Genomic DNA, 144,179 nt, shown 5'->3' on the forward strand with positions numbered 1-144,179 from the left:
TTTAAATTTAATTCTTGCTAAATAACTTCAGACCGGACTCAACAAGGCTAAAAGTAGGACCGTGACTTAATAAAAAGGGTTAATCAAACCTTTTTTCTCATACAAGAATAATTATCTAATCAGAACCAAAACCTATTTAATCATAGCCTTAGCTTGATTACAACTCCATCAGGTTACTAAATCGGGTCAACACAATCTCCTCCTTATATGTTTTCATGAAATATTACAATCAGGAGAGAGACAAGTTCAGAATCTGTTTTGAGAAAAGAATTATTTACCTCTTACCATATTTTAAATTTATTTCAATATTTATTCAATTTCATGGTAAAGTATGTATTTATCAGTTTAAGAATATTGATAAGTGCTATGAAAAGATAACTAAATTATAAATTATTCAGCACTTATCAGTGACCCCATAGGTTCTATTCTGACTGGTAGTGAGATATATTGTGATCTCTATCACAATATCATTGAAAACTCCTTTCAATGGGTCGGAACGATTCCAACTCTACTCATTAGGGTTTATCGATCATCGAGATAATCCTTATGAGTCTCACCATCCACCAGTGACACCTAGCAGCATATAGTGGCTACCCAGCAGAATGGAATGATGAATCTCTAGGTGCAGTTATCGTGTGATACAGTCCTACTATCGTGGATCCCTACAGGACGGAGGTCATGGACAACTCGTCAAACCCCATCGTCTGTCATATGTCAAGATTTATTTGACTTAAGTTCGAGAGTGGAAAACTCTTTCTCCACTATGCATACTGCCCCGGTCGAGGTCTTACGAACTCAGTCTCATAAATCACATAGGATCTCTCCTTATCTACCAAGATGGATAGATTCCATATACGTGCATACCCTACTCCTACAATGAACCTATTGCAGCCAATCTACACTGCATGGACCCATATGTTTAGAGACCATGTATATGTGCAGTCAAACTACAATAACCTCACCGTGAGTAGCCGAAGCACCGCAGGTCAAAGGACCAGTCACACTACTGCAACATCAAGCAAGTCACTGACGAGTAGATAGACATCCAAGTGACTTCTTGTCTTGGTCACGCTCAGTACCCTTTTTTTTTAACAAGCACCTGCACTATTACTTCAGTGTCCCCACACCGTGGACTCAAGTCTCGCCCATCCTCAAGGAAAGTAATGTGTGCACCGATCGGATCGATCACCGTCTTCGTGATAATCCATCGATCAGGAGCGTTTAGAAATCAATCACCAATGATACATGGCTCAAATTCTCAACTCTTGAGAATATGCATCATCATCTTATTAATTCCTTGGACGATTCATAGACACATAAACAATATGAATGAAAAAGATGCTTTTTATTTATTTAATAATAAAAAGTCAAGTACAAAATTATGTCCTGGAATTAACAATGTGTCAGCCAGATTGGCTTCTAGGGCATACATCTAACAATCTCCCACTTGTACTAAAGCCAATCAGTCATATATCTAAGTCCCATCTTCTCAAGGTGGGCTTCAGTCTTTTGCTGACTCAGCTGCTTAGTGAACGGGTCCGCCACGTTGTCTGCAGAGTCTACTCTCTGCACCTCGACATACTTCTTCTCAACATAGTCGCGTATGAGGTGGAAGCGTCGCTCTATATGCTTGGACTTCTGATGAGATCTTGGCTCCTTAGCAAGATCTATGGCGCCATTATTATCGCAGTAGAGTGTTATGGCATCTGATGTCATCACGTCCAACTCTGCAATGAATTTCTTGAACCAGAAGCCTTTCTTAGCAGCTTTAAAGGCGGCGATGTATTCAGCTTCCATAGTAGAATCAGCAATGATCGGTTGTTTAGAACTTTTTCAATTCACCGTACCACCATTGCACAAGAACACATATCCAGATGTAGACTTTCTATCATCGATATCAGTCATAAAGTCTGAATCTGTGTACCCTTTTACCTTTAACTTTGATGTTCCTCCATAGACCAAGAATAAATCTTTAGTTCTTTTTAAGTACTTAAAAATATTCTTCACAGCTATCCAGTGCTCTTCACCTAGATTTGACTGATATCTGCTAGTGACACTCACAACAAAGGCTATATCAGGTCGTGTACACAGTATGGCATACATGAGACTTCCTATTGCCGATGCATAAGGAATTTTGCTCATGCGTTGAATCTCTTCAGATGTGTTGGGGCACATCTTCTTGGAGAGATGAATTCCATGCCTAAGGGGTAAGAGACCCCTTTTGGAGTTTTCCATGCTGAACATTGTCAGCACTTCCTCTATGTACATCTTTTGTGATAGGCCAAGCATCCTTTTAGATCTATCTCTATAGACCTTTATCCCCAAAATATAGGATGCTTCCCCAAGGTCTTTCATGGAAAATTCTTTTGACAACCAGACCTTGACCGAGGTTAGCATGGGAATATCATTCCCTATCAGAAGGATGTCGTCCATGTACAGTACGAGGAACACGATAGCACTCCCACTAACCTTCTTATAGACACACAGTTCCTCTTAGTTCTTGATGAAATCAAACGTTTTGATTGCATCGTTGAAACGAGTATTCCAACTCCGAGATGCTTGTTTTAGTCCATAAATGGACCTTTGCAGCTTGCAGACCTTGTGATCTCCATCACTGGAAGTGAAACCCAAAGGCTGCTCCATATAGATATCTTCATCAAGATATCCATTCAGGAAAGCTGTTTTCACATCCATCTGCCAAATTTCATAATCATGAAATGCTGCAATGGCAAGCAATGTTCGGATGGATTTCAGCATGGCTACAGGTGAAAAGGTTTCCTGATAGTCAATGCCTTCACGTTGACTATACCCTTTCGCTACTAGCCTTGCCTTATAGGTCTCTACCTTTCCATCCGAACCTATCTTTCTTTTGTAGATCCATTTGCATCTAATAGGTACAATACCTTCTGGTAGATCTACTAAAGTCCAGACTTGGTTGGAATGCATGGAGTCAAACTCTGACTTCATAGCTTCCAGCCATTTCTTGGAATCGATATCTGATATCGCCTCGTTGTAGGTTTTGGGATCCTCTATGTTGCCCAGAGATGGTCACCCAAGAGGGGGGTGAATTGGGTGTTTTAAAAACTTTTTGCCTAATTAAAAATAAAACACACAAATGTATGAACTAAAGTAAAGATAGAGGTATAGAACAATCAATCGCAAACACAAGGTTTTATAGTGGTTCGGAGCTTCCACTGCTCCTACATCCACTCCCCAAAGCACCTTTGGGAATTTCCACTATAATCCAAGATTACAGTCCGGTAGTTTTCCGAGTGCACTACCCAACTCGTTGTTTTACATCGGGCTAACAACGAACCCTATAACCCCCAATTTCACCTAGGCTTGGGACGCCTTTCCCTTGTTCCAAGTCCCTTGACTGGAACAAGCACAATATTGAAAAAGTTTTACAAGGATTTAAAAGCTCTCAAGAAGCAAATAAAACAGTGAGAAATAATAGAACCCGGAAGAACCCTTTTAGCCGTTGGAAGCGTGGGAAATGGTGGTTCTTCCGATGTGGATCACGTTGGCTTGAATGTGAGCTTTGAATGCCTAGCGGAAGAGAGTAGTTGAGCACGAAATCACTTGGGAAGCTTGAAGGCACTTGATTTCTTCACTTGAATGCACTAACTCCCTTGAACCTCTTTTTTTTTCTTCTCTCTTGAATGATCTTGTGTTGGGTTGCTGAGAAGTCTTTGGAAAGCACTTAAGAGCTCCCTTTTATAGCCCAAAAAGCAAATATAGCCGTTAGAGATAAAGTTAAGGGAGTTTGAAATTCAAACCAAACCTGAAAAAGTTGTCAGTCGCGTCCCAGGCGCTTCGGAGACGTCTCCGCTTCAACGCGAGACGTCTCGGCTGTAAGATTTTACTTTTGACGTTGTTTGGGGTCGACTCGGCGCTTTACGGGGACGACTCCGATGATGAACGGTTTGAATCTTTATTTTTCTGTTTTTCTGAAAGGGTCGCCTCGGCACTTTACGGGGACGTCTCGGCTTGTTTGCGCTTTTTGCATGGGGACGACTCCGCTGCCTTGGGGACGACTCCGCCGTTATATCTCCGAAAAACAAGTCTTCTGGAATTCTCTGAGAGAGTCGACTCCGCTCTTTCAGGGGACGTCTCCGCTGCCTTATCACCGAAAAAGACATCCTCTGGAATACCCTGAGAGAGTCGACTCCGCACTCTCTGGGGACGACTCGGAAACTCAGCTTTTACTTGCGGGGACGACTCCGCGTACTGTGGAGACGGCTCGCGCGCATCTCTTGAAATCGGCCTTTCTGCCGCCACTGAGAGAGTCGACTCCGCTTCTGAGAGAGTCGTCTCCGACCCTGCGAGACGCCTTGCCAGGTGCCGGGGACGTCTCCAAATGTGCCAGTTCTTCCTGTTTGTGCCAGAGACGTCTCTGGAACAAACCGGAGACATCTCGGCTGTCCCTGATCTGTTTTCTTCATCTCAAAAATTCTTCAATAAATTCATAAAAATTATGGAAACTTGCCTAGACATTTCTTAACAATATTCTTAATTAAACACATGAAATCCTCAAGTAAATTGTTAAGATAAATGAAATTATACTCTAGTGTTTTGTATTCATCAAAATTCATTAGGGGGTCAACAATCTCCCCCTTTTTGATGATGACAAAACACTGAGTATATGCAAAATTCGAAATTTAAACATATACACAGTATTTGATCAGATGTACAAGTATAATGTTTTGATTAGAGCTAGATACAGTGTGCATAATTCAAAATAGTCAATTTTCAGTTCTATCCTTATGCATAAGATTGATCTTAATAGCTCTTAAGCAATTTTAGCATATCAACTGAATTTGAATCAAGTTAAAATGAAATATTGATGCTAAAGATAATTGAAAGCTAAGTTCTTTTTGACTCCCCCTTTCTTTTCCAGAAGGGCAATTATCTTAAAGCCAATATTCTTCAATTTTATCTTTTCTAATTCAACTTTAAGTATGAGTGTAAATTTTGCATTCCATATTCAGGTTCTACTCCATATATAAGTTCTATATATCTACTCCCCCTTTTTGTCATCAACAATGAAGGGGACAAATTATACGTAGGTACTTAAAGCACAATTCCTAGGGGAATTCAGCATATTACAATGAACCACTCAAGGATATTCAAGTTATGCTCCCTCTGTCTATTGTTTTATTAATGAATTCAGAATTCATTTCACTCCCCCTTTGATATTCAGGTTGTGCTCCCCCTGTTTCATATGCATTGATAAGTTGTGTCAAATTTGAACACTTAAGGCATGTTATGAGATTTTTATGGCACAACACAGATTTACATACACAAGGTTTCAAAAGGAATTGTATGTCATTCATTGTAAACATTTGAAGTCATTACAAGGTTAAAATGGAAATCATTACAAGTATTGATTCCTAATACAAAAGAAGTTTCAAAATGAGCCTAGGGTTTTACAAAAACAGATGAACTCTAGATGTCTACAAAATGTCCCTCATCGACGACGTTGCTCATAAGCCCTAGCAGCTGCATCTATAAATGCATTAATTGAGTCCAGTAGAGTTTTGAACTGCTCTCCTTGAGATTGATGGAAGGCTGCCACTAGTGCTTCAAATTCAATGCTTGCCCTTTCAATTCTTCCTCTAAGTTGGGCAGCCACGGTGCCCACATTGCCTCCAGGGCTTGTCAACTCTTGAAGACCATCTGAAATGTTCCTCAAGCTGTCTTGTAGCTCAATTGATCTGAAGGTTTGGGTGGCACTCACACTAACTAGTTCTTGCGCTGTAGCTTCTATCTGAGTTCTGATTTCCTTCAACTCTTGTAGAAGCCCTTCATGTGAGGCTCTGATGGGGGCCAACTCAGTAGAGATCATCGATCTCATTTCCTCCCTCATTTGCTGGCATATCACAGATGCTAAAGTGCGCATCTGTTCTTCTGATAGGGAGAAGGGCCCAGTGACTGTAGGAGGAGGTGGCATAGAGGTGGAAGGTCCAGCTGAGCTGGAGGGTATATCAGGGAAGTCCATGTGGCTGAGTGGAGGAGAGTGGTGGTCAGGCTCCTGATGTGGGATCTCAGGGTCTAAGGTGTGAGCTTTTCTTTTTGGTACCTTAACCCATGACCCATCTACCTTGTGAAACTCCATTCTACGCATTGTGCTCTCATTATAATAGTCGGTGTTTCTCAAGGGTTTTGCAGGTTCATTTTCTGGAATGTGAACCTTAAAATATTTGAATACTAGGGTAAAGATCATCCCATAGGGTATGCTAAACCTAGAATACCTATGACATATAGCAATGTAGTTTAACATAAGTCTAGGGAGATTTAGGAAAATCCCTAGTAGGATGTGGTGCATGATAACTAGGTCTCGCTCCGAAACAAAATCGAAGCGACCGGTTTTTGGAAACAGGACCCGGTTGACAATACTCAAAAGTAGTCTCATTTCGGCATTTAGGTCTTGTGAGTTCACTACATCAAGAGGCTCGCAGTCCTCTCGTCCTAAAAGCAAGTTTAGGGCTATTTCCCTTTGGGGATGTGAGGTCGGAGCCTCACCGTCCTTAGGGATTTGCAAGACGCTAGATAGGACATCCTCATTAATCTCTACCAACGTCCCCCGGACATGTGCAGTGTACCCTAAGTCCCCTAAGGCCATATTACTAAACATCTCTCTAACTAGGCCGGGGTAGGTCGATGTATTGAGGGTACAAAGGTATTCCCACCCTTGGGCACGGAGTTTCTCTCCAATAGAGAACCCCTCACTATCTAGAAAATGGAAATCTATGTACCTACCGGTGGTTACTGTGCGATTCGCACAGGAAATGGTCGTGGTTGGCGGAGCAACCGGAGGGGACGGCGCGGATGGCTCTTCCCTCCATTCCTCACCGTCGGTTGCTACCCTAGGACGCCTCCCACCGGTTCGTCTAACCCTTTTAGGTGCCATGGATGCTAGGGTTTGTGATGGAGAGCAAATGGAGGCTAGGGTCTGTGGTGGGGAGCAAATGGAGGCTAGTGTTGACCCCCTAATAGATTTTGATGAATACAAAACACTAGAGTAAAATTCCATTATATCTTAACAATTTAATTGAGGAATTCATGTGTCTTATTAAGAATATTGTTAAGAAATGTCTAGGCAAGTTCCCATAATTTTTATGAATTTATTGAAGAATATTTTGAGTTAAAGAAAACAGATCAGGGACAGCCGAGATGTCTCCGGATAGTTTCAGAGACGTCTCTGGCACAAACAGGAAGAACCGGCACACTTGGAGACGTCCCCGACACCTGCCGAGTCATCCCCGCGTTAGCGGAGTCGACTCTCTCAGTAGCGGAGTCGACTCTCTCAGTGGCGGCAGAAAGGCAGTTTTCAAGAGATATGCGCGAGACGTCCCCACAGTAAGCCGAGTCGTCGCCGCAAGTAAAAAGGAGACTTCCCGAGTCGTCCCCAAGATAGCGGAGACGGCTCTCTCAGGGTTTTCCAGAGAATGGTTTTTTGGGTGATAAGGAAGCGGAGTCGACCCTGAGACAGCGGAGTCGTCCCCATACATAAAGTGCAGACAACCCGAGACGTCCCCTGAAGGAGCGGAGTCGACTCTCTCAGGAAATACCAGAGGACATGTTCTTCGGAGATAAAGAAGCGGAGTCGTCCCCAGATCAGCGGAGTTGTCCCCATTCAAAAAGTGCAAACAAGCCGAGACGTCCCCTGAAAGTGCCGAGTCGACCCCAGACAACGGAAAAAGTAAAATATTGTAGCCGAGACGTCTCCCGTTGAAGCGGAGACGTCCCCGGAGTGACTGGGACGCGACTGACAGCTTTTCAGATTTGGTTTGAATTTCAAATCCTTCTTTCTTTGTCTCTAACGGCTATATTTGCTTTTTGGGCTATAAAAGGGACCTCTTAAGTGCTTCTCAACAACTCTTCACCAACCCAAAGCTAGATCATTCAAGAGAGAAGTAAGAAAGAAAAGTTCAAGGGAGTGAGTGCATTCAAGTGAAGAAATCAAGTGTTTTCAAGCTTTCCAAGTGATTTCAAGCTCAATCACTCTCGTGCGCTTGGGATTCAAAGCTCACACTCAATCCTACGCGCTCCATATCGGAAGAATCAATATCTCCCACGCTTCCAACGGCAAAAGGATTCTTCCGGGTTCTATTGTTCATAATTGCAATATTTGCTTTTTAGAGCTTTTCCTTTCTTTTGTAAACTCTTTCGTTGTGGTGCTTGTTCCAGTCAAGGGACTTGGAAAAAGGGAAAGGCGTCCCAAGCCTAAGTAAAATTGGGGGTTTTAGGGTTTGTTGTGAGCCCGGTGTAAAACAACGAGTTGGGTAGTGAACTCGCAAAACTACCGTACTGTAATCGTGGATTATAGTGAAAATTCCCAAAGGTGATTTGGGGAGTGGATGTAGGAGCAGTGGAAGCTCCGAACCACTATAAAACCTTGTGTTTGCGATTGACCTTTCTCATTCCTCCTTCTTTACTTTAGTGCATATATTCGTGTATTTTATTTTAATTAGTCAAAAGTTTTTAAAACACCCAATTCACCCCCCTCTTGGGTGACCATCTCTGGGCAACAAGTGGTATCAGAGCAGGTGCTCTGTGTATTTCTTGAAAGACCTAACCGTCTTAGCCAAAGATCTAGATGGCAACACCCTTTAACAATGTTCCTGCCGAGGGGCAAGCAACCAATAGACCTCCACTCTTCAATAGGACAAATTATACCTATTGGAAGAATAGAATGAGAATCTTCATTCAAGCACAAGACTATGCCTTGTGGAGGGTTATAGTCAAGGGACCACAAGAACCATCACACATAGTTAATGGCATTCGAGTTCCCAAACCTGAGGAGGATTGGGATGAGAATGATGATAGGATGGCTCAACTTAATTCTAGAGCCATGAACTCATTATTTTGTTCTCTAGATGTAAATGAGTTCAATAGAGTCTCCACATGTACTTCCGCTAAGGAAATATGGGATAGGCTTGAAGTTACCCACGAGGGTACAAATCAAGTCAAAGAGTCTAAAGTGAACATTCTAGTTCACAAGTATGAGTTGTTTAAGATGGAACCCAATGAAACCATCACATGCATGTTTACTCGTTTTACCGATATAATTAATGGTCTAAAGAGTTTGGGTAAATCTTATACTAACCCAGAACTTGTGAGTAAAATTCTCAGGTCTTTGCCGAAAGCATGGGAAGCAAAGGTCACGGCGATCGTAGAAGCCAAAGACCTCAACACTTTGGGATTAGAACAACTACTGGGCTCATTGATGACGCATGAGCTCACAATGAAGCAACATGAAGAAGAGTTGCCGAAGAAAAGGACAATCGCACTCAAGGCTACCTCAAGTGTGTGTGAAGAAGAGAGTAGTGAGAGTGAAGAAGAAAGCCAAGATGAGGACTTGGGTTTGATAGTAAGGAAGTTTAAGAAATTCATGAGAAGAAAGAAACCTTTCCCAAGAAAGAAATTTGGAGGGAGAAATGATTGGGAAAAAGAAAAGGAAAAAGAAAGAGATCCAATCATATGCTATGATTGCAAGAGACCGGGACACGTTCGTTCCAAATGCCCTCAACAAAAGAAGTATTTTGGAAAGGAGAAGAAGAAGGCATTGAAGGCAACATGGGATGATAGTGACACATCATCCTCCGAGGAAGAGAAGGAAGAGACCGCCAACTTGTGCTTCATGGCGTTCGAAGACGACGAGGTATGTCAAGACCCAACTATAAATTTTACTTTAGAAGAATTATATGAAGCTTTTCAAGAACTTATGGGTGATTGTAGTATGTTAGGAGCTAAGAATAAAGAATTAAAAGCCTCCAATCAAAAACTAAAGGAAAATATTGAAAACCTATTAATTGAAAAGGAGAGCGTTAAAAATATTCACACTACTAATCTAGAAATCAAAAATTCAAAACTAAGCATTGAAAATGAAAAGGCAAAAACACTAATTAAGGAATTAAGTCTAAAAGTAAAATTCCTACTCGACAATAATACCTCACTTGCTCAAAATGTTGAATCTCTTAAAAAAGATATGGAAGAACTTGTTAAAGAAAATTTGAATCTTAAGAATGAGGTACATAAGTACAAACCAATTGTTGAAAAATTCACACAAAGCTCTGAAAAATTAAATCTTATTCTTTCAAATCAAAGAGCTGTTTTCAATAAAGCCGGATTAGGATATAAAACTAATAAGCAACAAAAATATCTAAAGAATTTCTTTGTAAAAGCAAAAGACGTAAAAACTGAAAAACCAACATGCTTTCTTTGTGGAAAGAATGGACATAAAGCCTACTCTTGTATTCAAAGAAAAATCCAAACTAACAAGAGTACATTTGTAAAAGCTAAAAACATAACTAAAGTATGGGTGCCTAAGGGAACCAACTACACTAACCACGAAGGACCCAAGAAAACTTGAGTACCTAAGAGCTTCACATGATCATTTTGCAGGTATGCCTTGCAGCCGGAAATAAAAAGAGAATGTGGTATCTTGATAGTGGTTGCTCAAGGCATATGACCGGTGACAAGAGTCTCTTCGTCACCTTGGTGTTGGGAACCCGCCCATGCCGCTGATATTTCAAAAAATTTCAGATGGCAGCGGAATCGGCATGCACGGGTTCGACGTTCATCGCATGAACGCTTGTTTCGAGACCTTTCGTAATTAGGTAAGAATTAAAACTTTTAGAACTAATAGGAAGATCAAATCTTCACCTTGCGCGGGTAGATGATCACCGCGAATCTGAATTCGTGGTTTTGGAAGAGGGTTCGTTTGAAGCCGTTCAAACGTCCGGCCTCTACGGGTATCCACACGAAGTAGAGAACCGATCAAAGCTTTCTTGTCTTCCCGGGGTGCTAGCTCCCTTGCAAAGACTCCTTTGATGGCTGATCTCTTCTCTTTCTTTCAACTCTTGAAAGTGCTTGAGAGGAGGAAGAAGAAGAAGGAACTCAAGGAAGAAGAACACAGCTTCTGCAGCCTTCTTTCTTTTCCCTGCGTTGGAAGAAGGATTGGAGGAAGAGGGAGACGCCAACGCTTGGACCTTGCTCTTCCTTTGCTTGCGGCTGAACCAAGAGAGGAGAGGGGAGGGTGGCGGCAGCAAGAGGAAGAGGACTCCTTCTATGCTTAGGGCGCCGGCCTCACATCCCTTCTTATAGTCATCTAGGGTTCCTACTAAGTAGGAGCCTTAGACATCTTTCCAAAGAGGGGGCGCCGGCCCCCTTCTCTTGTGCCGCACCAATGGATCAAGGGGGAGGGGCTTGCACCCCTCCCTCTTGGTAAACCCTAGTCCACATTAGGGTTTGCATTGCCCTAATGTGGTCTAGCCCTAATCCTATTAGGCTTAGCCCAAGGGTGAACCAATGGATCCAATCTAGGTAAGTCCTAATCCAATTAGAACTTGAATCAATTTTGACTCAATTGAACTCTTCAATCCTAATCCAATTAGGAGTCTTATTGATTCATTAGATTAATAATTAATTGTGACTTAAGAAACCCTAATCCATATTAGGATGTATTTAATTTTAGTCCTAATCCAATTAGAACTCAATTTGAATCCGAAGTCCTAATCCAATTAGAATTTCTAGGAATCCTACTCCAAGTAGGAATCCAATTTTTAATTCAAAACTCCTAATCTCATTAGGATTGAGGAATCCTATTCCAAGTAGGAATCCCAGTCCTAATCCAATTAGAACTCTAGGTATCCTACCCGAAGTAGGATTCTTGTTTCAAGTCCAATTAATTAATTCCTTTTTCCTTCTTCAACTTCTTATCAATCAAATTGATTTCTTGTGATTCCTAATCACGATTTCAACCATCGGATCGGTCAATACTTCTAGTGTGTGTGACCCCATAGGTTCTATTCTGACTGGTAGTGAGATATATTGTGATCTCTATCACTATATCATTGAAAACTCCTTTCAATGGGTTGGAACGATTCCAACTCAACTCATTAGGGTTTATCGATCATCAAGATAATCCCTATGAGTCCCACCATCCACCAGTGACACCTAGCAGCATGTAGTGGCTACCCAGCAGAATGGAATGATGAACCTCTAGGTGCAGTTAAACATGTGATACAGTCCTACTATCGTGGATCCCTACAGGACGGAGGTCATGGACAACTCGTCAAACCCCATCGTCTGTCATATGTCAAGATTTATTCGACTCGAGTTCGATAGTGAAAAACTCTTTCTCCACTGTGCATACTGCCCCGGCCGAGGTCTTACGAACTCAGTCTTATAAATCACATAGGATCTCTTCTTATCTATCAAGGTCGATAGATTCCATATAGGTGCATACCCTACTCCTACAGTGAACTTACTGCAGCCAATCTACACTGCATGGACCCATATGGCTAGAGACCATGTATGTGTGCAGTCAAACTACAATAACCTCACTGTGAGTAGCCGAAACACCGCAGGTCAAAGGACCAGTCACACTACTGCAACATCAAGCAAGTCACTGACGAGTGGATAGACATCCAAGTGACTTCTTGTATTGGTCACGGTCAGTACCCTTGTTCTCTAACAAGCACCTGCACTATCACTTCAGTGTCCCTACACTGTGGACTCAAGTCTCGTCCATCCAGAAGGAGAGTGATCTGTGCACTGATCGGATCGATCACCGTCCTCGTGATGATCCTTTGATCAGGAGCATTTAGAAATTAATCACCAATGATACATGGCTCAAATTCTCAACTCTTGAGAATATGTATCATCATCTTATTAATTTCTTGGACGATTCATAGACACATAAACAATATGAATGAAAAAGATGCCTTTTATTTATTCAATAATAAATAGTCAAGTACAAAATTATGTCCCTAGAATCAACAATGTGTCAGCCAAATTGGCTTCTAGGGCATACATCTAACACTTGGAATCAAAAGAAGGAGGAGTAGTCACATTTGGAGACAATGCTAAAGGCCGAATTATTGGTGTTGGTAAAATCTCCATATCACCCTCCTCATTTATTGACAATGTATTGTTAGTTAATGGACTAAAACATAATTTGTTAAGTATAAGTCAATTTTGTGACAAGGGCTTTAAAGTATCATTTGAATCATCACTATGCATAATTAGTAGTCCATTTGACAATGAGATCATACTCACAGGACATAGGCATGGAAATGTTTACATGGTAGATCTTGATGATCTCACCATGAAGGATAGCCAATGTCTTGTAGCCATGAATCCCAAAGTCAATGAGACTAGTTGGTTATGGCATCGTAGGTTAAGGCATGCTAGCATGGATTTAATCTCAAAATTAATTACAAAGGATCTAGTCAAAGGACTACCAAAAATAGACTTTGAAAAGAATAAAATTTGTGCTGCATGTCAATTAGGGAAACAAACAAGAAGTTCTTTCAAGTCTAAGAACATAGTTTCAACATCAAAATCCTTAGAACTAATTCACATGGATTTGTTTGGACCCACTAGAACTGCTAGTCTAGGGGGTAAGAAATTTGGTCTTGTAATTGTTGATGATTTTTCACGTTTTACATGGGTTTCATTTCTTGCACACAAAGATGAGTCCTTTCCCGCTTTTATCAAGTTTCATAATAGGGTTTCAAATGAACTCAATCTTAAACTAAAAGCAATTAGGAGTGATCATGGTACCGAGTTTGAAAATCAGTATTTTGAAAAATTTTGTGAAGAAAATGGTATCAATCACAACTTCTCGGCACCTAGGACACCCCAACAAAATGGGGTGGTAGAAAGGAAGAATCGCACACTAGCAGATATGGCTCGTACCATGTTGTGCGAATCGGATCTACCAAAGTATTTTTGGGCTGAAGCAATAAATACTTCATGTTATATCTTAAATCGTGCTTTAGTTAGATCCATCTTAAAGAAAACACCTTATGAGTTGATAAAAAGTAAGAAACCTAATATAAGTTATTTTCATGTTTTCGGTTGTCGATGCTTTATTTTGAACAATGGAAAGGACAATCTAAGTAAATTTAGTGCTAAATCAGATGAGGGGATCTTCTTAGGTTATTCCTCATCTAGTAGAGCATACAGGGTCTTCAACAAGAGAACTCTCGTTGTTGAAGAATCCATTCATGTTGTTTTTGATGAAACTAATGGAGATTCTTCTAGAAAAGAAGAAGATGGTGATGTAGGTATACTTGAAGACCAAATGAAGGAACTCTCCACTCAAGACAAACAACATGAGGATGAGATCAAAGAAGATACAAATCAGCGAGATAAAGAAGACCAACCTCCATCAAGAAATCAAGATCTTCCTAAAGAATGGAGGTATGCACATGGTCATCCAAAGGATCTAATCCTTGGTGATCCTTCACAAGGTATAAGAACTAGATCCTCCTTAAGAAACACTAGTAATTATCTTGCTTTCGTTTCGCAAATAGAGCCTAAATCACTAGAAGAAGCTGAAAAAGATGGTAATTGGATGAATGCTATGCAAGAGGAATTAAACCAATTCGAAAGAAATGAAGTTTGGACTCTAATGAAAAGACCCCCTAATGTTTCAATTATAGGCACCAAGTGGGTGTATAGAAATAAACTAGATGAAGATGGAATAGTAATAAGAAACAAAGCTAGGCTAGTGGCCAAAGGATATAATCAGGAGGAAGGAATAGATTTTGATGAAACTTTTGCTCCTGTTGCTAGGTTAGAGGCTATTAGACTGCTTTTAGCATATGCATGCTTCATGGATTTTAAACTCTATCAAATGGATGTAAAAAGTGCATTCTTAAATGGCTATATAATGGAGGAAGTTTATGTAGGACAACCTCCAGGTTTTGAAAATCACTTACATCCAGATTATGTGTATAAATTGCATAAAGCATTGGTGGACTTAAGCAAGCTCCTAGAGCATGGTATGAAAGATTAAGTAATTTCCTAATTGAGAACAAATTTAAGAGAGAAAATGTAGACAAAACCCTCTTTATTAAAAGAAAAGGAAATGACTTATTGCTTGTACAAATTTATGTGGATGATATAATTTTTGGTGCTACTAATGATAGTCTTTGTCAAGAGTTTGCCAAGCTTATGCAGGGAGAATTTGAAATGAGCATGATGGGTGAGCTCAACTTCTTCCTTGGGCTGCGAATAAAACAATCAGAGGAAGGCATCTTCATCAGTCAGACCAAGTATATCAAAGAAATGTTGGAGAAATTCAAGATGAAGGATGCAAAAGAAATCAGCACACCCATGGGCTCAAGTTGCAAGCTTGACAAAGATGAAAAAGGTAAAAGTATAGACTGCAAATTATACAGAGGTATGATAGGCTCTTTACTTTACCTTACTGCTAGTAGACCAGATATATTATTTAGTGTTTGTATGTGTGCTAGATACCAAGCATGTCCTAAGGAATCACACTTGCAAGCTGTTAAGAGAATTTTTAGATATCTAGTAGGGACATCTAATGTAGGCTTATGGTATTCTAAACAATCTGACATAAATTTAATTGCTTATTCCGATGCTGATTTTGCCGGGTGCAAACTCGACAGAAAAAGCACAAGTGGCACATGTCAATTCTTGGGTGCTAATTTGGTTTCTTGGTTTAGCAAGAAACAAAATTCAGTTGCCTTGTCCACAGCTGAGGCTGAGTACATTGCAGCTGGAAGCTGTTGTGCCCAAGTTCTTTGGATTAAGCAACAACTTGAAGACTTCGGTATCAAAATGGATAATATACCAATTAAGTGTGATAATACAAGTGCAATCAATTTAACAAAAAATCCTGTTCAACACTCTAAGTCAAAGCATATAGAGATTAGGCATCATTTTATTAGGGATCATGTGCTGAAAAATGATGTGATGATTGAATATGTATGCACTGAAAATCAATTGGCTGATATCCTTACAAAGCCCCTTTGTAAAGATAGATTCAACTTCTTAAGGAATGCTTTGAGCTTGTATGATCCTAGCAAATGAATTGAACTTGTATTGCATTGTTTGCTGCGCAAACTAGTAATCAACCTCAAGGTAAACATAAGTGAAAACATGAATTCATGTAAGCTAAATGACGAACTGTTTGACTTTCCGGAGGATGGTTACCCTCCCTTGGACTCTTCATGGAGATATTTTCAGAGCCTATTTCATAGGTATTCGAAATTTGGTCAAACATTCCTCATTTCAATATTAATAATTCAAAAATCATTATCAAATTATTATAGGATGTATCATTAAGGGGGAGGATCACAAACAAATTCACTCTAAGTTTATCAAAAGAGATCATGTTGATTAGGATGATTAAACAGAAATTGGGAGAAGATAGAATACAGTCTGAAATTTTTCAGTGCCGGAGACGTCTCTGGCAAATCGCAGAGACGTCCCCCCCAGGGGAGACGTCTCGCCTTAGTCGCGGAGACGTCTCGGGGACCGAATGAGGGCTTTTTAAATAGGTCAAAATCGCTCGAGCCGACCCGAGCTTCCTCCTTCATCCCCAACCAAAACGAAAAACCCTAGCCTCCATTTGCTCTCCACCTCAAACCCTAGCCTCCGTTTGCTCTACATCACAAACCCTAGCATCCATGGCACCAAAGAAGGCTAGGACGACCCGTGGAAGGCGACCTAAGGTAGCGGCCGACGGTGAGGATCGGCGGGAAGAACCCTCCGCGCCGTCTCCTCCGGTTGCTCCGCCAACCACGACTATTTCCTGTGCAAATCGCACAGTCACGACCGGAAGGTACATAGATTTCTCATTTTTAGATCATGAGGGGTTCTCTATTGGAGAGAGACTCCGAGCCCAAGGGTGGGAGCACCTTTGTACCCTAAATACCTTGACCTACCCCGGCCTAGTTAGAGAACTTTTTAGCAATATGGCCTTAGGGGACCAAGGGTACACTGCATATGTCCGGGGGACATTAGTAGAAGTCAATGAAGATGTCCTATCCACTGTCTTACAAATTCCTAGGGACGGTGAGGCTCCAACCTCACATCCCCAAAGGGAGTCAGCCCTAAATTTACTTTTAGGAAGAGAGGACTGCGGCCCTCTTGATGTTGTCAATTCCCAGGACCTAAATGCAGAGATGAGACTTCTCTTAAGTATTGTCAACCGGGTCCTATTTCCTAAAACCGGTCGCTTCGATTTTGTTTCGGAGCGAGACTTAGTTATAATGCACCACATCCTACTAGGGATCCCTCTAAACCTCCCTAGACTCATGCTAAATTACATTGCCCTATGTCATAGGTATTCTAGGTTTAGTATACCCTATGGCATGATCTTTACCTTAATCTTTAAACACTTCAAGGTTCCCATTCCAACAAATGAACCTGCAAAGCCCTTGAGAAACACCGACTATTACAATGAGGGCACAATGAGAAGAATGGAATTTCATAAGATAGATGGATCGTGGGTCAAGGTACCAAAGAGAAAAACCCAAATCCTAGAGCCTGAGATCCCACATCATGAGTCTGACCATCACTCTCCTCCACCTAGCCACATGGATATCCCTGATATTCCCTCCAGCTCAGCTGGACCTTCCACATCCATGCCACCACCTCCTCCAGTTAGTGGGCCCTCCTTTCTGTCAGAGGATCAGATGCGCACCTTAGCATCTGTCATTTGCCAGCAGATGAGGGAGGAGATGAGATCCATGATCTCCACAGAGTTGGCCCCCATCAGAGCTTCACATGAAGGGCTTCTACAAGAGATGAAGGATATTAGAAGTCAAATTGAAGCTACAACACAAGAAATAATTGGTGTGGGTGCCACCCAAACCATCAGATCATTAGAGCTCAAGGACAGCTTGAAGAGCATTTCCAAGAGTCTTAAAGAGCTAACAAAATCAGATGGCAATGTGAGCACCTTAGTTGCCCAACTCAGAGGAAGAATTGAAATGGCAACTATAGAGTTTGAGGCACTTGTGGCAGGTTTCCACAAGTCACAGGGAGATCAATTTAAGACCCTCATGGATTCCATCAACACATTCATAGATGCAGCTTGTAAGGTTTATGAACAAAATACAGCTAGTAGGGCCCATGAGCAACGTTGCCGATGATGGATATCTTGTAGGATCTTCTTTTTGTAAATCCTAGGCTATTTTTGAAACACTTTTGTATTAGAAATCAATACTTGTAATGATTTCTTCTTTTTGACTATGTACTGACTTCAAAGGTTCACAATGATACATGAATACAATCCCTTTTGAAAACTGTGTACATTGCCAACTCTATGTATGTGTTTCTATGAATGTGAATGTGCCTCTTGATGTGTCATAAGAATCTCATAACATACATTAAGTATTCAGATTTGGCACAACGTATCAAAGCATATGAAACAGGGGGAGCACAACCTGAATATCAAAGGGGGAGTAAAATGAACACTGAATATATTGAATATAGAGATAATTTGTCCCCTTCATTGTTGCTGACAAAAAGGGGGAGTAGATATTGAATGTAGAGATAGTGAAAGGGGGGAGCAGTTATATATATGGATATTGAATATGGAATGCAAAATTTATAATCATACTCCAAAGTTGATTTAGAAAAGATAAAATTGAAGAATATTGACCTTAAGATAATTGCCCTTCTGGAAAAGAAAGGGGGAGTCAAAAAGAATCTAGCTTTCAATTATCCTCAGCATCAATACTTCATTTTAACTTGATTCAAATTCAGTTGAATAAAGATCAATCTTATGCACAAGGAAAGAACTGAAAATTGAATACTTTGAGTGATGCACATTGTATCTAGTTCTAATCAAAACATTATACTTGTACATCTGATCAAATACTGTGTATATGTTTAAATCTCAAATTTTGCATATACTCAGTGTTTTGTCATCATCAAAAAGGGGGAGATTGTTGACACCCTAATAGATTTTGATGAATACAAAACACTAGAGTAAAATTCCATTATATCTTAACAATTTAATTGAGGAATTCATGTGTCTTATTAAGAATATTGTTAAGAAATGTCTAGGCAAGTTCCCATAATTTTTATGAATTTATTGAAGAATATTTTGAGTTAAAGAAAACAGATCAGGGACAGCCGAGACGTCTCCGGATAGTTTCAGAGACGTCTCTGGCACAAACAGGAAGAACCGGCACACTTGGAGACGTCCCCGACACCTGCCGAGTCGTCCCCGCGTTAGCGGAGTCGACTCTCTCAGTAGCGGAGTCGACTCTCTCAGTGGCGGCAGAAAGGCAGTTTTCAAGAGATATGCGCGAGACGTCCCCACAGTAAGCCGAGTCGTCCCCGCAAGTAAAAAGGAGACTTCCCGAGTCGTCCCCAAGATAGCGGAGACGGCTCTCTCAAGGTTTTCCAGAGAATGGTTTTTTGGGTGATAAGGAAGCGGAGTCGACCCTGAGACAGCGGAGTCGTCCCCATACATAAAGTGCAGACAACCCGAGACGTCCCCTGAAGGAGCGGAGTCGACTCTCTCAGGAAATACCAGAGGACATGTTCTTCGGAGATAAAGAAGCGGAGTCGTCCCCAGATCAGCGGAGTCGTCCCCATTCAAAAAGTGCAAACAAGCCGAGACGTCCCCTGAAAGTGCCGAGTCGACCCCAGACAACGGAAAAAGTAAAATCTTGTAGCTGAGACGTCTCCCGTTGAAGCGGAGACGTCCCCGGAGTGACTGGGACGCGACTGACAGCTTTTCAGATTTGGTTTGAATTTCAAATCCTTCTTTCTTTGTCTCTAACGGCTATATTTGCTTTTTGGGCTATAAAAGGGACCTCTTAAGTGCTTCTCAACAACTCTTCACTAACCCAAAGCTAGATCATTCAAGAGAGAAGTAAGAAAGAAAAGTTCAAGGGAGTGAGTGCATTCAAGTGAAGAAATCAAGTGTTTTCAAGCTTCCCAAGTGATTTCAAGCTCAATCACTCTCGTGCGCTTGGGATTCAAAGCTCACACTCAATCCTACGCGCTCCACATCGGAAGAATCAATATCTCCCATGCTTCCAACGGCAAAAGGATTCTTCCGGGTTCTATTGTTCATAATTGCAATATTTGCTTTTTAGAGCTTTTCCTTTCTTTTGTAAACTCTTTCGTTGTGGTGCTTGTTCCAGTCAAGGGACTTGGAACAAGGGAAAGGCGTCCCAAGCCTAAGTGAAATTGGGGGTTTTAGGGTTTGTTGTGAGCCCGGTGTAAAACAACGAGTTGGGTAGTGAACTCGCAAAACTACCGTACTGTAATCGTGGATTATAGTGGAAATTCCCAAAGGTGATTTGGGGAGTGGATCTAGGAGCAGTGGAAGCTCCGAACCACTATAAAACCTTGTGTTTGCGATTGACCTTTCTCATTCCTCCTTCTTTACTTTAGTGCATATATTCGTGTGTTTTATTTTAATTAGTCAAAAGTTTTTAAAACACCCAATTCACCCCCCTCTTGGGTGACCATCTCTGGGCAACAGCTAGGGTTTTTGTTTTTGTCGGGGATGGAAGAGAATAGCTCGGGTCGGCTCGAGCTGTTTCACCTATTTAAAAACCCTCGTTCGGTCCCCGAGACGTCTCCGCGACTGATGCGAGACGTCTCGCCGGGGGGACATCTCTGCGATTTGCCAGAGACGTCTCCGGCACTGAAAAATTTCAGACTAATTTCTATCTTTTCCCAATTTATTTTACTCAATCACACTAATCAACATGATTTCTTTTGGTGAATACAGAGTGAGTTTGTTTGTGATCCTCCCCCTTAATAATACATCCTATAAAAGTTTGATAATGATTTTTTGAATTATTAACATTGAAATGAGGAATGTTTGACCAAATTTCGAATACCTATGAAATAGGCTCTGAAAATATCTCCATGAAGAGTCCAAGGGAGGGTAACCATCCTCCGAAAAGTCGAACAATTCGTCATTTAACTTAGATAGATTCATGCTTTCACTTATGTTGACCTTGAGGTGGATTACTAGTTTGAGTAGCAAAGCATTGCAATGCAAGTTCAATTTAATTACTAGGATCATACAAGCTCAATGCATTCCTTAAGAAGTTGAACCTATCTTTACAAAGGGGCTTTGTAAAGATATCGGCCAATTGATTTTCAGTACATACATACTCAATCATCACATCATTTTTCAGCACATGATCCCAAATAAAGTGATGCCTAATCTCTATATGTTTTGATTTTGAGTGTTGGACAGGATTTTTTGTTAAATTAATTGCACTTGTATTATCACATTTAATTGGTATATTGTCCATTTTGATACCGAAGTCTTCAAGTTGTTGCTTAATCCATAGAACTTGGGCACAACAGCTTCCAGCTGCAATGTACTCAGCCTCAGCTGTGGATAAGGCAACTGAATTCTGTTTCTTACTAAACCAAGAAACCAAATTAGCACCCAAGAATTGACATGTGCCACTTGTGCTTTTTCTGTCGAGTTTGCACCCGGCAAAATCAGCATCGGAATAAGCAATTAAATTTATGTCAGATTGTTTAGAATACCATAAGCCTACATTAGATGTCCCTACTAGATATCTAAAAATTCTTTTAACAGCTTGCAAGTGTGATTCCTTAGGACATGCTTGGTATCTAGCACACATACAAACACTGAATAATATATCTGGTCTACTAGCAGTAAGGTAAAGTAAAGAGCCTATCATACCTCTGTACAATTTGCAGTCTATACTTTTACCTTTTTCATCTTTGTCAAGCTTGCAACTTGAGCCCATGGGTGTGCTGATTTCCTTTGCATCCTTCATCTTGAATTTTTCCAACATCTCCTTGATATATTTGAACTGACTGATGAAGATGCCTTCCTTTGATTGTTTTATTTGTAGCCCAAGGAAGAAGTTGAGCTCACCCATCATGCTCATTTCAAATTCTCCCGCATAAGCTTGGCAAACTCTTGACAAAGACTATCATTAGTAGCACCAAAAATTATATCATCCACATAAATTTGCACAAGCAGTAAGTCATTTTCTTTTCTTTTAATGAAGAGGGTTTTGTCTACATTTCCTCTTTTAAATTTATTTTCAATTAGGAAATTACTTAATCTTTCATACCATGCCCTAGGGGCTTGCTTAAGTCCATATAATGCTTTATGCAATTTAAAAACATAATCTGGATGTAAGTGGTTCTCAAAACCTGGAGGTTGTCCTACATAAACTTCCTCCATTATATAACCATTTAAAAAGGCGCTTTTTACATCCATTTGATAGAGTTTGAAATCCATAAAGCATGCATATGCCAAAAGTAGTCTAATAGCCTCTAATCCAGCAACAGGAGCAAAAGTTTCATCAAATTCTATTTCTTCCTCCTGATTATATCCTTTGGCCACTAGCCTAGCTTTGTTTCTTATTACTATTCCATCTTCATCTAGTTTATTTCTATATACCCATTTGGTGCCTATAATTGAAACATTAGGGGGTCTTTTCATTAGAGTCCAAACTTCATTTCTTTCAAATTGGTTTAATTCCTCTTGCATAACATTCATCCAATTATCATCTTTTTCAGCTTCTTCTAGTGATTTAGGCTCGATTTGTGAAACGAATGCAAGATAATTACTAGTGTTTCTTAAAGAGGATCTAGTTCTTATTCCTTGTGAAGGATCACCAAGGATTAGATCCCTTGGATGACCATGTGCATACCTCCATTCCTTAGGAAGATCTTGATTTCTCGATGGAGGTTGATCTTCTTCATCTTGCTGAATTGTATCTTCTTTGATCTCATCCTCATGTTGTTTGTCTTGTATGGAGAATTCCTTCATTCGGTCTTCAAGTATACCTGCATCACCATCTTCTTCTTTTCTAGAAGAATCTCCATTTGCTTCATCAAAAACAACATGAATGGATTCTTCAACAACGAGAGTTCTCTTGTTGAAGACCCTGTATGCTCTACTAGATGAGGAATAACCTAAGAAGATCCCCTCATCTGATTTAGCACTAAATTTACTTAGATTGTCCTTTCCATTGTTTAAAATAAAGCATCGACAACCGAAAATATGAAAATAGCTTATATTTGGTTTCTTACCTTTTATCAACTCATAAGGTGTTTTCTTTAAGATGGATCTAACTAAAGCACGGTTTAAAATATGACATGAAGTATTTATTGCTTCAGCCCAAAAGTACTTTGGTAAATCCGATTCGCACAACATGGTACGAGCCATATCTGCTAGTGTGCGATTCTTCCTTTCTACCACCCCGTTTTGTTGGGGTGTCCTAGGTGCCGAGAAGTTGTGATTGATACCATTTTCTTCACAAAATTTTTTAAAATACTGATTTTCAAACTCGGTACCATGATCACTCCTAATTGCCTTTAGTTTAAGATTGAGTTCATTCGAAACCCTATTATGAAACTTGATAAAAGCGAGAAAGGACTCATCTTTGTGTGCAAGAAATGAAACCCATGTAAAACGTGAAAAATCATCAACAATTACAAGACCAAATTTCTTACCCCCTAGACTAGCAGTTCTAGTGGGTCCAAATAAATCCATGTGAATTAGTTCTAAGGGTTTTGATGTTGAGACTATGTTTTTAGACTTGAAAGAGCTTCTCGTTTGTTTTCCTAATTGACATGCAGCACAAATTTTGTTCTTTTCAAAATCTATTTTTGGTAGTCCTTTGACTAGATCTTTTGTAATCAATTTAGAGATTAAATCCATGCTAGCATGCCCTAACCTACGATGCCATAACCAACTAGTCTCATTGACTTTGGGATCCATGGCTACAAGACATTGGCCATCCTTCATGGTGAGATCATCAAGATCTACCATGTAAACATTTCCATGCCTATGTCCTGTAAGTATGATCTCATTGTCAACTGGACTACTAATTATGCAAAGTGAAGATTCAAATGACACTTTAAAGCCCTTGTCACAAAATTGACTTATACTTAATAAATTATGTTTGAGTCCATTAACTAACAATACATTGTCAATAAATGAGGAGGGTGATATGGAGATTTTACCAACACCAATGATTTGACCTTTAGCATTGTCTCCAAATGTGACTACTCCTTCTTTTGATTTTAAAGTGACGAAGAGACTCTTGTCACCGGTCATATGCCTTGAGCAACCACTATCAAGATACCACATTCTCTTTTTATTCCCGGCTGCAAGGCATACCTGCAAAATGATCATGTGAAGCTCTTAGGTACCCAAGTTTTCTTGGGTCCTTCGTGGTTAGTGTAGTTGGTTCCCTTAGGCACCCATACTTTAGTTATGTTTTTAGCTTTTACAAATGTACTCTTGTTAGTTTGGATCTTTCTTTGAATACAAGAGTAGGCTTTATGTCTACTTTTTCCACAATGAAAGCATGTAGGTTTTTCAGTTTTGACATCTTTTGCTTTCACAAAAAAATTCTTTAGATACTTTTGTTGCTTGTTAGTTTTATATCCTAATCCGGCTTTATTAAAAATAGCTCTTTGATTTGAAAGAATAAGATTTAATTTTTCAGAGCTTTGTGTAAATTTTTCAACAATTGGTTTGTACTTATGTACCTCATTCTTAAGATCCAAATTTTCTTTAACTAGTTCTTCCTTATTCTTTTTAAGGGATTCAACATTTTGTGCAAGTGAGGTATTATTATTGAGTAGAGATTTAACTTTTAGATTCAATTCCTTAATTAGTGTTTTTGCCGTTTCATTTTCAATGCTAAGTTTTGAATTTTTATTTTCTAGATCAATGGTGTTAACATTTTCAACGCTCTCTTTCTCAATCAATAGTTTTTTAATATCATCCTTTAGTTTTTGATTGGAGACCTTTAGTTCTTTATTCTTTGCTCCTAACATACTACAATCACTCATAAGTTCTTGAAAAGCTTCATATAATTCTTCTAAAGTAAAATTTATTGTTGAGCTTTGACATACCTCGTCGTTTTCAAATGCCATGAAACACAAATTTGCGGTCTCTTCCTTCTCTTCCTCGGAGGAGGATGTGTCACTATCGTCCCACGTTGCCTTCAACGCCTTCTTCTTCTTCTTTCCAAAGTGCTTCTTTTGTTGAGGGCATTCGGAACGAATGTGTCCCGGTCTCTTGCAATCATAGCATATGATTGGGTCTCTTTCTTTTTCCTTTTCTTTTTTCCAATCATTTCTCCCTCCAAATTTCTTTCTTGGGAAGGGTTTCTTTCTTCTCATGAATTTCTTAAACTTCCTTACTATTAAACCCAAGTCCTCATCTTCGCTTTCTTCTTCACTCTCACTACTTTCTTCTTCACACACACTCGAAGTAGCCTTGAGTGCAATTGTCTTCTTCTTTGGCAACTCTTCTTCATGTTGCTTCATTGTGAGCTCATGCGTCATCAATGAGCCCAATAGTTGTTCTAGTCCCAAAGTGTTGAGATCTTTGGCTTCTATGATCGCCGTGACCTTTGCTTCCCATGCTTTCGGCAAAGACCTGAGAATTTTACTCACAAGTTCCGAATTAGTATAGGATTTACCCAAACTCTTTAGACCATTAATTATATCGGTGAAGCGTGTAAACATGCATGTGATGGTTTCATTGGGTTCCATCTTAAACAACTCATATTTGTGAACTAGAATGTTCACTTTAGACTCTTTGACTTGATTTGTACCCTCGTGGGTAACTTCAAGCCTATCCCATATTTTCTTGGCGGAACTACAGGTGGAGACTCTATTGAACTCATTTACATCTAGAGCACAGAATAATGAGTTCATGGCTCTAGAATTGAGTTGAACCATCTTACTGTCATTCTCATCCCAATCCTCCTCAGGTTTGGAAACTTGAATGCCATTAACCATGTGAGATGGTTCGTGTGGTCCCTTGATTATGACCCTCCACAAGGCATAATCTTGTGCTTGAATAAAAATCCTCATTCTAGTCTTCCAATAGGTATAATTTGTCCCATTGAAGAGTGGAGGTCTATTGGTTGCCTGCCCCTCAGCAGAAACATTGTTAAAGGGTGTTGCCATCTAGATCTTTGGCTAAGACGGTTAGGTCTTTCAAGAAATACACAGAGCACCCGCTCTGATACCACTTGTTGCCCAGAGATGGTCACCCAAGAGGGGGGTGAATTGGGTGTTTTAAAAACTTTTTGCCTAATTAAAAATAAAACACACAAATGTATGAACTAAAGTAAAGATAGAGGTATGAGAACAATCAATCGCAAACACAAGGTTTTATAGTGGTTCGGAGCTTCCACTGCTCCTACATCCACTCCCCAAAGCACCTTTGGAAATTTCCACTATAATCCAAGATTACAGTCCGGTAGTTTTGCGAGTGCACTACCCAACTCGTTGTTTTACACCGGGCTAACAACGAACCCTATAACCCCCAATTTCACCTAGGCTTGGGACGCCTTTCCCTTGTTCCAAGTCCCTTGACTGGAACAAGCACAATATTGAAAAAGTTTTACAAGGATTTAAAAGCTCTCAAGAAGCAAATAAAACAGTGAGAAATAATAGAACCCGGAAGAACCCTTTTAGCCGTTGGAAGCGTGGGAAATGGTGGTTCTTCCGATGTGGATCGCGTTGGCTTGAATGTGAGCTTTGAATGCCTAGAAGAAGAGAGTAGTTGAGCACGAAATCACTTGGGAAGCTTGAAGGCACTTGATTTCTTCACTTGAATGCACTAACTCCCTTGAACCTTTTTTTCTTTCTTCTCTTTTGAATGATCTTGTGTTGGGTTGGTGAGAAGTCTTTGGAAAGCACTTAAGAGCTCCCTTTTATAGCCCAAAAAGCAAATATAGCCGTTAGAGATAAAGTTAAGGGAGTTTGAAATTCAAACCAAACCTGAAAAAGTTGTCAGTCGCGTCCCAGGCGCTTCGGAGACGTCTCCGCTTCAACGCGAGACGTCTCGGCTGTAAGATTTTACTTTTGACGTTGTTTGGGGTCGACTCGGCGCTTTACGGGGACGACTCCGATGATGAACGGTTTGAATCCTTGTTTTTCTGTTTTTCTGAGAGGGTCGCCTCGGCACTTTACGGGGACGTCTCGGCTTGTTTGCGCTTTTTGCATGGGGACGACTCCGCTGCCTTGGGGACGACTCCGCCGTTATATCTCCGAAAAACAAGTCTTCTGGAATTCTCTGAGAGAGTCGACTCCGCTCTTTCAGGGGACGTCTCCGCTGCCTTATCACCGAAAAAGACATCCTCTGGAATACCCTGAGAGAGTCGACTCCGCACTCTCTGGGGACGACTCGGAAACTCAGCTTTTACTTGCGGGGACGACTCCGCGTACTGTGGAGACGGCTCGCGCGCATCTCTTGAAATCGGCCTTTCTGCCGCCACTGAGAGAGTCGACTCCGCTTCTGAGAGAGTCGTCTCTGACCCTGCGAGACGCCTCGCCAGGTGCCGGGGACGTCTCCAAATGTGCCAGTTCTTCCTGTTTGTGCCAGAGACGTCTCTGGAACAAACCAGAGACGTCTCGGCTGTCCCTGATCTGTTTTCTTCATCTCAAAAATTCTTCAATAAATTCATAAAAATTATGGAAACTTGCCTAGACATTTCTTAACAATATTCTTAATTAAACATATGAAATCCTCAAGTAAATTGTTAAGATAAATGGAATTATACTCTAGTGTTTTGTATTCATCAAAATCCATTAGGGGGTCAACACTCTAAGTGTTTCCTATCTCCCATGAGGAACATTTTCTTAGTATCCTCTTCAAGCATACCTAAGTATCTATCAGGAGGATGGGAGATCCTACTAGATCTGCGAGGTGGAGGAACAACGTGTACTGGCTCTGTATGAACGGGTTCTATAGGATCCATGACTCGTTGCTTTTCAGAGACTTTCTCTTCAAGCTCAATTTTTCTCCCACTGTCTCTATCAAGGATAAACTATTTTTTCAAGAAGATGGCATGTCGGCTCACAAACACATTGTGATCCTCTGAGACGTAAAAATTATATCCTATGACTCTTTAGGATATCCTATGAAACGAGCACTTATGGTCCTAGCCTCTAGCTTGTCCGCCTGTAGTCGCTTGACGTGGGCCGGACATTCCCAAATCTTGAGGTGACTAAGACTTGGTTTCTTACCATGTCATATCTCATATGGTGTGGTAGGAACGGATTTAGAGGGAACTCTATTCAGTAGATAAATTGTGGTAAGTAAGGCATCTCCCCAAAGAAATATAGGTAAATCAGTGAAGCTTATCATGGACCGGACCATATCCAATAGAGTCCGATTTCTCCTTCTGACACCCCGTTGAGTTGAGGTGTACCCGGAGGAGTCTATTGTGAGACTATGCCATTCTTCTTGAGATAGTCCCGAAATTCCCCACTAAGGCATTCTCCTCCTCGATCTGATCGAAGAGCCTTAAGAGGTTTTCTAGTTTGTTTTTCTACTTCATTTCTGAACTCTTTGAACTTTTCAAAAGATTCAGATTTGTGTCTCATAAGATATACATACCCATACCATGAATAATTATCGGTAAAGGTAATGAAGTATGAATAACGACCCCTGGCTTGCACATCGAATGGGCCACACACATCTGTGTGTACCAGGGTAAGTATTTCAGTGGTCCTCTCCCCATGTCCTACAAATGGCAATCTAGCCATTTTTTCTTGAAGATAGGACTCACAAACTGGATATGACTCGGAAGTCAATGAGCTGAGAAGCCCATCTTTATCCATTTTGTTCATTCTGTCTTCTCCAATATGGCCAAGTCTGAGGTGCCACAAATATTTTTGGTTTATCTCATCCCTGGATCTCTTGGATCCTTTGACACTCACTTCTTGCTCAGACACATTTACAGATACATCCATATGCAAATGATAGAGACTGTCAATCATAAAACCACGTGCGATCAAGACTCACACTCCTTGGCGGACTGGAACTTAGTTGGAAAACACAGCCAATCTTTGAAAGCCCAGCAATCTCTATTTTATTTCTGAAATAAATAGAACAGCAGTCTTTGTCAAATGTAAAAACATAACCTTCGAGTGCTAGACATGAAACAGAAATCAAATTTCTGCTAGCGACAGGTACATAATAACAGTCTCTAAGTAATAAACTAAAACCAGATGGTAGTCGCAGAGGATAGGTGCCCACAGCCACAGCAGCAACTTTTGCCCCGTTGCCAACCTGAAGGGTTACCGCACCTTCCGCCAGCCTTCTACTTTCCTTTAGACCCTGCATAGTAGTGCATAAGTGAGCACTAGAACCAGAATCTATAACCCAACTAGAAGTAGAAGAAACCGTTAGATTAGTTTCAATTACGAGCAAGTCTATACCTTCTGAAGGTGTGTCAGCCTTCTTGTTCTTCAGGCTCTCGAGATATGAAACACAGTTCCTCTTCCAGTGGCCGTCGACATTGCAGTGGAAAAATTTTTCTTTGTCATTAGCCTTTTTCTTTTAAACTTCCTTTTTTGGCTTCTTATCTTTCTTCTGCTTCTTTGCAGGCTTCTTTTTCTTCCAAGTAGACTTTCTCTTGGAACCATAAGTCAACTCAGCAGCAAGAACATTGCCCCTTGAACCTTTCAAGGCTCCCTCAGCAGTTACCAACATGTTTAACAGTTCAGTCTTAGTGCATTCAATCTTATTCATGTGGTAGTTTACTATAAACTGTCCAAATGAATCAGGAAGGGATTGAAGGATCAGATCTACTTGCAATTCCTTGTGCATGTTCATACCGAGCTTCTCAAGCTCCTCTAGGTCCTTGATCATAGTCAGACCGTGATCATGGACAGACTGCCCCTCGCGCATTTTTGCTTTGAAGAGCCTCTTGAATACTTCAAAACGAGCTGTGCGACTCTGCTCACCATACAACTCTTGCAGGTGTGCCAGTATGTCCCTAGCAGTCTTCATATTCTCATGCTGGCATTGGAGTTCATTGGACATGGATGCCATGATGTAGCACTTGACCCTAATGTCATCGTCTGTCCACTTTTCATGCATCGCATGCTGATCAGTGGTCGGACGTGCTGGTAATGTGGGGATATCATTGTCGAGCAAATAGCCTATTTTCTCGCAACTCAGAATAATTTTGAGATTTCTAAGCTAGTCTCTGTAATTGGTACCGGTCAGTCTGTTGGTCTCAAGAATACGGGTCAAAAGGTTTGAGGCTGACATTATGATCTGCAGAGAGTAAAGATTCTAGTTAGATTTTTGTACTTGATCCTAATTTGTTCTAGGGTCTTTTAGATCAAATGTACCTCCCACTATTTTTTCGAATTCCTCACACTCTCCTGGTAGGAAAACGGAAATCCTACACGACTAAAATTTCTAGTGGGTACTGCGGTCCCACCGATTTACATGCCACCTCATCTAATAGTTATTGGTGACACATAAATGGATGAGTGTACAACTTTTGTACAATGCTTCTCAAGCATGTTGCCGTGCTACTTGGTCTCTAAGTCATGAAGACCTCACCTAATAGTTATTGATCCCATTCCTAAGTTAAGTCAGACCTACCGTATAACCGTAGGAATAAAGTCGTCATTGGGTCCTCACCTAATAGTTATTGGTCCCCAACCCCACCTTTACCCCTACAACATCTCATGTCTATAGAGAGGTCCAGCCCCCCGATGCAACTTGCCCACTGTATCCAGCCGAGACAAGTCAACATCAGAAAGACCTTAGCAGCTCTACTACGGTGGAAGATCTATGGATTTAATATTGGTTAATCATGTCTTAGTGTTTGCAACTTGAGCTCTTCATAAGAGGTAATCGAACAATTGGCCAGGTAAGTAGGTGGGAGGCTCTCCTTACTCATAAGAGGTAATCGAACAATTGCTAACTCAAAAAACTGATACCTTAATTAAAGATAAAGAAAGACTAATTAAGAAAGTTTCAGAACTTAAAAACAGCAATCAAACTCTAAAAGATAACTTTACAAAAGATTTAAACCTACTAAAAACAGAAAAACTAAACTTAACAAAAGAACTTGAAAAATATAAACTAATTGTTGAGAAGTTTACCTATAGCTCTGAAAAATTTGATATAATTCTTAATAGTCAAAGAGCTGTATTTAATAGAGCCGGATTAGGGTATAAGCCTAAGAACAAACAAAAACTTCTCAAAAACTTCTTTGTAAAAGCCGGTGAAAGTAAAACTAAAAATGTGACTTGTTTTTGTTGTGGTAGAGTAGGACATAAAGCTAATATATGTAACCATAGAAAAACAGAAACTAAAATAATGATTAAAAAGATTTGGGTTCCAAAAGGAACCAACATAACTAACCTTGAAGGACCCAAGAAAACTTGAGTACCTAAGACTGTATGATTTCTTTGTGTAGGAGTGTCTTGCAACCAAGCTCAATAAACACTGTTGGTACTTAGATAGTGGCTACTCAAGACACATGACGGGTGATAAGGAGCAATTCTTCATCCTAGAGTCTAAAAAGGAAGGTGCGGTGACTTTTGGAGACAATAACCAAGGTCACATCATTGGTATCGGTAAATACAAATCACACCTTCAATCTTTGTTGATAATATTCGGTTTGTAGATGGTCTTAAGCATAACTTACTTAGCGTTAGTCAATTATGTGATAGAAATTTTGATGTTCTGTTTAAGCCATCTTTATGCATCATAACCAACTCAATTGACAATAGCTTAGTGTTCAAAGGACTAAGACGTGGCAATGTTTATGTAGTAGATCTTGAAGATCTTGCCAAAAATAGCCGCTGCTTAGTAGCTAGTGATTCTAAAGTCAATGATGCAAGTTGGTTATGGCACCGTAAATTAGGTCATGCAAGTATTGATACAATATCAAAATTAGTTAAAAGCCCAAAATTAGTTAAAATTAGTTATATATTAAATAGAGTTTTATTGAGACCAATTATTAAGAAAACACATTATGAACTTTGGAGAGATAGAAAGCCCAAAGTAAACTACTTTCATGTTTTTGGTTGTAGGTGTTTTATTCATAACAATGGCAAAAATAATTTAGGAAAATTTGATTCCAAATCTGATGAAGGTATCTTTTTGGGATATTTTACATCAAGTAGGGCATATAGAGTGTTCAACAAAAGAACCCTTGTTATTGAAGAATCTATTCTTGTTGTTTTTGATGAGACTAATGATTCTTCCTTTAGCAAGAGAGTAGCTTTTGATGATGATGCAGGAATACTTGAGGAAAAGATGGATCACATGACTCTACAAGAGGATGAACCCAAGCAAGTTGAAGAAACTTCAACAAGCCAAGAGGTAATTGCTGAACATGGGCTTACAAAGGCTTGGAGGTATGCTCACGGTCACCCTAAAGAGTTAATCTTAGATGATCCATCTCAACCTGTTAGAACTAGAACCTCTCTTAGAAACTTAAATAATCATCTTGCATTTGTTTCACATTTAGAACCTAAAAATATTGAAGAAGCTGAAAGTGATGTAAATTGGATAAATGCTATGCAAGAGGAACTTAACCAATTTACAAGAAATAAAGTATGGAACTTAGTTGAAAGACCCTCTGAATACTCAATAATTGGAACTAAATGAAAGTGAATCCTAGGTTCTTCGGTGTTTAGCATGCTGAATTTTTTCTTTTTTTTTGAAAACCATGACTGAACCTGATCGGGTTGCCTACGTACCCCTTCATAAGGGGGATCAAGCCATACGTAGTTCTTTTTAAGTTTTAAAACGCAGTGGAAAAACCGAATCAAACAATTTAATTCATGCATGCTTACAAGATCAAATCTAGAAATCAGCACCTTAAGAATATATAGGATTATGCCGGAATCGTTTAAACAATTATGCTAAAACTTTTATGCATGATTAACTATCAGATCTGAAACTTAAGAACTCTATTCCAATTAATCTCCGAATATCCATCGAATGGATTCTGGGGATATCTCCGTGAGGAGCCCCAAAAGAGGGTAAAACCTCGGAAAATTGGACCTAGACCTTGATACCATAATAAATGATTAATGCTAGATTAATACCTTTTATGATGGATGAAAGTTGTGAATCTGATTCTTGACTTCACAGCCACGCACACGAATGGCCTCTACGAGAAGTACACGCGAAGTCCTGAAGGATCTTCTTCTGCAACAGTGCTAGCAGCTGCAGAACACTTGAAAGCTGAAATCTGCCCGCCGGGATTCAATCAACTCTTGATCAATCGTCTTGAAGCAGATAGAGATGAGGTTTGTAAGGGAAGTAGAGGACTCAGATCTGATCTTGAATCTTCTAGATATTCACCCTGAAAACCCTATCTAAAATGGAGAAGAAGAGGAGGAGGAGGCGGGTGAGGAAGAAGGCTGCAATGGATGTGTTTTTGGTGCCCATGTTTGACCCCTTTTAATGGCCTCCGAATTTTCATTCAAAATTCGAAATTTATTTTCAAAAAACCTCTTTTAGTTGGCACATGCAAAGGAATAGGAACAACCCAAATCAGATCTCAACCAAATCTGATTTAAATTCAAATTTTAAACACATGTGCAAGAGGGAAGGAATTTGAAATCCATGCGGCAAGGTAAAACACTTCATAATTTCGAAATCACCTCTTGAAATTCGAATTTAATCCATTCAAAAACTCAGATGCCACCTTGGCTGATCGTTTGAGTGATTAAAATCATTTAACACATTGTTTAATGTTTGAATTTAAATTCAAATAACAAACAATGTCGCCATGTGTCAAGCAATGGGTCCATGTGCCATGCAATAATTTTGGTTTATTTAAAATTCATGAAATCCAATTCCATGTCACCAATAATTGCCACATCATCTGAGCCTAATTCCCTTGGGTTGCACCTAATCAAATTTGGTCAAACCCGAATTAAAACAAAGCAATTTGGTTGAACCCAATCTAATCAGGTCAGACCCTGATTGAGCTCAAATTGAATCCAATTCAATTTTGGCTCATGCAAACTCAATCAAATTGAATTATTACTTTGTGTTGGACCTAATTCAATTAGGTCAATCCCCAATTAAGAACAAATTAATTTAAAATTAATTTGATCAGCTTAAGTCTTTTTTTTTTTTGGTTCTGACCTAATCCAATCAGGTCAAAACCCGGATTGAGCCCAAACTTGAATCCAATTCAATTTGGATCATCCTTAGCACAATTACTCAATCAAATTGAGTTTATTAGTAATTTAATTACTAATTAATCCTTCAATAATTACTTTAATTATTTTATAAGATAATTTGCCAATCAAATTGACCAAATTACCTCTGAATGATTCTTAATCATTCATCAGCTTTCTTGATCAATCAGGAATCTTCTATGCGTATGACCTCATAGGTTCTAACCTAAGCCGGTAGTATAGGAACAATTTTCAACACTAATCGATGTGACCATCTAGCAATGGTACCCGACGTCCGGATAGGTCGAATATATGCGAAGCAAATATTCTGGAACCCTGAACTATGGTTACTGTATAATTCAATCCCTTTGACTCCTAATGCCAGGATGACTTAGAGCTCACTGTCAACCCTATAATTAGTACATCCATTATGTGATTAACTTTAGATATCCCGTGACTCCTCACTGGGATTACCCTGGCCAAGGTTTTGCTAAATTAATCACAAGACATTATCTCCTATTTTCAGGAGGGGTCAATTCCATCTTGACTCACAACTGACTACGCAAGTACTTGACTGCACCCAGTGACCTTCCGTCACTGAATTAGAAATTCAGGTAGTCCGGTACCAAAGTACAATGAGTTGCTTGCTAGTCACAGGTTGCGGTCTCAAGTTAGAGGGCCAAACTTATACCTATATCCACTCGGAACATCTCTCGACAGTAGAGCGTTCCGAAATTGGTCACGTTTAGTGAAATGTACTTCTACACTTCACTTGTGTGGCATACCAGTGTCTCCACACTCCTTGGTTAAGAGGACAACCAACGTATATGTCACACAACGACCTAATCTCGATAATGTTGTCGTCCTAGTAACAACATATCATTTCGTCGCAAACAAGTTTAAGGACTCAAAGATAAATCCTCCTTTATCATAACATAAGTCCTAAGGACTTCATCATATAAGAGTTCATTTGAAGATGAAATGATGAATAATGCCAAATAACACTTTATTAATTTGTCAATTCATTTACAAAATTCAATCATCAATATGCTGACGATTGACATTTAGGATACAAATTCCAACAACTCCCACTTAGCCTAATGCCAATCGGCACAGTATCTAATACCCATCTTCGACTTGTGTTCGTCGAACTCTTTGATGCCGAGGACTTTGGTAAATGGGTCAGCCAGATTTTCTTTTGTGTCAATCTTCTGAAGATCAATATCACCTCGATCGATGATCTCTCGAACCAGGTGGTAGCGACGTAGAATATGCTTGGTCCGCTGATGTGCTTTGGTTTCTCTTGCTTGAGCTATGGCCCCAGTATTGTCACAAAATACAGGCACTGGACCATCAATGGAGGGTGTCACTCCAAGCTCGGTGATGAACTTCCGCAACCATACAGCTTCCTTGGCGGCATCAGATGCTGCGATATATTCTGCTTCACATGTAGAATCTGCCACTGTATGCTGCTTGGAACTCTTCCAGCAGATGGCCCCACCCTTAAGAGTGAAGATATATCCTGACACGCTCTTGCTATCATCTTGATCTGACTGAAAACTTGAATCAGTATATCCCTCAAGTTTTAAGTCAGAATCACCATAGACAAGCCACTGATCTTTAGTATTTCTCAAATACTTAAGGATGGTTTTTACAACCTTCCAGTGATTGCTACCTGGATCAGACTGGTATCTGCTCACTACTCCTAGTGAGTATGCCACGTCTGGTCTAGTACATGTCATGGCATACATTATAGATCCCACTGCCGAAGCATATGGAATTCTATCCATACTCTCTCTTTCTTGAGAGGTTGTCGGACAATTCCTTTTAGAGAGGTTAATTCCATGGCCCATCGGAAGATAGCCTTTCTTGGAATTAATCATACTGAACCTCTTCAGTATAGTATCAATGTATGTGGATTGGGATAATCCAAGCAATCTTCTAGATCTATCTCTATAGATCTTCATCCCTAGGATGTAAGATGCTTCTCCCAAATCCTTCATGGCAAATTGAGATGATAGCCAAACCTTTATTCCTTGTAATGCAGGAATGTCATTCCCGATTAAAAGAATGTCATCCACATACAAAATAAGGAATATAATAACTGAACCATTTGCCCATTTATAAATGCAAGGTTCCTCTTCATTCTTAATGAAGCCATATGTTTTGATTACCTTATCAAAACGTATATTCCAACTCCGTGAAGCTTGCTTTAATCCATAAATGGATTTTTGAAGCTTGCACACTTTAGACTCATCTGCAGATGTAAAACCTTCAGGTTGTATCATATACACTTCCTCTTCTAAATCTCCATTTAGAAATGCGGTCTTTACATCTATTTGCCAGATTTCATAGTCTAAATATGCTGCTATCGCAAGCACAATCCGAATGGACTTGAGCATTGCCACAAGAGAAAACGTCTAGTCATAGTCAATACCATAACGTTGACGATAACCCTTCGCAACCAAACGTGCTTTATAGGTCTCTACCTTTCCGTCTGCGCCCCGTTTCCTTTTGAATATCCACTTACACCCTATGGATTTAATTCCTTCGGGTGGGTCAACTAATGTCCAAACATCATTGACCTTCATGGATTCCATTTCGGATTGCATGGCTCCAAGCCATTTATCAGAGTCATACCTCTGCATTGCATCCATATATGTGATCGGATCCTCATCGTTTTCATCAAGTTCGATAGGATCCCCATCCCGGACCAAGAAACCGTAGTATCTGTCCGGCTGACGTGGTACTCTACCCGATCGCCTTAATGGTGCATCTAATATGGGTTCTGGATCTGATCTAATCAAATCCGACTCAACTGGTTCAGTAGATGGTGTCGGATCTTCTACATGTTGAACTTCTCTAAGCTCAACATTAGAGCTATTTGTTCCTTCACCAAGGAATTCCTTTTCTAAGAAAATTACTCTATTGCTTACGAACAACTTTTGTTCTTTAGCAAAGTAGAAGTAATATCCTTTAGTTTCTTTAGAGTAACCAACAAAGAAACATTTGTCAGACTTGGGTTCAAGTTTGTCTGTCTTCAAATGTTTGACGTACGCCGGACACCCCCAAATCCTAAGGTGAGAGAGCATCGGCTTACGTCCAGTCCACATCTCATGTGGTGTTTTATTTACAGACTTACTTGGAACCTTATTTAGAATATAGCAGGCTGACTCAAGAGCATATCCCCAAAAGGATATGGGCAGATTAGCAAACCCCATCATGGATCGAACCATGTCTAACAGAGTTCGATTTCTCCTTTCTGACACACCATTATATTGTGGTGTACCAGGAGGAGTCCATTGGGAGAGAATCCCATTTTCTCTTAGATATGTCAAAAATTCACTGAAGAGGTATTCACCTCCTCGATCTGATCGAAGAGTTTTAATACTCTTTCCAGTTTGTTTTTCTACTTCATTACGATATAATTTGAACATTTCAAATGATTCAGATTTATGTCTCATTAAATAGACATAACCATACCTAGAAAGGTCGTCTGTAAACGTAATAAAATATGAATACCCACCTCTAGCATCTGTGCTCATTGGCCCACATACATCAGAATGTACAAGGGTCAATAAATCACTGGCTTGTTCACCTTTTCCGGTAAAAGGTGATTTGGTCATTTTACCAAGAAGACATGATTCACAGGTTGTCAATGATTCACAATCATTAACATCAAGGATTCCCTCTTTACTTAACCTGTTCATCCTATTCTTGTTAATATGACCTAGCCTATGATGCCAAAGGTAGACATCCGTGATATTATCTATTCTAGGGCGCTTATTGGATTTATACATTACATGAACAGGCTGTGACAAAATATAAATGCCATTACTCAGAATTCCATTCATTACAACAACACCATTCCAAATGACATTGCAATAATCCTTTTTTATTGATATTTCATAACCATTTTTGGCCAAAAGGCCTACAGAAATGATATTCAATAGAAAACTTGGACAATAGTGACAATCACTAAGGACATTTACATGAGAGCTGAATTCAAGTTTAAGAATTCCTAAAGCTAGAACTGGAACTGGTCTTCCATCTCCAACATTCAGGAACCTTTCTCCTTCTTCAAACCTCTTACTGACTTGTAGCCCCTGCAACAAATTGCAAATATTAAAAGGACTACCGGTATCCAATACCCAGGTCGAATTATCACAAATAGAAAAATTGCAAGGTGTTATCATATAAGTACCTTGATTGGCAATTGATTGCCCACTTTTCTTAGGCCGATTCGGATCGAGGGATGCAATGTAAAGAGGACAGTTCCTCTTCCAATGTCCTTGCTTCTTGCAGAAGAAGCACTCCGCCTTGCTCTGATCAGCCTTTTTATTCTTTTTCTGACTAGGCTGAGCATGGTGCACCTGTTTCTTTTGGATTTTATTTTTCTTTTTTCCTTTCTTAAAGGAGCGACCCTTGGATGAACCTCCCACTAAATTCACCGTCTTCTTAAGAAGTTGGTGATCATTCTCAAACGTCTGTAGTAACCCCAACAATTGGTGATAATTCACTACAGGTTTCGTCATACGAAAATGAGTGAGAAAAGGACGGTATGATCCAGGCAATGAGTTTAGTATGGCATCCTTCCCTAATTGATCATGAAGGGGAAAGCCAAGAGAGCTTAGACGCTCGATCAACTCAATCATGTACAGTACATGATCAGTTACCGAGGTCCCATCTTTCATTCGGGCGCTGAAGATGGCACAACTAGTTTTGTGCCTCTCAACGTTGTCAGGAACTCCGAATGATTCATTCAACACTTGAATGATATCTTCCGGCTGCGTATTCTCAAAACGCCTACTAAACTCATCACTCATTGCTGCCAACATGATGCATCGAACAGTGATCCGGTCACTGAGCCACTTCTGATAACTGTCTCTGGCCGATCTTGATGCATTAGCAGCGGGCTGCTCAGGTGCTTGATCCGTTATCACATAAAGGATCCTCTCATGCTCTAGCACTATTTTCAGTTTCCTATGCCAATTATTGAAATTTGGACTAGTCAACTTGTCATTGTCCAACAATGAGCGAAGTGATAAATTAGTGGCCATTTCTGCATAAAAAGAAAATTTGGCTATTAGTATATGAATTGACTAAACACAGTAGACTTGGACTTTAGTCTAAAGATATTCCCACTATTTTATACAAATTGGTAGCCTCTACCTCTAATTCGAAAAATTACTCCTAATTCTTTAGTGGGCACTAGAACCCAATAGATCCCATATAGGCCCGAGTGTGGCTCGGCCAACCCATATGCACCTATTGGTAGGTTCTTAACCAATTGCTTCACCAAGCAACTTCTAGTGATGATTTTGCCCTAGGTTTTCCGGCAGGCGTGTGGCGCCTCCACCGAATACCCTAGTCAGGTCCAACCATTAAATGATAGGGTTAAGTCTAATCAACTAATAGACGACCAAGCTCGAGTGTGGCTCGGCTCACCTGACTTATTGAATGACAATTCCAATGCTTGATAAGTACCAGGCGTGTGGCGCCTCCAATAATTATCAAAACATTGGACCCATTATCACCCAACTTAATGGGAGGCTATGACCTAGTTATCTCCATAACTATTTCATTTTAAGGACCTAATAATTTTAGAGGATTTCATAATTAGGATAAATGAGAAGATCTGGTTAGTCTAATTTCTCCCACTGACTTCACCAAATCAGATTAGACTCAAACCGGTTAAGGAGACACCTAAATCAGTCATACTAATTTTCCTTAAGGCATGGGCTAACTCGAATCATTAAGTGATCCAATCAAAATGTGATTGACTATGTCGGCCAGGTAAGTGAGATCGGTGGAAGGGATATGCCATTAACTCGACAAAGACGAATCAGTGCGAGTAGCTCCCAATTAAAAACCACCGGTCAAAACTGCCAAACTTACCTTAGACACCGACTGGTTAATCAATTTCAATTTGATTACTCAAATGACTCGGGCTACACCTCTGAGCCTAAATCAAGTTCCATCTTGGTCTAATCAAAGACATGGAATTGATCAATCTATAACTATTGTATTTAACCTAGAGTTTCCTTGACCTAATCTAGTTACTACTTAATTAGATTTGATCAATTAACTCTAATTAGACCATGTTTGATTCTAACCTTAGGTCTAACCCAATCCTAAGAACTTGATTCAAGCTAACCCATATGCCCAAAGAATTATGCAATGTCAATTAATTGAGTTACAATTCTATTTCATAACACTTAATTCTCAATTAAGTTTAGACTTATGAAAGTTTTGATCATTGCATATTTCTTTTTAATTACATATTAATTACAATCTTTCAGTTCTTAAAACACATTTTCAGATCTGAGTTTTTGTAATTAATCACATGTAATCAGATTTAATTCATGTTTAAGTCATTATGTTTTATGTTCATGCATCACATATACATAACAACATGAATTAATACAAACAACATACATCTTATGTATTTGTTTTTTCACTTTTATTTTCAAATCTGATTTGTTCATTAAAATCAAAGATCATATGAATCATAAACTTTATTTAGATCTAATCTAAACAATATTATGATTTCAGATTTATTCATGTTACTAATCATAACACAAACATGCATCATATGCATCCAAAATTTCAGATCTACTTAATCATGCATAATCAGCAATTAAATCAATCATAAAAAGCACTTTAGATCTAATCTAAACATGTTAATGATTTCAGATTTAATTGCAAGAATTAAAACATAAAAGTTTAAACATAAACCTGGCTCTGATACCACTGAAAGTGAATCCTAGGTTCTTCGGTGTTTAGCATGCTGAATTTTTTTTTTTTTTTGAAAACCATGGCTGAACCTGATCGGGTTGCCTACGTACCCCTTCATAAGGGGGATCAAGCCATACGTAGTTCTTTTTAAGTTTTAAAACGCAGCGGAAAAACCGAATCAAACAATTTAATTCATGCATGCTTACAAGATCAAATCTAGAAATCAGCACCTTAAGAACATATAGGATTATGCCGGAATCGTTTAAACAATTATGCTAAAACTTTTATGCATGATTAACTATCAGATCTGAAACTTAAGAACTCTATTCCAATTAATCTCCGAATATCCATCGAATGGATTCTGGAGATATCTCCGTGAGGAGCCCCAAAAGAGGGTAAAACCTCGGAGAATTGGACCTAGACCTTGACACCATAATAAATGATTAATGCTAGATTAATACCTTTTATGATGGATGAAAGTTGTGAATCTAATTCTTGACTTCACAGCCACGCACACGAATGGCCTCTACGAGAAGTACATGCGAAGTCCTGAAGGATCTTCTTCCGCAACAGTGCTAGCAGCTGCAGAATACTTGAAAGCTGAAATCTGCCCGCCGGGATTCAATCAACTCTTGATCAATCGTCTTGAAGCAGATAGAGATGAGGTTTGTAAGGAAAGTAGAGGACTCAGATTTGATCTTGAATCTTCTAGATATTCACCCTGAAAACCCTATCTAAAATGGAGAAGAAGAGGAGGAGGAGGCGGGTGAGGAAGAAGGCTGCAATGGATGTGTTTTTGGTGCCCATGTTTGACCCCTTTTAATGGCCTCCGAATTTTCATTCAAAATTCGAAATTTATTTTCAGAAAACCTCTTTTAGTTGGCACATGCAAAGGAATAGGAACAACCCAAATCAGATCTCAACCAAATCTGATTTAAATTCAAATTTTAAACACATGTGCAAGAGGGAAGGAATTTGAAATCCATGCGGCAAGGTAAAACACTTCATAATTTCGAAATCACCTCTTGAAATTCGAATTTAATCCATTCAAAAACTCAGACGCCACCTTGGCTGATGGTTTGAGTGATTAAAATAATTTAACATATTGTTTAATGTTTGAATTTAAATTCAAATAACAAACAATGTCGCCATGTGTCAAGCAATGGGTCCATGTGCCATGCAATAATTTTGGTTTATTTAAAATTCATGAAATCCAATTCCATGTCACCAATAATTGCCACATCATTTGAGCCTAATCTCCTTGGCTTGCACCTAATCAAATTTGGTCAAACCCGAATTAAAACAAAGCAATTTGGTTGAACCCAATCTAATCAGGTCAGACCCTGATTGAGCTCAAATTGAATCCAATTCAATTTTGGCTCATGCAAACTCAATCAAATTGAATTATTACTTTGTGTTGGACCTAATTCAATTAGGTCAATCCCCAATTAAGAACAAATTAATTTAAAATTAATTTGATCAGCTTAAGTCTTTTTTTTTTTGGTTCTGACCTAATCCAATCAGGTCAAAACCCTGATTGAGCCCAAACTTGAATCCAATTCAATTTGGCTCATCCTTAGCACAATTACTCAATCAAATTGAGTTTATTAGTAATTTAATTACTAATTAATTCTTCAATAATTACTTTAATTATTTTATAAGATAATTTGCCAATCAAATTGACCAAATTATCCCTGAATGATTCTTAATCATTCATCAGCTTTCTTGATCAATCAGGAATCTTCTATGCGTGTGACCTCATAGGTTCTAACCTAAGCCGGTAGTATAGGAACAATTTTCAACACTAATCGATGTGACCATCTAGCAATGGTACCCGACGTCCGGATAGGTCGAATATATGCGAAGCAAATATTCTGGAACCCTGAACTATGGTTACTATATAATTCAATCCCTTTGACTCCTAATGCCAGGATGACTTAGAGCTCACTGTCAACCCTATAATTAGTACATCCATTATGTGATTAACTTTAGATATCCCGTGACTCCTCACTGGGATTACCCTGGCCAAGGTTTTGCTAAATTAATCACAAGACATTATCTCCTGTTTTCAGGAGGGGTCAATTCCATCTTGACTCACAACTGACTACGCAAGTACTTGACTGCACCCAGTGACCTTCCGTCACTGAATTAGAAATTCAGGTAGTCTGGTACCAAAGTACAGTGAGTTGCTTGCTAGTCACAGGTTGCGGTCTCAGGTCAGAGGGCCAAACTTATACCTATATCCACTCGGAACATCTCTCGAGAGTAGAGCGTTCCAGAATTGGTCACGTTTAGTGAAATGTACTTCTACACTTCACTTGTGTGGCATACCAGTGTCTCCACACTCCTTGGTTAAGAGGACAACCAACGTATATGTCACACAACGACCTAATCTCGATAATGTTGTCGTCCTAGTAACAACATATCATTTCGTCGCAAACAAGTTTAAGGACTCAAAGATAAATCCTCCTTTATCATAACATAAGTCCTAAGGACTTCATCATATAAGAGTTCATTTGAAGATGAAATGATGAATAATGCCAAATAACACTTTATTAATTCGTCAATTCATTTACAAAATTCAATCATCAATATGCTGACGATTGACATTTAGGATACAAATTCCAACACTAAATGGATATACAAAAATAAACTTGATGAAAATGGAGTTGTGGTTAGGAACAAGGCTAGACTAGTAGCAAAGGGCTATAATCAAGAAGAAGGTTTAGACTTTGATGAGACCTTTGCTCCTGTGGCTAGACTTGAGGCAATTAGATTGTTACTAGCATTTGCATGTTATAAAGATTTTAAATTATTTCAAATAGATGTAAAAAGTGCTTTCTTGAATGGGTATATTAATGAGGAGGTTTATGTAGAACAACCCCCTGGTTTTGAAAATCATCAATATCCCAACCATGTTTACAAATTAAATAAAGCACTTTATGGTCTAAAACAAGCCCCTAGAGCATGGTATGAAAGACTTAGCAAATTTCTATTAGACTATAAGTTTTCTAGAGGGAATGTAGACACAACCCTGTTTTTGAAGAAGACAAACAAAGATATATTAATAGTGCAGATTTATGTAGATGATATAATTTTTGGTGCCACTAACAATCATCTTTGCGAAGAGTTTGCTGAATTAATGCAGAGTGAATTTGAATGAGCATGATGGGAGAATTGAACTACTTTCTCGGACTTCAAATCAAACAATCTAAGAAAGAGATCTTCATCAATCAAGCTAAGTATGTCAAGGAGATGCTCAAAAAGTTTGATATGGATGGAAACAAGTCAATTAGCATACCCATGAGCTCATTATGCAAACTAGACAAAAATGAATCAGGCAAGTCAGTAGATCAAAAGCTTTATAGAGGTATGATTGGATCACTATTATATCTTACAGCAAGTAGACCTGATATCATGTTTAGTGTTTGCATGTGTGCTAGATATCAATCTAATCCTAAGAAATCACACCTAATTGCAGTTAAAAGAATTTTTAAGTATCTAATAGAAACAAAAAACATAGGTTTATGGTACTCTAAAGAATCAAGCATAAACCTAGTAGGGTACACTGATTCTGACTTCGCTGGATGTAAACTTGATAGAAAAAGCACCAGCGGATCATGTCAATTTTTAGAAGAAAACTTAATTTTATGGTTTAGTAAGAAACAAAACTCGGTTGCATTATCTACGGCAGAAGCCGAATATGTTGCTGTCGGAAGTTGTTGTGCTCAAATTTTGTGGATCAAGCAACAACTTGAAGATTATGGCATTAAACAAGATAAGCTTCCCATAAATTGTGATAATACAAGTGCCATAAATCTAACTAAAAATCCAATTCAGCACTCAAGAACTAAACATATTGAGATAAGACATCACTTTATAAGAGATTATGTATTAAATGGTGATGTGATGCTTGAATTTGTTTGTACTGATGATCAACTTGTTGACATCTTCACAAAACCATTAAGTGAAGATCGATTCTCTACTCTTAGAAAAGGGTTAGGAGTGATTGACCCATTCATTTGATTATATCCCTTCATTCATTTATTTTAACTATTAATTTATGGTTGATATAGCATTCCACGTCTATGATCATCAAATCATTCTTTGAGATTCAAAGATTACCATATCCCTCTTTTGGCACGGTAATAACTGAGATTTTGGTTATGTGTCAGAGTTAGAGTCGACTTGAATGGATGTAAGAGTCGACTCGTATGCGAGTCGACTCGCGCATATTCAGGAGTCGACTCAAGGTCGAGTCGACTCGCACCTTACCGGAGTCGACTCGAGGTCGGAAATCCGACTTTTAACCCTAAGCAAAATATTTTTTTCTCCACTTCTATTTTCAGCCGCCACTGTTCAAAAGCCCTAGAGTCGTCTCCTACATCGTCCCCGACCCATTTTTGGCCCTTTCTCTCGTGTTTTCTCCCATTTTTTCTTGTCCTTCCCTCGGTTTTTAGGTCAAAATGCTTAGGAAAACCGTTGTTCCGAGCCGGAAGAGACCTTTCACCGCGAGCGGCGCCGAGAGACGGTCCAAGGCACGGAACGAACCCGTGAGGCCAACACCTCCGGTTCCTTCTCCGCCTAGGCCGGTTCCCTCGCGTCCGTGCGTCGGAAGGGTTGTCTCTACCGGAAGGAAAGTCAACTTTGACTTCCTCTCCCGAGAAGGGTTCACCATAGGGCATCATCTTAAGGCCCAAAACCTAGAATATTTTTACTCTCTTGACCTCCCTACCTACCCAGGGCTAGTTAGGAAATTCTATGGGACCGTCACACGGGGTGGCGGTGGTATTTAAGGGACAGTAGCAAATGTCCCTATCTTTGTCTCGGAGGATCTCATTGCTCGAGTCCTCCACCTCTCTCACGAGGGGATTGCTCCCACGCATCCTACCAATAGGATGGAGGCCCTTACGGCCATTCTAGGGAGACCACCCCAATCCCCTATAGAGGAGGTGTTCGCAAATCAGCTTTCGGCTGAAATGCGACTCCTCCTGAGCATCATCTCTAGGACCCCTTTTCCTAAGACCGGTAGGTTTGACTTCATTTCAGAAAAAGACCTAGCTTTGATGTTCTATATTTTACATAACATCCCCCTGAACTTCCCCAAACTTATCTATAGATATGTCTGTGAACCCCTAGACAAACCTAGGTTGAGTCTCCCTTATGGCATGCTTTTCACACTCATCTTTAGGGAGTTAGAAGTCCCTATCCCTAAGGGAGAACCCTCTCGTTCCCTCAGATACACTGACCACATGGGTGAGGGGACTCTCCACCGAATGGGTTTCCACAAGGTGGAGGGTGTCTAGGTTAGGAGGACATCCACATCCACACCATCTAACCCCACTACTCATCACTCACCTAGCTCTGATCATGACCAGGACCACTCTATAGATCCTTCCACCTTCCAATCCACATCTGGTCCTTCAGTCCCTGCTGAGCCATCTACTTCAGCTGGACCCTCTACCGTACCACCACCTCAGCAGCCCCTAGAAGTCAGGATTAGCCCTGAGCAGCTCCAGAAGCTGAGAGATGAGATAGTGAGGGAGCTGAGAGGTGAGATAGTGAGGGAGCTGAGAGGTTCATACAGTGCACCCTCCACTGACGTCATTCCCTCCATAGCAGCGGTATCCATGATGATTGCAGAAGTTAGGGAGGACATGTCAAACATGAGGAACCTAGTTCAGGGTCAATACTTGAACCTTACAGTCATAAAGGAAGACACGAGGCAGATGCGAGACAGCATCAGAGAAGAGATGGGAAGGCAGAGTAAAGGTGCGGAAAGGCTTGCAAATGCCGTAATCTTCTAACTTGACACCATCCAGGAAAGTGTGACCCAACTAGCGGAGACACAGGCTAAGGCAACCTCAGAGATCATTACACAACTAGGAAATGTATCTAAGGGGATGAGCCTGGTCCTCCGATCTCAGCGACTAAATTTAGGAGCCTCATCCTCCTCAGCGACTAGACGATCCTAGTGTATTTTTATTTTTATGATGTACAGTCCTTTGTGGACTTTCTGAAATGTATTCCATCTTGTACTTAATACAATGAATAGAGATTTACTTAAAAAAAAAAAACTATGCAATTTGACTTGTTATCTCTTTCTATGTTATGTGCTTTTTGCTATGATGACAAAAAGGAGAAGAAAAATGTAAAGGAATATAAACAAGAAACATTCTTAAGCAAAAAAAAAAACTAATGTAATTCGTTTTTAGTAGATTCAATACCTCGAGGCTCATTATCTCTCTGTTGGGGCTCCTCAAGGAGTAATCTCCAGAATCTATTCAAGGAATATTCGGAGATTAGTTGAATCACATTCAAGAATAAATCGTCAGATTTTTTCTTCTATAATTAAGAACTTAAGCTCAAGTTTAAAACATTAAAAGAAAATTCAGAAAACTTGAACAAAGTTCAAACAAAATTGAATGCACATATTGAGGAGGAGAATCTAAAATTTTAAGAAAGCAAATTCATTAAATACATATAAGCCAAACAATTGATTGAATGATTTGAATGCTTATATAATTCCAAATGAAAGGAGGAGCTTTAATTTTAGAGTTTACTGACTCATACCTTTGAATTTTGGATAAATTAAATTACTAGACATTTGAATTCACTTCAAAACTTCGCTATGAATCACCTCTTGGATGAGCAATTCACTTTACAAATACTTAATGTTTTGTTATTATCAAAAAGGAGGAGATTGTGAAGTGATTGATTATACCCCTATTTGATTTTGATGAGCTCAAAGCATTTAAGTATATTTTATGTTGTACTAATGAATTCAATCTAGTGTTTCAGGCAAATAAATGTGAATTTCTGCTTAAGTGCCCGAGCCTTGGTTCAAAGAAATTTGGCTAAGTATTGAACTCAATTTAAACCAAAGTCTGAAGCTCGAGTCGACTCCAGAAGATTACGAGTCGACTCCAAGTGTTTCAGAGGTTCTGGCACAAGCTCGAGTCGACTTTGGTACACTACGAGTCGATTCTGACTGAGAACAGACAGAAGGACAGAAAGATGAATTTCAGATCCTGTCACCGAGTCGACTCCAACAAGTTTCGAGTCGACTCCGATGCTTGTCGAGTCAACTCCCGACGGTTCCGAGTCGACTCCAAGGAGTAACAAACAGAAAGACAAAGCGATGGATTTTAGACCCTGTTACCGAGTTGACTCCAGAAGGATGCGAGTCGACTTCGACGTTTGACGATTCGACTCCTAATTATGCCCGAGTCGACTCTCAGAAGAAAGCAGACTGAGAGGCAGAGAACCATACTCAGTAACCCTCTGAACGAGTCGACTCCAAGAATTCCAGAGTAGACCCCCAAGTCAGCCGAGTCGACTCCAACAAAGTGCGAGTCGACTCCGAGGCAGTTCAGATCAACAGACAGAGGATCGGCTTTTCGGACTCTGAGAGCCGAGTCGACTCCAAGAGAACCCGAGTCGACTCGAGAGAAAAAAGCAGATAAATGGATTTATGGAACCCTGAGAACGAGCCGTCTCCTAAAGTGCCGAGTCATCTCCAGATATTGGCGACTCGACTCCAGGACAGGACAGCACTTTAATTCAAATCCTGAATAGTGAGCGAGTCGTCTCCAGTAAAGCATGAGTCGACTCAAGCAATAGCCGAGTCAACTCCAGATCGAGCGAGTCGACTCCGACCCCAACGGATACATTGTCAGGATGTGCAGACTGTACAGAATGGGTACAAATCAGTTTCTAACGGCTATTTTCCGTAGAGAACAGTTTAAATAGCCAGAGTAACAGTAGTATAAAACAAGAGAGCTATTCCATTCAAGCAAAAAGGCATTTCCACCGACCAAGAGCTTCTTAAGAGTAAATACAAGAAAAAGAAAGAAGAGGTGCATTCAACTCAATCTGAGAAGTACTTCTTTCACATTCAAGGCTCTACTACTGTCCTCCAATCTTCAGTCCTTTCAAAAGGAGACTCAAAAATCGAGAAGCCCCCTACTTTCCCAACTAAACTCTGTTTGAGGGCTTCTAACTTTACTTTGCATTTATTATTTTCACATCTGCTTTTTTAGAAGCTTTCTTTGTGAAATTCCAAACTTTGTTTTTCTTACTTGATTCAATCAGAGGATTGAATCAAGGGTTGTAAGGTTTGTTGGTGAGCCAAAGGAAAAACCAACGGTGTAAGGTTGTGGTTGGTGAACCGGAAAAAACCAACTGGGTTTGATTGTGAACCCGGAAAAATAATCGGTTGGTTCTAGTTGGTGAGACTGGAAAAACCGACCGAGTTCGTTATGATCTCGTGAAAACAACAAGTTAGGTTGTGAGCTTGTAAAACAACCAGCTGTAATCCTAGAGATTATAGTGAACTCTCAAGTGCGGCTTGGGGAGTGGACGTAGGAGTAAGGGTTGTCTCCGAACCACTATAAACTTTACTGTGTTTGTATTGGCTAATTATCTCTTTCTCTCACTTCACTCACTGCATCTAGTAATCTAACTATTCTGCTTGCATTAGATTTAGTTAATTACTCATTATACTTTTAATTGGTCAAGATTTAATTAAAACCCAATTCACCCCCCCCTCTAGGGTTGTCTCCTTGGGCAACAACCCTTTTCCTTCATCGCCACCGGAGAGAAAAGCCGTCGGACCTTCGTTGGGGCTAAGGTAAGGCCTTCTCCTTTTCCTCTCTTGGTGATTAGCCACGGTGTATGGGGGTTTTGAGCCGGCCGATCGCCGGATTTTGGCCCAAAAAGGGATGCTCTGCTTCGGCTAGGTGCTTTAGCCGCCAGCGTGTTCGCCACCGCCAGCCGCTAGGGGTGGTCGAGCTTGCTCCGCCGCCTCCTGCCGCCGTCGGGGCCGGCCACCATGGTCGCCCCGGAGTCCGACCGAGAGGGAAGAAGAAGAAGAAGGGGGGGTGTCACGGGACCCCTTGTTTCACCGAAGGAGAAGAGGGAACTCGGGAGAGAAAAGAAGAAAGAAGAAAAAGAAAAGAAGGAAAAAAAAAGAGAAAAGAAGAAAGAAGAAAAAAAAAGAAAATAATAATAATAATAATAAAGAGAGGGAGTGGTTTACGGGTATGAACCCAAACTCGGAGTGCTAGGCACTCCAGCAGGACTAACCATGGGAGGATATTAAAAATTTAAGTCTTTATATATATATATTATGATGAATTTTAAAAGAAGAATATGGTTTTTGAATATTAGGTTCTGCAAGAAATTTGCAGAATTAATTGGATTTGTTGTGGATTGCGTTCGCAAGGTAAGTGATGTAACATCTTTTCTAGATTTATCGGCAAACTATATATCTATTTTACGAATTGAATTATTCGTGATTTCGAATTTGATGCATGGATTATATGTATATTTTTATAATATTGTATGACTCTGATTGAACGTATTTGCTTCTGATTTGAATTGTATTTAATTGCTCTGACATTATACTTTTCGGTTTGGAACACCGAACACAATATAAGAAAAGATCATGACTTGAAATAGATTCAGACTTGCAGTCGAGCTATGTTGAGGACCCTGCCAATGGGGGCTAATACATTGGTACCGCAAGAAGAATAGTCGGAGATATGATCCTACCATAGGGAACATGTGGTCATAGTTCCTGGCTGTTGAGTTGAATCTGATAAATTAAAAGAAATTAAGATATGAACGACATTTGGTTTTGACACTGTATGTTTTTTTTATATAACTGAAATATGAAATAGAGAACAAACTGAACTTCGACCTGGCTATGTTGAGGACCCTGCCAATGGGGGCAGATACGTTGGCAATTGACTGTCCTGAAGGACTCACCGCAAGAAGATTAGTCGGTGTTGATGACCCTGCCACAGGGAACATGTGGTCATAGTCCAGGATCGACAAGATGAATTGAATATGTGAAGAAATCTTGAAACCGCGAAAAGAATCTTATAAATTTAAGAAATATTTGACTTATACTTTGGAACTGCATATTTATTTATTTTTCACATATTATTGCTTGATTTATCTAGCTAGAGTGTTCATTATTTACTGGGCTGTTTAGCTCATTATACCATCTCTTGTTGTTTTACAGATTTCGAGAACTAGTCTATTGGGGATTCAAAATGGGAGAGCGACTAGAAGGATTGTGGCACAAGTTATCTTAGATTAGGATTGTTGGGGAGAAAAATGGACCACCCCACAAATATAATTAAAGCACCCAAATCCGACAGCAAGGCCGAGCTCATCCAGGTCGAGCTCCGAAGGCTGCCGAGCACAGAAGGCCGAGCACAGAAAGCCGAGCACAGAAGGCTGCCGAGCTCCGAAGGCTGCCGAGCTTATTCAGGCCAAGCTCATGCAGGCTGCCGAGCTCAGAAGGCCGAGCTCCGAAGGCCGAGACCAAAAGGCCGAGCACACAAGGCTGCCGAGCTCATTCAGGCCAAGCTCATGCAGGCTGCCGAGCTTAGAAGGCCGAGCTCAGAAGGCCGAGGCCAGAAGGCTGAGCACAGAAGGCTGCCGAGCTCCGAAGGCTGCCGAGCTCAGAAGGCCGAGCTCATGCAGGCTGTCGAGCTCAGAAGGCTGCCGAGCTCAGAAGGCCGAGCACAGAAGACCGAGCACAGCAGGCCGAGCCCAGAAATCCGAGCTCGTCGTCCACATGCTGCGGCCATGCCCTGCAGTAGCCTCACCACACCATGCTTTACTTGCCGGCCACGTCACGACATATCAACCAGGGACCATATCCTGCTACGACTGTCAACGCCTCACCATTCCCAAGAATGGACTGCACTGCGCGGCACAAGCAAGCTCTGGCTGCACGCCATCTCCTTCTATGATGGGAACGGGCCATCCACGGTAACTCATTACTTCCACGCCTACGTCGAATCGTGACGGTAACCCATTAATTCGTCCAGTCACATCACATGTAACCCTGGCATTCCCCCTATAAATGGGGAGCTTCTCCCTCTAAAAAGGGGCTTCTTCCTCCCAAGGGAGGGCTGGGGACTTTTACATACAGTCCATCTCCTTCTCCAAAATTAAGCCCCCCTATGACTTAAGCATCGGAGGGCAGGCGCCGGAAACCCCGGCCACCGGCATTTTGCAGGTCACCTGGAGGACCCAGCCCGCCGACGGACCGCCGCTCGCCAGTGTTCGCCGGAGCTCCTTCTCCTCGGTCCGCGGCCGCCCCCGGGTCCAATTTTCAGCAATAGTTGGCGCTAGAGGAAGGGACTTTTACATACAGTCCATCTCCTTCTCCAAAATTAAGCCCCCCTCTGACTTAAGCATCGGAGGGCAGGCGCCGGAAACCCCGGCCACCGGCATTTTGCAGGTCACCTGGAGGACCCAGCCCGCCGACGGACCGCCGCCCACCAGTGTTCGCCGGAGCTCCTCCTCCTCGGTCCGCGGCCGCCCCCGGGTCCAATTTCCAGCAACAATTGGCGCTAGAGGAAGGGCCCGAGTTGCGGCCATGAAACGAAGGAGCAAAGGAGCCTTTAATGCCTCTCGGCATCATGCTCCAAATTCCGAACGCTCAGTCCAGAATTCACCACCAAGATCTCCGGTAGATCAAGTTCCACAAGTCCAACCCGAGCACTTCGACGCGCTGATGCAGCAAGTCCAAGCACTAGCCATTGCAGTCCAAAGCCTGCAACAAGTGGAGGCCCCTCCTGTGCCGCCTCCACGGGTTCATGTTAAGCAGAGGAAGAAACTTTCTCCCGAGCCATCTCGAATCAGGCATGGCTCCCACTGCAATGACGTATGTGGGGGCAACCAGTGAGAAGTAGTAGCCCAAGTCTCACGTCAACGAGTTGGAGGGAAAGAGAAATAAAAGCTGAGGTCTGGAGAAGGAGAGTTATGGAGCTTTAAAATGGGATTGTAAGTCTCTGTGGCAAAGGGTACAGCCCCATTAAATCCCATTGCCCTTCAAACTCTTCTGTCTTCCGGCAGCAAGAAACCAGCATGTACTCCCTCCTCACGGGTGTAAGTCCTCAGGACGGCGCCCGCGACGTTGCTCTCCTTCAGAGCATCGCCATCACCGAAGCCCCCGCCGAGCTCATGCAGGCCGAGCTCGTCATCCACATGCTGCAGCCACGACCTGCCGCAATCTCATCCAGGCCGAGCTCACGCAGGCCGAGCCGAGCTCAGAAGGCCGAGCTCACGCAGGCCGAGCCGAGCTCAGAAGGCCGAGCTCATCATCCCCATACTGCAGCAACGACCTGCAGCAGTCTCATCCAGGCCGAGCTCATGCAGGCCGAGCCGAGCTCAGAAGGCCAAGACCAGAAGGCTGTCGAGCTCATAAGCCCGAGCGCAGAACACCTCTCCTAAAAAATCGAGCCAAAGAAGGCCGGTGCTGAGCCAAGTTCTGAGGGACTTCGAAGCTCGAGAGCTATCAAAATATCTCCAAAAAGTACAGGACGCAACTTTAGCTTCAAATAATTTCAATATTTTATCTATTTTCAGGTCGGAGAATCCAAAAAACGACCTACGGGTATCTCTATCTCCAACGTCGCCCCGCTCTGAATAAGGGCGCACGATCTCCAATGATGCCTCGACCAAGTTCGGATGCCCCAGCTGGGCCTGGAACGCCCCGCCGTGTCGATATCGAGCTCGGTCTCGATCTCCCTCAAATACCTCGACTAAGGTCGGGATGCCCCGTGTGTCGATCGTAGAGTCCCAAACTCCCTCGACCTCGGAAAGCGTCGCAGGTCGACAGTGCGTTCCCAGACCCCTCGACCTTGCGCACGATCCCTCGACTAAGGTCGGGATGCCCCGTGTGTCGACCGTAGAGTCCCAAACTTCCTCGACCTCGAAAAGCGTCGCAGGTCGACAGTGCGTTCCCAGACCCCTCGACCTTGCGTACGATCCCTCGACTAAGGTCGGGATGCCCCGTGTGTCGACCGTAAAGTCCCAAACTCCCTCGACCTCGGAAAGCGTCGCAGGTCGACAATGCGTTCTCAGACCCCTCAACCTTGCGCACGATCCCTCGACTAAGGTCGGGATGCCTCGTGTGTCGACCATAGAGTCCCAAACTCCCTCGACCTCGGGAAGCGTCACCGGGTCGACAGCAAGCCCCAGCTCCCTCGACCTCGTGCTCGATACCTCAACTCAGGTTGGGATGCCCCGTGCGTCGACCGTAGAGTCCCGAACTCCCTCGACCTTGGGAAGATAAGAATGGGGTAGTACCTATGCGGACCCCCGAGGCATTCAATGACATTCGACGACATTTCGACAACATTCAACGCCATTCGACGCCTCCTACGACGACACGCCCCGATCTAAGTGGAGGCACCCTGCTGAGTCGACCACAAGCCAAAGAAGGCTGCTGAGTCGACCTGAAGCACTTAACTCCAACTGCATGAGAGGTACACCCTACTTGGCACGCATATCTCCATATATATATTTGGCTATATTACACGATGATCGACGACTGGACTACTTTCTTCGCCCGAGCCAAAAAGCGGCTCGAACTCGAAAGTCGGGGGGTAGTGTTGGGGAGAAAAATGGACCACCCCACAAATACAATTAAAGCACCCAAATCCGACAGCAAGGCCGAGTTCATCCAGGCTGAGCTTAGAAGGCTGCCGAGCTCAGAAGGCCGAGCACAGAAGGCCGAGACCAGAAGGCCGAGCACAGAAGGCTGCCGAGCTCAGAAGGCCGAGACCAGAAGGCCGAGCACAGAAGGCTGCCGAGCTCAGAAGGCTGCAGAGCTCATTCCGGCCGAGCTCATGCAGGCTGCCGAGCTCAGAAGGCCGAGCATAAAAGGCCGAGCTCAGAAGGCCGAGACCAAAAGGCCGAGCACAGAAGGCTGCCAAGCTCATTCAGGCTGCCGAGCTCAGAAGGCTGCCGAGCACAGAATGCCGAGCACAGCAGGCCGAGCCCAGAAGGCCGAGCTCGTCGTCCACATGCTGCGACCATGCCCTGCAGTAGCCTCACCGCACCATGCTTTACTTGCCGGCCACGCCACGACATATCAACCAGGGACAATACCCTGTTACGACTGTCAACGCCTCACCATTCCCAAGAATGGACTGCACTGCGTGCCACAAGCAAGCTCTGGCTTCACGCCATCTCCTCCCATGATGGGAACGGGCCATCCACGGCAACTCATTACTTTCACGCCCGCGTCGAATCGTGACGGTAACCCATTAATTTGTCCAGTCACATCACAGGTAACCCTGGCATTTTCCTTATAAATGGGGAGCTTCTCCCTCTAAAAAGGGGCTTCTTCCTCCCAAGGGAGGGCTGGGGACTTTTACATACAGTCCATCTTCTTCTCCAAAATTAAGCCCCCCTCTGACTTAAGCATCGGAGGGCAGGCGCCGAAAACCCTGGCCATCGGTATTTTGCAGGTCACCTGGAGGATCCACTCCGCCGACGGACCGCCGCCCGCCAGTGTTCGCCGGAGTTCCTCCTCCTCGGTCTGCGGCCGCCCCCGGATCAAATTTCCAACAACAGTTGGCGCTAGAGGAAGGGACTTTTACATACAGTCCATCTCCTTCTCCAAAATTAAGCCCCCCTCTGACTTAAGCATCGGAGGGCAGGCACCGAAAACCCCGGCCACCGACATTTTGCAGGTCACCTGGAGGACCCAGCCCGCCGACGGACCGCTGCCCACCAGTGTTCGCCGGAGCTCCTCCTCCTCGGTCTGCGGCCGCCCCCGGGTCCAATTTCCAGCAACAAGGGTTATTTAAGTTGATTTGTTATTATGAATATTTATTATGATTGATGGACTTTTGTTATTTTAAGAACTAGGTTTCTGCATGTTGGTAAATGATTATTCCGCTACGTATTTAGACTTGTGAGACCTTATGACTTGAGTTAGTCAATGGAATAAGATTGCATTTATTCAGTTAAATTATTTTAGAATTACATAATTGAGGTGTTTGGTTTAGATGCCTTGCATGCTCGTGGGGAGAGTTTCCTACGGGTGTGCAGCGGTTGGCGCGACCCCAGCTCACGATCTCGGGCCGGGGTGTGAGAGATTTGGACATTAATTAGGATGTCCTCTATCAGCTCTTGTCTTAGAGCAACCCTGTCTTTTTCTAGCTTACTTGTAATCCTTTATTTTACTGTATAATTATTAGTATCAACTGCTATTCAAAAAGAGACAATTAAAGAAACAAAGTACTTTCTTTCCTTTGAGGTGCTGGATGCTTGAACTAAGACAGCTGAAGTCTTGCATCGTCACCCTGATTCTTTTCTTCTTCTTTTTTTATATATACTATTCACGTCGAAGCGTGATACCTCATGGACAAACATTCTCATTTGGTCAACTGGGCAGCAGAACTGTGCATTCTTGGATGGCCGCCATCGGTGGATGGCCGCCATCTACCAATGCATACGTACCTGTGTACATGCACCACAGAAGATCCATATGCTACTTTGGGAGTTATTCCGTAATTTGTCTAGTAAGTGAAGTGACATCAGTCAACTTGCTGACCCTTTCTCCCTCCTTAAAATATTGCATCCTCATAGCTTTCTTGTTTAATTCGGAGGGTTTTAGATCTCTAACTGTAAAATAAGGAAGATGCGGATGGCCAAAATTTGCTGCCAATTGAATTGATCTGAAGGATATATAGTAGAGTCTGCAAAAGTTTTGCTCCACTGACCTTTATGAATTTTCATCATCAAATAATAATGCATGAATATTGGTGGATGACAATGAGATGGAGTAGAACTCTGCATTATCTTTGACTTATATTTTGGAGCCCCTTGTGATATTATGATTCTGTCTTTATGCATTTAGTCTGAATCAAGAGTTCTATGTCAGTTTTAAAGGTCTGGGTTGTTGTCTCCTTAATGTTCTCTACTTCTAGGTTGCTATCCGCAGATTATATTGTGTGTTTTGCTACATTATTTATAATAACTGCTTGGTCTGTTTGACTGACAAATAATCATTATTTATGCATTCACATGGTTGCATTTCTTATTGTGTGTGTATGCACAAATTATCCTACCAAATAGCACAAATGGATAGCATTGTTACCAATTTTAAATTTTTGTTATCGTTAAACATAGTAAATGCCAGTGAATTTTCCCTTGCTAATTAGTTTCCTTATATATTAGGATTCTCCTATGCTAACCCCAGCATTACGGTACTTGACATTGAGATCACTTGCCTTTCCTGCTGTTCTCTTGTCCCTGGCCGTGCAAGGGGTTTTCCGAGGGTTCAAGGACACCAAAACTCCCCTATTTGCCACGCCCCGAGCTCGGAGCGCGATAGATGCCACCCGCCTGCATGGTGGACCGTCCAGATATACAAGGCACCGGAACCATATAAAAGCAATGACAAATTTCTTTTTTTTTTAATCAATAATTTATCTCAAAGCAACATATGACAATATAAATCAATTACTTTAACTAGCCTAACTAAAATTCCAATAATCGAATAAAATCTCCAGAATTTAGCGCACTCTCCAAGTCCCATGAAATCACGTATATGAATATGAAAAACAGAAAAAGATGATAATAAACTACACTAGCCCAGTAAGTAACATGATACCCCAGAGTAGGGTCAAAGCATGCTAGATATTTAATCAAAATACAAAATAATGATTGGAAAATGAACCACAAATAACATATTTTATTTTTTGAAACTTATTATCATTTGCACAAAAACTCTAATACTAAAGTCTCAACATAAATCGGCTAAGGCCACGTAACTCAATAGCATAGGTTGTACAAAGTGCCAAATCCACTATTATTAACCACCGGTGGCAACAGTATCCAAATCCACTATTATTAATCACCAGTGGTAATGGTATCCAAATCCACTATTCTAATTATTAGTGGTGCGGTGTCAAAACTTCTCACGCATACAAGTCGACAGGGCCAACGAATAATCTCTATTGGCGGGGCCAGAACAGATCATAACCATGCTGAGAATATATATATATAATAAATTTTATAAGTTGTTTAGTCATATTTTACAGATTTTATAGCATATAACAAAATTTTTAAATAATATTTAACATGCTTGATCCATTTTACTAAGTACAAAATATATTTCAAAATTAAATCCACTAACAATTATTTTGCCAAACATTTTGGAAAATATACTTTGAAGTATTAAGTTACTTACCTCTTTTCGCTTTAAATCCCATTTCAAGCAAATAGGTCAGATACACCTATTTAATATCATTAAAATATTATTAATTTTTACATAATTTTAGAAGTCACAATTAAATACTATGGTTTAATGCCCCCAGATCAGCTCGGTTTGAGCAAGGAAGATTCAATGGGTCAGGAGTGAAGATCGAAAGTGGTCAAATCCAGCTAGGGTTGAAGTTATGGCCGGTCTACTGCTCGGATATCGGAGCGGTTCAGGGTCTCCAAACTAGGTCAACTTTGATCTGAGTAACAAGAAGAACAGAGCTTACACTAGGATCCCCAAGCATGTTTAGAGTAAGAAAAAGAGAAGAGATAATCTCAGCTTGGGTCTGAATTTGGTTTGATCCTGATCTTAGGCTTGGTATGAGTGGTTCGAGTCGACCATTTGGGGAGGTCTAAATATACTCAATTAAAGAAAGAGTTTTTTGCATGAATATCCTTCTAAATATCGAATTTTGCGTGAATACCCATCCAAAATTGATATTTGCATGTATACCTCCGTAAAACTATGTTATTGTACAAATAGTTTTAATATAACAGTTGTTCTAATGGTGTTAAAAAAATATATATTTATATTAATTAAAAATAAAATAAAAATTTGAAATGATGTTATTGCCCTTACCCTCTCCTCTTCTCCCCTCCCCTCCCCCCACCCCCTCCGGCGCCCGGCTTCAGCACCCCCCGCATCTTCCCCCCTTGGCCCCGGCCCCGCCCGCCCCCCACATATCGGGATCCCAATCGCGGGCGTTCCACACAGCTGTTCTTGTGCCAGAAGAAGAAGAAGACAGGAGCTCCACACAGCTTTGCTCTGCTTCAGAATCTCTTGGGCCCAGAAGAGAGAGAGAGAGAGAGAGAGAGAGAGAGAGAGGACTGCTGGTTTGGGGGGGAAAGAAGGTGGCTTGTCTAAGGCCCAGATATGATGCTAAGTAGGTGGCTTTAGCAGCACTAAGTTGGTGGTAATGGAAACAGAAAAAGAGAAACAAAATCAGGATAAAGGCTGCACAAAGCCACCTAAAATCCAGCAAAAGCTCGGAGAAATGAGTTTGCTTTGTGAAAACAAGCAAGAGAGTCTCTTCTTTTCTTTGTGTGTGGGTGGTGGTACTATTGGTCGCTTTTAAGTGAATTTATGTCGGGTTTTCAAGGCAGGCAGGAAGGAGATATGGGTTTCTTAGGAGCTTGTTAGCTTGCTCCCATGGCCTTATTATTCTCTAAAGGGATGGGAAATGCCAGCCAACGAGGAGGAAAAGCCCAGGGGAGTAGGGTTCAAGTGTGGAAGGATAGCAACAGGCATAGGTTCACAGAATCCAAAGGAACCTCGGCCCGTCAGGATTCTCTCTCGATCTATTACGCTGTCGATGCCTCTGGTGTATCGGTTAGCTGGCTCTTTTTTTTTTTCCTTCTGTTTTTTGGTTTTTGTTTCTTTTAACTTTTGAAGGGAGAAATTGAGGGAACACTCAACTAAATATGGGTCATGCCAGTTTTCTGCAATGGATTGGATTTTGGAAGAAGGTCTAGGATTTTTTTTGTCCTCTTCAGAGGGGAGCAGGGAGACACCAAGTTCCATCCAATCAGTCATTTCGACAAAAAATAGTGTGATATGAAATTTGGCTTGTAGACGGCCTTAGTTAATAGGTCATGGGTCAGCTATTCTGAGAGGAGGTCAATTGCAAGTCTTTCAAGGGTCGCCCAGCACCTCATAATTATGGTATGACCAAATTAGGTTTACCCAAATTGTTATTCAAAATCGTGGTAAAGTGCCCAATTACTTCTATACTCTTATAAAAATTTATATTTACACGCCTACCTACTAAAGATATTTTAGTAATTTTAATTTAAAACTATTAATTTTTTAACGGCGTTAGATAGTATGGGTACATATGCAAAAATAAGAATAAAAAAAGATAGAATAACAAAACAAATATTTTACGAGAATATACATGCAAATATCAATTTACGCAAAATTCGATATTTAGAAGGGTATCCATGCAAAACACCCTTAAAGAAAAGTGAGGGGCTAGGCTCCACAATGATGGTGAGGCCCAAGATGAAAATGACCCAGGTGAATAGGGCTCGAAATAAATACGGCCCAACAAGGCCCGAATAGGTAAACGGCCCTATACGCCCAAATGGATAAATGGTCCAATATGGCCCAAATGAGTAAACGACCCAAAACGGCCCAAATGGATAGCGGCCCAACATGACCCAAATGAATAAATGGCCCTATACGGCCCAAATGGATAACAGCCCAAATAGGTAAACAGCCCAATAAGGCCCAATGGATAAACGGCCCGACAAGGCCCCAAACGAGTAAACGGCCCGACAAGTCCCCAATCACTGAACTGAGCCTAGATATGAACAGGGCCCAAATGGCTGTTCACGGCCTAAAATGGTTTTCATCCCGTTAAGCTTAGGGCTCGTTTGGTTCGCGGGAAAAGGAGGGGGGGAAAGTGTGGTCAACGGAAAAGTAATGAGATGCCTTTTATTTGGTTGAAGTTTTCAAAGGAGAGAGAAGGGAAAGTTGTATTCCCATGGGAATGTGATTCCCACATTTCATGGGAAAGCCTTTCCCATGAGAAACATGGGAAAATTACTTTCCATGAGGCGGGAATCACTCCATTTTTACTTTTTCCCAAAAAGTCCCTTCAACATTAAAGAAGCATTAAAGAGGCATTAAAAATCTAATTTTTATTAAGAGCATAATAGGAATTATATATAACTTTCCTAGGAAAGTGGATGGCCAACCAAACATAAGCACCTTGGAAATTTGTTACTTTTCCATGGTCAACCAAACATGCCAAAAGTACTTTCCTAGGCATCTTCTTCTAGAAATGCCACATGATTTCGCGGCTCATCACTCGGGAGATTTTCTTTGGGTAGGCCACGAGGCTGTGCCTGCGTCTTTGCGCAGTATATTGTTTTCTGATTTTGTAGGCCAGCTTCACGCCCGTCATGTGTGAGCGGCCGATTTACCACAAAAAAAAAAAAAAAAAAAAAAAAAAAAAAAAAAAAAAAAAAGAGAAAGAAAGAAAGGAAAATGCTTCCCGCGAACCAAAGGAGCCCTTAGAAATAGGGAGGAAAGGATGGAAGAGATGGAGGAGGGACGGAGCTCTGGCAGTGGCCGGGCTTGGGTGGCCGGACGTCGATGACCACCTGACCGCATGGCAGCCGGCGGCTGTTGCAGTGGCCGGCGGGAAGGAAGACCGAGAGCTCTCGGTTTGGCTCGGAACAGGGGTAGACATACTTCGGTTTAACTAGAAATGGAAGAATAGAGAGAAGAGTGACTCACCGGCATGCTGATGGAGAGGAGGATCTCGGCCGAGGATGGCTTGGTCCGGCGGTCAAGTGGCTGTGGCGGCGGCGCTTCTGGCAACCAAGTGGATCTCGGAACAAAGGGAAAGGAGGGGAGAGAAATCTCGGTGGTGGTTCTTGGCCGGGATGGCACGTCGGCCACCGGAGAAGGAGGAGAAGGAGGGAGGAGACGGAGGAGAGAGAAGAGAGGGAGCTCGGCGGTGGGTCAATGGCAGAGGAAGAGGGGGTTCTTATAGTGGGTTTCCGAGGGGCGGTCGGCCCGTTCACGAATCGCGGCGGTTGAGTGGGATCGACGGCCGTTCAAGCGGCCGCGGGGCGGCCGCGGGGGGGCTGCAGCGCTGCCGGCCGTTACGCCCCGAGGAACATGGAGCAGAGGATCGCGATTCGCTTTTCCTTTGGGCCAAGGGCTGGAGTCGGAGGGTCTGCCGACTTCAGCCCATTCAAGCCCTAGTCTCACAGCAAGTGAGTTCAGGAAGTTGGATTTGACTGCGGTTTGAGACAAACATGATTAGAATGTTGGTTTTAGATTCTTGGCCAAACTCTATATGCATCGAGACTGAGGACAACCTATCTTGCCGATCATCTCCTGGACTAAGGGATGCCTTGGCCATCCATTGGACACCTATCCAAGCTACTTGACATCAAGTTTGAAATCTGATCATACAACATTTTCAAGCATTAGGGTATCATGTCTTAATTTGATAAACCAAACCCAGAGAATGGGATATGGCTTGTCATTTGTAAAGTGGTTGCTCCAAGTGATAGTAAATCTACTTTGCTGTTTCACTTTTCTCAATTTTTATGGCGTCATTTTAATTCCTGCAAATTTCCTTCCCTGACATTGTAGTGGTGGGAGATGTGACCAACATCATTTTAGATCCAATTCTGATATATGCTTTACACCTGGGAGTCAGTGGTGCAGCTATTGCCCATGTTATTTCTCAGTAAGTGCTACTTACTTTAGTCACCTATTCATTATCTTGGAATTCTCTTCGTTCAGATGTTGATGTCTCACGAATTTGCTCCTTGCAGGTGCCTTATTACATTGATATTGTTATCCAGACTAGTGAAACAAGTTAATGTCGTGCCACCTAGTATCAAAGCCCTGAAATTTAGTCGATTCCTCAGATGTGGTAAGATTTCGAACCATGCACAGTGAAACACCTAGCAAAAGTTCTGTAATATCAAATTAATATTAGCTTACATCCTCTGCTTAAACTAAACTGACTTATTGATGTTTCTTACTATGTGTGAGACTTCAGCTTATTGCCTGATGAGATTTCTGATTAAATCTCAACCTCAGCTTACTCTGGCCAATTTAAATCGCATGCTGGACTTAAATTTAGATTCTGTATGTGCATGAGATTTAGCACATAAAATTGGACAAATATTAAGATCAGGTGAAAGAGTTTGCTTCATATTAGTCATTTCAGGTGGCATGTTTAAAATATTGTAATAGGTAAGTTGATAGGTTAGAGCTATGGTTTCAACAAGCATTTTGTTGGTTCCAGCTCAGAAGGCATGGACCTCCAGATTAAGGTTAAGAATGAGATGGATGCTTGTAAGGATTATTGGTTTGAGGTTCTGAAGGACCTACACTAGGGTAGTCATGAGCTCTTCCACAATGGCATGCAGTAATAGCTTAGAGCATGGATCCTCTGTGGTGCACCGCAGAGTGCTGTACAACACTCGATGGCAATCATTAGGAGATAGACAGCCATCAAACAAGGCAGCCTTACATGTCATACACAGCACACCTTGTTTGATAACCATCGAGTGCTGCGAGCACTATGCAGTGCAAACAGCACACTGCAGAGGATCCTGGGTTGATAGCATAATAGTGATATTTCTTATTTAAAGTGAAAGTGGCAGAAAGATTATACAAAAGATAATTACAGAGCTAGGTATTAGCTATGGAGCATGGGTAAATACTGACTTCTCTCTCGACATGCTTTGATTTCCAGTTCTAATCAAAGTCGGGTTTACTGTTTTTTTATGGAACCCAGGATTTCTGCTTCTAGCGAGGGTGATAGCTGTAACATTCTGTGTAACGCTAGGAGCATCATTGGCTGCACGCCACGGACCAATTATTATGGCAGCATTTCAGATATGCTTGCAGGTTTGGTTGGCTACATCTCTCCTTGAGATGGTCTGGCCGTTGCAGGACAGGTTAGACCTCCATTCTCATCACAGCATATGACAAACATGCATCAGTTGGAGGAACCATGTGAAGTTATCACACTCGGTTATAGTTAATATCTGCTTCCACGTAGACCTCCCAACTTCTTGTTATATGCGTGTCTGAAAATTAATTGGCTATAATGATTTCAACATACTAATAGAAATTCATAAGCAATGCAACTGGATAGACTGGCTGCAGAAAGACTTTTCTCTAGATTCATAATTATGTTATCTTTTCTTTTTAATCAACAAAAGCTAAAGTTAGCGTATTTTAAACCCTGATTGTTTTTCTGAGCAACTGAACTTTGCATCTTTGCAGGCAATACTTGCCAGTGCATTTGCGAGAGGGGACTATCACAAGGTAGTAGCTGCTACAGCTCGTGTATTACAGGTATCAGAAATTCTGATTAAAATTCTTCTCCCTTTTTCCCCCTCAATGTATTATTAACAATTTTAATTCACATACTGCAGTTAAGCATTGTACCGGGAATGGCCCTCACACTTCTGCTAGGAGTTGGACTGCAGTTTGGATCAGGAATATTCACAAAAGACATTAATGTGATACATATAATTCACAAAGGAATTCCGGTATATCATCTTTGCAGTTTATCATGATGTATTATACAGTAATAGAAAAAGTACCCTTAAAAGTTGAAGGAAAAAAGGTCATAAAGAAAGCATGAACTTCAAGCTTGAGTAGACTAATTTTACTTCAAAAGCATTAGAACCACAATCAGAGAAATAAAAAATGCAATAGACCGTATTTCCTCCAACCTTTTTTCTTGAAATTATAATCATGATTCTCCCTGACTTGTATAAGTATCTGATACATCTTCTGTCGAAAAATTTGATATTTGTGACTCAGTTTGTTGCTGGTACACAAACGCTTAATTCATTGGCCTTTGTATTTGATGGCATCAACTTTGGAGCATCTGATTACACATTTTCTGCTTATTCTATGGCAAGTCCTTATCAACCTCAGTCAGCATATTATTGAAATCAACTTCTCTTCAATTATAAATCCTTCTGATATATTTTTCCATCTTTGCTGGACTAAGGCTTGATTATTATGGTTATATTTTTATATTATTCTCCATCTTTAGGTTGCCGTTGCTGCTGTTAGCATTCCATGCCTGATATATCTTTCTTCAACTCATGGATTCATTGGAATATGGACTGCACTAACAATCTTCATGAGTGTAAGAACGTTTGCCAGTGCTTGGAGGTACTTTTCTGTCATGATAGCATTTTTCTTCTTTTTTTTTCCGATGTAAAGGGAGGGTATAAAACCCACCCAGGTTTTACCTATAGAGAAGTTATTTACAATATCAATGTGAAAGTAAAGGTGATTGTACTGGAGTTTTAATTAAAAAAGATTTAAATTTTCTTGTTTTCTAAATTTTTAGTTGTTGTAAATGTTTTTAAATACCCTTTTATGTGACGCCTCTTTTAGAAGAGTTGTGACTCTTCGAAAGAAAATATTGGTTTTCGAAAATATATGGTGTTTTCGAAACATTACGTATCTTCAGAATATCAATTCTCTTCGGTCTTTGAAATAGAGTCTATAAATAGACTCCTCCGAGATTAATCAAAAAATAATTTGATCTCTTTCTTTTTATTAGTACTTTGTCTCTCGAGAATTTCTTCCACAAACAGAGAATTTTTCACTTTTCAATTTTCTGCTTTCTATCTTTTTTTATTTTCTGGCCATCTGAAGGAGTCGGTCAGGTCAAGCCTCTACAGCAATCGTGCTCGTTAGAAGAGGATCGGATTGAGCTGGATTGCTGTACCTTAGGAACGAGATCGCCACAAACCTACACGTAAGGGCGAATCATGTTCTTAGGGCAATATATCACACGCCTCGATCCAGACAAGCTCTTTTCAATCTTTTGATTTTATTTTAGTATATTATTTTTTTATAATACTTTTATAAAATAAAGATATAGCAGTTTCTAGACAAAATATTTTCAACTGTCAAAGAACGTGATTTTAATTACACCAGAAATTGCTATTTGATCATTTATCAAATTTTGTTCAATTGCATAAGACTAAATTTAGTTTTAATTATATAGAATTAGAAAGCTGCATTTTTTTATTTACAAAAATCAGTCCTTTTAGAAAGTCATATTGCTCTGAAAATTGTGCAAACAAATTTTTTACAACTTTAAAAACTATATAGAAATTTTCTGCAGATTTAAAATATTTGCAAATATTTTTTGCAACTTTAAAGTCCATGTAGAAATTTTTTACAGATTCAAAATCTGTGTAGAAAATTACTGTAGCTTTAAAATCCATGCAATTTTTCTATATTTTAAAATTATATGCAATCTATTTTCTGCAATCTTTAATTAATGGGCAAAATTTTATCTTTAAAATCTATGCAAAAAACTCCTACCCTTTTAAAAGCTGTGTAGAAATTACTGTTGTTTTGAAAACTGTGCATATATTAGTTCTCAAAATATATACAGTTGCTTTGAAAAATACGCAGAAATTACAAAGTTGCATTACTTGTTATATTTCTTAGTACAGTTATTTAATTTTATTGATATTATTGCTCTTTATTGCATTTATTTCAAAATCTAGAATCTAACTTAAAATCTTATGAATCAAAAGCGTACTAACAACAAGATGAATAAGAATATTGGAATTCATCATAAATTTATAAGATAACTCAAAAAGAGTAATGCCATTTTCTTGAAATTTGTCAAGTCTCAAAAAAACTTTGTAGATCATTTAACCAAGGGTTTGTGTAGGAGTGGAGTTTTAGGATCATCGAGGGAGGTGGGCCTTAAGCCCACATTTGGTCACCGAGAGTGGATACCCAACATCTGTGATTTGAGATCCCACGAAGGAGGTTCAATGTAGTAGAAACAAAACTGATTGAGTGATTGTGTTAGAGCACATTTTTTGGGAGTATATCTCCTCCCATTCCTATGATGAGTGCTCTTATCAATGACAAAAATATATACTAAAAAGGTTGAGTTATACTCTTAATGAGTCTAAGATAAAAAATCTACAGGGTATTAGGTTATAAATACCCTTGGAGAACTTACCTATGTCACAATTGTTATATGGGCCACGACTAGGGGTTTGGGCTAATCCTAATAAAATTCTTATGAAAAATCAAGGTACTAAGTGATAGACCTTTAAATGGAACTAACCGCATAGAGACCCAATTAATCCATACTGTATGTGTGATAAGTTGAAGTTTGAGTCAAATGACCTAGTTCAAGGTCTAATCCACTATGATTCTTTTAGATAGATACTATCAACTCTAAGTGAGGTTCAAATCCATTAGACACCTTACCTATTGCACAATATAAATTGCCTAGAAATTTTGCTTTAAAATTTTCAAAACAATTAAATCTTTTATGGAAGATTGTTGGAGTTTTAATTAAAAAAGATTTTATTTGTTTATCCTCTAAATTTTTAGTTGTTTTAAATGCTTAAAAATATCCTTTTGTGAGACGCCACTTTCAGAAAAGTGGTGACTCTTCGAAAGAGAATGTTGGTTTTCGAAAAAATATGGTGTTTTAGAATTATTACATTCTTCGAAACCACTGCATCTCTATGGTCTTCGAGATAGAGTCTATAAATAGACTCCTCTGGAATTAATAAAAAAATAATTTGATCTCTCTCTTTCTTACTAGTACTCTATCTTTCGAGAATTTCTTCCATAGACAGAAGTTCTTTTACTCTTCAACTTTTTGCTTTTTATATTTTCTTATTTTCTTGGCATTTGAAGAAGTCGGTCGGGTCAAGCCTGTATTGCGATTGTGCTCGTTGGACGAGGATCGGGCTAAGCCTGGTTGTATCTAGAGACAAGATCGCTGTAAACTTATATGTAGGGATGAATTACGTTCTTAGGGTAGTGTATATCACGCGTCATGATTTAAGTAAGCTCTTTTCAATCTTCAGATTTTATTCTAGTAGATTTTTCTTTTATAATACTTCTATAAAATAAAGATATAGCAATTTTTAGGCAAAATATTTCCAACAGATTGTTCTGTTGGAATATAGGAAGAGAGATTTTCCTAGAGAGGAAAGGATGAAGAGGTCAAATATTTTAAAAAAATTTCTATTCACTTTAGCTCTTGTCCCTTGCCAAAACAACAAGACTTATATAGAATTTATAGGACTCCTAGGTATACATAGAAAACCCAAATACATGAACCACCTAATGCACATTGAAAACCCAAATGAATGCACATTGAAAACTCAAATACATGAACTACCTAAATGCACATTAAAAATCCAACTGAATGCACATTGAAAATCTAAATACATGAACCACTTAAATGCAGATTGAAAACCCAAATACATGAACCACTACTCTTAAGGTGATCCTTCATATATTCATGAATCTCCTAAAAAATATTTATTAAGTTTATTTTCTCAACACCTCCCTTTAAACTTAATTCCTCGTAACTCCAAGCATTATCCTCAACTTGCTAAAAGTGTCATACTTGAGAGGCTTCATAAAAATATCCACAACTTAATCATGGTCTTCACATACTTTACTTGCACTTCGTTCTTCACAATGCAATCTCTAAGAAAATGGTACCTCGTATATATGTGCTTGCTTCTATAATGGAAAACAAGATTCTTTGCCAATATAATGGCCGACTTGTTGTCAACAAAAATCTCCGTAACCTCCTCTCGTGGCATGTGTAACTCCTTCAACAATCTTCTTAATCATATGACATGACAAACACAAAATGCAGCGGCAATATATTCAGCTGCACAAGTAGAAAGTGTCACAATTGATTGCTTCTTCGAACTCCAAATAAAAGGCGTATTTCTAAGTAGAAAACAAAGCCGCTAGTGCTCTTCTAGTCATTCATATCTCCGGCCCAATCACTATCACTAGAGCCCACAAGCTTAAATTCATTAGAAAATGAATAAAGCAAGCCAAAACCATTTGTACCTTTGATATAATGAAGAATTTGTTTCGTCGCTTTGAAATGTGCCATGTTTGGTGACTCCATAAATCGACTAACAAGCCCAACTCCAAAAAGTTTGTCTGATCTTGTACAAGTTAGGTATCTCAAACTTTCGACTAGACGCTTGAAGGTTGCAGAATCTACCTTCTCTCCTTCATTCTTAGACAATTTGACTTTGCATTCCACCGAAGTGCTCACGAGTTGACAATCTTCCATCTTAAACCTCTTAAGGATCTCCTTGGCAAAACCTTCCTGGAAAATAAAAATTCCATCTTCTATTTGCTAGATCTCAATACCAAGATAATAAGACATGAGACCAATATCCGTCATTTCAAATTGTCTAGTCATAGCTTGCTTAAACTCTCCAAACATACTTGTATTATTGCCCGCAAAAATCAAATCATTAACATATAAGCAAACAAGCAAAATATTTCCATTTTTACGCACCTTAGCATAGAGAGCATACTCATGTGGGCACTTGGTAAACCCATTCTCTTGGAAATATTTATCAATCTGACTATTTCAAGCTTTTGGCGCTTGCTTCAAACCATACAAGGCTTTCTTCAACTTCAACACTTTGTTTTCATGTCCTTTGATCACATAGCCCAAGGGTTGTTCAACATAAACCTTTTCGTCAAGAATGCCATTCAAGAAAGTCGATTTGATATCCATTTGATAAATCTTCTACTTTTTTTGAGCCGCAAGTGAAATTATTATTTAGATGATCTTCAACCGTGCAACAGGAGCAAACACTTCACTTAGTCAATCTTAGGATGTTGGCTATATCCCTTGGCTACCAACCTTGCCTTGTATCTCTCTACTTCACCCTTAGCATTCTTCTTTTCTTTGAAAACCCACTTCACACCAATAAACTTTTGACCTTTCGACATGGTTGCCAACTCCCAAGAGTCATTCTTCTCAATCGACTTGATCTCCTCATCCATGGCAATTCTCCACTTCTCATCTTTTACTGCTTTTTCAAAAGCTATGGGCTCACAATTAGCAAAGTGACAAAAAAGAGATAGATTATTACTTAAATTTTTCGTTACCTCATAAAGATCTTGAAGACTCCTCATTTGTGGTTTCCTTTCATTTGAGCTTCCACTAAAAAATGAAGGTTTACTAGATGTTGTTGGTGATCAAGAAGGTGTTGTCGGCTCTTGAACTTCACTTCTTTGCTTATGCTCATCAAGGAATGGACAGAAATTATACCTCTCTTTATCTTCATTACTCCAATCCCATAAATCTTTTTCATTGAACTCCACATCTCTACTAATAGTCGCCTTGCCAACACTTGGATTGTAGAGCTTGCAGCCTTTGGAACATTGATCATATCCAATGAAGATGTGCTTCTTGCTTTTATTATCGAGTTTGGACCTCTCTTGATCGGGTACATGAACATAGCTAATGCTCCCAAAAACTTTTAAATGAGAAACACTTGGCTTTCTTCCACTTTATGCTTCTAAGGGAGTTTTGTCCCGTAGGATACTTGTTGGACACCGGTTCAATAAATACACCGCACAATCAACTGTTTCTGCCCAAAATTCTTTCAGCATCTTCTTTGTCCTCAACATGCTTCGAGCCATATCGAGAATGCTCCTATTCTTCCTTTCGACAACACTATTTTGTTGTGGAGATCTTGAAACAGTCAAGAGCCGTCGAATATCATTTGCTTCACAAAACTCATTAAACTCATTAAAAGTAAAATGTTCCCCTCTATCCGTTCTTAAGGCTTTAATATAATAGCCACTTTTCTTTTCAAGAAGTGCTTTAATTTTTTTAAAAGCACCAAATACTTCAGATTTTTCTTTCAAGAAATAAATCCAAGTTTTTCAATGAAAATCATCAATAAAGAGAAGAAAATATCAATTGTTACCAAATAAAGAAGGCTTGATTGGTCCACAAATATCGGCATGAACAAATTGAAGTGGCTCACTTGCTCTTGAAGTAGTTTCTCTTGCAAAGCTCTTTCGAAATTGTTGGCCAACAAGACACCCTTCACATAGTTGATGTTGTCCAAGGTGACAACCCAAAAGGGGGGTGAATTGGGTTTTCTAAATTTTATGATCTCAAATTAATTTGTAAATGAATACTCAATCTAGCCTATGTGAAGAGTATAAGTGCAGCGGAAGCGAGAGTAATTAAGCTCTAGGCAATTACAATTAAATCACTTTAAGAAATCAAGCTAGAGCAACTACTCAATATAATAAAGAAAATAAAGTAAGTGGCACAAAGTAAACATAATGCAAACACAAGCACGTATAGTGATACGGTGCACTCCAAGGCACCTACGTCCACTCCCCAAGCATTTTCTTGGAAATTCACTATAACCTCTCGGATTATAGTTGGATTGTTTTACCGGGCTCACAATCCAAAATTCTAACAGTTGGTTTTGCAGGATCACCAACAAGAACCTACACCGTTGGTTTTACGGGCTCACCAACAAACCTACACAGTTGGTTTTACGGACTCACCAACAAGAACATTACAAGAAGAAAGTGAATCAAAGTATTAAGCTCCTTAATGAGCAAATAAAATAAGTATGCACCAAAGAGAAGAAAAGAGAAATATTATCGCTTTGAAGGTGCTTTTCATTTCTTCACTGAGATTGCTTCACTCTTTAATGAATTGGTTGAGCTCTTGAAGGCACTTGAATTTTGCTTAACACCCTTCTTTTGGATTTGAACTGAAGCAAAAAATGAAGCTCTCTTGAATATATCTTTTTCTTGAATGCTCACTTAAATTCTCAAAAGGATAATTTTTCTGATAAATAGTAGCTCTTAAATACTCCTCCAACCTCCAAAAATCAGTTCCTAGCCATTGGATTGAAAAAACTAGCTGTTTATAGTCGTTGGAGCCTTAACAAGTACATCTACAGAACTAGCCGTTAGGCTGTCAGTCGAGCTCGGGACGACTTGAGCTTGCCTGGGGTCGACTCGAGCTTTGATGGAGTCGGCTCTGACAGGGAATTCCAGAAAACACTTTTCTGATGATATAAGCTGAGGTCAACTCGAATTTTGTTGGGTCGACTCGAGCATGGTTGGGGTCAACTCGAGCTTTGGTGGAGTCGGCTCTGACAGAAAATCCAGAGAGCACTTTTCTGTTGAAACTGGTTGGGGTCGACTCGAGTACTGTACCAATTTTTCTGGGGTGACCTGAGGCCTCTGCCAAGTGTGCCAAAGTGTGCCAAATGTGCTAGAGTTGGCTCCAAACTTTTTGAGGTCGACTCTAATCCTGATTTTCTGCATCTTAAGGTTAGATTTGTATATGAAACTAATAAAAGACATTACAAGTAGTTTATTTTTATTTAGGATGCTTGGCACAAAAAAGAATACTTTTCTTTAACTATAGAAAGGACAGAATTGCCCTTTAACAAGAAAAACTTGACTCTTAACTTTGTCAAACTGAAATTTAGGTTTTTCCTCAAGTTTTTCTAATAAATTTGTCTTTAGATGAGTTCTTGAGAGTTGTTTTAATGGTATATGTAGAGCGTATCAAGAATGTATTTCCCTAAGTGTTTATGTACTAGATCAATTGAATTAATGGCATTAGTACTACCATATGATCTCAATGGCTTTGTAAACGTCAAAGTCACACTAGGGTCAACAATCTCCCTATTTTTGATGATTACAAAACATTGAGTATAAGCAAACTAACATTCATATTAAAAGTTAGGTTTAGTATTAATGAAGTTCTTTTGATTCAAGAGTATCGAGATAGTGTCAAGATTGGATCAAGATCGTCTAATTAAAGACCGTATCATATAGCATGGGTTGAACCAAAAACTCCCCTTATCTTATCCAAATAGGTGCCAAAAGAATTTTAACTTTTCTCTCCCTTACTCTTGTGTATCATTAAAGCAAAATATTCAAAAGTTTGTGCCAAAATAAGAGTTTCAGGTTATGTATCGAGGCAAGGCAAATCTCTATAATTAAATATTAGAACTTAGGCAAGATTGCATGGATATGTATCAAGGCTTATGATTATGTGCCAAATGCTTATGTATCATGCCTTCTTATGTATTTTGACTTATGTATCGTGAATTCTTATGTATCATGAATTATGTATCAAGAATTTAAATTTCAGATTTTTTTTTTGTCATATGTCTCCCTCTTAAGTATATAATATATGCCTCTTTGTTTAAGGGTTAATACTCATATTTTCTCACTTGTTCTCATATTTTCTTCCCTATACAATCTTTCTTATAGAATTTACTTTTTGGTTTATATTTTATATTTTCTCCCCCTTTTTGTTATCATCAAAAAGAATAAATGAATGAATGAAAGGGATACCATCACAAAGATTATAACTCAAGAAGAAACATTGTATTTCATCTATGCCAAAAGTACAATGTTCTAGATAAGAAATACAAACTACTACAAAAGATTAAATTGTATTCCGTCAATTAAAAGTAGTTCAACAACAAAAGACAAAAGTCAAAAATACATACAAGAGCTAGAAAAACTCTTATCACTAATCAAGAGGTGCTCCTGTAGTCCTATCACTAGGCCTAGATGGATCTAATAGTTGAGATGGAACTCTAGATCTCCTAGTATAAGTAGTGAGGGAGGTCTGGTCTGATGAGAGTGAGACGGTCTGCGAGAAGAGGAAGCACTGAGAACTGGCGGGCTCTGTGCTGAGACCTCAGAATCAACTGCTTGAGATGCAATGTGATCATGTAGCTCTCTCTCAATAGAAGTCAGCCTATCTGAAAGACTCATCACCTATGTCGATATGCCTATGATCTGTGCTGACAATCTGTCTGATAAGTTCTCTAGCTGACCCGTCAGCCTATCTGTCATCACATCAGCCATCCTACTCAGTTGCTTATCCGTGAAACTAGTAGGTGCTGATGGCTCTGACCTATGTTGTGGTGCTGATGATGAAGGTCCTGCCTCTGTCTGTGAAGATAGATGTTCCGCAGGTGCCTCTGGCTCTGGAATGGAGTCTCCGGGCTCTAGTAAATCAGGCTCAGTTGCCTGTCTCTTTGGCTCCTGCCTTGGAGCTCTACGTACCCACTGCGCTTCCAACTTCTAGTACCCCATGCACTGGAGTGTCCGTTCGTTGTAAGTATCCATAGTAGGCCTCTAGAAATCTCTCCATCTAAACTGATCTGATGTTGCCAAAATATCAAGGTGAGAATCATACCATATGGTAAGGAAGCCTTCATCCTAGATACGGCTTCGCGCATCTGCCTCAGTATCATCGCAGGGATATTCAGGAGAATGCCCTGAATAACATACTCCATGATAACCAACTTCCGCTCCGACACAATCATAATGCCCAACCTTCAGAAATAAGATCCGACCAATGAAACTGTGAAGTAGGTGCATCTCGGCTGATAGTGAACTCGCAATCAGATCATCAAAATAATCCACATCATCACGCTTCAACACCAACTGTAACTGTAAGGCTTTCAGTTTGACCTCTGATCTCACGGATATTGAACCCTATCTCGGTAAATGTAGAAGTCGATTGAAACTCTTCTTTGTAAGCATAATCCGGACTCCTCGGACATCTGACTCGATCCCGCTCGACCCTACCCGGAGTGAAGAGTAGAACTCTCTAACTAATCTAGGGTATGTTGGTACATCCAAAGAGCACAGATACTCCCAACCTTGCTGATGAATCCATGATCTCAAATGGAAGCCCTCCCGATCTAGAAATCCAAAATCAATCTTCCTTCCGGTGGTGACGGGCCTTCCGGCAAATCTAGCAAGTTGAACCAATGGGGAAGGAGGTTGCGAAGACTCTATACGTACCTCGGCTTATGGAGAAATATCATCTTGCCCTCTTTCTCGTTCCTCAGCCGTAGATGAACGAGTAACCCTCTTAGGTCGCTTGGCCACGGTTCTTTTTGGCCCCATCTTCACCCAATCCTTCCGTACAAGATGATCTATCGGCTTGGGAGAGGAAAGAATAGGGTTTTACCGGTGATTGGAGGTCAATGGAGGAGTGGAAGGGGGTTTTCTAAGGGGTTAGAGCTTGTTTGGAGGAGTGAAATACCTTTATTGGGGGTTTTGGCCGCCCTTAAAAAGAAAGGATCCTGCCGTCAAGTCGACTCAAGCCATTGCTCGGGTTGGCTCGAGGTGGAGTCGACTTGACCATGGTCTCTGGTCGAGCCGAGATCAACCCCACCATTTTTTTTTTTTGATAATTTATCACTGATCTGATCCTTATGAATTTTCAAGGGTCAACAATGCTCATGAGCAGATGTTCTAAATTAATCATTTGAGCAATGTTTCAAATCATATGAAAAGATTTTGGAGATGAGAGGAGTGTATCATGAAACTTTTGACTTTTTCTATGCAAAAGGGTCGCATACTCCTAATTTTCTTCTAAGCATGCAAAATCTATCCTCACTAAGGAATTTTGTAAATATATCTGCCAATTTTTTTTCAGTACACACATGTTCAACATTTATGTTTCCATTTTGCACATGGTCTCTAATGAGTAATATCTAATTTCAATGAGTTTTGCCTTAGAGTGTTGAACTGGATTTTTAGTTAAATTGATTGCACTTGTATTATCACAATTTACGAGGATTTTATCAATTTTAATTCCATAATCTTCTAATTGTTGCTTAATTCATAGCACTTGAGCACAGCAGCTTCCAGCTGCAACATATTCGGCTTTAGCCGTTGACAGTGTAATTGAATTCTGCTTTTTACTGAACCATAAAATTAAATTAGCACCTAAGAATTGACATATGCTACTAGTGCTTTTTCTATCTAGTTTATATCCAGCAAAATCGACATCTGAATATGCAATTAAATCAAAATAAGAATCTTTAGAGTACCATAATCCTATGTTAGATGTCCTTCTTGGGTATCTAAGAATTCTCTTGACATCAGATAAGTGTGATTCTTTAGGATCTGACTGATATCTAGCACACATACCTACTCTAAACACTATATCAGGCCTACTAGCAGTAAGATAGAGCAGAGGTCCAATTACACCTCTATAAAGTTTAATGTCTATGCTTTTACCCTTTTCGTCTTTGTCAAGCTTACTAGAAGTGTTCATTGGAGTTTCCATTTTTTTGTGATCTTCCTTTCCAAACTTTTTGAGTATTTTCTTTGTGTATTTAGCTTGGTTGATGAAGATCCCTTCCTTAGTTTGCTTGATCTGGAGTCCGAGAAAAAAGTTGAGTTCTCCCATCATGCTCATCTCGAACTCACCTTGTATCAACTTAGCAAATTCTTTGCAAAGAGAATCATTAGTAGCACCAAATATAATGTCATCTACGTATATTTGTACTACTAGAAGATTTTTATCTTTTCTTTTTAAGAACGGTGTTTTATCAACATTTTCTTTATTGAAATCGTTATGTAGCAAAAATTTACTTAACCTATCATACTAAGATTTAGGTGTTTGTTTTAAACCATACAATGCTTTATGCAATTTAAACACATGATCCGAAAATTCATAATTTTCAAATTGCTCTACATATACCTCCTCTGCTATATAGCCATTTAGAAAGGCACTCTTTACGTCCATTTGATAAAAGTTAAAATTCATGTAGCATGCAAATGCAAGTAATAATCTAATAGCTTCAAGTCTAGCAATAGGAGCGAAGGTTTTCTCAAAGTCAATCCCTTCTTCCTGATTGTAGCCTTTTACCACTAGCCTAGCTTTGTTCCTTATTACTATTCCATCTTTATCTAATTTATTTCTAAAGATCCATTTGGTTTCAATTACAGAATTATTTTTAGATCTTTCAGTTAATGTCCATGCATCATTTTTTTTAAATTGATTTAATGCTTCTTGCATAGCATTAATCCAATTTACATCATGTTCTGCTTCTTCATAAGTTTTGGGTTCTATTTGAGATAAAAAGCAAGATAATTATTTATATTTTTTAAGGAGGACCGAGTTCTTACTCCTTTCGATGGATCACCTATAATTAAATCTTTAGGGTGTCCATGCGCATACCTCCATTCTTTAGGTAGGTCATGAAGTTGTAGTAGACTTTGATCATCATCTTTTTCCTCCTCATCTTCTTTTGATGTATCTACTTGTTCTTCCGTTGGTATATCTTGAATAGTCAGTTTTTCAAGCTCGAATCTGCCCACATCATCATCAAAAACATCCTCTTTCCTAGAAGATTACTGTCAGACTCAAAACAACATACATTGATTTTTCAACAACAATAGATCTCCTGTTGAAAACTCTGTATGTCCTGCTAGAAGTAGAGTATCCTAAGAAGATACCCTCATCTGACTTTGCATCAAATTTACTTAATTTCTCCTTGCCATTATTTAGTATAAAATAGCGACAACCGAAAACTCGAAAATATTTAACAATTAGTTGCTTATCTTTCCAAAGTTCATATGGGGTTTTCTTTGTAATTGGGCGAATCAAAACACAGTTTAAAATGTGACAAGCAGTGCTCACAGCTTCAGCCCAAAAGTACTTTAGAAGATCTGACTCACAGAGCATAGTACGTGCCATTTCTACTGAGGTCTTATTTTTTTTTCAACAACCCCATTTTGTTGAGGTGTTCTAAGGGCCAAGAAATTATGAGAAATACCATTTTTATTACAAATCTTTTCAAAATATTGATTTTCAAATTCAGTTCTATAATCACTACGAATAGAAACTAAAGTAGTATTCTTTTTGATTAAGACATTTTTATAAATTTTCAGAAATATCGAAAATCTTTTATCTTTATGTGCAAGGAATGAAACCCATGTGTACCTTGAGAAGTCATCTACAATTACTAGGCCATACTTTTTTCCTCCCGAGCTTGCAATTCTAGTAGGTTCAAATAGATCCATGTGGATGAGTTCTAAGGGCTAGAAGTTAAAACTATATTCTTTGATTTAAAAGAAGTTCTTGTTTGCTTACCCAATTGACATGCATCACAATTTTATCTTTTTCAAACATTAACTTTGGCAAGCCTTTTACTAAATTCTTTTTAACTAGTTTTGAAATTAAATTCATACTTGCATATCCTAGTCTTCGGTGCCATAACCAAGTACTCTCATTTACTTTGTCCTCCATAGTAACTAGGCATTGACCATTCTTCTTGGCTGGATCATCAAGATCAACCATGTAGACATTTCCATATTATGAGTACAATACTATTATCTTTGGAACTAGTAATTATGCATACCGATAATTCAAAAAATACTTTAAAATCTTTATCACAAAATTGACTAATGTTAAGCAAGTTATGTTTTAGGCCATTAACTAACCAGACATTATCTATGAAAGTAGATGGAGTGATACGGATTTTATCCTTTCCAATTATGTGACCTTTGCTATTGTCACCACCATCTTTGGATTCTTCGGTGATGAATTGATCGATATCACCTGTTATGTGTCTTGAACAGCCACTATCTAGATACCATAGCCGATTCTTCTCATTAGCTGTAAGACACACCTACAAATAAAATCAAGGATCCATTTTAGGTACCCAAACTATGTTGGGCCCTTTAGGGTTAGTATTTATGGTTCCTTTTGTAACCCAATTTTTTTGATATTTTGTTTGCCTTTTTCATTTGATTTGTTATTAAATTTTCTAAAATCACATTCATCAGCCTTATGGTCTACTTTGTTTCAACAATAACAAGTTGTGTTTTCATTCTTGGATTTTACAAATAAGTTCTTTAGGTATTTTTGTTTTCTTTTTGTTCTATATCCTAATCTTGTTTTGTCATAAACAGCTCTTTGACTATCTAGAATCATATTTAATTTATTTGAGCTGAGTGTGAATCTATCTGCTAAAGATTTATATTTTTCAACTTCACTTTTTAGTTCAATATTTTCTTTGATTAAGGTTTCAGTTTCATTAGTTAATTTCTTACTTAATGTTTCATTATCATTAGATAGTTTTAGTTTTTCTTCTATTAGGGTTTGATTTCATTCTTCAAGTTTTTATTTTTGTGAATAAGTTTTTTGTGTTCTTCCATAAGGCCTAAAAAGACATCATGCAATTCATCAACAGTAAAGTCACATTCAAGTTCAGTATCTACCTGATCATCATCATGTGCCATGAAGCAAATTTGAGCTGTATTTTGCTGCTCTTCTTCATCTGAGCTCGATTCCTCACTTTCACTCCAATTAGCCATGAAAGCTTTCTTCTTGAATTTCTTCGGCCCCCATTTCAACTGTGGGCAATTTATCTTGAAGTGTCCGGGCTTATTACATTCATAACAGTTGGGCATATCCTTTTCTTTTTCCTTGTCCTTTTTCTTTTCTTTGCTAGAGCTACCTTTGAAGAAAGACTTCTTTTTGTAAAACTCATTTTTCTTCCTCATAAACTTTCTAAACTTCTTTGCAAGCATTGCTACTTCTTTTTCATCATATTCATCTTCCTCATCAGAGTCATCTGACTCAGTGTCTTCTCTAGGAATGGTAGACTTTAGAGCAATGGTTTTCTTTTTCTTGACCTCCTCTTTAGAATTCTGCTTCATTGTTAACTCGAGTCACAAGTGACCCTAGAAGCTCTTCTAGTTGAAATGCGTTGTGGTCCTTTGCCTCCTGAATTGCTGTTACTTTGGCCTCCTACATACGAGGCAGAGACCTGAGAATTTTACGCACCAATTCAAAGTTAGAATAAGATTTACCTAAACTCTTAAAACCATTTATTATATCTGTAAATCTAGTAAAAATTTCAGTTATTGTTTCAGCAGACTCGTTAACCTGATTGGTACCCTCATGAGTAATCTCTAATCTATTCCAAATTTCTTTAGCAGAATTACATTTTGAGATTCTATTAAATTCATTCGCATCAAGTGAGCAATAAAGAACATTCATGGCCTTAGCATTGAGTTGGGTTCATCCTTTTATCATTGTCATCCCAATCCTTTTTGGGCTTAGGAATGACCATGCCATCTATACTAATAATGGGTGTGTGTGGTCCTTCAACTATGATATTCCATATATCGTAGTCTAGTGCTTGTATGAATATCCTCATTCGTGCTTTCCAGTAAGTATAGTTTGTGCCATTGAATAAGGATGGTCTATTTGTTGATTGTCCCTCAGATAAAGAACTACCGACTTGTGTTGCCATAATCTTTGGCTTTTGATCGTGAGATCAACAATTAATATTAGAGCACCTGCTCTGATACCACTTATTGCCCAATATGACAACCTAAGAGGGGGGTGAATTGGGTTTTCTAAATTTTATAACATCAAATTAATTTGTAAATGAATACTCAATCTGGTCTATGTGAAGAGTATAAGTGCAGTGAAAGCAAAAGTAATTAAGCTCTAGGCAATTATAATTAAATCACTTTAAGAAAACAAGCTAGAGCAGCTACTCAATATAATAAAGGAATTAAAGTAAGTGGCACAAAGTAAACACAATGCAAACACAAGCATGTATAGTGGTCCGGTGCACTCCAAGGTACCTACGTCCACTTCCCAAGCATTTCCTTAAGAATTCACGATAATCCCTCGGATTACCGTTGGATTGTTTTACCGGACTCACAATCCAAAAATCTAACAGTTGGTTTTATGAGATCACCAACAAGAACCTACACTGTTGGTTTTACGGGCTCACCAACAAACCTACATAGTTGGTTTTACGGGCTCACCAACAAAAACCTTACAAGAAGAAAGTGAATCAAAGTATTAAGTTCCTTAATGAGTAAATAAAATAAGTATGCACTAAAGAGAAGAAAAGAGAAATGTTATCGCTTTGAAGACGCTTTTCTTTTCTTCAATGAGATTGCTTCACCCTTTAATGAATTGGTTGAGCTTCTGAAGGTACTTGAATTCTGCTCAATACCCTTCTTTTGGATTTGTACTGAAGCAATGAATGAAGCTCTCTTGAATATATCTTTTTCTTGAATGCTCGCTTAAATTCTCAAAAATATACTTTTTTTGATGAATAGTAGCTCTTAAATACTTCTCCAATCTCCAAAAATCAGTTCTTAGCCATTGGATTGAAGAAACTAGCCGTTTATAGCCGTTGGAACCTTAAGAAGTACATTTGCATAACTAGCCGTTAGGCTGTCAGTCGAGCTGGGGTCAACTCGAGCTTGCCTGGGGTCGACTTGAGCTTGCCTGGAGTTGGTCTGACAGAAAATTTTAGAAAACACTTTTCTGATGATACAAGCTGGGGTCGACTCGGATTTTGTTGGGGTCGACTCGAGCTTTGGTGGAGTCGGCTCCGACAAGAAATCTAGAGAGCACTTTTCTGTTGAAACTGGTTGGGGTCGACCCGAGTACTGTGTCAATTTTTTTGGGGTCGGTCCGAGGCCTGTGCCAAGTGTGCCAGAGTCGGCTCCAAACTTTCTAGGGTCGACTCTAACCATGATTTTCTGCATCTTAAGATTAGATTTGCACATGAAACCAATAAAATACATTACAAGTAGTTTATTTTCATTTAGAATGCTCGGCATAAAAAAGAATACTTTTCTTTTACTATAGAAAAGATAGAATTGCCCTTTAACAAGGGAAACTTGACTCTTAACTTTGTCAAACTGAAATTTAGGTTTTTTTTTAAGTTATTGTTACCCAAAGGTGCAGCCCAAGAGAGGGGGTGAATTGGGTCTTTTAAACTTAATAATGTGAAGTGAATGAGTTACTGAAATCTTCTAGTAACTTGGAGATTTAGCAGCGGAATTAAAGTTGCACAAATAAAGCAGTGAATAAGATGAGGAATGTAGTTAGAAATATACAGTGGAAGAAGAGAGACAAGTCACACACAAACACAAGAATATATAGTGGTTCGGTGCACTCCCAGCACCTACATCCACTCCCCAAGCAAAGCTTGAGATTTCACTATAACCCAGCAGATTATAGCCTGATTGTTTTCCAGGCTCACAATCAGAAACCCAGTTGGTTTTTCCAGGCAACCAACCAAAAACCTATCACCATTTGTTTTTCCGGGTTCCCAAACAACCTAGTTGGTTTTTAGACAAACCAACCAAAAACTTTACACTGATTGTTTTTCCGGGCTCACAAACAACTTAGTTGGTTTTCAGATAAATCAACCAGAAACTTTCTCTTTGCTGAATACTTCTGATTCAGCAACTTCCAATCAAGGTTTGGAAGTGCCTTTATAAGTTTCAGATGATGAAACTGTTACAGCAACAAATAAACCAAACAAAAGATTACTGCAACCAGAAAACTAAAACTTCATAACATATAAAATAAATCAATAGAAGCAATGCTGAAGCCGATGAAGAGATTGGCCCATGATGTGAATCTCAATGCCGAACACCAACTCTTCTTGTTGTAATGGATGAGAGGTTTTGACTGATTTTCTCACAGGAGCAAGTTTCAGAGGAGTGCCGATGAGGATAATGAACTTTTTAGCTTTTTCCTTCTCTTTTCTTTTCTGAAACTTTTCTTTCTTGATAGAATATTTCTCTCTTTCCTTATTGTTTTCGTTCTAAGGTTTTCTTGAATTTATAGACAAGTTCTTTAGAGGGATTCAAATTCCTTTCTTGTCGTTTTGATGGGAATCTTTTCTGTTACATTAAAAGACAAAAGTTGTTACAAGCTTTCCGTTGTGGTTCCAGTTGCACAGTGGTCGACTCATGTAACTCAGAAGTCGACTCATGTTTATTCTGGGTCGGCACTTCAAAATATTGAGACGGCTCTTGTTGTTGTGACTTCAAAGAGTCGAGTCTTTAACCTTAAGGGTCGACTCATCTTGTTCAGGAGTCACCTATTTAAACACAAGGGTCGACTCATCCAATTATTTTTCTGGCCAATGCTGAGACTGGACTGGGGTCGACTCTTCAAACACAAGGGTCGACTCTTCAATGTCGGGGGTCGACTCATTCGGAACAAGGGTCGACTCTTCAAATCTTGTCTAAAGCGGTAAAAGCTCTCTGTTTAATTTGAACTACACAAGGATCGACTCATGTTTTACAGGGGTCGAGTCATTGACTATGCCATTTGAAGAAAACGTGCTAGAGTCAACTCAAATGTCTCAAACAGAAAACTTTAGACTTCATCTTTGATCTTCATGGATTGGATTAAGATCATTTTCCTTTTAGAACATATCCAATAAAGTGTTCATGAAGAATTAAGGATAATGATTTTGCAGTGCTTCATTTCTTCTGATTTTTCTTGACTTATAGTACTTCACAATTGAGCTAACATCATTAGTACACAACATTATCTCAAGTATTTTGTAATCATCAAAATTCATCCTTTAGGGTTGACAGTTATTCTAATAAATTTGTCTTTAGACGAGTTCTTAAGAGTTGTTTCAATGGTATATGTAGAGCGCATCAAGAATGTATCGTTTTTTTCTTCCTTAAGTGTTTATGTACTAGATCAATTGAATTAATGGCATTAGTACTACCATATGACCTCAATGGCTTTGTAAATGTCAAAATCACACTAGGGTCAATAGTTGATCCAGTTGGTCAATAGATGGCAAGCCCTTCAACATCCCTTTCTGACCCAATAACTTCAAGCCTCCAAAATTCACATGCTCGAGCCTCAAATGCCACAGCCAAGAAGAATCTTTTACACACATCTTGAGATATTTAGCAGCATCAGTTTGGATATTAAGCAAAAACATCCTATTCTTTGTCATGGGCACCTTACCAATCACATTCTTCCTATCATCTTCAAGTAAGAGACTACGATTTTTCATATAAACCTCGTATTTCTTCTCCAAAAGTTGTCCCAAACTCAAAATGTTACTTTTCATACTTGGAATAAACATTGCACATAAGTTGATGGCCACTATTTTTCATACGAATTAAAATCATACCTTTGCCTTCAATTGAAACTTTAGAGTTGTCTCCAAATATGACAAACCCAATCACTGATACGTCAATCTCCACAAACTTGCTTTTATCTCTACACATGTGTTTGCTTGTGGCATTATCAAGATACCACAAATCTTTCTTGCTTCTTTTCTGCTTTGTAGGGTGGCAACAAAGTGGCCTCCATTTCCTCATTCTCTACATAATTAGCCTTCTCTTCAATATTGCTAGGGGAACTCCAACACTTCCGAGCATAATACCTATTCTTTTGGCAATTGTAACGCCAAATATTGGACTTATCATTTTGCCTTGTGTAGTTTTCTCTACCACGTCCTCTTGAGGAATGCCCCCTTTCTTCATTGTTGGAGTTTTGATTGCCTTGTCCGCCTCTTCCTCTTCCTCTTCCTCTTCCTCCTCTCCTTTGACCTTGTCCACGTCCATGTCCTTTTCCTTGTTGACTTTTCTCACGCTCCTCTTCCTTCTCCTTCACCGAGAGCTTGGTGGCTAGAACTTGCTCGATCGACTCCTCCTTCTTGTTGAATCTCTCTTCATGGGCTTGTAATGAACCCATATGTTGATCAACCGTCATAGTCTCCAAATCTTTGGACTACTCAATGGCTACGACGTGTAGTTAAACTTCGAATGCAACAAGCAAAGAATCTTCTCAATGATCCGGACATCCTCCAATCTTTCTCCATAACTCTTCATTTGATTCACTATGGCTAACACCCTCGAAAAGAAATCCGCAAGGGACTTGGATTCTTGCATCATCTACCTTCGCAATCTCCTCGTAATATTTGAAGTCACACTTTCTTTACTTTATCAACTCTTTGGTAAGAATTTTGTAAGATTTCCCATGCTTGCTTGGCAGTGGTCGCATTAGCCACTCTTTCGAACATGGCTTCATCCAAACATTGATGGATGAGAGTGAGAGCCTTCCATTGAGCAGGATTCATTGTAGCTTCTTCACGAGACTCCTAATAGCCTCTATACACGATCTTCCATACATCTTGCAATCCAAGCAAAGTCTTCATACGAATGCACCCATTCTCATAATTCTCTTTTGTAAGGCGAGCGAATTGAAATGGGAAGGTAGAATTGGCCATCTCTAGGATCAAGAAATTGTGGCCATCTCCAGGACCAACCATTGATAAATGAGAGTGAGAACTTGTTGGTCCTTCTAGATTTTCTTCTTCACAACATAAGGGACAACAAGGTTGAACATTTAATCTTCTTTTCTTTAGATTATCTACGGTCTGAATTTTCTTCTGTAAGGTTAAGCAGTGAAAAATCTTTGCTTTTTCTGGAATTAGAAGCTTCCATAGGATTCTAGCAGTTGCTGAAATAACTCTACCGTAGCTCAAGAATTTGTAGCACTTGCATGCAGTGAAAGTATTGTTGTTTTCCCATTTCCAGGTGACTGTATCCTTTCTTGTGTTAACTTCCGTGCTGTTCATCCATTGATGTAGTTCCCTCAATTCTCTGTTGCTGTTAGTGCTGAGGGTGTGGCGAAGGTGGCATTTAGTATCCTTGGTGTTCATAAAGCTTGCAACTGAAATCTCTGGTGCACAGGTTAGTAGGAATAATCCTGGAAATTGGTCTTTAAGATGTCTTTCCCCGGACCTATGATCTTTCTAGAAAGCTATTTCTTTGCCATCTCCATATTGAAAGGTTACCCTGACTCTGAAGATGCTAGTCACCATCACCACACTTCGCCAAACAGCCGGCGCTTGCTTGATATCTTTGCTTTCAGTTTGAGTAGGTAGTTTGTTTTTGTAGTGAAGTCTCCTAATCACCTCTTTCCATGGTTGGAGATGCTCTCCGAAGAAGTTCCACCATGGTTTGATCAGTAAACATGATAACATCATCTAATCGTATATAAAGAAAAGGTCTTTTAACAAACAACTTAAGATGACAATTAGTAGAATGTTGTGCAGCTGTTACTTCAAAAACACAAAAATGTCAGAAGGTTTCCATTGTTTTGTTACCCAGTAATGACTTGATTATATGCTCTGGTCAAGTCATAAACATGCCTACTTCTAAAAACTCGTTTCCATGATAGAATATGCCTAATGTGTTAAGTTGGATTGCAACAAAGTCACATGACAATGGAAAAACCACACGTTTCATGAGAACAGGGAGAACCTTTGCCCAGACTCTTGTGCTGGAAAGCTGAAAAAAGGCATCCTTCAGATAAAACTACATTGCTGGAATTTCCTCTCTCTCTCTCTCTCTCTCTCTCCACCCCCACTCCTGTATAAACGACAATAACTGCCCTTATTTATGGTACCATCTATCCAGGACTCAAAACTCATTTGTTTCTGCTTGTCCTTTGCGGGATGGGGGCAGCAAGGGGGCCCTGGACTTTCATCCGGAGATGATTTATACTCCCTTGTGACAAAGATCAATGACTTTGCTTAGGAAGTTATAATTAATGTGGACTAAACAATATGTGTACTATGTTTACGTCACTTTTTGTTGCACATGGACTTCTTTTCTTATAGTCGTTATACATGTAATATGGAGGCTGAGGCTCTTGTCATATCATGTCTGTCCTTGATGTTGAGTAAATCTTGTGTTGTTATTGTCAGACCCAAGCCCGAAATGCCGCAGATGCTGCACACCTGTACAGCGGACTATACAGATATGCAAGGCAACAAATCATATCAAAGCAATAGCAAATTCTTAAAATTTATTTAAGAATTAACTTATTTAAATGGCCCTTACAAAAGTTTCAAAGAACATATGCAAATATAAATGCAATAATTTAGCTAATCTACCTAAAATGCCAATAACTGAAGGAATCATCAGAAAATTTAGCAAATCCCTAAAGCTCCGAGTGATCATCCCTCTATACATTTGAATTTGAAAAATAGAGAAAACAGAATAATGAGCTACACTAGCCCAATAAGCAACATAATATTCCAGGATGGGGTTAAAGTATGTCAGATATTTAATCAAAACACAAAATAATGATAGAAAAAAAATCACCAATAAACATATTTTTCTTTTGGAATTTATTATTATTTTCACAAAAACTCTAATACCAAAATTTCAATATCAATAGGCTATGGCCACGTAACCCAGTGGCATGGGTCGCATAAAGTGCCAAACACCATTATTATTAGCCACCATATTGTTTTTAATGAATATCTTGTTCTATCTCGTATTAAATTTCTGTGACTTTAAATGAGATGTTTATACAACTGTTCTTCATGGTCACTAAGTAAATATAAAGATCATCCATGCTTAGGGAAGATGCGATGTCCTGCCATATTAGTTTAGGGTAGATATTTCATGCCAACTGAAAATGGATGTTCCTAAATTGCTTTTGTGAAATTTTATTTGAATGCTGATTAGGCTTGTAGCTAATTTGCAGGTTAATCCAAGAATAAATTAAAAAAATACAATTAATCTTTATTGCCATGTTAGCGGTGAATTTCTTGTCCTAGGCTCTTATACTTATATCATTTTCAATTGCATTTCTTATTAAATTACTTAGTTTAATATTCTTCACAAATTCTTCTTTTCACATATTTTTACGAAAACAATCGTACTCCAATTCCTGTGGATCGATACCCATAATCACTATTCTACAAGATACGTGTTATTGCGTAGTTTTTAAAGTTGACTATCAATTTTTGTGGCGCCATTGCCGGAGAATCACGGAAAGCTGGATTGGCTTGGACGTGGGACTTTACATGCGAACGGCTGTGTGGGATGTGCGGAAGAAACAGGATGATGTGGAAGGAGCTGTGGACTTTGAATGGTTGATTGCAAATGGGATGAAGGCTGATCTACGGACGTGATACGGGCTCAAATAGTGCAACGTGGGAGAGGATGAAGCTGAACTCGAGAGGTTGAACTCGATTGGATGCGGAGAAACTAATCCACACATGGATGAAATGGGGACTGTTGGGACTGCTCCGTGAATAGGATAACTCGATCCTTAGACTCGACCATTTGAATTTGAAATCCATTTTGAGAATTTGACTGGACCTGCACATATTAGACTCGACCAATAAGACAAATCAATCAGAATTGCCTCTGATAATTTATTAAAATGCAATGGTGAAGGGAACACATTGTTTCCAGGTTATATTTACATAATATGTGCATGAAAATAATGATATGTGCTATTAGAAAGAGGTTAATTTACGCATTATTTAGCACTTATCAAGGTCTCTTTCATGATTTTAATTATTTACATCTCATACAAATAATAATCTACCCGCTAAATATAAACATAAAATAACTGGTGATGATCATGGATCCAGGATGAGGGTCATAGTACAAGCACATACACGTCAATTAGTTAGCTCATCTTCAACTCTTGATTCGATCTTGAGCATCCTTGATCCAATCGCGATCAACTCCTTGATCCATCTCCAATCAACTCTTGATCTTGATATGCGCAATTCGTGCTTGTAGAGGTATGTATCGATCAATCTTTGACGTGCAAACATATCATAGATTACATTCCAAAAAACTATGCTAATTAAAACAATAGTTACATTTCTTTTTTCATGAGACACGTAGGTCTCTAATACATCAATATAAGATACACGCAGGCATCTTAAATTCTGAATTACATGTCATCTTATAACATCACATCTGAATATTTAACAGATTATATCATTATATGAGTTGCTGATCATGCAAGACATGATTCCCTCTCCCTCTACTTGATGCCAAGCAGCATGTCCGATCCACGATGTCGTCTTTGGTTGGAGACAAAGTGCACTATGAAGAGGTGGGTGAGCTGCTCGAAGGAGTGAATAGACTCGGGCCGAAGCTTAAAGAACCAGAATGAAGCCACCTTGTGAAGGGTCGTAGGGAATGCTTTGCAAAGTACGACATCGGTGGCTCTGTGCAGCATCATGAGAGCTTTAAAGCTCTCGAGGTAGACCAAAGGATCCAAGGTGTCGTCGTACATCTCCACTTGAGGCATCTTGAACTGATGTGGGATCGGTTTCTCCATGATCTACCAGGAGAAAGGAGGCTTCGAGAAGAAGTTGAGGTCGTTGCACGCCCTCAGAACCTGCCTTTTGAGGACCTAAATTTGGCGGCCCCTTTCTCGATCCTCCTATCGAGTTCGACACCCCGCTGAGGCGGGGGCTCAATATGACGAAGAGGCGAGAGGCTCTGGACAAAGTTCTCGCCAGAATGGAGGCTTAAAGTGCACCATCTCCCATTTCAGGAGGGGTTGTCGGGTGTGCTGACTCTGACGCGACCGCTTAGGATCCTGGTCCTAAGAGCGGTGGCTATCTTAGAGCATGTAATGTGGGGTTGTACTGGCCAGGTTCCGGTTTGGCTAGCCACGCCATTATCTACTACAAGCTCTAGATCATCATGGTCAACGTATGCACATATTAAGTGAGCAGGTTGAACTGGTCATTGTCTACAGGCATAGCGGACTACTCCAAAGGAGCAAGTTCGAAGCTCTACAACAACTCTTGAGAGGTCGAAGCACGGTGTTGCGAAGCACGCGACACACTACGGATTTCTCGTGATTTCATGCTGGTTATCTTTTCCTTCAATTGAGGTTGATGTAGCTGGAGGCTAGGGCCCTTCCTCTATGCCAATCTTTTGCTACCATATCCGGATCAAGGAAGGAACGTAGCTCGGATGATTTTGAGATCGGCCGGAGACGGACTAAGCAGGCTAGTTGAGGCATAGGGCACTGGACTCCTCTGTTGGGTGGCCTACAAGAAGTCCACTTGTCGGAGTATTTTCGATGGAGGATTCTCTGATGCCTAAGTCAAAAAAATGGAGACAACAATATGGAAGGCAGAGATTTCAGTAGAGTTAGCGCTCGGTGACGAGTGTAGCAAATTGCGTGTATATTGCGTAGCTGAGGTCCTCTGGGTTGCTTCTGTTATATAGAAATGTTAGTTTGTCATTATCTGGGCCGATGTGGCGTGCAATGATGGCCAAGCAGTAGTTGATGGTACAACTGCAGCATGCGTGCCAGGATATGACGCTAGTAGGGCAGAGTACGCTAGTAGGGCGTAGGATATGACGCTGTCGCGACTGCAGACTGAGAGGGCTATCGGCTGTTGAGGCTGTCAGCCCTTGTTGATGCATGCCGATTGTTCTCCGTGACCGGCGACTCCTCGATCAAAGTCAAAGTCATTTACCGAGATGAAGTCATTTGCCTTAGTTTACGACTGAGAACAAGGAGGTTAGTTAGGCTCGAGGTCGGGGTTGTCCAGTATTTCTCCCATCGGTTACCTCTTCTGACTTCAATTTAAAATTGAAATCTCATTACTTTGGAAATATGTTTTTGTTCTAGTTTACCATTGTAGGACAACTATTGATAGACTTTAGATTCTATTTGTAGTCGATGGATGCTGCTTAGGTGCTTATCGAGGTTATCCGTTCCTATCAGCAGAAGTTGAAGAGCATTGACCATCATCTCCAAGAGGCAGAGCGAGGAAGAGCCCGTGCCAAGGAGCAACGGGCTACGACGATGAGAGAGAGAGAGAGAGGAGGCGGAGGCACGAACTCACCTCTTATATGCAAGGGCCGAAACTGTCGAGGCTGAGCTGAATCAAATGGCAACAAGTTTCTAGGGGATGCAACGGGCCATTGTCGAGGAAAGGGCCCATGTTCAAAGGGAGGCTGAGGAGGAGATCGCTCGACTGAAGGATGTTGTCGCTGTGACCAAGTTTCGAACCTCTTAAGCTGAGGAGAAATTTACCTATGCAGAAGGCAAAGCTGCCTAATCTGAGGAGAAGGCTGTCCTTGCCGAGAGGGAAGCTGCTCGAGCTAAGGAGGCTTCCCACACTGAGGAGAGGGTCTAGCGCACCATCAGGGAGTACGAAGCTTCGGGAGAATTTTGCAACGAGATGTTGGTGGCCATCGGAGATTCCTTGAAGATAGGTTTCACCATTTGCCAAAGAAGGGTCGGCAAGCTACTCCTTAAAGATGATCTCAATTTAATTACTTTCTCAAAGGAGTGTTCCGATGAGGGAGCCTTCTTCTAGGTGTCCAAAAGTGAGGCTGAAGAGGAGGAAAAAGAATACAGAGGAGAGGAGTATTCTTTTCTTTCATCTTTATCATTTTTGTAATCCTCCTTTTTATTGAATGAATGAAATTCCCTCGTTGTTTCCCATTTGTTTGCTCCATTTTCTCTAAGTGTCTATCTTGAAATTTCTCAATTGGCAGACTTCCCCGGTCCGAGGTGAAGCTGCTCGGTACCTTGACCATTGCATAATCCGCTTCAGGCCCAAGGTAAGGCTACTCAGTGCTGGATGATGAGAGCGTCATGGCAAGCGCGAAAGTGCCCTACCTACCAGTCATTTTGTGGCTGGGCTCTTTCCATTCCCTCGTGAAGGTGCAAATGTTGTCATGCTGACCTTCATTTGGAGCTCCAAGAGACTCTTTTCGAGCGAGGATTCATTGAGCTTTGTGTCATCTTTATTTAGATGATGACATTGAATGATGCCATCTCAGCAACCGACTCATAGAAAATATTTTCTGAAATGAATACGGGTGGCCTAGAACTCGATAGCTGGACATGTGGCGAGCAATTATGTTGGGAGGCTCTGATCTCAGCTGTTTGTACCCTCTATAAATAGAGTACGGATCCACCTTTCGGGGCAAGGGATCGATCTCTGTGACACTTCGTTGCTTTCTTTTTTCCTTCGCTTGAGCTAGAGGGGTTGTTCAATCGCTAGGTCTATTCCGACCCCCTCTAGTGGAACTCTTAATAGGTCATGAAGCGATTGGCGAAAGTTGAAGATAGATCCGTCATTCTCCAAAGTGGGCTAATTGTTGTGAAAGTAGCATCTGGCCACTGTAGGACAACAAAGGCAGAGCTGAGGATGGATATTGTTAGCCTAGATGCACAAATATAATTGATAAATTAAATATTTCTAGTATTCAAAAACAATAAATAAAAAGAATAAACTAGCAAATAACTAACTTGACAATATAATAATAAAATGAAGAAAGAGAGAGAAGATGGCCTGTGGATCGAAGCACGCTGATGCGCTGTCCCAGGAAAGTTTATGCCCCCCACGCACGGGTCTGCTGGCACAGATCTCCTAGAGATACGACGACCCAATACAGAACCACGTCTTCCCCGTCAGTGCGCCTCCAGGGAAGAAAGAAGAGCACGTTCACGCTTGCAGATAGCTCAAAAGAAACTTAGAAAAATTATGAGGAGAAGAAAAATTTTCTTTATTTCTTTTCTCCCCAATGATCCCTAGAGCCTTTTTTATCTAGACTCTTGGAATAGGGAGAAGAGAAAATTTTGATTGTCCTTTGAAATGATCCCACTACAACAAATGTTGGTTTTGCCGACTAACTTTTTCCGACGCTAGGGGAAAGCGTCGGTAAAGGTTGGCTCACAGCCAACCTTTCCCGACGCTTTGGGTTAGCGTTGGAAAAGCGAAACAAACAACGACGCTCTAAAGCGTCGTTATAAGTTTAAGAAACAACGACGCTTATAAGCGTCGTTAGAAACCTCAACACCTCGCTCGATCGGCCCCCTCCCCTGATTTGCTATCTGCAACGACGCTCTAAAGCGTCGTTATAAGTTCAAGAAACAACGACGCTTATAAGCGTCGTTAGAAAACTTAAAACCCCACACCTCGCTCGATCGGCCCCCTCTCCTCATTTCCTGTCTGCGAGCCCTAGCCCCTCTCCTCATTTCCTATCTGCGAGCGCGCCGACTTCCCCGCTGCCGTCGAGCTCTCCTTCTGAGGTAATCCCTAGCTCGATCGGCCCCCTCTCCTTCTGAGCCCTAATCTCACCTCCATCCCTAGCCCCGATCGGCGATCGAAGACTCCGCTACTCCGCCGCCGTCGAACTTGCCGTCGTCTGAGGTAAGCCTCCTACTCCTCCTTCTCTTCCTTCTCCTCCTCCTCCTCCTCCTCCTCCTCCTCCTCTTTGTTTTCTTCTTGTCTTTAACTCTCGCCCGGCCCCGTCTCCTCATCCTCTGCCGGTCGGTGCCCTAGCGCCGACATCTCACCTCCATCCCGAGCGAGCCGTAGCTACTCCGCCGCCGTCGACATCGCCGTCGTCTGAGGTAAGTGATCCTCATACTCTCCGTAAATAAATTTTCGGGTAAATAATTCCAGTTTTCATGTTACTAGCAGAAATTCATTGCTATTTGTATGGTATTTCCGATGATTCTGTCATAATAATGGAGTCTATTTCATTCCTTAGCATCAGGTGGTCTATTTTATCTAATTATTTCATTGACAGTCTAATTTGGGTCCTGACATAAAATTAAAATATGTGGGAGAATAGACTTAAGTTATCAATGTTCAGTGATTTGAGACTTCAATGTTCAGTGATTTGAGTCTGATATCTTCAAGTTAGTGAAGACTTCAATGTTCACTAACTTGAGACTCAATGTTCAGTGATTGGAGACTTCTGGCATTTGAATTGCCTCATGTATTTTTTTTTCCGAATTTCTTTTCTGTTTGGTGCTCTTTTTTTTCCAGCAAAAGCATATATTTGTTATAGAATCTCATTTTTCTATTCCCTTCCTTTTTTCTCTTGGTTAGTCAGTTCAATTTTCAAATTGCAGGTATTTTGTACGAAGATGGAATTTAGCAAAAATCTAAAATTAGGATTTAAGTTTATAAGGCTACCATACTTTAACTTCAAGGTTACCCTAGCCGCACTCTATTTGTTTAGATATGTACTTCCAAAAGAGAGAGGAAAGGTGAGATTCCCTATCATCATAGACCCCCAGAAAACTATTCCCCAAACCGTAAGATTTCTTTGCAGTCTTCTACTTACCAAGTGAACTCAAGAACATATATTAGAATTCCTCGAGAGTGGAGGTTATAAATAAATCAATTCTTCAGCATAGCCCTCTTTCTAGTTCTTCCGCTACTCTTAAGTTGATCTCTGATCCACCTTTACTTCAAGATGCAAAAAAGCTAGGGCCCACAAAGGAGCCCTCCCCCGTGATCGATAGCCCAAAGCAAAAGGAGGAGAGACGGAGAGGGAAAAGGTGGTGAAAAAGACTATAATAAGAACCAAAGGAGGAAAGCAAAGCTGGCATACTCCTCCATTTTAAACCACCCTAACCTTTCCTCAGAGCCAGAGTAGCCATCCAAACAGCACAAACAAAAGAGAGGGAAACTAAGGGAACGAGAGAGATAGATAGATAGATAGAGAGGAGGAGGAGGAGGAGGAGGAGGAGGACACATGAAAGGAAGAGTAGGAGGAGGTGGAGGAAGAGGGAATAATGGAGGGGCAGCAGCATACTTCAAGTTAGTGATTTGAGTCTGATTTGGGTCCACATTGATAGCATGATGCACCCAATTATACTTCATAAATAACTGAAGTCTCCAATCACTGAACATATATGGGATGATATCTTACAATTAAGTTATCTTTGTTGTTAGTTATAACAATACAGAAACATGGCTTAAATCCTAAAAAGAGTCCCTAGAAGATAGCATGAAACACAGTTTCCATAACTTCAAATAAGGAATGCTCTAGGTCGCTGATCAAATCTCTTAAAGTGCATACAATCTCACTACCATGCAAATAGAATTCCTAAAACACATTACTTTTGTAAGATAATATGATTACTGATGTTTCATATCCTGCAAAGGCAGTTCACTTGAAGATAAACTCTGCCGCAACGTAAACATCAATATAAACAAAATCATACCTTCTGTGAACTGGTACTCTTCATGTGCCACATGTTAGCTGGTGATATCTATTTTGGCGAGGTGTCTGTTTGACAAAGGAGGCTTCAGCTTTTGTCATGTATCTTTGCTGTTGTGTTTTTATTCCGGATTTTCAGATATCGTAACTTTTTTGCTTATATTGTTGATTGAGTTCTTTATTATGTGTGACTGCAAGTACAGGCAACCTAACAAATGACAAGGAGAGCTCTTTCCTACATCAAATGCTTCTTTTATAAGAATATTAAAAGTAATGTACTTTTAATATTTAACTAATATTGATTCTTTTTTGTGCATACTAGATTACAATATGCCGCGAGGAAGACGTTTCAGAAATATTGAGTTTCAGCACACATCTGTGGGATCTACTTCTGATTGTTCCCAACAGCCCGATGAGCCCCATACTCAGTCCGGGTCCCAGTCGGAGCACGCTCCACCTGCAGATCGTCCAGACACGGATGACGTGGACGTCCTGGGTAATTTGATTTACAATCCTTTGCCTTTAAATCATTTGCCTTTAAAAAATTTCTAGATTAAGGAATATAATCTATTTTATGCATAATTAACACTAAAATTGGATATCTGGACACGAAGAATGTACCTCATATTATTTTTGGTAAATTATGGATATCTATTTTGTCTTGCACAGATTGGAAGACCTTGTCCATAGCCAAATCTTTTATATGACACCTTTGGAGAATGAAGGACAACTGAAGGAGAACAAACTGTGTGCTATGCTTTCATAGGACCCTCTTGTACTGTGTTATCTATATTCTTTTGTAGTCATCTCTCCAGATTCCAAAACCAACCTAACCATCTAGGATAATCCCCTAATCTTTCTCCTGTATTTGTGCTCCTTATTATTTCCAATCTTTCAGTTTATTTTCTATTCCCTAAAGATCTAAGCATTTTAATCTTCCCTCGTGTACGCTAGAAAGCCTAAGCGGACAATTTAAAAGAGGTCACTACTGATTATGATTCTTAATTGCAAAAGACAATGAAATAGAGAAGATTATGGAGCCCAGGAAGAGGAAATATCATAAATTGCTAACTAGATCAGAAAATTGAAGCCTAAGTCTGTACACCTCTACAGTACTAAATTCGTTAATCTCTTCTTCTAGTGTCAATTTCTACTAAACATCCCAGAACTCTTATGGCATCTTATAGACAGATGAACCCTTGGCAAAATTTTTGATTTTATCATATATTATGTATGTTTGCTGAAAGTGAACTTTTCACTTGTTATTATAAAATCTCATGATTGTTTCTGTGTGGTTCTTTTTGCTGGGAAAGAATGGCAACAAAATTTGTGATAGTATAGATTGGCTATATTTCTGAACTTTCTGCATCTTTCTTTTCCAAGGACGCAATGCCAGATATTCAGTTAGGAGGTCATACTGTAAGATCTCATGGAGCTAAAGTAGCAAGATTCCATATGCATGACTGGATTGTAGTGCTGCTACTTATGGTCATAGATATCATATTGAATGTCATAGAGCCTTTCCACCGCTTTGTGGGAGAGGACATGTTGACAGATCTGAGATACCCTCTAAAAAGCAACACTGTGCCATTTTGGGCAGTTCCGGTATGTTCTTGTTTCTCTTGCATGAGTATTAACTTACGGAGAAAGAAAGTTCTCTTGGAAGATAGCAGCATGCTCCTGCATAACGTAACGATGATCTCGTGCTTTCCTTTGGACATCTGTTTCTGATGATCTCGTGCTTTCCTTTGGTGGGTCCCCTCAAGGGAAGTTGTAAAGGTGGTCCATTCACTCTTCTCACTCAGCAACCAGCCATTTTGTTCACTGATGGTTGGGTGACCTCTTTGCCATGACCAATCAGTAACACAATAGTAGAGGTCTGTTTGCTGTTCTAGGTGAGACAGCTGAGATTATATTTTCAAGAAAAGTAAGTTTAAGCTCAAAGGAATATGTTCATATTTTTATTCTGGCTTGTTGATTTTTTGAATGCTATAATTATAAGTCAAGGATGTTTCATTCGCTCTGATCAATTGCTCCTTGACTTATGAGTTCATTCCAGTTCTAACTATTTTGCTTTAAATCATTTGCTTTTAATGGCTAGATGTTCATTCCAGTTCTAACTATTTTAAATCATTTACCTTTAATAGACTTGTTATTTTATAGATGGACTGGGGAGAGTGAGGAGAACACGAGGGCCCACTCGAGCACGGGACGTATGGAGCCTACCTGAGGATGAGAAGATTGTCGTCCATTGCAACGAATTGGGGCAGCCCATCAAGAATGCTGCAAGCATTTTATCAACTTTTTTAGGATCGGTTGCGCGGAAGGGACAATTGTGTCCACTCAACTATACGAAATGGAACGAAATGCTTCCTTCGTATAAGGTTGAGCTTCTTAGAGTTGTTGAGGTAAAGAATTGAATTTGCTTACTATCTTCAATTATTTTTTGATTTAACATTGATATAACATTTTTGACTTTGATGTAGACAAAATTTGTCCTTCCTGCAAATAGCCATGATTGGGTGCTGAAGTCCGTCAACCGCAAATGGAAAGAATATAAGGCGAAGCTAAAGGCGGATTGGAAGCACGAGGGCATGACTGAAGAGGAGGTGGCCCGTGTTTGTCCTCCAGATGTAATCTCTCATCAGTGGAGGGAGCTTGTCCACTACTGGTTTTCCGAGAGAGCTCAGGTTGTGTATATTTTTTCAATACCTTAGATTGTATTTACTATTATTATAGATTAGAAATTTATACATTTTGTGCATTACATTGTTTATTGTTTTTCGGGGAAGACATATTCCAATATTGGTAGAGCTGCTCGAGCATCACAGACTGTTCCTCACACTTCAGGCTCCATGAGTTATGCGAGGCGTAGAGCTGATTTCGTAAGCTTTCTTGAAATAATTTAAATTTATTTTAAATTATTCTATCATATAGCATGTATACTCTTGAAATATACTTTTTGTTGTAGATGGATGATAATGGGAGGGAGCCTGGTAGGGTGGAGTTTTATAGGATGACTCACACCCACCGAGATGGCAGCTTTGTCCGGGAGGAGTCAAGAGATATAGTTGTATGTATTCATCTTTGGCTTGTGCTGTATTTTTTTTGGTTTTATTATTGGCATACATTAATTTGAATTTTTTTTTGAGAGATATAGGATAGGGCAACAAATCTTATTTCGGAGCGCGTCGGGGGGTCATCATCATCCGACGCGACCCATAATATTGAAGCTGAAGTGCTCGCTGAATTGATGGGCCCAGAGCGTTATGGTCGAGTGAGGGGTTACGGCGTTGGAGTTACCCCCACTCAGTTGTCTTCAGTGGGTAGATATACAAGAAATGCCAGAGAATCTAGTAACACTGCAGAAGTTCGTCGGCTTCAAGCAACTATTGATGAGTTGAAGCAAAACCAAGCAAATTTGCAGTCTCAGCTTACGAATATTTCTTCCATGTTACAACGGTTTCTCCCTTCTCAGGTAAATAACTATATATATTTTAATATTTTACATATTATCAATTATGATATATGAGTTAATGTATCACATTATTCTTAACTTCTAAAGTTTTTTTTTTATTTTTTTTGTAGATTCCTGATACTTCAAACGCTAGTAGAGATGATGATGGAGCTGAATCCGTCCCTGATGCATTCTAGATTATCTTTTATGAGTTTGATATGTATATGTTTCTGCTTTTTCAGAGTACATTGTAATTTACTTTTTCAGAGTACATTGTAATTTGCTTTTTCAGAGTACATTGTAATTTGCTTTTTTAGAGTACATTGTAATCTGTATGGCAGCTTTTCTGATACATGAGTCAAAAACATGGAGTTTTAATCAGATATATCAATATTCATATTTTGAATGATCTGAGTATTTGTGTCAATGTTTCAATGTAATACAGGTTCATATTGTTATAATATATGTTTTGTAATTTGTATTTTATAATACGGATTATTGTTTTATTTTTTTTATAAAAAAGACAATTCCCGACGCTTTTAAGCGTCGGTAAAAAAGGTCGTGGCACCACCGGCACGCCTGTGCCGACGCTTCGAAAGCATCGGCAATTGAGCAATTGCCGACGCTTAAAAGCGTCGGGGAAAGCTAATTTCGACGACGCTTTAAAGCGTCGGTAAATCAGGAATTGCCGACGCAAAAAAGCGTCGGGGAAGACGCTATTTTTGCGGTAAAGCCATGTTTCTGCCAAGTTTTTGCCGACACTATATAAGCGTCGGTAAAGCCATGTTTTTGCCGACGCTTGAGTAAAGCGTCGGCAAAAACTTTTGCCACTCTCGTATATCCGACGCTTTGCCAACGCTTGGCGTTGCGTCGGGGGTATTTTAGCCGACGCTAATTAGCGTCGCCAAAGCTCAACGAAAGCGTCGGGTAAAGTCCTTTTTCCTGTAGTGTCCCTAGAGCCCTTTATATAGGCTCAGGCACGTCAAAAGAAGAAGATTCCCCTCCCGCGGATTGATGACGTGTCTTCTTGTGCTCCTTTGATTCTTCGGCTTATTGCATCTTGGCCGTTCATGCTTCCTTCCTTCTTCGAGGGGCCTTTCCATGTTTGCTCCTGCGCTGGATACATGACACTTGTCATGGTTTGCTTTCATTAGAAATTCTTCCATGTTTGCTCCCTTGCTTGTGCACGGATGCTTGCCACTTGGCCGTTAACCAATTTTGGTTTTCAAATTTTTAAATTATTTGATTTAATTCAACAATCCCCCACATAAATTAAATATTTAAAAAATTTAAAATCAAAATAAAATTAAAAAAAAGTCAAAATAAAATGCTGAGTATCTTATATTATGTAATAGGTGTAGGTACCTTTCGGTTTGAACCTTCACTTAGTGACAATTGATTACCTCTGTGGAGCCAAGGTGGACTATGCCTTGAACCTTGGTCCATGGCTTAGATTTCATCAACAGCACACATAATATAGCGTGAACATGCTCGAAGCGGGTTTGCGCTTTACGGTCATGCGCAGGTATCTCTTCATGTGTGTTATTAGGGAACAGCCTACTTCCCACAGTCGCGGCCTCACGACTACACGCATATAGGTGAATCCTGAAAAAGGGTACGAGCAAGTAGGTACCCTGCCTCATGGGTCTCGGATTCATTAAAAGTAAAAACTCAACCTAACCCTTGCTTTTTATGAGCACTGTTGCCCTAGGGATGGGAAAAACAAATAGTGCTCCTCATTAGTCACCTATCTAGCTTGTTTCTACCCATTGAACCTTTTCAGGTTGGGTTACCACCGTGGTGACTTTACTTATGGGCTTAGCCCCATCCCCCTCGACAACTCTAGAACCACTGTTCTAGACAATCCTTTGGTAAGCTGATCAGCTAGATTCCTTTCGGATCTTACAAAATTTAGTGCAATCAAGTTATTATTTAATTTGTATCTCAATGATTTATGGCGCACTTTCAAGTGCCTATTCATTTTCACATTTGCATTTTCTTGATTGCATTTATCTATAGCAGATCTGCAGTCACAATGAATAGATATAGAAGGTAATGGTGAAGTCTCAATAGGCAAATCTATCAGTAGATCTCTAAGCCACTCGGCTTCAATGCTAGTGGTATCTAGGGCAATCATTTCAGATTCCATGGTGCTCTTAGCCACTATAGTTTGTTTGGTAGACTTCCATGATACAGCTGCACCTCCTAAAAGAAAGACAAAACCAGTGGTGGATTTGGTGTCAACTGTATCACTGATCCAGTTGGCATCACTATAGCCTTCTAGAACAGCAGGATAACCACAATAGTGTAATCCTAGAAATATGGTACCCTTAAGGTACCTGAGAATTCTTTCTAGAGCAGTCCAATGATCATTATTAGGATTGTGAGTATATCTACTTAGTCGGTTCACAGAGTATGCAATATCAGGTCTGGTATAATTTGCAAGAAATCCTAAAGAACCAATGATCTGGGCATACAAGCTTTGATTGACTGGATCACCTAAGTTCTTCTTTAGATGAAGAGATGGATTATAGGGAGTAGATACAGGATGACAATCAGAGTAGTGAAACTTTTTAAGAATTTTCTCCACATAGTGGCTTTGGGACAAAGTTATTCCATTTTCATTCCTTATGATTTTAGTATTAAGGATTAGGTCTGCTTGTCCTAAATCTTTCATGTCAAATTTTAGAGATAAAAATTGTTTTACTTCATTAATAATTTCTAAGTCTGATCCAAAAATTAGGATATCATCTACATATAAACATAAAATTATAATTTTGTTATTCTTCTTTTTATAATATACACATTCATTTGTGTTATTAATTTTAAATCCATTAGTTAGAATTATTTCATCAAATTTAAGGTGCCATTGTTTGGGGGCTTGCTTTAGACCATAAAGAGATCTAATCAACCTACATACCTTTTTCTCTTGACCTGGGACAATGAAACCTTCGGGTTGGTTCATGTAGATCTCTTCATCTAGGTCCCCATTCAAGAAAGCAGTTTTAACATCCATTTGATGTATAACCAGCTTATGAATGGAAGCCAAGGCAACAAGAATCCTAATAGTAGTGATTCTAGCTACAGGGGCATAAACATCAAAGAAGTCAATCTCAGATTTTTGAGTAAAACCTTTGGCTACTAACCTAGCCTTATATTTGTCTACAGTTCCATCTGGCCTAAGTTTCTTCTTAAAGATCCATTTACACCCTATGGGTTTACTTCCTGGGGGTAGGTCTGCCAATTCCCAAGTATGGTTTTGGATTATAGATTGCATTTCATTATCTATTGCTTCTTTCCAGAAGGGGGCATCTAGAGATTTCAAGGCATCCTCTAAAGAAGTAGGAGAGTCTTCTATTAGGAATGTGTAGTAGTCTTCTCCAAAGTTCTTTTCAACTCTAGTTCTTTTACTTCTTCTAGGTTCAGTTTCTTCTTCTTCTTCTCTAAATCTGGTTCTGCTAGAACTAGTCCCTAAGTTATTATTGGTATTTATTTGATCATTTATCCTTGTTTTAAAAGGAAATATACTTTCAAAGTAGATTGCATCTCTTGCTTCCATTATAGTGCTGTTATTAATTTCATTTATTTGAGAGTTAAACACTAAAAATCTATTAGCATTACTCTCAATTGCATATCCTATAAATATTGCATCTATTGTTTTGGGTCCAATTTTCTTTCTTTTATTTTCTAAAATTTTTACTTTAGCTAAGCACCCCCACACTTTTAAATATTTTAAGTTAGATTTTCTATATTTCCAGAATTCATATGGAGTTTTATCATTATGTTTGAATGGAATTCTATTCAAGATATATGATGCAGTTACTAGTGCTTCCCCCCAAAGATTTTCTGGTGCACCTGAACTAATTAATATAGAGTTAACCATATCCATTAAGGTTTTGTTCTTTCTCTCAGCTACTCCATTAGATTGGGGTGAATAAGAAGTTGTTACTTCATGAATTATCTCATGTTCTTTACAGAACTGGGTCAGCTCAAATGAGGTATATTCACCTCCTCTATCAGACCTTAAGATTTTAATTAATTTTTTTTTATCTAGTTGGTTTTTAGCTTCGGCTTTATAGACTTTGAATTTATTTAAGACCTCATTTTTAGCTTTGATAAGATAAAGGTGACAGTATTTAGAAAGATCATCTATAAAAGTTATAAAATATTTGTTTCTACCCCTTGAGGTTTTTCTTGAGTCACATATATCACTATGTATGAGTTTAAGCAGATCAGAATCTCTACTTACAGAGTGGAAGGGTCTTTTAGTAATTTGGCCTCTACACATATCTCACATTTGTCATTATTCTTAAATTCTAATTTTGGGATTAAGTTCAAGTGCATTAAAAAGCAAATACAATGATCAAAGATGTATCCCCACAAAGGGCCTATGACTCCCTTATGTAGACTTAAGACTCATGTGCCATACATAGCTTGTTGGCGGGATAATTGAAACTACTTCCTAATCAGCCGCATGAGGTGAAATTCAAATTCAAATTCAAACTTCTCCCATGCAGGGCACATGCTGAAAATCAAATGGGGGAGGAGAGCTGTTGCCCAAGGTGACAAGCCAAGAGGGGGGGTGAATTGGTTTCTTTTAATTTTAACTATCTTACTTGTGTTAAATGATGAGTTAGTGAACTTAAACAAATCACAATGCAAACAACAAGAAGTATAGTGGTTCGGTGCTCTCCTTAGCACCTACGTCCACTCCCCAAGCGACCCCTTGGGAATTCACTATAATCCCGCGGATTACAGTTGGATTGTTTTCCGGGCTCACAATCCAAAAACCTTTACACTTTGGTTTTCCGGGTTCACCAAAAACCTATGTTGGTTTTACGGGCTCACCAACGAACCTATACAATTGGTTTTACGGGTTCACCAATCAACCTATGTTGGTTTTACGAGCTCACCAACGAACCTACACAATTGGTTTTACGGGTTCACCAATCAACCTATTCCGTTGGTTTTGCGGGCTAACCAACCAACCTTTACAAGTAGTTTAACAAATAAAGAAAGAAGATTTAAACTCTTAGATGAGCAAATATAACAATATAATCTACAAAGAAGAGTTTAGAGAATATTTATCGCTTGATGTGACTTCTCTCTTCTTTGTCAAGGATGCTTCACTCTTCAAGGGTGGATGGAGCTCTTGATGACTCTTTGAATTTGCTCAACCACTTTCTTTTGATTCTTGAATGAAGCACTTGGATGAAGCTTCCCTTGTTAGGGTTCTCTCTTGAATGCACTTGATGTATATTCCCCAAAGCTTGCTTCCTCTGATGAATACTCCCTCTTAAATACTTCTCCAACCTCCAAATAGTCCTTTCTGACCGTTGGATTGAAGAAACTAGCCGTTTATAGCCGTTGGGAGTCCAAAAAGCATTTCTGCACAACTAGCCGTTATGTTCAGCCCGTGTTTGGGTCGGCTCAACCTGTCCTTGGGTCGACCCAACCTTTACTTGGGTCGACTCAACCATTTCTTGGGTCGACCCTCTCAGAAAACACAGAAACTTGAAATTCAGCCTTCTGTTGCCTTGGGTCGACCCAACCTTTCTTTGGGTCGACCCAAGGTCAGCTTCAGAAAATTCAGAGCCTTGAATTTCAGCCTTTCTTCACTTGGGTCGACTCAACCTTTCCTTGGGTCGACTCAAGGTTTACTTGGGTCGACTCAACTTCTTCTTGGGTCGACCCTCTCAGTAAATCCAGAGAGCATTCTTCCTTTGCATTTTGAGGTTCTTTGGAGGTTGGGTCGACTCTTGCTTACCTTGGGTCGACCCAACTCACTGTTCATTTGTGCTGTTTTTGCAGGAGTGTGCCAGATGATTCCTCGATGTGCCGGGGTCGACCCAATCAACCTATGGGTCGACTCAATCCACACTTTGCTGCATTCTCAAGGTTAGTTTCATCCAAATGAACAAGACCATATATATATTTCCAATTAAGCAAATGTACTGAGAGCAATGAACTTATAAATGAAGTATCAATTTTAACTTATAGCATACTCTAGAGAATTGCTTGTTAATCATCAAAATAACACTATCATCCTCAATCTCCCCCTTTTTGATGATTACAAAATAAAGAGTATAAGCCTATTGATACTTGTCTTTAAAATCAGTTTATAAAAGGGATTGAATTTCAGAATTTCAGCTTTTCATATATATAAGTAAAATCTCCCCCTATATCATTCAAAATTTGCCAATTTGATTTTTTTGAATGGCTCCCCCTTTCATTTATAATTCATTAGCAATGAAACTTCAAAAATTTGAGATAAAATAAGAGTTTCAGCTTATGTATCGAGGTGAGAAAGGAGCGTGCCAAATTCTGAATTTATATGTGCCAAATTCTGAATTATGATAGAAATTTTTGATTTGATGATTTTCATTGTTACAAATTGCTCCCCCTTAGATATGTAAGCTTTCTTATATGATTTTCAATTTGTTTGCCCATTTATTTCTCTTTTCTTTTCATAACTTCTTTACTCACTCTTTCTCACAAAAGTAATACTCTTTCTTCTCAAATGAAATACTCTTTCTTTTCTTAGAGTGAATACTCTATCTTTTCGTCTCCCCCTTTATATACTCTTTTCTTCTCCCTTTATATACTCTTTCCTTCTCTTCTCTTTTATATACTCTTTCCTTCTCTTCTCCTTTATATACTCTTTCCTCTTCTCCCTTTATATACTCTTTCCTTCTCTTCTCTTTTATATACTCTTTCCTTCTCTTCTCCTTTATATACTCTTTCCTTCTCTTCTCCCCCTTTTTGTTATCATCAAAAACATATATATGGGAAAAGATGCAATAAAGAACAAACTTCAGACTTCATTGATCAAAATAGGAACATTTTCATATATTAATGCTCAAAATGATGAAAAGTACAATGTTCCACAATCAAGATTTAAAGATATAAGGGAAAGACAAGATTCATAAGGGAAAAAGTAAGATATATATGAGAAAAGGCAAGATACATACGAGAACTAGATTTCTAGCCTAGGCTCTAAATATAGATGCTAAGATCAGCCTAGGGAGAGGACAAAGGGTAAACAGTGCCCTAGATAGCTCACGGGTCCCCCTTTTAACAGTGGGGTCCCGACGTTGGGTCGACTCAAGAAATTTCTTGGGTCGACTCAATGTTGGGTCGACCCTATTCTGGGTTGGGTTGACCCAAGTGCAGAATTTTTCTTTTCTCTTCCGTTTTGCTTCTAAAATGTTTTCCTTGCTTCCAATCCTTATAAACTCTTTATGGGACAATGATACATGAGTAAGGAATCTATAGATAACAAGTTTGACTCATGTTTCATGGGTTTTTAGAAATGGGAGGAATGTATCATGAGATTGCTTGCTCCCTTTTATATCTCTTCAATAAAAAGGATCACATATGCCTAATTTCCTCCTTAGCGTGCAGACTCTATCTTCACTCAAGGGTTTTGTGAATATGTGAGCTAATTGTTTTTCAGTACATATATGCTCATATGTTTCCATTTTGCACATGATCCCTAATAAAATGATATCTTATTTCTATGTGTTTGGCTTTAGGAATGAGATATTTAGAATGTAAGCCAGAAGTGATCTCTAAATGTAGATTCCAAAGATAGTTTTGAAATCAAGTGTAGATGGAATCTTTTTCAAGTTATTTCAAGGAGTATCAAGAATAATATTCAAAGAAAGGCACGGATGAAAATCCAAATAAAAGTATTGGGGCATAGATACCAAAACATGAATTTATGTAGTGTAGGATACATAAAATTCAAGGCTTTGAAAGTTCTTTTAGAGCTCTCTTAAGGACTTTCTTTTACTCCTTTAAAGATCATAACATCAAAATCAATTAAAATGAATTGGCTCATGATTGAAATGCTAAAGTGCAAGCCAATAAGAGCTCATTAGTAGATTCCAAAGTAAATTTCCAATACTAAGACAAATGGAATCCTTTTCACTTAGTTTTCAAAACAAGTGATTTACCAATTAAGTACAGATGAAAATCCAACTTTCAAAAGATATTCAATGAAGCACAGAGTTTAATACCACTTTACATTTGGTATTCTTTCTCTCATCTTTAGTTGTGAATTTACATGATTAAGTTCTATATGATCTCTCCCTCTGAAATTTTCTTTCTCCCCCTCAATTAATCATTCCATTTGAGAGTTTAGAGTTTGAAGATAATTTTCAATAAAGAGATTGAGTATTTAAAGCTCCCCCTCAAAAGATGCATTTTCTTTTAAACTTTCTTTTCTTTTGTTGAATTTCAGATTTTAATGATAAACGTGAATAAAACTGAAACTTTATGATATCAAGAATGTAGAGTGATCTAGAGTTATTCAAAATTTATAGCAATCACTCTTTTTAATCTTTTAAGAACAAGTTATGCTTCCTCTTAATCTTTGAGAAAATGTACTGAAATATTAATCAGAAAATGATTCATTTGAAGCTCAAATTCTTTCAAAAGCATTTACATTTTCTTTCTTTTAAGAATCATTTGAGTGAGCTGAAATATTTCTAGACTTGAGATCATTCACTCTTTTAATAATATATATACATATATATTTTGATGAAAGTCTTTAACAATGTAAGAGAGGAAAAAATATATAGATGACCATTGAAGTATATGTATTTATAGAACTCAATTTCTTAATCAAGGTTTTTCAGCAATGTATATATGAAGCACAATAAATCTTTTCAATATCAAAATAAAATCATATATTAAAAAAATATTTGTTTGCAATCAAGATCATCAAAAGACACATCATTCAGACCAATATTAGTACACTTTGAAGATAAGAAATGATATGTTTCAGATGCGTATCAGGGCAAGCAATCAAGGCATCAGAATTATTCTATTTTTCTTAAGCTGTAATTTTATCTAGAAATTCATATTGAGTTATTCCCCAAAATGATGCAATCATTGAAGCATATAATGAAGGTTACAAAAATACAATGATAGAGGCATTTTTAAATTAAGTTTAAGCTTTTATACAACATCAGATTCTGAATTTCATAAAAATTTTCAAGGAGCCTTTCAGGATTATAATTTGAGATATGCATCTTCTACATTGTAGCTCATCTTAAATTATTAAGATTGAAAACACATATTTTAAGAACATTAGAGCACATCCAGAATCTTTGTAATTCATATTGAATTTTGGTACAAATTGGAGGACATTATGTACTAATGTTAGGCAAGATAAAAGATAAATCGGAATCAATTCATTTTGCCTAATTTGCAAATTCAAATTATTCTTTTCTTTTATTTTTCAAAATATATTCATTAAAACAAAATGATGTTGTTGTTGGTAATAACATATTTCAATCAAATTTTATAGGCATGAAGCATTACAAGTTATATTTAGGAAAGATCTTTGTTATTTGAATATTGAAAACATATAATTCAAAACATCATGTGACATGCAAAATATATTATGCATTAAAATATTAAGAACAAGCATGTCAAGGATCAAAATCAATTCTTTTCAAATAAACTCCCCCTATTTAAATATAATCTTGTACTGATTTCATCCTTAAAGTGTATTTTCAAGTGATTAAAAAATTTGACTTGATTCTTCTTATATACTTTTATTTACTTTGTCTTTCATTTTTACCTTCTTATGCTCTATACTCTATTTGCTCCCTATCCGGTGGAGTTGGAAGGGGCACGAGGTACTACCACTAGCCTCCCTCTTGTGCCGTCCCTAATATACCCTACACCGAATAGTTGGGTCAAATAGTGCCGGGTACTACCACTAGCCTCCCCATTGGCACCATCCCTATGATGAGCAATATAGAAATGTTAAAATGTTCACTTCAAACTCTCCCTGTTTAAGTGTAATTTATTACGGATTTTATCCCTTTCACTAGTCTCACAAATGTGCCGAATGTATTATGCTTGTTTTGCTTTTCCTAAAGATTGGAGTATTTGCCTTTACTTAGATTTTACTTCCCTTGAATAATATCCATTTTCTTTTCTTTATCTCTCTCTCTTTTTGTTATTCTCAAGTAATTTACATGAAAGAGCAGAATAAAGAAATAATCTTATATGCTGCATATAAATGTATATCATGCAAACAGCATTTTTATTATGCCCAATGATTCATAGCTTATCACAAGTTATTTTGAATTAGAGATTTGAGGCATAAACTTGTGTATTTCATGGTTATGCATTATAACGGAAAAAGTAAACTTCAATTTAATCACACCATGAAACAATCATCACTAGCATGAGAATGAAGCATGATATCAAGATGATCAGCAATTAAAGGTTTAATCATGCTACCATATAATTTCAGACTATTGATTTTGCTCAACTAACTCACAAGAGAAGAGTTTAGATTACCAGTGCATTTAGCATTCTTCAAGCCAAATACCTTTTAGATTCTTTACACCCTTGGCTGAAGAAAATCTTCCTTTTTTTTTGTTTGCAAGGGAATGTTTATTGTATCTTTCATCGAGGTGTCCTTCAAGTTGAAATTTCTTGCTCATAAATCCTGTATTATTAATAAAATCCTTTTTTTTTTTTTGAAGGAAAGTCATTAGTTTCTTCAAGATACAGAACATTCATACAATATATTTCTTAGCTAGATGACTCAACATAAGATATGACAATAATTGAATATTAAGTCACTTTACTCAAGAGATTGTCTAAATATAAGCAAGCACAAGTCACTTGAACTAAAGAGATAACTTTATTAAATAATATGGTTCAAGGACACCCATGTGAGGCAATAAGAAGATTTATCAAAGTCAAACCGATTTCTTATTTTCAAAAGTAATTTAGCTTAGATTCTATTTGCTTAAGATAATTATCAATAAGATATACCAGTTAAGTTTTAATCAAATTATCTTAAATAGTTGTTTCTATCAAAATTCAGATTGTTACATAGAATCAAAATGATAAACTATATTCTCAATAAAGATCTAGTTTTAATAAGAATAATATAAATTGATCTTTCTACAACTAGTATCTTTTCATTGAATATTCTATATGCATTGCTTAAAGAGTAATATCCAAAGAAATACTTGTTTTATCAGATTTGGCATATACTTCATTCTTGAGAACATAATATGTATAACTGAAAAACATGAAGGTATGCAACATTTGATTTTCTGTTTTTCATGAGTTCACATGGGGTTTTCTTTAAAAATAGATTTAATAGAAACCTTATAATATGACAAGCTGTGATGATAGTATTAATCAACTGCTATCACAAAGCATTGTCCTTATACAACAAAGGTTCTATTTTTTTTTATATATTTTTATAACCCCTATATGCAATAGTGTTCTTGGTGCAAGCACAATTGTATTCAATACCATTTTATCAACAAATTGGTTTTCAAAGCTGTGCCATGAATTTTCACAGTTTGCAAACCTTTTTCATTTGAAACCTTTTGTAAGTTTGTGCCAAAGCAGAAAATATTTCAATTTAAGTGCCAAGGATAAAACCAACATTAGCTTTGAGAAATCATCCATAATTACAAAATTAGAGAGCTTATCTCCTAGGTTCACAATCCTAGAGATCCAAATAAGTTCTTATGGAGAATTTCCAACGGCTAAAAGGTGGAAACAATGTTTTCAAATTTAGAAATGATTCTAGTTTATTTTTCTAGATGACATACATAGCAAACTTTGACCTTGCAAAAATTAATCTAAGTGAACCAATGACAAGGTCTTTTGAGATTAAGTCCATACTAGTATGAGTTGATTTTATATGCCAAAAGTGGTTTCTTTAATCTTGGTATTCATAGTGCATATATTTAAAGGCATACCAAGTATACATTCTCATGTCTATGATCAATAAGATAATACCATTGATAAAAACTCTCAATCAAGCATATAGAGAATTCATAGAGTTATTCTTAATAAATTGATTAATCATTTAGCAACTTATCCAGCAGTAAGTAAGGCATACTATAAAATGAAGTGATTTGATTATATTTTTTAAAAATATTACCTATATCACAAAATTGATTAATACCTCCAATTTATGTTTTAATTAGATACTAAGGCAAAGAGAATGATGAGATGCAAGGATTACTAATTTCATTATTCTTTTCATTTCAATTATTTTTCTAAAGTATATTTTAAGTTTCATTCTTTAATATATGTCTAGAGCACCCAATTTCTAAATTAGCATCTTTTGTTGGAGCCTTGAGTGCTAGACACACCTATAGAAAATATTTAGATTTTCAACTTAGGAACCCAAGCTCTTTTGGGTCCTTGTAGGTTAGCTATTATTGTTCCTTTTGGAACCCATATTTTCTTAATGGCTATTTTGTCCATAGGCTTGCAGATTTTAGGATTATAAGGAATATATTTCTGCATACTCTTATTAAATTTAACAAACATCGATTTAATATAAGTAGATGATGGATTTTTAATTTTTTGTTTTTGTTCATTAGGTTCATCAGATAAATTAGAATCCGTTTTAGGATAGATAGTGGAGGATTTAACACATATATCATTAAGGGATTTTTGTGTGTACCAAGATTGATATCCTAATTCAGCCTTTTCAAATTCAGCTCTTTGATTATTTATCATTAAGTTCAGTTTTTCAGAGCTGATAGTAAATTTTTTAACTATAGGCTTAAATTTGTTAACTTCTTTAGTTAGCCTTTCATTGTCTTCTAAAAGTAATTTATTATTTTTCTGAGTTATATCATAGCTTTCAGCAAGAGATAGATTTTTCTGATTTAGCTTTTTATTCTTTAAACTAAGCTTCTTATATTCTAAGTATAAATCAGAAAAAGCATCATGAAGTTCATCAAATGTAAAATCAGATTGAGCTTCAGTATGTACTTGATTTTTGAATGAGAAATCACTTTGTGTTCGAGTACATACCTCATCTTCATGTGCTACAAAGCATAGATTTTCAGTTTCAGTTTGATGCTCTTCTTCTTCGGAACTAGTTTCAAATTCACTAGAAACGTTAGTGCATTCATATTTAACTTCAAGCATATTCCATATTTTCTTAGCAGTTATGCAAAAAGATATGCTATTAAGTTCACTATCATCCAATACACAATATAGAATATTCATGGCTTTTGCATTTTGCTGAGCCATTTTCTTATCATGATTAGCATTTGTATGTAGCCCATTGACTATGATACTCCATAAATCGTAGTCATGTGCTTGAATGAAAATGCGCATGCGTGCTTTCCAATGTGTGTAGTTTATACCATCAAATAGTGGAGGTCTATCAATTAATTGTCCCTCACTCATAGAACATCCCACTTGGGTTGTCATGATCTTTAACTCTTGATTGTGAGATCAATGAGTACTATTAGAGAACCTGGCTCTGATACCACTTGTTGCCCAAGGTGACAAGCCAAGAGGGGGGGTGAATTGGTTTCTTTTAATTTTAACTATCTTACTTGTGTTAAATGATGAGTTAGTGAACTTAAACAAATCACAATGCAAACAACAAGAAGTATAGTGGTTCGGTGCTCTCCTTAGCACCTACGTCCACTCCCCAAGCGACCCCTTGGGAATTCACTATAATCCCGCGGATTACAGTTGGATTGTTTTCCGGGCTCACAATCCAAAAACCTTTACACTTTGGTTTTCCGGGTTCACCAAAAACCTATGTTGGTTTTACGGGCTCACCAACGAACCTATACAATTGGTTTTACGGGTTCACCAATCAACCTATGTTGGTTTTACGGGCTCACCAACGAACCTACACAATTGGTTTTACGGGTTCACCAATCAACCTATTCCGTTGGTTTTGCGGGCTAACCAACCAACCTTTACAAGTAGTTTAACAAATAAAGAAAGAAGATTTAAACTCCTAGATGAGCAAATATAACAATATAATCTACAAAGAAGAGTTTAGAGAATATTTATCGCTTGATGTGACTTCTCTCTTCTTTGTCAAGGATGCTTCACTCTTCAAGGGTGGATGGAGCTCTTGATGACTCTTTGAATTTGCTCAACCACTTTCTTTTGATTCTTGAATGAAGCACTTGGATGAAGCTTCCCTTGTTAGGGTTCTCTCTTGAATGCACTTGATGTATATTCCCCAAAGCTTGCTTCCTCTGATGAATACTCCCTCTTAAATACTTCTCCAACCTCCAAATAGTCCTTTCTGACCGTTGGATTGAAGAAACTAGCCGTTTATAGCCGTTGGGAGTCCAAAAAGCATTTCTGCACAACTAGCCGTTATGTTCAGCCCGTGTTTGGGTCGGCTCAACCTGTCCTTGGGTCGACCCAACCTTTACTTGGGTCGACTCAACCATTTCTTGGGTCGACCCTCTCAGAAAACACAGAAACTTGAAATTCAGCCTTCTGTTGCCTTGGGTCGACCCAACCTTTCTTTGGGTCGACCCAAGGTCAGCTTCAGAAAATTCAGAGCCTTGAATTTCAGCCTTTCTTCACTTGGGTCGACTCAACCTTTCCTTGGGTCGACTCAAGGTTTACTTGGGTCGACTCAACTTCTTCTTGGGTCGACCCTCTCAGTAAATCCAGAGAGCATTCTTCCTTTGCATTTTGAGGTTCTTTGGAGGTTGGGTCGACTCTTGCTTACCTTGGGTCGACCCAACTCACTGTTCATTTGTGCTGTTTTTGCAGGAGTGTGCCAGATGATTCCTCGATGTGCCGGGGTCGACCCAATCAACCTATGGGTCGACTCAATCCACACTTTGCTGCATTCTCAAGGTTAGTTTCATCCAAATGAACAAGACTATATATATATTTCCAATTAAGCAAATGTACTGAGAGCAATGAACTTATAAATGAAGTATCAATTTTAACTTATAGCATACTCTAGAGAATTGCTTGTTAATCATCAAAATAACACTATCATCCTCAAGAGCAAATGGGTTAGACCCATTATTGACTTTAGTAGTACTCTCACCAATGGCTGAAATCAAACCTAGGGTGGTGAGCCAGAACCGCATTTGATTCCGCCACCTCTTAAAGTTTTGACCATCAAACTTTTCAGATTTAGCACTAAGATTTTCAGATATGTGGGAAGCCATTAATTTGTAGCTTAACACAATTTTGACACATGTAAAAATGAGAAGGTTTATGTCAAATTATTGCACTGATATCTAATTTGAACTTTAGATGTCTAATTGAAAAATCTAAAGAATAACAGCCAGATCAGCTCCAGATCGGTGGTGGAGCACTTGGCTCACTTAAGTACCAGCCTTTCTTAGGCACGTATGCCTTTTTGACAAGTTTTTCTTAGACACCGTTATTCAATAGATAATTTCACTAGATATCGTTCAATTTTATCCTAAGTGCAATATTAAGCCAGCTCCTATGAATTAACCAATTTTCGAATTTTCGTTTGAATGGAATCTGGAAATTACTCCGTAAGGAGTCCAAATGGAGGTATTAATAAACCTCTTGGAGGTTAAGCAATCTAAAATTTTGCTTGAAAAATTAAGTACTACAGTAAAGCTAGCATAAATGTGTAACAACTGAAATATAACAATTTATAATTATGCAGCAAAATATATAATAAATATTGCAATCTAAAATCTAGTGCTAACAGTATATAAACTTTCCTGGATTGTTAGCCTAGATGCACAAATATAATTGATAAATTAAATATTTCTAATATTCAAAAACAATAAATAAGAAGAATAAACTAGCAAATAACTAACTTGACAATATAATAATAAAATGAAGAAAGAGAGAGAAGATGGCATGTGGATCGAAGCACGCTGATGCGCTGTCCCAGGAAAGTTTATGCCCCCCACGCACGGGTCTGCTGGCACAGATCTCCTAGAGATACGACGACCCAATACAGAACCATGTCTTCCCCGTCAGTGCGCCTCCAGGGAAGAAAGAAGAGCACGTTCACGCTTGCAGATAGCTCAAAAGAAACTTAGAAAAATTATGAGGAGAAGAAAAATTTTCTTTATTTCTTTTCTCCCCAATGATCCCTAGAGCCTTTTTTATCTAGACTCTTGGAATAGGGAGAAGAGAAAATTTTGATTGTCCTTTGAAATGATCCCTAGAGCCCTTTATATAGGCTCAGGCACGTCAAAAGAAAAAGATTTCCCTCCCGCGGATTGATGACGTGTCTTCTTGTGCTCCTTTGTTTCTTCGGCTTATTGCATCTTGGTCGTTCATGCTTCCTTCCTTCTTCGAGGGGCCTTTCCATGTTTGCTCCTGCGCTGGATACATGACACTTGTCATGGTTTGCTTTCATTAGAAATTCTTCCATGTTTGCTCCCTTGCTTGTGCACGGATGCTTGCCACTTGGCCGTTAACCAATTTTGGTTTTCAAATTTTTAAATTATTTGATTTAATTCAACAGATATGACCCAAGTAGAAGATACAGACCTCAAAGTCGCCAGACTAGCGATGGGATTGCATGTCATGTCTCAGCACGTTGCGAAGGACAGGAGCCAGATCGTTCCTATCGTGGAGCATAAACTTTCGACTGCTGATGAACATAATAGAATCGGGTCTTCGTCGGAGGACACCTAATCTGATCGAGGAGAAGAAAAAAAATTTCAACCTACTCAACTTGGATCTCTCAAAAATATCTAGAAGAAAATGGAAGGAATCAAAAAAGTAGGACTTTAAGTTCTCTTTTCTTTTTATTGATGATTTAAAAAAATGAGGTATATAGCCTCTATATATAATGGTGAGATCCATTCTTACATAATTTTGATCAGATTCCTCTTCCTAATCTAAGAATAGACATCATTAGCAGAAATCTTTCAGAAAAAGCTAAAAATTTTGAGAAGGTAGATCTCGATCTCTATATTAACTCTGTCTTCTATCCCTCTGCCTTATTCTTTTTAGATAGAGAGCTACGTCCTATCCAATTCTTGCCCAAAAAAAAAAAAATTATTTTGTCACATTGTAAATGTCGAAAAACTATCCAATTTAGAAAAAAAATATTATCTTAATTGGACGTCATATGACCAAGTTATGGCCTTCGAAAATTTAGCATGCGACTCGGCGTCCCAATGTGACAGATCTTGCTCTTGGACCCTATTCAGCTCTGCTCATAGTGGCCAAAGTGGTGCACATTGATATAGAAATCCTCTTAGATCAACACATAGCCGAGGATTTCCATACTACCCCACAAGAGGACTATAGTTAAAGTAAATGCCGGATGGAGTCTGAATGTGGTAGTCGGTGGGAGATCGGCTACCTTTGAATTGCCCATGCAAGTTCTCATTATATAGTAGTCTTCCGTGTTTCCTTCTTCATGTGTGTACTCGGCTAATAAGTTGGTACCACACTAATTGGAGCAATAGGTGAATAAAAGCTTTTCTTCATCCTCTCTCCCAATCCTTTCTCGCCCCCCCCCCCCCCCCCCCCCCCTCTGTCTTATTCTGATGCATGTATACATGGGAGTCAAGCACGCCAATGTGGAGTTCTCTTGCCTCCTCAATAGTTGACTATATGAAGAATTGGCGTCTCGACTTGGGCTATCCTGACTCGAAGGGGTTGGTTAGCACACCAAGTTTCCGGCCTGAAGGCTAATCAATTGTGCTGAGGACCGGCTTGACTCAGGTGCTGAGTGGGGAAAAATACTGGAGGGCTTAATGTGAGCTATTTGGGTTGTACGAAGCTGCAATCCATTAGAAGTTTCTTTAAGAATGTTGCTTGTGTTCGGAGTTTAGTTCGTGACCGAGCTTCGACTTGAAACAACAAAGACAAAAAAGTCCTTTTGACGAAGAGTATTTGGTGGAGTACCCTCCATGCCTAAGTTAGAGCAATACTCGGAGAATAAAGAAGGTTCTTTGGGAGTGACAGTGCAATGATCTGTTAAGGCATCAGAGCACTTACCTGAAAGGTCTCTTTGAGAGTAGATTGTATAGGCGAAGGCTAGCGTCTGTTGCTCAAAAATTCGAGCACGTGGGTCATCAGTGATTGATAGGCCACTGCACGTTCTAAAAATTATGCGCGAGCGATTCACACTCGTATCATACCCTACTCCCTCATAACAAGAAGCCTCCTGATCTCCTGCCTCACTCGCAGCTTCGTCTTTAAACTGAAGCAAATGGTAGACTTGTGGAGATTCATCCTCTGCCCTGATGACTAGCAATAGTCGTCCAAGACCCCTCTAAGGACCGATGCATCCTTTGCCCTCATCCTGACTGGAAGAAGGCAGTCGTCTGCAAAAACGAGGTGAAAGATCGGTCAGGCACCGAGGGCTGATACATAAGCCTCCAACTCCCACTCCCGACAAGTCATCCGTATAGCGTAAGAAAACATATCAGTATAAATAATAAATAAATAAAAGGAAAAGGGACAACTCTAACAAAGCAGCCCAATGGTAGACCAAAAGAAAGGCAACATTAGCTCTTCCCTTGCCACTTCCTATGATGGCGTGTGCTAGCAGATTGGGTAAACTAGAACTGCACTCCCATTAGCAAATGACATTAGGGCACCCAGCCTAGGTGTACCCTACTGGAAGCCATTTACTTTCCTTTCTTATTGGAAGACCAACAATTCCACAGAATAATTTTATGTTGACATCAAAATGGTACAGAGACAATCAAGATGCCTTTGTAAGTCCCACATTCACACAGCATAATTACATGATAACACAAGTTTTGTGGAACAAATTCAGATTATGCTTGTAATAGACAGATCAACAAAGCTGGAATATTAAGTCACCATCTGGGATTCTTAAGGAGGAATGCGATACTGGGAATCCATCGTGCCACCAACAAACCCCACAAAACCCTGAACCCCACTCTGATTAGGACAACCATTTATTCCTCCGTTAAACCAAAAGTCACATCTACTAACGATACGGCTAATTGTTAGGCATCTGATTCAAGTTTCTATGTCAAAATTTGAGCCAATTACTATGCAGAATGGAAACCTTAGCAATAAATTCCATGTCAAAGGAGAAATGATTTTCTGCAAGCCACTCCTCTAGGATAAAAGCCAAAACATCACCTCATTTCCCAGACAAACAATAGCATTAAGCATCAACAAAGTCCACCAAAATAAAAAAGGCTTGCCAAAGACATGCACCTCTTAGAAGATCACGCACCATAGCATCTAATGATTTTCCGATAGAAAAAGTGTATGCCAAGATTGATCATGAACATTGGGGACCTGTTTATCAGACATACAAGTGAAATAAAGGTACAGGCCTTCTACAACCTCCTGCCACCTGTTTATCAGACAGTCTCCAACTTCCCATGTTTACAAACCATTCAAATAACATTATTTCCTCTTGAAATTATAAGATGATGGATACCCTAACAAAATCCACCAAAATAATGAGCACAAAGACTCCTGCAAAATTTGCAGGGAGACTTTCTAGAAAATCTATTCCATTCCCATCATCATTCTCCAAGCATAGCTGAGCTGGAAATGAGGCTTCTTAAACATGTTCTCACCACTAAATCTGATCTCAAAACCCATACCAGCTGCAAGATCCTAAATCACCACAAATTTCCTTGCACTAGAGCAGGGGAACATCATCATAGACAAAACCACTGAATATTTTCAAGAGCCCCGGCAGAAAGCTTGATATAAGACATTCAAATTTGGATGTTCTGATAACAAGAGATGCCCAAAAGGTGGCAGCTCCAAAAATTCCTAAACCCAATTTTGGCTCTTTATTGACATCTTCTACAGCAAGCCAAGAACAACCAACCAAATCCCACGACTTTTTGCATATAAACTATTTTTTAATCTTTAAAATTTATAAAAAAAAAATACTCAAGTTCAGAATAAATTTAGTGTCATCCATACCAACTTCATATCCACCATGGCTTAGATAGAACCCACCCTATTAGAGTGTCAGATTAGATACCCTAAATTGCCACCTCTATTATTAGGATCCACCGCCACTGATTCCACACAATTGAAAGAATACTTTCAACACAAAAGCAGCAAAACATCGAGAAAGTTAATGCATCAGCACTTAGAAAAACCAAAAGGATAAGATATAGACAGAAAAGCATGAAAGAATGGAGAAGGAAACCAGGTGGAAAGAACGGCGAAGAAAATGAAATTGAAATAATAGCAATAAAGTTTAATCAAAGGTTACATCATACAGAGAACTTATGCACCACCTTTTCCTGCCATCAGATACTCCAAAACGGCATGAATAATCCAAATCCACAAGTAGGACATGTCAGCATAATCTTATAGTTCATTTTTCTCTTCATCCCAACAATAGACCAGGTCATAAAACATAAGAACTCCCCAGCGGGGCTCCCCCTCTCTTCTTTTCCCAAGTTCCTAAAAATCATAATTAACAGAAGAGAGAGCATAAGGGGAGCAAGAGAAAGGCTAGACAAGTTTCAGTGCAATAAAACATATAGACTCTGGCTTTAGAGAGCTCAAGAAAAGAGAAAAAGAAGTAAAGAAAATTTCAAGCTATAGGAGAGTAATATACCTGGGTAGAAATTTAAATAACCCAGAGATAAATTCCCTCCACTTTTTACCTCTCTAAACTCCTCTTGAAGTAATAATAAAAAATGAATCGCTGAATACTACCCCCTTCAACTTCTTTCCCATCTTGGCCATCCCGAATAACGGAAAAAAATTATTTACTAACCCATTAACTACTACCAGTACCCCCGCTTGCAGCTTAGTAAAAACTTGCCCTTTTTACTAAGCTACCATCTGATCCAGCTGCATCTGTTCAAGCCATGCGCTCAGGACCGCAGCTTGATCATGCCCATCAATCTGAGCATTAGCATTCGAAGCCTCACCAGCACCACCACCTCCACCAGCAGGAAGTGATACCGGTGGTCCAACAGAAGTTGCCGCCGCTGTAACTAATTTTTCAGGTGGAGATTCCTTGACCAATGAATGGACCCAGGACAGGTCCGGCTCCTCGCCACCAGACCGCAGCTCAAAAGATGAGGAACGCCTGAGCCGACCCAGCTCCTCACCATTCACACCCCAGTCCAACGTTCCAGAGGGCGATGCCCACTTGGACCATGATGAGTTCACAGGGGAGCCTGCAATTGGCGATGAGCCAGAACCAAGATCACGAGAGCTAAGGCTCCGCAGTGTCTGCTGCTGCTTCTCCCGCTGGGCAAATGCAGCCAACCGGGAGCTCATTGGGGAGAGTGGTTCGATGGCACGGGGAGACATCCGGCCAGGGGAAGAGATCCCAAGCGAGGCCTGCAAGAGAGAGGACTGCCCAGGCAGCTGCTGGTGGTCCACAGCTTTTGGCGAGAACACGTTGGTACTGATCGGTGAGAGCAAGCTCTGCTGCTGCTGCTGGAACTGGTTGAGGATAGCAGTTCTGTGTGATGGCAAGAAGATAGACCCCTGATCAGAATTGTACCTTGGAGAGGAGATCTCAGCAGAGAAAAGTTCATCAAGGTTCGACGGGGTCAGGGTCTTTGATCGGGCCGAGTGATTCGCAGCTGCAGAGCCAAGACGAGAGTAGCACAGATCATTAAGCACTTGCTGGGCATCAAAATCTGGCATCATCGACAAGTCATCCATCGGCATGTCCCTTGCACTCAGAGATGAGCGCAGCCTACTAGAATGGAGATTGCTTCCAGGAAGGTGCAAGGTCGGCACATTGGGCTGCGGCCAGGCCAGAGAGGAGTGGGCCATGCTGTTGGCTGAGGGCGAGATGGGTGGTGTGAAGGGTGACATCACCGAAACCGACGAGGGAGACCCAGGCATCAGACCCATGGCTGCCGCCATCTCCATTGCAGCAGAAGCAGAGGACCAGGGCGACGGCACAGCCGAGCCAGTCGACATATACAGCGGGCGGAGCTCCTCATTGGTGTGAGCAAAGAAGCAGACCCGGCGAGAGCAGCTGGTCCCATCCTTGCAGAGACGTGTTCGGTACTGCGCCGGGTGAAGCCAGCACTCAAACACCCCATGCGCGTACTCGCACATGTCCCCCCGCCGGCAAGTGCCCTTCCGGAAGTCAGGGCAGGGGACGCAGCTGTAGTGATACTTCCTTGGGTCGCGCCGCCGGGCGTTCTCACCCGGGTGGACGAACGGGCACTCAGTCCAGTCATGAGAGTAGGCCCGCGAGCAAGGCCGGACTTTGAAAGAATACATTCGGAACTCATCAGTGGCGTAGACGCTATTCTTGATATCCGGCAGAGACGGATCGACAGGATACTCTTTCTTCTCGGAGATGGCAGATGGGGGCAGATCCGCAAACTTAGCATTCATCGGGGAGGAGGTGGAGTCGGATGATGGGGATCCATCCTCATCAGGGGATGACGACAGGGGTGGAGAGTTCGAGTTTGACGAGCTCGCTGCCGCCGCAGTCGTCGTAGTCACGTGAAGAACATGTTGCAGCCGCAGCTGCTCACCACCCGAAACACCGCTAGAACCCCCAAGTACCTCTTCAAGAGCAATTTTGACAGCACGCAACTTGGGCGGCACGACGATCACGTCCGCCGGCCGGTGGCCATTGGCATCGACAGCATTAGGATCAGCACCGGCAGCAAGTAGAATCTTAACAGCATCGACAGCGTTCGCCGAGCCACCGGAAGCGGCGCAGTGGAGGGCAGTGGTGCTGTCGGGGCCGCGGCCGCAGCCCCGGTTGACGTCGACGACGGAAAGAGAAAGTATGAGGCGGAGAACATCGAGGCTGCCGTAGGTGGCGGCGACCATCAGGGGAGTTCGCCGCTCGAGAACCATCTGGTTGGAGCCCTTCTTGCGGCCATACCACATGCCGACTTCGTCGACCGCAGACGGGTCCCGGTCAAGGGACCGGCGGAAGCCGTCAGCGTCGTTGTTCGCGGCGAGCTCGAGAAGACTGGAGAAGCAGTCGTCGGTGACGACGGTGAGGTGGCTCATCGATCTGGCGAGGGAGGAGCTTCGGGTTTCTTCCGAGAAGGCCTTTATGCGCTCCGGACCACCGCACATGCCTTCGGCCTGTTATTAATAGGCTACTGAAGACGCCCAAAGAAAAAAAAAACTTTACTATTAGTGCGGAATAAAGAAATTGCAGATATCTTCGCACTAGATGCTGAGTAGAGATTGAGATTTAAGCGGGGGAAGAGGATATAAGTGGAGATTTGGTGACGATTCTCTCTATGATCATGGTCATGGAGATCTTACAAAGATTAGACCGAAAAAATTAACGTTAAAATGGAGTCCAGAAAGTCAAAAGTCGAATCAATATTTAGGATTGTGTGGTAAGATCAGCGAAAAGAAAAAGGACAGAAAGGGAAAGATCTTTGAATGAAAACAGCAAAACTTTCCTTTTCATCGATTTCTTTACATAGAAACAATTATTATCGAGATTTAACATCCCGGAGATCAAAACAGGGTTCAAGATCTCTATTTTCAGTTTACAAATCATCGGATTTTCAGGTAGAAACCGATCCAACATTATTCGAAGTAGAATTATCAACCGATTAACATATACAGCGACAAAATTTTTAAAAATCATCAAACTTCATCAAATCAAACTTCCATAAAACACTCAAAAATCTAAATCAGGATATCTTCCAGCCCAATACCCAAAATCCTGCCACAAATCCCTAAAACCCGATCATAAGGGAAATCAAAGAGCGTACCAATTTTATGGGAGGTAACGGAGATATAATCAGCCAAAAACGAGTAAAATCGCCATCAAACTGGCTCCGATTAGCTGGTAAACTTCAGATCCTTCGCCCACCGGAGAAGCGGAACAAGTGGACGGCCGAAAACAGCACGAGCTCCTCAAAAAATCGTCGACAGCTGGGGAGAGCCCAGGCTTCCATCGCCGAGTACCCAAAAACTCGCCGATCTATAAGAAGCCGAGAGAGAGGAAAGGTGTTGCTAACTTCTTCCAGGCTTTCGGACTCCCCTCTAACGTCTCCAAATTAAGCCGAAGTGAAACGCTCCCACAATGACGGGCAAATTTCGCACTGAGATTTAACCCCGTCTCTTTTCTCTACCAACCTTCTCGTTTCTACCCCTTGCGGTTTGATGAAATTCTCTCGAAATTCGTCCCGAGAACTGCCTACCGACTGAATTCAAACAGGCGGTGACAGGCCCAGCCGGTGGAAAAGAGGTCGGCGAACCGGTTAGGTTTGTGCTGAGTGACCGGATAAGCCCTGGAGCCGCGGACGCGTGCGCGTCTCGTTGGGTGTGCTGGATTGGAATCCGAAATCGAGTCCGCGAATCCGGTGCCCGTCCGGACTCCAGCCAGGAGTCAAATCCGGTTAATAGTGAGGTCAAATCCAACTTAGCCGCCCATCTTGACTCCTGGTCTCATATTCTCACCCTGAAAAATAAAACGCATCTTTTTTAGTTTCGTAGTAAGATGTGATATGGGTGGAGTTATCGGAATCTGGAGGTGGACATATCATTGTTTTCTTACTTCTTTTTATTATTTAGGAGCTTTCGTCATGGGAACTAAACAATTGCACGTCTTTTTCGGATTCTCGTAATTTCCGACGGGCGTTACGCTGTTTTAGTTTGTCCGAAATGAAAGCTGGATTAAAATTATGCCCCTAAAACTCGGGAGAATTTACGGGATAGAGCAGCAAAGCGCGTCCAAAAGCCCGCGAAAAGAGGAGGGTAATTTGGTCATTTAGAAAGTTAGGCACTGCACGGGGAGCAGCCAAACAGGCCTCGGATCAGCGGAGCCACTCGTCTCCGCGGAGAACTGGATACGGCCGTGTCCGGTACGTTGCACTGCAGGATAAGTAGTGTTTTTTTGAATTTTGATTAGAGGCTTTTCAACATTTCTATCCGACCGGGCTGGATTAGCTGATCTGAACCGTAGCACCCTTAGCCGCCCATCTCGATCCATCGTTTCATGTTCTCACCCTGAAAAATAAAACGTATCTTCGTTAGTTTTGTTGAAAGATGTGATTGGGTGGAGTTATCGGAATCTGGAGGTGGACATATCATTATTTTCTTACTTCTTTTTGTTATTTTGGAGCTTTTGTCGTGGGAACTTTAACAATTGCACATCTTTTTCGGATTGTCGTAATTTCCGACGGGCGTTCCGCTGTTTTTGGTTGTCCGAAATGAAGTAATATTACTATTTTGCCCCTAAAACGGGACAGAATTTACGGCAGATAGCAGCAAAGGGCGTCCAAAAGCCCGCGAAACTGGGAGGGTAATTCGGTCATTTAGAAAGTTGGGTACTGCCCGGGGAGCAGCCAAACGGACCTCGGACCAGCGGAGCAGCCGGTCTTGCGGAGTACTGGATACGGCCATGGCCGGCACGTTGCACTACAGGATAAGTAGTGTTTTTTTGAATTTTGATGAGAGGCTTTCCAACATTTCTAACCGTCAATCAGAGGTGGGGAATAAATGTTTATACTTTTAATATTTCTTTTTTTTAATACAATGGCCGCTCACAATATGGATGGGTGTAAGTATAGCCAACAAAATCAGAAAAAAAAAAAGACAACACAAAAACTGAAACATGGACGCATAGTTGTCCCAAGATGAAACCACGAAAGTGGTGTGCCGCAAATAAGGTGCATAATAACAGTCTCTAAGTATCAAACTAAATCCAGACGGTAGTCGCAGAGAATAGGTATCCACAGCTACAGCAGCAACTCTTGTCCCGTTGCCAACCCAAAGGGTTACTGCACTTTTAGCTAGCCTTCTATTTTGCTTTAGACCCTCCATAGTAGTGCACAAGTGGTGCTTTCGAAAAAATGTTTTCCCAAGTGCAGGAGATTCGCACAAGTAGTATAACTCGGAAGTCCGAGGTCGATTCCTCATGAAACGATCTATGGATTATTAGCGTAATCTCAGATTAATTAATTCAGTTAGTTTGTTGATTAAGATGATGTTTTGCAAATAGAAAACAAATCAATACACGGAGAATCAAAGTATGGATAGATTAAGATGGAGTAGGAATTTGGAATCCCCCTTGATAATTTTGCATTCAAGAAATAAATTCTTCGATTCTTGATTAAAAATATAAATGTAGGATAGATCAAAGCATGGGATATATTTTAGGGACATATGAACTCTATTTCTAAGCATTTATCGTGCCTATTACATCAACGACAAATCAAATACTAAAGCGGTCCACATGTCGATCAACATAAACCATTAAAGAACTATCTACAAAATAATTATGCAAGAATCCATAATATATTGGAAATATAAATCTATAAGAATTAAAGGTTTAGAATTTACTTCAAAGATAGCAATACATCAAGGGTTCCTCCATCACCCTTCACCTAAAGGATTAGCCAGCCATCAACATCAAAGACTCTCCCCTGTTACTCTTCTCTCTATACCTTTTTTTTTCTTTTTTTTTCGGAAACAGGGCATCCCCTGTTTCCTTCTTCTCTTTTCCTTCAACCCCTTTTCTTTCAATGAGCCCCCCCTCTTATAACCATCTTCCTCCCTTCCCAGCCGAGATGTTCATGAGCGTTTGAACGGAGGAGGAAGCGAACGACTCGGAGGTGATCGCGGCTGCTGCGGCGCTTCACGGACTCGGGCGTTGATCGCGAGGTATTGATGGAGGAGGCTGAATGCGGGGGATGCTTCGCGGGATCGGCAGGATGGCTGGGACGAGTCGCATCTGGAAGACGCCCGGAAGGGAGCTGATCGCGGACGGCTGGGAGACTTCACGGGAGAAAGAGATGGATGTGCTGGAACGTGGAGAGGATTGGGCGCTTCACGGACGCTGGGACCATTCACGGGATTTGGGATGTGAGGAATCAGTGGAGGAGGCGGCAGACGCGTGGGAGGATGCTTGAAACGGGTTGCTGGGATTCGGATGATTGAAACGCTGCTTCTAATTTCTTTCTTTGGCCACGGAAGGCTGGGAACGGGATCAGTGGAGGAGGCGGGCGGACGTGTGGGAGGTGATCGCGGGATGATCACGGGACTTGGGATTCCTTGCTTGTTCCATTGCGGAAGGATGCGAAGATGCTGGGAACTCAGGAGAGCTGGCTCACAGATGCAAGATGGATGCGGTGGAATCACCACAGACGGCCGAGAAGAATACGGAACGCTGGGTGAATGGAACTTGGACTTGCGGAAGAAGCTGACTCACTTGCGGGAGGATGGGTTGGATGCGGGCTCCATCGAAATGAGATGCACAGGTTATTAGAAATCGGTTGCAGTGAATTGGACGGCTGAACTCAGCCTTCTTCTAGTGTGTAACTGGGATTGACCCATACAGCTGGCTAGTCACCTGCGGTGATGCATCTTTTTAGACCCAATGCGCATTTAAACTCTGATCTGTGCCAAATAAAAATATGAAATTAATGCAGCACTTTTGTCATTATTTGTTAGCAATAATATTAATTTAAGTAGTATGTAGATCGCACTTTTGTGCTCTAATCACACCCCCAACTAGCTTATTGCTAGTCCCTAGCAATTCAGAGTAAACAATAACATGAGAGTACAAAAAGTGTTGGTCAATCCTTTGACTTTTTATTAAAGCTAAAGACATAAAAACTAAGATATGTACCCACTTTCGTAGGGCATCACGATTGCACTTAGCACGTGCAACAAGCCGTTAAACCCCTAGGTTACCCTAGTGGATGAGTGTTGTCTCGTGAGGGTTTTCAGGGATGTTACCCACAAACATCATGAATGATATGACATGAGATCCTAAAAAAAATATGAAATAAATCCTAAGCTAATACACATGTGATATATATTTTTCTTAAGCTTGGCAACTATCAAAGCAAGGGGAATACTAAAGTGTAGTGTGCATAAACAGAATGACTTTCTTAGAGCACTAATACCTCCACCACAATATGGTACTGCTTGAATTTTTAGGTGCACTACTCAAGTTCATAAGTGTTTACTACAGTTTATTAGAGACTGATCCATCAAATTTTCAGAATATCTCATATTGTCTAAATTTGTCAAAAATGGTTCGCATATAAAGGAGGAGCTATCAAGCCCAACTAAATATCTAGAGTACACAGAGTTCCAATTTAATGGAGTCAAACCAGCCATTACTACATGATACTGGGTTCAGTCCAACCAACCTTATTCATGCTTTTTTTAATTTTATTTTATCAAATATGATGATTACAATAGTCCAACCCCCTTAGGCTCTAGTAAGGTCCATGTAGCGAGTTTTCGGCCAATGACTCCTGATCCAGTTGGCTCAAGGCATTAGGTGAAACACCCCTCGGACTTAATTACTCAAACCAAACTACGCCACGAGGTCAGACTTGTCATCTTTTTCTTTTTTTTTATTTTAATAATAAGAGTAGGTAAACTGAACCATATAACGTGACTGCATCGTGACTATAGGTCAACCAAGGTCGGAACATAAGGTACTTAGGTGATCTAGCCAGGGTATTCAACTTCTATCTTTATGTGAAAACCAAATCATGAACCTTATAGTACGGACAAGGATACTCGTACTTCTTTTACATATATGACTTAATAAAAATGCATTAAACAAATGTGAAATTCTGAGGCCTTCCTATAATCATTAAGTACATGTGCGGGGATCTAATAATAGATCTCTGATCAGTCATAGTATGCATGTGTTCCTTGCCTTAATAGTTGCACAAACTTAATATGAAAATACATGTGTATTGGTAATAAATCAAATGCAGAAACAAGTTTTTTTTTTTTTTTGCAAAATATTTTCCTCCCCCCAACTTAAAAATTGCATTGTCTTCAATGTAATAGATACAAGAAAATAATATTGGAGAGAAGAGGAATACCTTGAGCTGTTGATATCCAGAAAATAAGACCTACAAAACTAGAAAAATAATTCTAACTAATATACACATACCTTTGCCTTCATGTTCAATCATAAGAAGGTTCCCCCAAGAAAAATGAGTCCTCTTCATCTGCAAAATTCTCAAGAAAAGGTTTTAATCTGTGTCCATTTACCTTAAAAATTCTACCATCCCGTGGATTCTCAATCTCAACCGCCCCATGTGGAAAAACAGTTTTTATAATGTAAGGACCTGTCCATCTCGATCGCAACTTACCAGGAAACAGATGTAAGCGGAAATCATATAAAAGAACTTTTTGCAAAGGTTCAAAAGATTTTTTTAAAATTGATTTATCATGTAAGATCTTCATTCGTTCTTTGCAAATTTTAGCATTATCATAAGCATCTATGCGAATCTCATTAAGCTCGTTCAATTGCAATTTTCTAGCTAGACCGGCATCTTGTAAATCAAAATTTAATTTTCTAATTGCCCAATACGATTTATGTTCTATTTCTACAGGCAGATGACATGCTTTTTCGTTGACTAGCCGGTAGGGAGACATGCCAAGAATGGTTTTGTATGCAGTCCGATAGGCCCATAATGCATCTGATAGTTTTAAGGACCAATCTTTTCGTGAAGGATTTACCGTTTTTTCTAAAATACGCTTGATTTCCCTATTGGCTAATTCTACTTGGCCACTAGTTTGCGGGTGATATGGGGTAGCAACTCTGTGGGTGACACCATACTTTTTTAATAATGTCTCAAAAGGCTTATTACAAAAGTATTTTCCACCGTCGCTAATTATAACCTTAGGCATCCCAAATCGTGAAAAAATATTTGCTTTTAAAAACTTCAGGACAGGTTTGTGATCATTGGTCCTACAAGCGACAGCTTCTATCCATTTGGACACATACTCGACCCCAACTAAAATGTACTCATATCCAAAAGATGGTGGGAATGGGCCCATAAAATCGATGCCCCAACAATCGAAAATTTCGATAATAGTAATGGGTTGAAGAAGCATCATTTGCCTACGAGTTAGACTTCCAATACGTTGACATGGATCACATGTCCTGCAGAACTCGTGGGCATCTTTGAACATAGTAGGCCAATAGAAACCACATTGCAAGACCTTTGCAACAGTTTTCTTAGAGACAAAGTGTCCACCGCAAGCATCAGTGTGGCAGAAAGAAAGTACGCTTTGTATATCATGATCCGGTATGTATCGTCTAAAGATTTGATCGTTACAATATTTAAATAAATAGGGTTCGTCATAGTAATAATTCTTTACTTCGCGCAAGAAAATTTTTCTATCTGTCGACCCCCAATGCTCTGGCATCCGGCTTGTAACAAGAAAATTTACAATATCTGCATACCATGGCATACTAGAAAGTGCAAACAACTGCTCTTCAGGGAATGAGTCCTTGATGGAAAACTGTGGCACTGAATCATGAAAAACTAGCCGTGACAAATGGTCAGCAACCACATTCTCTACTCCCTTTTTATCTTTAATAGTGATGTCAAATTCTTGGAGTAGAAGTATCCATCGTATTAAGCGTGGTTTGGCCTCTTTCTTATCCAGCAAATATTTTAACGCTGCATGGTCTGTGAAGATAACAATAGGAGCACCAAGGATATAAGAGCGAAATTTATCTAAGGCAAATACTACTGCAAGCAATTCCTTCTCGGTGGTGGTGTAATTCATTTGAGCATTGTTTAAGGTTTTGCTTGCATAATAAATGACATATGGCTTATTATCCTTGCGTTGTCCTAGGAGAGCACCTATCGCATAGTCGCTAGCGTCGCACATAATCTTAAAAGGTAATGACCAATCGGGTGGTCGCACGATGGGTGCAGTGCTAAGCATAGACTTCAACTTTTTGAATGCCTCCTGACAGGTTTCAGTCCAATTGAACGGTGTATCAAGGAATAGGAGGTTACATAATGGTCGAGTTATGACACTAAAGTCCTTGATGAACCTCCTATAAAATCCGGCATGATCCAAAAATGATCTAACATCTCTAACCGTCTTGGGTGCAGGTAGCTTAGCAATTAAATCAGTCTTATCTATCTACTTCCATGCCCTTCGATGAAACAATATGTCCTAAGACAATTCCTTTTGGCACCATGAAGTGGCATTTCTCCCAATTCAGTATCAAATTCTTCTCCATACATCGAGCTAAGACTGCTTGTAAATGTGAAAGGCAATTATCAAATGAGTCGCCAAAAACGGAGAAGTCGTCCATGAACACTTCTAAAAATTTTTCGTTCATGTCTTCAAAAATGCTGAGCATGCATTTTTGGAATGTTGCGGGTGCATTACATAACCCAAATGGCATTCGTCGGAAAGCAAATGTGCTAAAAGGACAAGTGAAGGTAGTCTTCTCTTGATCTTCTGGTGAAATTTCAATTTGATAATATCCCGAATAGCCATCGAGAAAACAATAGAAATCATGCCCTGCAACTCTCTCCAACACTTGGTCTAGGAAGGGTAGAGGAAAGTGATCCTTTCGTGTGACCAAATTCAGCTTTCGATAGTCAACACACATGTGCCAACTCGTCGGGACACGAGTTGGAACTAGTTCACCTTGTTCATTTTCTACCACCATCAAACCCGACTTCTTAGGAACGACTTGAGTAGGGCTTACCCACTTGCTGTCAGAAATTGGGTAAATAATACCCACGTCAAGCAACTTGAGGACTTCTGCCTTAACTACATCTCTCATCGTAGGATTCAACCTTCGTTGCATTTGCCTTGTGGTTTTGGCATTGTTCTCCAAATATATCCGGTGCGTGCAAACTAAGGGGCTAATCCCCTTCAAGTCGGCAATAGACCACCCTAAGGCTCCCTTATGATTTTTTAGAATACCAAGTAATTTTCTATCTTGGATATGATCAAGTCCAGACGAGATGATTACAGGAAAAAAATCATTAAGTCCAAGAAAGGCATACTTAAGTTCCTTTGGTAAGGGTTTCAATTCGAGCTTGGGTGCTTGCTCATGGGATGGTACTATTTTTGCCTCTTGAGGCGACAACCTCTCAAATTCCTCTACTTTCGGTCTCCACCCATTGACCATCTTGATATCCAGATTATCCACAATAGGTGTGACTGACAAATCATCATTAGTTCCATTAGGACACCAATCAATTAAGCTATCATCGGATGGGTCGTTAATTGCTTTAGCTAACAAATATTCTTCTGCGATGGTTTCAACCCAATCAACCTCCTTACTCTCTTCGGAATCATTGGGTTGTTTGCACACATTAAAAATATTTAGTTCTAAGGTCATGTTACCAAAAGAAAGTTTCATGATGCCATTCCTACAATTAATTAATGCATTAGAAGTCGCAAGGAATAGACGTCCTAAAATGACCGAAATCTGAGATTGTGAGTTCGAAGCCGGATGTGTGTCCAATACGATAAAATCGACAGAAAAGTAGAACTTGTCTACTTGGACTAATACATCCTCGATAATCTCCCTTGGAATTTTAACTGACCTGTCAGCTAATTGCAAAGTGACGGAGGTTGGCTTCAACTCACCTAAACCAAGAAGAGGTATGTTGATCTTTACTTGCTTAAAAAGCTCAAAAATTTCAGAATTAGGTTCGAGCTTTTGCAACGGCTTTAACCGTTGTGGAAAAGGTGGAGGAAAAGGACATTCTACTTTCTCGGTAGAAGTTGGGACCTCAATTTTTTCTTTGTCCCTTTCATCGGCTTTGGGAGCATCAGAATTAGAAGTGACCTGCGGTCTCAATAGGACGGTCTGATTAATGACTTTTCCATTACGCAAAGTCATGATGCTCTTTGCATGTTCTGTATGCGAACTAGAAGGAGCTGTATTATTACTACCGTGCACTTGTGGGTTAGGTTGGGGTTGAGCTGGAAGCTTATCCTTCTCTTGGGTACTTAGGACGGTAGTCAACATTGACAATTAGTTCCTTATGTCTTCAAAATTTCTAGTATTTTGAGCATTGATATTAGCTTGACCTTGTAGAAAAGTTTGTATGGATTGCAAGGTATCCTCGATATTTAGCTTTTGAGAGGGTGGTGATGCAAAAGTAGGATGTGCAGGTGGAGGAGCTGAATGGTGTGACTGTTGAGGATGATCATTTCTCCACCTAAAATTTGGATGATTCTTCCAACCAGGGTTATAGGTATTCGAGTATGGATTGCTATAAGGCTTTTGGTAGGAGTTCATAGCATTTGTTTGATCGTGCAAGACTTTTTTGAATGCCGGTATGGTGGGGCAATCTGTAGTGGTATGACCCGACATATCGCAGATACCACAACACTCGTTTCTAAGCTCTATAGTCTTGACAGGCTCAACCTTCCTAAGCTCAATTTCTTCTACCTTCCTAGTGAGGGCTACCATTTTAGCGTGAAGATCATCCTCAGTTCTGAGGTTGTAAAGGCCTCCCTGTACAGAGCTAGTAGGCTTAGGCAAAGACTTGTTGTTTCTATCCCCATTATCCCAAAGTTGGGCAGTCTCAGCAAGGGAATCCAAATACTCCCACGCCTCATCAGGGTGTTTTTCTAAAAATCTACCATTGCACATGGTCTCTACAAACTGTTTCAACTGTGGAGATAAACCTTCATAAAAGAAGCTAATGGTTCTCCAGGTTTCGAACCCGTGATGAGGGCATGAGAGAAGAAGGTCTTTAAATCTTTCCCAACATTCATAAAATGTTTCATTATCTTTTTGTTAAAAATTGCTAATATGTCTTTTTAAAAAGTTGGTCCTTTGTGTGGAAAAAAACTTCTTCAAAAATTCTCTCTGCATATCTTGCCAAGTTCTTATTGATCTAGGTCGCAACGAGTTTAGCCATGTTTTGGCCTTATCTTTTAGAGAGAAAGGGAACAATGTCAGCTTGAGGACATCCTTGGTGACGTTCGGCACTCTAAATGTAATGCTCAATTCTTCAAAATCTTTTAAATGAAGATACGGACTCTCGGACTCTAACCCGTGGAACTTGGGCAGCAATTGAATTACCCCGGGTTTGATGTCAAAATGTCCTACATTATCAGAAAAAATTATGCATGAAGGCTGACTAGTCCTAGCCGGTTGTAGGTATTGTCTTAGGGTCATAACATGGGGTTCACGTTCTCGATCATGGTGACTCCCCACATCTTCATTTAAATCAGTCATCTCACAAGGTGTGAGATATTGCGAAGGAATTTCAGAGGTATGTCCTAAGGGATGATCTAAAGTTGTACGACTTAATCGACCGGTGTCGTCCCTATTCCACTTTAGCATGCAAAATAATTCCCTCTTTTTTTTTTAATTTTATTTTTTTTTAAAATATAAGTACCAACTAAAGATACCCTAAAACGACATCCTAATACAAAATTCTATTCATAATCAAACATGCAACAAAACATTACACCTCAATTCCTAATGTTTTTCTTAAATTTCTAGACAGCTTCTAACTGGTTTGAAGAGGACACCTAAGCCTCCAATCCGGTCTAGTAACCTAGTCGACCAGGTAAGCTCCTAGGTAAGTGGAGGGGTCACGATGCATTCGCAAAGGTCCCACTTAAAACCCACTTGCCTCGAACAGATGAACTGTCTCCCTTATAGGGACAAAGCTTGACTAGACATCAACTAAGCCACAGAGTGAAATTGGTGCAACTTTTACGAGAGAGAAAGTTTTTCCTGTGGCATCGAAGCGGACCTCTGGACAAGTGGCTGAGGCTTATGTCGCTGAAGTCCGGAATGATGATAATAACAATAGCAACCCTGGCCGATTTACTTTTCGGTGGTCTTCATCCTATTGAGCTTGAATGTCCTTAGGGGCCAACGTCTAGTTGATTTTAGTTAAGCTTAGGATATCTATGCACTGGGGTGATTTTTGGGCTAAGGACGAGTGATGAAATCCCGACCTTATCTTTTTAAATGGGTTCAGCCCTTAGAATATTTTATGCTGATGCTTTATAATATATGCAACAATCAAGAGATTTTTTTTTTTAATATTTTATGACATGACATTAAATTTCATTGAATAGGTGATCAAGCAAATTATTTATTTTTTTTTAAATTTTATGAGTTGAAGTTTGAAATTTGAATTCTGAAATTTGAAATTTGAAATTTGAAATTTTAGGTTTTCCTCTTTTTTTTTTGAATAATCACCCTTGTTCTTCTCTTAAAGTTTTTTTTTTTTATTATTATTTATTGATTTTCAATTAGCAACAAGGGTTAATGAGATATAATAACAATAAAATTCTGGTTCTAAAAAAAATTAAATGCAGAAAATTCAAAACAAAAAGCAGCAAAGTTTCGTATTAATCTAATAGTCTTAAAAGTCTCAGAATGTCAATCAGACCGTTCAGATTATTGAACAATGTGTCTTGCACTAGCTGACCATATTTGAGTCAAATCAGACGGCTAATTTCTATGATATCAGAGTTTGATGCAGACTGTGTAGGGAATTAAAAATAGTAGTAAAGATTTAATTATTATTTTTTTTCAAAAGAAAAATACTAACTATTAAGATAAAAATGAAATCTAAAATTATACTAATAACTCAGCCGTTCCCCGGCAATGGCGCCAAAAACTTGGTGCTTTCGAAAAAATGTTCTCCTAAGTGCAGGAGATTCACACAAGTAGTATAACTCGGAAGTCCGAGGTCGATTTCTCAGGAAACGATCTATGGATTATTAGCGTAATCTCAGATTAATTAATTCAGTTAATTTGTTGATTAAGATGATGTTTTGCAAATAGAAAACAAATCAGTATACAGAGAATCAAAGTATGGATAGATTAAGATGGAGTAGGAATCTGGAATCTCTTTTAATAATTTTGCATTCAAGAAATAAATTCTTCGATTCTTGATTAAAGATATAAATGTAGGATAAATCAAAGCATGGGATATATTTTAGGGACATATGAACTCTATTTCTAAGCATTTATCGTGCCTATTACATCAACGACAAATTAAATACTAAAGCGGTCCACATGTCGATCAACATAAACCATTAAAGAACTATCTACAAAATAATTATGCAAGAATCCATAATATATTGGAAATATAAATCTATAAGAATTAAAGGTTTAGAATTTACTTCAAAGATAGCAATACATCAAGGGTTCCTCCATCACCCTTCACCTAAAGGATTAGCCAGCCATCAACATCAAAGACTCTCCCCTGTTACTCCTCTCTCTATATCTTTTTTTTTTCTTTTTATTTTTGGAAACAGGGCATCCCCTGTTTCCTTCTTCTCTTTTCCTTCAACCCCAGCAAGCGGCCCCCCCTTTTCTTTCAATGAGCCCCCCCTCTTATAACCATCTTCCTCCCTTCCCAGCCGAGATGTTCATGAGCGTTTGAACGGAGGAGGAAGCGAACGACTCGGAGGTGATCGCGGCTGCTGCGGCGCTTCACGGACTCGGGCGTTGATCGCGAGGTATTGATGGAGGAGGACTGAATGCGGGGGATGCTTCGCGGGATCGGCGGGTAGTGGCTGCTCAAGATACATGACGGGTGACAAAGACCAATTCTTCACCCTTGAGCCTAAGAAGGGAGGTGCTGTGATATTTGGAGATAATAACCAAGGTCACATCATTGGTATAGGTAAAGTACAAATCACTCCTTCAACCTTTATTGATAATGTTAGATATGTTGATGGTCTTAAGCATAATCTACTTAGCATTAGTCAATTGTGTGATAGAGGTTTTGATGTTTTGTTCAAACCATCCTTATGCATCATAACCAACTCAAATGACAATAGTTTAGTTTTTAAAGGAATAAGACGTGGAAATGTATATGTAGTAGACCTTGAGGATCTTGCCAAACTTAACCCATGCTTAGTTGTTAATGAAACTAAGGATAATGATGCTAGTTGGTTATGGCATCGCAAGTTAGGTCATGCAAGTATGGACACAATATCAAAACTAGTGAAAAGAGATTCCGTGATAGGTTTGCCAAAACTAAAGTTTGAAAAGAATAAAATATGTGAAGCTTGTCAATATGGCGAACAATCAAGGAACTCATTTAAATCCATAAATTGTGTCTCTACCTCTAGACCTTTAGAACTAGTACACATGGATCTATTCGGACCAACTAGAACCACAAGTCTAGGTGGAAATAAATATGGTCTAGTTATTGTAGATGACTTTTCTAGATATACTTGGGTCATGTTTTTAGCTCATAAAGATCAAGCATTTTCAGTTTTTAAGAAATTTCATAAGGAAGTAACAAATGCTAGAGATACTTCAGTCATATCTATTAGAAGTGACCATGGAACCGAATTTGAAAATTATTTATTTGATGAGTTTTGTAGTAAAAAGGGAATAACTCATAATTTTTCTGCACCTAGGACTCCACAACAAAATGGAGTTGTAGAAAGGAAAAATAGAACCCTTGAGGAAATGGCTAGAACCATGCTATGTGAAAGTAACCTCCCTAAGTACTTTTGGGGAGAAGCCATTAATACCTCATGTCATATATTAAATAGAGTTTTATTGAGACCCATTATAAAGAAAACACCTTATGAACTTTGGAAAAACAGAAAACCAAAAGTAAACTATTTTCATGTCTTTGGATGTAGGTGTTTTGTTCATAATAATGGGAAGGACAATCTAGGTAAATTTGACTCTAAATCTGATGAGGGTATATTTTTGGGGTATTCTACAACTAGTAAAGCCTATAGAGTTTTTAATAAAAGAACCCTAGTTATAGAAGAATCTATACATGTTGTTTTTGATGATTCTAGTGACATCTCTTCTAGCAAGAGAGTTGATCTTGATAATGATGCTGAAATTCTTGAAGAAAAGATTGATGAGATGACATTACAAGATGATGAACAAAAATTAATTGGAAATGCATCATCAAGCCAAGAGGCTGTTGTGGATCATGGGCTAACTAAGGCTTGGAGGTATGCTCACGGGCATCCTATGGAATTAATTTTAGATGATCCATCTCAACCTGTTAGGACTAGAGCATATCTTAGGAACTTAAACAATCATCTAGCTTTTGTCTCACATTTTGAACCCAAACACATAGAAGAAGCTGAAAAAGATGTAAATTGGATAAATGCAATGCAAGAAGAATTAAACCAATTTACTAGAAACAAGGTATGGAACCTAGTTGAACGATCCTCTGAATATTCAATTATAGGTACCAAATGGATATATAAAAATAAACTTGATAAAAATGGAATTGTAATTAGGAATAAGGCTAGACTAGTAGCAAAGGGCTATAATCAAGAAGAAGGTATAGATTTTGATGAAACCTTTGCTCCTGTAGCTAAACTTGAGGCAATTAGACTATTACTAGCATTTGCATGCTCTAAGAATTTCAAATTATTTCAAATGGATGTAAAAACTGCATTTTTAAATGGATATATTAATGAGGAGGTGTATGTGGAACAACCTCCTGGTTTTGAAAATCATCAATACCCTAATCATGTGTACAAATTGAACAAAGCACTTTATGGTTTGAAACAAGCACCTAGAGCATGGTATGAAAGACTTAGCAAATTTCTACTAGATCATGAGTTCTCTAGGGAAAATGTAGATACAACACTGTTTTTAAAGAAGAAAAACAAAGATATGTTAGTAGTGCAGATTTATGTTGATGATATTATTTTCGGTGCTACTAACAATCGCCTCTGCGAAGAATTTGCTGACTTGATGCAGGGTGAGTTTGAAATGAGCATGATGGGAGAGCTGAACTATTTCCTCGGGCTTCAAATCAAACAATCAAAAGAAGGGATCTTCATCAATCAAGCTAAATACATCAAGGAGATGCTTAAGAAGTTTGATATGGAGGGAAACAAGTCAATCAGCACACCCATGAGCTCATCATGCAAACTAAACCAAGATGAATCAGGTAAATCTGTAGATCAAAAGATTGTTAGATGTATGCCCTAGAAGCCAATTTGGCTGACACATTGTTGATTCTAGGGACATAATTTTGTACTTGACTATTTATTATTGAATAAATAAAAGGCATCCTTTCATTCATATTGTTTATGTGTCTATGAATCGTCCAAGAAATTAATAAGATGATGATACATATTCTCAAGAGTTGAGAATTTGAGCCATGTATCATTGGTGATTAATTTCTAAATGCTCCTGATCAATGGATCATCACGAGGACGGTGATCGATCCGATCAGTGCACAGATCACTCTCCTTCTGCATGGACGAGACTTGAGTCCACAGTGTAGGGACACTGAAGTGATAGTGCAGGTGCTTGTTAGAGAACAAGGGTACTGAGCGTGACCAAGACAAGAAGTCACTTGGATGTCTATCCACTCGTCAGTGACTTGCTTGATGTTGCAGTAGTGTGACTGGTCCTTTGACCTGCGGTGCTTCGGCTACTCACAGTGAGGTTATTGTAGTTTGACTGCACACATACATGGTCTCTAGCCATATGGGTCCATGCAGTGTAGATTGGCTGCAGTAAGTTCACTGTAGGAGTAGGGTATGCACCTATAAGGAATCTATCGACCTTGATAGAAGAGGAGTGATCCTATGTGATTTGTTAGACTGAGTTCTAAGACCTTGGACAGGGCAGTAATATAAAGTGGAAAAAGAGTTTTCCATTAGCGAACTCAAGTCGAATAAATCTTGACATATGACAGACGATGGGGTTTGACGAGTTGTCCATGACCTCCGTCCTGTAGGGATCCACGATAGTAGGATTGTATCACACGTTAACTGCACCTAGAGGTTCATCTTTCTATTCTACTGGGTAGCCACTACATGCTGCTAGGTGTCACTGGTGGATGGTGGGACTCATAGGGATTATCTTGATGATCGATAAATCCTAATGAGTTGAGTTGGAATCGTTCCAACCCATTGAAAGGAGTTTTCAATGATATTGAGATAGAGATCACAATATATCTCACTACCAGTCAGAGTAGAACCTATGGGGTCACACACACTAGAAGTATTGACCGATCCGATGGTTGAAATCGTGATTAGGAATCACAAGTAATCAATTTGATTGATAAGAAGTTGAAGAAGGAAAGGGAATTAATTAATTGGACTTGAAACAAGAATCCTACTTTGGGTAGGATTCCTAGAGTCCTAATTGGATTAGGACTGGGAATCCTAGTTGGAGTAGGACTGGGATTCCTACTTGGAATAGGATTCCTACAATCCTAATGAGATTAGGAACTTTGAATTAAAATTGGATTCCTACTTGGAGTAGGATTCCTAGAAATCCTAATTGGATTAGGACTTCGAATTCAAATAAAGTCCTAATTGGATTAGGACTAAAATTAAACAAATCCTAATTGGATTAGGATTCCTTAAGTCTAAATTAATTATTAATCTAATGAATCAACATGACTCCTAATTGGATTAGGATTGAAGAGTTCAATTAAGTCATGATTCATTCAAGTCCTAATTGGATTAGGACTAGCGTAGATTGAACCCAAATTTGGCTAATCCTAATTAGATTAGGATTAAACCATGAGAGAGGCACCTAATCCTTTTTGGAAGAGGATTGGGTTAACCAAGTAAGAGGGGCATCAGCCCCTCTTGACTTAGTTGGTGCGACATGAAGAGAGAAGGGGGGCCGGCGCCCCCTCTTGGAAAGTAGTCAAGGGCTCCTAACTTGTAGGAGCCCTTCATCCTTATTAAAGGAGGACTAGGGCCGGCGCCCTAGATGGACCTTTCTCCTCTTCATCACGTGGCCAGCCCCTCTCCATCTCTCCTTGGTTCAGCCGCCATCAGCAAAGGGAAAAGAAGAGGAGGCGTCTCCCTCCTCTTGGTCTTCTTCCTTGGCTCCAACGCATGGAAAAAGAAGAAGGCTGCAGGGGCTTTTGATCTTCTTCCCATCTTCATCCTTCTTCTTCCTCCTCTCAAGCACAATCAAGGGTTGATTGAAAGAGAGGAGATCAGCCATCAAAAGCTATCTCTGCAAGGGAGCTAGCACCCCGGTGAGATAGAGAGCTTGGATCGGATCCTGCTTCGTGTGGATACCCGTAGAGGCTGGATGTTTGAACGGCTTCAAGCGAACCCTCTTCCAAAACCACGAATTCAGATTTGCGGTGATCATCTACCCGCGCAAGGTGAAGATTTGATCTTCCTAATAGTTTTAAAAGTTTTAATTCTTACCTAATTACGAAAGGTCTAGAAACAACGTTCATGCGATGAACGTCGAACCCGTACATGCCGATTCCGCTGCCATCTGATTTTTGTTTTGAAATATCAGCGGCATGGGCGGGCTTCCAACAAAGATGTATAGAGGTATGATAGGATCTTTATTGTATCTCACTGCAAGTAGACCTGATATCATGTTTAGTGTATGCATGTGTGCTAGATATCAGTCTAATCCTAAGGAATCTCATCTAATTGCAGTCAAGAGAATCTTTAAATACCTAATAGGAACAAAAAGTATAGGGTTATGGTATTCTAAAGAATCTAGCCTGAACTTAATAGGATACACAGATTCAGACTTTGCTGGTTGTAAACTTGATAGAAAAAGCACCAGCGGGTCATGTCAATTCTTAGGAGAAAACTTAATCTCATGGTTTAGCAAGAAACAAAACTCGGTTGCATTATCTACTGCTGAAGCTGAATATGTAGCTGCCGGGAGTTGTTGTGCTCAAATCATGTGGATTAAACAACAACTTGAAGACTATGGCATTAAACAAGACAAAATTCTCATTAATTGTGATAATACAAGTGCCATTAATCTAACTAAAAATCCAATTCAGCATTCAAGAACTAAACATATTGAAATAAGAAATCACTTCATAAGAGATCATGTTCTGAATGGTGATGTGACACTTCAATTTGTTTGCACTGATAATCAATTAGCTGATATCTTCACAAAACCCTTGAGTAAAGAGAGATTTAGTGTGCTTAGGAGAGGATTAGGAGTGATTGATCCATCCTAGTGATGTTCTCCTCTAGCTCATTGATTTTGATGATTAGGTTGTGTTAATCATGGAGTTTCTCATCTATGATCATCAAATTAGATCACAACTTAGTGATTGTCCCTAGGTTGGTACGAAAATAGCATGATTTTTAAGTGCGTGCCAGAGTTCGAGTCGACTCGGATATGTTTCAGAGTCGGCTCATGAAGGCGAGTCGACTCGCACATAGACGGGAGTCGACTCGAGGCCGATGGAAGCATAAGGGGAGTCGACTCGCGCATATTTTGGAGTCGACTCGAGGTCGAGTCGAGTCGCGACTTACTGGAGTCGACTCACGGTCGGAATCCGAGTTTTTAACCCTAATCCAAGCGTTTAATCAACACTCTATTCATCGCCTCCACTGTTCACAAAACCCTAGAGCCGTCTCCTACGTCGTCTCCGACCTCCGTTAGGGTTGTTTCGTCGACCTTCTTCCGTCCATTAGGGTTTTACCCCATTCCTAGGTCAATCATGCCTCGTAAGTCGGTTGTCCCAAGCCGGAAGAGGCCCCAACCCGCGAGCGGCACCGAGCGACGGTCCAAAGCTCGGAACGATCCCGTGAGGCCACAACCTCCGGTTCGTTCCCCGCCGAGGCCGGTTCCCTCGCGACCGTGCGCCGGGAAGGCGGTCTCCACCGGGAGATACGTCAACTTCGACTATCTCTCCCGGGAGGGCTTCACTATAGGAGATAGGTTGAAGGCCCAGGGACTCGAGTTCTTTTGTTCCCTAGATCTCCCCACATACCCAGGTCTAGTTAGGGAGTTCTATGGCACAGTACATAGGAGAAATGGTGGGATGGAGGGGACCGTAGCGGGTGTCTCACTATTTATTTCGGAGGATATCATTGCTCAAATCCTCCATCTTCCCCAAGTAGGGGTATCTCCTACTCATCCTGAGGATAGGACTGAGGCCCTTACGGCCATTTTAGGGAGTCCACACCAGTCCCCACTCGATGAGGTGTCCGCTAGTTCACTGTCAGTTGAAATGCGGCTCCTCTTGAGTATCATCTCTAGGACCCTTTTTTCTAAGACCGGCCACTTTGATTTTGTATCTGAGAGGGACCTAGCCCTTATGTTCTACATCCTTCAGGATACTCCAATTAACTTCCCCAAACTCGTTTACAGATACCTATGTGAGCCACTAGACAGACCTAGGCTCACCCTTCCTTATGGGATGCTATACACTCTTATCTTTAGGGAGTCTGAGATCCCCATTCCTGAGGGGGAAACCTCTCGCGCACTGCGATGGACAGATCGCATGAGTGAGGGAACCTTTCACAGGATGGGTTTTCATAAGGTAGAGGAAACCTGGGTCAGGAAACCATCCTCCTCCACACCTACTACTAGACACTCCCCCAGTCCTGATCCTGATTCTAACTTTCCCACCTATCCCTCCACCTCAGCACCATCTACTTCTGCCGGACCCTCCTCTTCAGCACCACCCACTCAACCACTAGAGATCCGGATATCACCTGAGCAGCTCCGGAAGTTGCGACAGGAGATAGTGAGGGATCTTCGGGACGACCTACTGAGGGAGCTCCGAGGTCCAGCGACTGCACCCTCCACTGCCTCCTCTTCTGCATTTCCCTCCCTGACAGCCGTGACCGAGATGACGGCTCATCTGAGGGAAGAAATTTACAATGTCAGAAGCCTGATACAAGCCCAATTCTCCAATATGAGCGATGTCACAAGCAACACAAGGAAGATGCGAGATGACATCCGACATGACATGGGCACCATGAGCCAGGGGGCCGAGCGTCTGGCGAACGTGTTGATCGCCAAGTTGGACACACTCCAGCAGAGTGTGACTGAGCTTTCCTCGATCCAGAGTAGGGCCACCTCGGCGATCATCACACAGTTAGGGCACGTCACTGATGGGGTCACCCTACTCATGGAACAATCTAGACTGCCCAAGGGAGCAGCATCCTCCTCCAAGAAGCCCTAGTTTTTTTTTTTTTTATTTATTTGAGACATGTACTTATTGCTTTCCTCTTTGTATTCACAAATGTACTTATATATACATCAATACAATGAGTAGACAATTTTCTTCAATATTGTGCACATTGATCTCTACTTGCTTGTGTGTTCTGCTTACTTCCTTTTTGATGCAATGACAAAAAGGGGGAGAAATATATTTAATAGATATGTAAAAGGAACCAAAAATGAAAATCAATAAAAAGAAAATTTTTATAACACACAAGAATTTGTTCTTAGTGGATTCGATACCTCGAGGCTCATTATCTCTCTGTTGGGGCTCCTAATGGAGTAATCTCCAGAATCTATTCAAGGGATATTCGGAGATTAGTTGAATCATACTTAAGAACAAATTGACAGATTTTCCCTCTAAAAACTAAAAATCCTCTAAAAACCAAAAATTTAAGTTCAAAAGCTTCAATGCACTAAAAGAAAATTCTGAGAATCAAAACAAAGTTGAATGCATGTGTAGAGGGGGAGAATCTGAATTTTTAAGAAAGCAAAATCATTAAATACATATAAGCCAAATAATTGATTGCATGATATGAAGGCTTATATAATTCCAAATGAAAGGGGGAGCCTTAACTTCAAAATTTATTGTTTCACACCTTTCAGGTTTGGATAAATTAAATAACCAGACATTTGAATTCATTTTAAATTTTTACTATAAATCTCATTATTTGTTGAGCAATTCACTTTACATATACTCAATATTTTGTCATCATCAAAAAGGGGGAGATTGTGGAGTGATTGATTATAACCCTATTTGATTTTGATGAGCTCAAAGCATTTGAGTATATCTTATGTTTACTAATGAATTCAATCTAGTGTTTCAGTGATATCCTTGTAAATTTATGGCTAAGTGTCTCTAGATTTGGTTCAAGACAATTTGGATAAGTTAAGAAGTCAAGATAAACCAAAGTCTGAGACTCGAGTCGACTCTGGAATATTACGAGTCGACTCCAAGCGTATCAGAAGCACTGGCACAGGCTCGAGTCGACTCCGGAACATTACGAGTCGACTCCGACTGAGAACAGACAGACGAACAGAAAGACCCAACTCAAAACCTGTCAGCGAGTCGACTCCTGAAGAGCGCGAGTCGATTCCGATGCTTGCCGAGTCGACTCCAGAGTAGTATGAGTCGACTCCAGGGAGTTACAGACAGAAAGACAGAAGGTATTTTGGACCCTGAGAGCCGAGTCGACTCCTGAGGAATGCGAGTCGACTCCGATGGTTGGCAGGTCGACTCCAAAGGAAGCGAGAGTCGACTCTCAGTGTTATACAAGGCAAAAGTCAGAGAGCAACTTTCAGGCACTGAGAGCCGAGTCGACTCCTGCAAAGCTTGAGTCGACTCCGAGACAGCGCGAGACAGAAGACAGTATTGTTGTCTCTGAGACGTGAGCCGACTCCAAGACAGTTCGAGTCGACTCCAAGGCAGTGCTACTCTAAAAAGACAGAAGACTGTTTTTCGGATACTGAGAGCCGAGTCGACTCCGGAACAGTTCGAGTCGACTCCAAGACTGCACGAGCCAAAAGACAGAAGATCGGGAGTTCGGGCTCTGAGCGCCGAGTCGACTCCCAGAATTTTCGAGTCGACTCGAGTAAGTGAAGTTGAAGAATATCTCTATGAATTCCTTGGAATGAGCCGACTCCAAAAGTGCAAGGTCAGCTCCAGATTTTGGCGAGTCGACTCCGGGTTAAGTCGAGTCGACTCCCAGTCGAGAAGACCACTTTAATTCAAATCCGGAACAGTTGCCGAGCCGACTCCAGAAAAGCATGAGTCGACTCCTGCTACAGCCGAGTCGACTCCAGATCGCGCGAGTCGACTCCGATCCCAACGGACACATTGTCAGGATGTTCAGAATGTGCAGAACAGTTAGTAAAGTGTGTCTAACGGCTAATTTCCATGGGGGATGGCTTAAATTGCCACAGAAGACTGTAGCAAGGTAGAGAAGTGACATTCCTTTCAAAGAAAACACATATTCTTCATCTGCCAAAGGATTTCAACGGAAAAAAAGGAAGAGGGCCATTAACTCCATTCAACCAACTCTTCCCAGCATTAAAGAAGTCTCCTTCAGCCTTCAAGTCTTCAAGACATTCAAGAGGAGACCCAGAGTTCAAGAAGCCCTCTACTACAACATCATAAACTGTTTGAGGGCTTTTAACTTCTCTTCTATTTATATTGCTGAAAATCTGCTTATTTAGAAGCTGTATTTTTCTGTTTGTTTTTCTATCCATTTGGTCTTTACTTGATTCAATCAGGGGATTGAATCAAGGGTGTAAAGGTTTGTTGGTGAGCCTAGGTTGAAACCAACGGTGTAAGGGTTCGATTGTGATTCCGGGAAAACAATCGGGCGGTTCTAGTCGGTGAGCCTGGAAAAATCGATCGAGTTCGTTGTGACCTCGTAAAACAACAAGTTGGGTTGTGAGCTTGGGAAAACAACCGGCTGTAATCCGAGGGGTTATAGTGAATTCCCAAGTGAGGCTTGGAAAGTGGACGTAGGAGCAAGGGTTAGCTCCGAACCACTATAAAATCATTGTGTTTGTGATTGCCTTGTCGTCTTTTACTTTCATTTCATTCACAGCACATAGCATCTAATTAATCAACTTGCAAAAAGTGTTAATTAGTTATCCACAAACATTTTAATTGTAATAATTATTTTAAAACCCAATTCACCTCCCCTCTTGGGTTGTCTATCTGGGCAACATTTTGGAAGTCTTAGGCGTGGAGCCTCCTAAAAATTAGGAGAAGCTCCACGCCCTAGCCACATAAGGAGGTGTGCACGCCCCTCCCTCTTTTCCTTTCATTCACGCACGCCCCACTTGATCAAATTAAGTGGGGCATGGGGCCTCCTTTCATGGGTGCTGAAATCCTCCTCTAAGGAGGATTAGGTGAACCCAATCCTTATCCATTAGAGTCCTAATCTAATTAGAACTCAATTAGATCATGACTCAATTGAACCCTTCAATTCTAATCTAATTAGGAGTTATCTTTATCTATTAGATTAAAATTAATTAGGACTCTAGGAGTCCTAATCCAATTAGGACTCTAGGAGTCCTACTCCAAGTAAGACTCTTGAACCTTATCTAATAAGATCAAACCCAATTAATTAAGTCAAATTGATTCAATCAAATTGCAATCCAATTGCAATTATTCCTTCTTCAACTCACTAACTCTTAGTGGATTAAACTAATTATCAATCAAATTGATAATTATGAACTATTGTGATTCTAAATCATAATCCAACTATCGGATCGATCAATACCTCTAATGTGTGTGATCCCATAGGTTCTATTCTGTCTGGTAGTGAGATATATTGTGATCTTTATCACAGTATTATTGAAAACTCCTTTCAATGGATTGGAACAATTCCAACTCATCTCACCGAGGATTATCGACCATCAAGATAATTCTTGTGAGTCTCACCATCCACTAGTGATACCTAGCAACATTTAGTGGCTACCCAATAAAATGGAATGAATGAACCTTTAGGTGTAGTTGTCGTATAATACATTCCTACTATCGTGAATCCCTATAAGGTGGAGATCATGGATAACTCGTCAAACCCCTTCGTCTGTCATATATCAAGATTTATTCGACTTTAGTTCGAGAGTGAAAAACTCCTTTTCCACTTCACATATTGCCATGGCCAAGGTCTTATGAACTTAATCTCATAAATCACATAGGATCACTCTTTATCTACCAAGATCGATAGATTTCATGTAGGTGCATACCCTACTCCTACAGTAAACCTACTGCAGCCAATCTACACCACAAGGATCCATATAACTAGAGACCATATATATGTACAGTCAAGCTATAACAACCTCACTATGAATAGCCGAAGCACCACAGGTTAAAGGACCAGTCACACTACTGCAACATCAAGTAAGTCACCGACGAGTGGATAGATATCCAAGTGACTTCTTACTTTGGTCATGCTCAGTACGCTTGTTCTCTAACAAGCACCTGCACTATCACTCTAGTGTCCCTACACTGTGAGCTCGAGACTCGTCCATCCAAAAGAAAAGCGATCTGTGCACTTGTTGCCCAGATAGACAACCCAAGAGGGGGGGGGGTGAAT

At 39.9% G+C, this 144,179-nt stretch overlaps 3 protein-coding genes and 1 non-coding gene across 13 annotated transcripts; 3 read left to right on the plus strand and 1 right to left on the minus strand.

The window, feature by feature from the left end:
- The first annotated feature begins 60,534 nt into the window (after window positions 1–60,534).
- LOC120106182 (uncharacterized) lies at window positions 60,535–97,140 on the plus strand. 10 transcript variants are annotated; one of them, XM_089927401.1, is made up of 15 exons: window positions 60,581–61,565; window positions 61,673–61,769; window positions 61,858–61,958; window positions 62,832–62,994; window positions 63,326–63,397; window positions 63,478–63,594; window positions 63,872–63,967; window positions 64,110–64,231; window positions 93,600–93,773; window positions 95,441–95,685; window positions 95,764–95,970; window positions 96,070–96,162; window positions 96,249–96,350; window positions 96,438–96,755; window positions 96,866–97,140. In XM_089927401.1, exons 9-15 carry the CDS (start codon window positions 93,608–93,610, stop codon window positions 96,929–96,931), a joined length of 1,197 nt encoding a protein of 398 aa, XP_089783527.1. In that variant the 5' UTR covers window positions 60,581–61,565; window positions 61,673–61,769; window positions 61,858–61,958; window positions 62,832–62,994; window positions 63,326–63,397; window positions 63,478–63,594; window positions 63,872–63,967; window positions 64,110–64,231; window positions 93,600–93,607; the 3' UTR covers window positions 96,932–97,140. The 10 variants fall into 10 exon arrangements, with proteins under 10 accessions (XP_089783529.1, XP_089783527.1, XP_089783528.1 ...); XM_089927402.1 differs by having other exon boundaries at window positions 60,581–61,508; XM_089927400.1 differs by having other exon boundaries at window positions 60,581–61,287.
- Window positions 60,807–64,343, plus strand: LOC103697705 (protein DETOXIFICATION 42-like). The gene is made up of 9 exons (XM_089927611.1): window positions 60,807–60,954; window positions 61,673–61,769; window positions 61,858–61,958; window positions 62,832–62,944; window positions 63,326–63,397; window positions 63,478–63,594; window positions 63,872–63,967; window positions 64,110–64,231; window positions 64,283–64,343. The coding sequence occupies exons 1-9, from the start codon at window positions 60,807–60,809 to the stop codon at window positions 64,341–64,343; spliced, it is 927 nt and encodes a 308-aa protein (XP_089783737.1).
- Window positions 97,141–116,644: 19,504 nt separating the features above from the next.
- On the minus strand, window positions 116,645–120,615 carry LOC103698226 (zinc finger CCCH domain-containing protein 24-like). The gene is made up of 2 exons (XM_008780216.6): window positions 120,173–120,615; window positions 116,645–119,542 (listed from the first exon to the last, which is right to left on the minus strand). Exon 2 carries the CDS (start codon window positions 119,514–119,516, stop codon window positions 117,276–117,278), a length of 2,241 nt encoding a protein of 746 aa, XP_008778438.2. The 5' UTR covers window positions 119,517–119,542; window positions 120,173–120,615; the 3' UTR covers window positions 116,645–117,275.
- Window positions 120,616–129,880: 9,265 nt separating this feature from the next.
- On the plus strand, window positions 129,881–129,990 carry LOC113461460 (small nucleolar RNA R71). The gene has a single exon (XR_003383730.1). It is a non-coding gene; the product is annotated as a small nucleolar RNA R71 (small nucleolar RNA).
- The last annotated feature ends 14,189 nt before the right edge of the window (window positions 129,991–144,179 follow it).

Source organism: Phoenix dactylifera, chromosome 15 (assembly GCF_051530095.1).
Source record: "Phoenix dactylifera cultivar Ajwa chromosome 15, Ajwa_hap1_PhDact_Kaust_v1.1, whole genome shotgun sequence".
NCBI lineage: Eukaryota > Viridiplantae > Streptophyta > Magnoliopsida > Arecales > Arecaceae > Phoenix > Phoenix dactylifera.

Bases quoted from the DNA above. Each gene is read 5' to 3' on its own strand.
- LOC103697705 (XM_089927611.1), top strand. From the start codon at position 60,807: ATGCTGATGGAGAGGAGGATCTCGGCCGAGGATGGCTTGGTCCGGCGG. The intron at 61,770-61,857 runs GTAAGTGCTACT...TGCTCCTTGCAG, and splicing joins ATTGCCCATGTTATTTCTCA to GTGCCTTATTACATTGATAT. The intron at 64,232-64,282 runs GTACTTTTCTGT...TCCGATGTAAAG, and splicing joins ACGTTTGCCAGTGCTTGGAG to GGAGGGTATAAAACCCACCC.
- LOC120106182 (XM_089927403.1), top strand. From the start codon at position 93,608: ATGCCGCGAGGAAGACGTTTCAGAAATATTGAGTTTCAGCACACATCT. The intron at 95,686-95,763 runs GTAAAGAATTGA...ACTTTGATGTAG, and splicing joins AGCTTCTTAGAGTTGTTGAG to ACAAAATTTGTCCTTCCTGC. The intron at 96,163-96,248 runs GTAAGCTTTCTT...TTTTTGTTGTAG, and splicing joins CGAGGCGTAGAGCTGATTTC to ATGGATGATAATGGGAGGGA.
- LOC103698226 (XM_008780216.6), bottom strand. From the start codon at position 119,516: ATGTGCGGTGGTCCGGAGCGCATAAAGGCCTTCTCGGAAGAAACCCGA.